General features: G+C 32.4%; 1 protein-coding gene across 1 annotated transcript; it reads right to left on the reverse strand.

Moving 5' to 3' along the window:
* Positions 1-17376: 17376 nt before the first annotated feature.
* Positions 17377-75701, reverse strand: ths (thisbe). Its single transcript, XM_085942133.1, has 5 exons — positions 75583-75701; positions 68589-68634; positions 50063-50192; positions 18746-18858; positions 17377-17882 (listed from the first exon to the last, which is right to left on the reverse strand). Coding segments are annotated over exons 1-5 (675 nt in total). The 5' UTR covers positions 75585-75701; the 3' UTR covers positions 17377-17498.
* Between the last annotated feature and the right edge of the window lie 68478 nt (positions 75702-144179).

The following is a 144179-nucleotide window of genomic DNA, read 5'->3' on the forward strand; positions in this document are numbered from 1 at the left end:
TATTTGGATTCAATATTCAAACTCGATTAACTCAAAAACAATAAATAATGTCCTAAAATGTGTACGGAAAGAGAAGAGCTGCTCAAGTCGGTTGAACCAGCTGTTGGATCTATCGGACCATTCGACCTGGTCGCCACAAAGGCCAATTTTGTTGCATTTAGAAAAATTGCGACGTACTATTGCCAACGTGAAGATTTCTTCACTCAGATTGTTCGGCAGTTTTGTATTAGCTTTTGTTACTTAATACAATTTTAATTTTGCCTCTACGTAATCGATACTCTCTCACATGGGTACTCTTAACTTAAAGTCATCTAAATTCAGTCGAAGCACATTTGAGTGCATGACAATCTCAGTCTTGGATGACTGCTTCTGAGACATTCCTAGTCATAAAAAAATAATGCTTCACACCCTAACGTAGGGACCCTTGATACGCCCGATTAAGACCGGGTGTGGTTTAGTGGGTCCAGTAATTTCAATAACTCAAAAATAATAAATCACATCTATAATAATATGTTTTAACTGGAGTGACGAAGTGTCAAAAGACAACGTCAAAATTCAAAGCCATTGGTTCCGAAGCCAAACAGATTTCAATAACTTCCCATGTCTTCTTATTTAACATTCACAATCTATATAACATTATGACAACGCCATTACACACGAAGTCCAATATTTATCACCAAACAAAAAGCAAGATGGCGCTGCCGCCGGTCGTTTGACATTCGATAGTCGGAGAGCGGTCCATTAACTCCTCAAGTCGCGGCCCCCGGCCGTGGGCAAACACGGCCCCCGTCGTAAGGACACGCGGGGCCCTTGTAATGCTAAGGGCATTACTTAGGTACAATGACTTCTCTATGTCTACTACTTTGTAAGAATTTCAGCGGTCGTAAATCTATGAATATAATTTTTATATTTGTAATTACCTATATTTTTCTTTTTAACATTACACCTAACAGGCTACGATAAACAGTTTTCACAAAGTGCTAAGAACATTTAAAAATATGAAATGGATGACTACATAAAAAATAATCGACAACTACTGTCAAATGGTAGATTTTCACTATAGAAAGAAATAGTTCTTAGCCTCATTAGATTATTGTAACACTCTAAAATTAATAGCTGTATCGACGGAAATGAAAACAGGATACCAGACACTGACCTTTGATGTTGAGAGGGCTCGCGCGCTGGAGCTGGTTCTGTATTCACGCACTCACGCACTAGTAAACGGGCGGTTCGGAATGTCACTCTCACGGTTTCACTTGGGTTTTGGGAAAAGTGATGATGACAACTTCAGGATGGATGATAGATGCGACGTTCACTCAAACCGTATCAAATTTAGCACAACGAAGGTCGAACAGATGCGTTTTGGATGAGTCACTCTGTGGTTAACGATGGCTTAGCTTTAACAAACCTAGGGGCGTCCCCTGTCTTGAAGTAACTGAATGTAACTACAATCACGGTCGACTAATGTCTGGAAATACTATGAAACTGTGATTTTTGGTAGGTAGGGAAAAAGGAATGAGGGCCACCATAATTGGACAACCAATAGTTATTGTACATATTATGTATTATTATTAACTCATTCAAAAATAATGCTCAATTTGATGAAATGCTATAATTATTATATATATAGAGCATAAATGGTATTTTGTATGTCTTCAAAAATATAATATTTTCAATCCATATTCTCTTATATTTGATTTGATTGATACGGGGCTTTTAAAACGACAATTTCTACAGTAATAAGTTAACAGATCTGAAATATTTTGACGTCTCGCGCAATCACGTGACTGACCATAACATTAGTCACAAGTAAGAATTATTTTGCTCGGTGAAATATTTTTTCGCTAAATAATAATAATAAATTCTCCTTTTCTATGTGACATTTGTGATACGTTACTTTTGTATGCTATTATTTAGTTTATTTAATAATTCCCATCCATTGTGTAGTAGTAGCAGTTAAGTAATCAGGCTTCAAGTAAATTTATTGTATTATAACCTCAATGCGAATCGAAGCTGGAAACCACAGTACGAGGATCCAGTGCCTTACGCATTGAATTAGGAAAATCGCCAATAATTATTAATAATCGAATAAATCTTTTTTTTAATTATTCCTAATGTACACACAGAAATGTGTTTTTTTATTACATAACATGAAACAACCGACTTCCGTTTTATTTATTTTTTTATTAACTCTACAATCTGCTCTAAATCATAAACGCCTCAAGAAAAGGATTCTTAACAGTTATTTTTCTTCCGAGAAATGGATGTTAGCCACTTACCCAACCACTTAGTTGCAAGCTTTGATTCAAATTTACATTAAAAAAGAACACGAGAATTTGTTTGACCGGGGATTCGAGCCCGAGACCTATGACTCTATAAGCCGGCTCTTTACTGCTCGGCGATCGCGGGCGAATAAACATATTATATATTATAAATTTAATAATCTATAAAAAATCTTTATCACTAGGCATTCAAATGTACTACTTTGACTTGTAAGTGTTTAATTAAACTACCTAGCCTAGTATCCTTCTTGCAAATAATGTATAGTTTCATCAATCTATAATATCTTCTTGGTGGTTTAAAACAAATAACTTTCATTTATAGAATATGGCGTCAGGATAGGCCATTTTTTAAAATGAAGAATATCATGACATTATAACAAAACCGCACATGTCATGCGGCTTATCTTGGTGCATCTTTATAATATGATATATATTTGTATACAAGTGTAATTTAAAAAAAGTATGTTCATAATTTACAATATTTAATATGTATATCGATATTGTTGATATGAATAAAGTATATGGTTACCACTTTCGTTCAGTAGGAATGGAGCCTTCAGTCTGAATTTTGGTCATTTCGTTTGATATGCATAAAAACAATAATAAAAAATACAAAAGCAACTATTTTTTTTAAATAACACGTGCCATATTTACAGTGACGTCCAGTGGGGGTAGGCAGGTCATGCGTTACATAGGGGCTGCGAATGAATGGAAATATTACAACTTTTGAAAATAGTGGTAGTTTTCCATGAACCAGAAAATACGGTTGCTTCATTAGAACGTATTGACATCTTAGTTTAAAATAATTACAAGATAAAAAGAACTTTTTATATACCACGTTTTTAAATTTTCTGTTGAATCATATAAACTTGACAATTCTATGTATTAATAAAAACTTTTTATTGTACTTGATAGAAATACTGAATACATATTATATAATACAGACATGTCATTTTGATATTTCATATTGATTTCCATAGTAACGCACGTATATATTAATAATTTAGTTGCTAGGACCCACTTACAATAATAGTGAGTAGTAAATATTACTTTTAACGAATTTTTTCCGAAACATACAAAACAGAATTAACTGAAAATAAATTCAATTCTGCTTAAAGATGGCCAAAAGTATTAAAAGAATGCATTGTCGTCGTGTTATGATATATTCTAAAAGTTTCAAATGTCTAGCTAGTCGGGAAGTTAGTTAAAAATCTTGGACAAACTCCTAAAAAACTCCGAAAAAAGGCTCAAAACAATCTCTTGGTTTAGCGTCCATACCACCCATACCATAAAAAAGGATTGAAATAATATAACAGCGAGCTGAATTGAGTTGGGTATGATAGAATATATAGGTATGTTGTGTTGTTAGGTTAGGTCAGATTATATATATTTTTAATAAACACTTTATATGCTCTACCTTTATTTATTTGTTGATTTCACACCTGGACATTTTACTGTCATAAAAATGTATTTATTTTATCGGTTCGCGTGTTTTATACCCCTGTTCTAATGGACCCTAATTCTTGCGTTCACAAACAATGTTAGCGACATGATAAAACAAAAACAAAAAAACTAAGTCTTCCTGACGGGACGCGGCCCTCGAAAACCGATTTCCCTCTTTGTACCAATATTTGACAATGTTTTTTTCGTTACAGCTTCCCCACTTCATGGAAGAATGTCGACGTCAAAATATTGTAAGTGAATTTTATGTAATTTTTACCATGCTTTTATTTCGAGTAGTTATTAAAAAAAATGTGTGGACTTCGTGTGCCAGGAATAATACTTATCAATAATAATTAAACTGCAAATTGATCATTTGAAATGAGCGAAAAACGAAGAAAATTATAATTTAATTGTAGATATTAATTCAACCTTTTGATTTTAATAAAATTATATAAAACATCTTTTCTATTAATTAAGACGTATAATAACAAAAACATCAGTCTCCAATTCAATATTAGTGAGAAATTTTTTTTTTTGCGTCAAACGTAATTGGTTGGTTTTAACGTTAGATTATTTTTTTTTTTACTGTATTTTATTTTGAAACTAGAACAGAATGCACATTTCTAAAAGCTGGTCAATTCCATTTTTCAACATTTGTTTCACTAATTTTGTGTGATTTTTGGACGTTTATCATTCATTACATATCGTATGAAATTGCACATAGCATTATGGACGGATAGTTTGCTATATGTTGACCATATGTAGGAGTGGGACCATTATTAAACCTCCTTAAATTAGGATTATAAAATCGTATTCTTCATCATTAATGTCATTACTTTAACAGTAATGTTATAAGAAACTATTTGATTGCCTCCTGATTGGTGGAATTTAAAGTACCTCAGATAAAGACGCATCCTCAAAATTCCTTGGACTGACCGGGTGACAAATGTTGAAGTTCTCAATCGAATGGGGAAGGACCGAGAAGTTCTACGTAGTATCAAAACCAGGAAACTACAATACCTCGGCCACATTATGAGAGGACAAAAATACAGAATTTCCCAACTTGTCATTCAAGGAAAGATCAATGGGAAGCGTAGCAGAGGACGGCGCCGCATTTCGTGGCTTAAGAACCTCCGCGATTGGTACGAGTGCAGCTCCACCGAACTGTTCCGGGTAGCAGACGATAAAGATAAGATCGCCTTGATGGTGGCCGACCTCCGCTAGGGGATGGCACAATAAGAAGAAGATAAAAACGTGGTTATCAGAAATAATTCGCATAAATTATAGCGTGCTCGGAAATTTGTAGAATGCCGTATCATTACCGTATCACACTTCACTGTGAAATGTTGTATCGGAAATATATGGTCTCTTTGGGTTGTATAGTACTGAGATAAAATTCATATCTAAATAAAACACGGTTCTTGTCGGCTTACAGGAAACCAGCGGCAAACAAATTTTGAAAATAGCAGTTATACTGGATTTGTTAGGTTAGGTTAGGTTAAGCTAGGTTAGGTCAGGTTAGGTTAGATTAGGATTTAATAAAAAAGGAAAATTATTTTCTGCAATGTTATACGAACAACGCGTAATTTTTAGTATACGGTCATATCTTTCCTATAAGAAAGCTCACGGCGAATTGTGCTACGGTGAAATGTAATTCGTACAATTTACATGTAACCAAATTATACACGGATCGACGGATCACTCACTTGGAAAATGAAAGACGTGAATTCAAGTCCCGTTCAGTATGTTTCTGAAGTTAGTAAAAATATATTAAGTAAATGTGAAAATCTGTGCGAAATGAAATTATTAGTATGTCGAAATTCAACCCTACCCTAACATTATTTGTATTAGAGATTCCGTCCTTTACGATAAGTATTATTTGCCTTTCCACCAAAAAATCTTTTAATCCCTTGAGTTTTTTGTAACACAAGTATCTTGAGACCCCTATCGAAGTCATGCTGAGTGGCTAAGTGATTTGTGACTAGAACTCCGAAGTCAGAGGAAGGGGTTCGACAAAGGGTATTTTATTAAATTTCATTCTGCGGTTATGTTTCTCTCTTCCATGTGAACAAATAATGGTCAACTCTTGCATTATGACATCATATCAGTGGTTTTTGTTTGTTTTTATGGTATGGAATATTTATATTAAAAAGGGTTATCAGAACAGTGGTTCTACATACATTTATAATTTACTTCTTCGAAATGAAAAGGATTTCGAGTTATACACATTTATATTTTTATAAAAATCGATGTTTTTCTATCTAATCCATGAATTAGTCAAAAATTTCTATGTCAAAACATAGAAAACTCAATAAACTAAATTTTAATAATAAATATGACCATAAAATATAATGTATAATAAATATAATAAGTATAAAATACAATATGTAGCAAATTCACATTTGTTTTACAATTGTAAGTTTATCTTTGACTTAAAAAAATAATTAGAAGATAGAAAGAACTTTTTATATACCTACCACGTTTTTAAATTTTCTGTTGAATCATATAAACTTAACAATTCTATATATTAATAATTTAGGACAGATAAGGCAATTGTCAACAAATCATTTTTTTGCTATTTTGCAACAAACAAATATAAAATACTGAAATGTCATTTTGATTTCCATAGTAACGCGCTTATATATTAATAATTTAGTTCCTAGGACCACCCCCTTAGCAACCAATAATATTGGATTGGATTACGGATTTCTTACAAAATAACTTTTCATACAAAACAGAATTAACTGAAAATGAATTCAATTCTACTTAAAGATGGCTAAAAGTATAAAAAGAATGCATTGGCATCGTGTTCTGATATATTCTAAAACTGTCAAATGTCTAGCTAGTCGGGAAGTCAGTTAAAAATTGATTGCAAGATTTGTACTGGATAAACAACCACCAGGCAAACAAGAATACGAGCTAAGAAAAACGTGGTAAAATTTCTTTTTAATGTTTTCAGATACATTTGTATTAATTAATACAGTTGAAATTGTAAATTATCACAAAAATGTCTCAAAATGCAAGCTTCGTATTTTTCCGCTAGGTGCCTCTGCTGGTATTAGCATCCCCTTGGGATGAATGCAAAATTCTACCTAATCTCAAAAACATACTTGTAGTATTCTGGTGCGGCGGAGGATAGGTATTGTAAATGAAAAATGGTAGTAGTTGTTCGTGATTATGGAGGAGGTGAAAATTTATTTACCATTTCAAATAGCTACATGGGTACAATCTATGCAATATAATACATATAACGGTAATTAGGTGCGATGTGTCGTTAACGGAAACTTATAGTCAAGTGAGATGTCCAATCGATTCTCAGCCGCTACTTATGAAATTGATTGAAAACTTACTATGAAATAATATGTTGAAATTATTATGAAATAAAATTAATTCACAATTTCATGAAATTGCAGATCCGCTAACCACATTACGAAATCATATTATATTATACAGGTACTGACTGATTATACGTGAAAAATTAATATTTAATTAATAATATTATACCAAATTGAGATCCGGGTTACAGGAATCCGTTGACAGCCAAATACTTCTGTAGTTTGGTTATGCTAAATGACTTATCTTCTCAATAAAAATTCTTTATAAGCAGTTCATAATTTATTGAGAGATTAATATGGTAGTTTAATACTCATACATAGTTTCAGAAGCAGTGGTTTGAAAGAATTAATTCAATAAACAATTTCTCTCATTCTCGGAAGCAATGGTTGTCATATTTTTATTTTTGATTTGAGATAATAATATGTTTGAATTTTTATGAAATCAGATACCATCCTCATGTCTCTATGTAATAAATAAAATTTACACTTAGAAGAATTTAAATGATTCATATACATATATAATAAGACCTTCCTTAGACAAATAATTTTATTTATTGTACATAGAACAGAAGTGGAAAAGTATATATTTTTATTGTAAGAATAAGGTCAATAAATATTTCCATATCTACTGCTTCAAGCACAGAATATATTAATACATAGAATTCCGATAGGCTATATCCCAATACACTACATTTTTACGAAGGGATTTGAATGTGTGAGTGTCCTACGAAAATGAACCACACATTATAGACTTGCAATAGTGTGTTGCAATCTTCAAATACACCAATATTAAATGAGCGTTAGTGCATAAACTGAGAGCAGTTGTCAGAACGAAGGACAAGCGTATTCTTTACACTAAACTTGTTTAAGTTTATCCTATATTATTCCACACTCGAGATCGGTTGCCTGTTACTCCACACCCGTTAGGTATTTCAGTTCACATTATATCTTTCCCTGGTTTCAAGTATTGTCTACGTAGCTCATTCGGTGTACTTCCGTGTACTTAATGAGGTACTGAAATAATGTATTTACATTATATTTAATATAAGTGCTCTTATTATATTGTTTTATATATTGCTTGTTTTTTTAATACTGCTTTAATACCATTTCGTTGTTATCCCCCCTTTCTAAGTTATGCGGTGAACGTCTTGAATTTATAATTTGTAAATCTAACTATATGTACATACAGAATTTGAGTTATAAATATTTTTTTCGGAGAAAAGACACACTGCACAACTCTATTAACTTTCAACTAGGTACGTTGATTGAAGTAATTCGCTCAGCACATCGGTACCATGTACTGTGTGCCATACATGTTTATTGAAAGCAAACGAGTGAATTGGTTGCGTGCTTACTATCAGGGCTCGAATTGGACCGGAACGCAGCTTCGTTTCGTGAAACCCTCAAGACCGTGCTCCATTACGTGGAAAATTTATAAATTGCATTTCAGTTCCATAATTATTAAGAAAGTATTTAATTAATTTTCATTAAATATTTTTTCTTAAAGTTTCATAAAATGCATGGTAGGTGTATAACAAAAAATCGAATACTTACATTTCAATATTTTCAAAATATTATCGAGCGCTCCGGTTCGTCAAATTTTCCATTTCGAGCGCTGATTCCTATAAATAACTGAGTATAACTATTACGTATAACATATAATTTGTATTGGGCGAACATGTGTAAGAGATATGAATATGTCTATGAAAATTGTGTTAATATATTCTTCTCTTTCTTCTTTCGACCATGTCCGATCCAAATAGGATCATATGGGCCTCCACAGAGTAGAGGTTTGTATTAACAGATTTTGTTTTTTTACGAGAAATGGATGTCAGCCACTTGCTCAACCTATTAGATCCATACCCTGACAGACCCAAATTGAAAAACAATATGTGTACTTGCCAGACCCAGGATTCGAACCTGGGACACACGGCGTTATAGTCCAACGCTTAAGCCGCGCGGCCACCGTGGGTATGTAATATATAGTAGTTTCTAAATCTTCTTCGTCGTATTAATCAAACTGGTGATCGTAACAACTATGGGAATCAGGTTTTTCATTTTACTGTCTTCTTTTAAAGTTGAGGATTTACAAATTTTCTCTACTCTTTTACCAGTGATTCTGCCTAGATATACAAAAAACCTTTAAATAGTGTTTCGGGATATTCATAAATTATAGTTACTTACTTACGTGCTGCTTCTGGGGTGTCATTTTAATAACATAATATCTGACAGTCCTAAGTCCCCTCTGAATATATTTTTAATTTTACTTTTGAGATACCTAGTCATTCGAATCTTGTAATATTATATATAGATATACACACATGTAGACACATATAGATTTAGAATGACACGCATTCTTGAAAAAATCATGGACTGAGTGGGATTCGCACACACTTCCTTTGCCCTAATCATTAAGTTACTAGTTGTAGAATAATATTTTTTTTAATAAGGTACTATAAGGCTTAATAATGAGAATGTGCAGTACATTATATTTATTTCTGTAGTGAGAGGTAAACTGTGGTAAATCCATGTTGACAATTTTACAGGAGAGCCAAAATAGTGATTTTTTACGTATTAAACATCTGGGAAGTTTTTAGTTATAAGAATTAAGGAAGGTACCTACCTACCAATATATTTTTATCAAGCATTGTATGCTTGGTTACTACCAAAAGTTGATAAGTCTCAAATTCATGTTATGGAGTGCAAAGTTTAACATACCCTATAAAGTATAAAATCTGACAGTATGCTAATTTCCTTGTGCTTTATGTTCATGCTATATATTATTATGTAGAATGACCATGATTTTTTTCTAGCATACATAATCCGTTGTTAAGTCTAAATACCTAAATTACAGACTTACTAATTTTTGGTAGCTCCTCCACGGTATATTTTATGTATTGCGTTCTTTCTAGTTTAAAAATATTTTTATAGTTTTTAGTTTCTCTTAATGGACGAAAAACGACATTCATGATAATAATATATTAAACTAGATTTGAACTTACCCTAGTTTCCTTTCATATACCTACATATTTTTTAATTACTCAGACTTCATTTATTGTGTTATTTGTCAATTAATTGTGAAAATACATTGTATTATTGATTTAATTTAATAAAATGCAATTTTTGTTAGTACTTATTCCACTTTTAATAAATAAATCTGGACCCGTTTCGTCCGCCTAAGAGGGACATTTTCATTCAGTTGGAAAATTTTTTCGTTTTATTAAATTAAATCAATAATAATTACTAAGATGTTAGGATGTGATTTATTTTTTTAGTGTAATTATATAAAAAATAAAAATTCAGTTTAGCGGAAATTCATCACATAATTTTATTTCTCGTCACATTTTTCCAATAATCATAATACGTGGTTTCTCAGACTCGGAATGTATACAAGTACAATTAAATCTTTCATAATAATTATATTATTACAATACAATAACTATTTTATACATATAATATTATAATAAGGAATACAATATTAATTAGTATGTTTATATTAAATAATTTTGCCATAATGCAATGCAAAATGGCACAGATCTTACACACATGACGCATCTAACGATTATATTAAATTATTATGGCCAAAAAATGTCAAAAAACGCTAAAATTTGGTTTTAGTTGTATCGTACGGTGTGTCAGGCGCACACACAGGTGGATTAGCGGGTCTGGACGCCCTCCAGGAACGAAAATAATGAAAATCATTTAGGTAAATGATATATTAGTTCTCATTCGACATAACCTCATGACTGAAGATCATGACCTGGAGATTTGGCTGTCATTCTACGACAGGCAAGACCCGTGGCCCTAATGAATTGGTGTAACTATCTGAGGCATCCAATGTTTGCTTTAATGTTTTGACAAGGCATACCTAAAAGACAAGCAACGACACAAACAGATACTAACGATCCTAACAATAATTATAACCGTTAGGCCACGCTACTACTGGATGCGACAGGTCGAAATAACTCGTAAGTGAGCACCCGCAGTTATAGCAGATTGGGTGATCATCGAAAGACTCAAAATTATGACTGCCTTGGTATGGGGAATGTAGGGGGGTCCACGGTTAAAGCGACAAGAAACTTTGAAGTAGTTGGTGGAGTAAAACCGGGACAGAAACATCTGGTAGATTTTATTAACCTCCCCCTCCCACCGCCATAAAATCAATAAAAAATGATTATGGATATATTTTTTTAAAATTACAAATTTTGTGTGTGCGCGCCTGTACGTGTGGCGTTAATGACATTCGTAAGTAATGTTATTATTAGCGTTAATCATAACCCAATGCCGATTAGTGAGAGCGCCACCATACACACAGTTTGGCAAATTTTGTATCTCAATAATTTAGTCAAAAGTAATACCACATGAATATTTTGACATTGATAAACCAAAAGGTCGTAAAGTTACTTTGAAGAAAATGTGCACAAAGAGTTACAACCTTTTCGGTATGGTGTAAGTGAAAAATAATTATTTAGTTAATCAAATACAATTATTATCAATTCATTTGCTTCTCTTGTAAAGTTACTTACGTCTTTTTGGTTTAGCTTTTCTATATATTTAAACCGGCATGAATATATAAATCATAATATGTCTTGTTAGGTTACTATGTCACAATAAATAAACAAAATATATAAGTGTTATTGGATAAGTATTTACAATACTCCGAAAATGATAAATACAATATTAAATTGTAAAGTAGTATAAGTCCATTTCTAACTGGAATATAGAAAACAAAACAGTCGTTTGATATATACTCACTTTAAAATAATTGTGTAAAAATTATATAGAATTATTTTGGACATGCTTGTATTAAGGTTTTCTGAATAGGTTATTTTTTTTTTTCGAAAAAAATATTTAGAATTTGCATAAATAACTATAAATTTTCGTAATGATTTTATAGTTTATAAAAAGATTATTTTAAACAGTCCTAAGCGATAGGCTTCATAAAAAAAAATCTTGCTTTAACAGGCCTAAATCGTCATTTGCTACTTTTTAAAATCAATAAAACAAAGTTACATAGAGCATATCCAAAAATCATTGATGATGCAAACGGTGGATTCAAGAATCATGAAGTTTTCAGGAAGAAATAAATACGTGTTAATTTCGTTTATATGCAACTAAGGCCGACTTGATGACACTGAATTGCGAGTTACGATGGTAGTTCTAGTTGTTGATTATTTTCAAATGCAATGAGAAAACCTGTTCGCAGTAAATTTCGATTATATACTTCGTTCAAATCAATTAAGATATTACCACGTATTTCAATATAAACAAAATCATCATTACCATATTGCACTATGAGTAATAACTAGCCCTACGATCGAGATTTACAGTTTCGTGTCACGGCCTGATTATATTGGGTCTTGACAGTGATATTATATTGTACCTATTTCATATTATCCTTTTTCACTGTGCTTTAAATGAGGTTAATATTTACACGATTTCATTTGAATTCTGATTTGATTTTTATAAGATTTGATTTTAAATTTAAATTATGTTGAAATCAGTATTATTTATAATTATTTACTTACAACCATTTTTAAATAGCATACATAGTACATATTATCTTTAATTAAGTAGAGTTAGGACCATTTGCAATTTACAATTTTGCATATTATTTTTAATCTACAATACTGAACATTAATCTCAGATAGTTTAAGACTGGAAATTTTAAACAGTGTGTATTTTAGTTGTGTAATTAATTAATAATTCATAAGTTACTAAAAATCAATACATTTCGATCTAAACACAATTTACTTTCAAGCACCTACGAGGAAAACTTTTGAAAAATAATTCTTAGTACTTATACATATTAGTGTTTGTCAAACAAATTAAAATTTTAACAAGTTACGTAAACAGTTAAAACACAGAATATTAGGCGCTTAGTATCGAAGCTTACAAAATGCACAATATGAAATAATATTTTTTCGTCTAATTTTCAAAAAAAAAAAAAAAACAAATGTGATAAATTAATTATTATATTTTCCCAAAGAACGACTTGTTATTTTTTTTAAATACATCTAGTATTGCTTAGATCAGTGATATTGGCAATTTGTATCGTAGGTAATATTGTAGACATTTATTTTTAGTGATATATTCTAGACATTCATAATAAACAGCGTTTTTGAAAACATGTTTTCGTTTTTAAGTAAATAAGGAAATTGTTGAAAATATCTGAATAATTTGTTTTTTCAATGCTCACACTTTCCACTGTCAATAAGAAACAAACAATTAGGTGTAATTAAGTAGTTACTTGCGTAGTTGAAGTTGTCGAAAAAAAGAATTTTGCAAGGATGAGTCGCCCAGCGCATCTTCCGTATAATATAACGTTTGGGATCTGTTTCGTTTACCTTTACTCGTAAATGTGTGAATCTGACCACACCACACCCTTAACTTCGCAAGTTTGAAATTTTATTGAAAGCTTTCCAATATTCCAAATTGAAATATGATTTATTATAATTAACTTTTAATATCGGTACGATATAATTGCGATATTGGCATTTTATGTAGTATTATTATTTTTATATACAATATAGGATATAAAAAAGAATATAGATACGTCAAGAAATATTTGAATAAGGCCCGTTTCAGACGGGACACCTGTGTCACGTTCGATATAATATAGGAGGCCCTTGTATTGGAATAAAGGAGTCTTTCTATTATATTTATGAATGTCCCAGAGCTAATGAGTCAACGCGTGCCCGGTACACTTTTCCGTCGGCCGCTACATTCTCAAGCCGCCGAAACACTTGTTTTTATTACCGCAGCCAGTTTTATGTTCTAATTTATAACGCGAAATTATGCGTTGACTCATTAGCTCTGGGGTTCATAAACATAATACAAAGGCCCCATTATTCGAATACAAAGGCCTCCAATATTATATCGAACGCGACACCGGTGTCCCGTCTGAAACGGGCCTAAGTCATACCTAGGTACAATTTTTGGTTGACACAGATTTTAAGGTTTTTCCCGGTTGGGCGAATATTTCAAACATGACGTGATTTTCACCTTATATTAACGTACAAAATCGCTACTGATCGATGTTACAAGACTTCTTCTATAGAGATCAAATTTAAGCAAAAAAATAAAACACTGCTCCATTAATTAAGTGATGCAGATGGCTTCGTATTGTAGGTTCATTTGTATAGAACTTCATACTATTGATATGTACTCGAGTAATCATATTAAACATTTTAAAAATAGCCACCATTGCGTAAGTAATGACATCGGAATGAATTTTTGTGGAGTTTACCAACTTAAACAATGATTCTTGTGATTGATAAATAATTTCAAATTTCATAACAGAAATAACGTTACCTAGGTACTTTTCATTAAAATCGATTTATCTATTTGGTTTAAATGTTACTCGTAGATGTTAATCTAATGACAGTTTCCTACTACAACTATTGAAAAACTGAAACAACTATCGAAGTAGATATACTCAGTAATTCAGTCAAATTGACATAACGCTTTGGTTAAATTGACATAGCGCAGTTTCATTCAGTTCTATACGAAGGACCGAAACTTCTCATCCAACATAGCGGTTAGGTGAGGAATTTCACAATGGATAGTGGAGTTGGAACACTGAAAGAACATTATTATTGTTTTTTTTTACACAGAATGAGTTACGAAATGAAGACATTTGGGTAACGAATGGTATTCATTGGTATATAACATAGTCTCCTAATATCGGTAATAATCATTGGCCCAATGTAATATGGTTATCATATATTATGTTAGACTATTAATATGATCATCATCATAATAATATAAGTATAACATATATAGAAGCATATAATGTAAAAGTATTTTTTCTGATACTTAAAAAAATATCTGGACTTTAGAGGAAATGTCGTTTTTAGTGTAGGCAATTATTATTTTGTCGTTTCTTTAGCGATGAATATTGCAATACAAATTGTTTATGCATTATCCAAAGTGTTTAAAAAAAATTGCATGTGTTTTAAATGAAATTTTTTATTTAATTAAAAAAAAATACGAATTCAGATTTACCCAGTTTATCTCTTGGGTTCAGATATAAAATTCAAAGTCAACATTAATAAAACGTTATTGGTTTGTAATTTTTTCAAAACATTTAGAAGTTGTGAATTTTCTAAATGAACTTTATAAGCTGATGTGAAATTAAACTTTTTACATTGCTACGGTGAAATGTGATTTTAAAAATATGGTTAATGATGGGCAACAATTTACGATAACTTTTCCATTACAAGAATACTGATCCTAGAGAGATGTACATTCTCAATAAAATCAGGACGTTTTGCATTTGAGACGTACTAATGAATGGTATATACCATTGAAATTGTTAAACCACTAATTGAAGAACGATATCCAAAAAGTCCAGCATGATAATTTTTCATATTGTAATGAAATCTGTTTGGTCTCATTTAAAATTTGTTGATTTTAATGGAAAGTATTTTTTTTAATAAACTGCACTTAATGAAGAGCCTGAAGAAAAGTACAAATATAGGTACAATCAGTTTTATTACAGTTTTAAATGTTATTTTCAATCTTAATTAATTGTAAGTAAACATTAGGGTAGATACCAATAAAATAATTACATAATCACAATTTCAGACATACATATTATTAAATTTTTTTGGATGATCACTCTTCAATGATTATTGCATAATCAATCAATAAGTGTATTCATATGTAAGTTTAGTAAATCAGTAAAATATATTGCATGTGTACACATAAACGAACTTGGGTTAACTTAACAACAATGTAATATATTATATTCACGAAACATAAATATTATGTTCTTGAAAAACGTAGTGCTTCCATACTGTTTCAAACATTATTATTTTTATTTCAAAGAGAAATAGATAATATTTCAAATTTATTATTTAAAATTATATATAAATATTTTGGGCAAATTGAACATAAATGAATAAGTGTTTACTTTTAGTTGACGTTGTTTATAAGTAAATGACAATGAAAGATAAAAAAAATCAGAAGCAGATGTTCTGCAATTAAGAAAAGTAAAGCATATTCATTTACTTGTAAAAAAAACAGTTACTATTATTTTCTTGATTGGTGTTGTTTGTCATGTCCTACACAGAATTGAAGATATTTTAATATTATATACAGTAACTACTTAAACAGATTTATTCCAACGTAACAATTAACTATGAAATTCGAAATGAAACATTGTGATAAATACGCTATGACATATCTAGTCTAATCATTAAGTATCTCGTGTTATGAAATGTCAAAAATAACGTTTATCAAAATCGCCTTGGACAGGTGCATTGGATAAACCAGCGACACGTCATCATCAGCAAAATATTCGCAGGCGCGACTATAGACGTAGAGTACTAACTTAAAGATTCGGCTAAAATTGGGCCATCAGTTATTTTAAATAACCGTCTTGCAGACAGAATACAATGGTGTTATCTCAAATCCAAACATAATAATATGACGGTGTTATAGTGTAAAAGAGTTGGAATAGATCTGCAGAGATGCTTATTAGCTCGGGTTTTGGTTAGTATTAGCCATTAGGTTAGCAAGATATTTTGTCAATAATACATTTTTAAATGCGTAAATCCACAGTCCCTCCAGGACTCATCCCAAGATTAATGTCTGCGTAATAATACTGCGAATTATTAATTAATTAATTATTATAACAATACGAATAATATTATACATCAATAATAAGTTACGTTACAAGTAGGGGTTAATTTTAAATATTATTAATTATTTCTGTTTGCAATGAGTACATTTTCGAACTGCACTTGTTGTTGTCCTATAATATGTATATAAGCGTATTTTTTATTATTTTCATGTGCAACAAGGCAAGTCTAATACAATTGTAATGCGTCTGCGATGCTCACTATTCTATCCATCGAAAGGCTGATTGGGTTTCCTTAATAAGCGCACTTTAGATTTAGAAGAAGCTTCCTTCACGGTCTTTTGTTACATAGTCACGTATCAACTTCACTGGAAATTCACAGGTGGAATTTATGTCTCTAGCAATGGCCCACTGTTTTCAATAATTAATAGCGTTCGTTTTATTTCGCATTTGCAGTAGCAACACTATCACTAGCTCGAGGCACTATAACAGCATCTTTCTGAAAGCTGGGAGAAACAGAAAAGAAATATTCTTTCGCGGCGATCTCACCGACTTTGCCATTAAAAAATCTCCCAAATTCGTCCAACCATAAAAGTAACACAATGAAGAATAATATAAATCTTTTAACAGATTTGGTTAGCGACATAAGATTTTAAGTATTTTCCATCGAAAAAACACTATTTTTAATAATGGAAACGGCGCTTTCAAGGTAGAAAACCTTTGTGATATTTTCAGTCTTCATTCGTAATTGGGTATTCTTTTCTATACATAGTAGTTTGTTTGTAAATAGCAAAGTACGGCGATAAGAATCGTTTTTCACAACGCAATTACATGATCTTCATCAGTCACATTTTAGAGGACGCGTTTTCGCATGGCCACGCCTTGTTTCTTCTCATGGTGAGGCCTCTTCTTGCGGGTGTGGCGCGAGTTCTCGTGGCGCATTTTCTTTTTCGCAAAGTTCTTTTGTCTTGCGTGTTGCCTTTTTTCGGGAGTGTGACTTGCTCCGTTCCCAACTATTGTGTTGTGTTTCGCGATGGAGAACGATGGAGACTGCTTGAGGATGCTCCGGCAGCGCCTCATCGCCTGGGACTGCGCCTTCTTCGGGCGGGGTTGAAGACCCATTTTGTTGAAGGTAATGTAATGATTGGGGTGTTTCGAGGATCCGTACGTGTTGTAGTTTTCCTCCATGGTTTCTTTGAATAAACAACTTGGGTTCTTGTAGGCAGCTTCCCTTTCCTGAAACAAAAATAAAATATTAGCGACCAGTTCCAGTGATAAGCCATGGTGTAGGCAGGCACAGCCAATGGAACATAATATCGGAAGTAAACCATACTGGATGTAGGTATATATAAGAATTATAAAGAGTTTCATACCATTAACAATTATATTTAGACTGAAATATTAATTGAATGATTTAAATAAATAAATGGGTACAGTAACTATGTAATAGTAACTCACAATCAAAGGAAAGACAGACAGCAGCAGAGGCAAAAAGAGATTGTCTTAGCTATGCAATGGTAATCTGGTACGACTGTACCAGGATAATGAGATGTACATATTTAAAATTGGGTATCATGCTTCGGTAGAGGACGGTACGAATAGAAGAAAAGACATTTGTATAAATTTCTATTAAATTTAAGCCCAACAGTGATAGAGAGCAGAGTTTTGAGTTTCATTAAGAGCAGGACGTTGTCCATGATTTGAGTTGCCCCATCTCCACCCGCCATGTATATGCAGCCGCGGTTTGTGCACGGCCACCTTCCATGACGCTATAAACGTGTCAGAACGAAAAGATTTTAGTACCACACTTCTTTGTTCCGAAGCGATGCTGCACGGGACTGATGTGGCAACCATGCACCTTAGTACTTGAAAGAGTTTTAGAAAATAAAAATAATCTTGACTTGCGTTGCCGTCATTTGTCTGCACAAATAGATATATTTATCACAAAAGGTTGAAGGAAAAGACATTGGCATCTCTGCTACAGCTCAACAGCAGCATACTACCATCATTCATGGCTACTAATCATTATTAGGAATGTTGATAATTGAGATTTTGAATTTTTGGTTTCAGTGTTTAGTTTAATTCAAAAGAATACTTACTATTGACAATCCGACCAGTTTCCATCGGTTGTTGAAGCAAATATACTTCTGAACTTCTGGAGCATATATCAGAAGCTCTCCCCCGAAATCTCTTGATTGAATTTTGAGAATTTCTGTGGACAAACAGAGAAGGAAAAATAAATCAGTATATTTTATATAATAATAATAATATATATATGTCTGGGTTTATCTGTATGTAACGCAACACAGCACACACAAATACACACACACACTCTCTGTATACCAAAGATATATACAGCACCATGGCCCCCACATCCTGAAGCGGACCCCAGGCCAGGATCTTTCGAAGTCCCCCTACCTATCACTAAGGTTAAAGGCAGTGTGACGCTGTATAGTAACGTTTTCCAAATGGTGTTCGAGGTAAAATTAAGGCTATTCAGTGTATCGACACACAATAATCAAAAAATTCATCGTACAACTACATATTTTAAAACCTTAATATCCCCGAAGTAAAATAACGCCGCAGGTGAATTTTTTACAATTAGGAGATTTTAAGAATTTATTTCATTTATCTGGTCGATCCACCACACGGGGCCCCCTGAGCCCGGGCCCACAGGCTAGAGCCCTGTCAGCCTCCCTCTCGTGGGAGACCCCCTTGAGATGTCACCGGAATTAACCATACCTATTATAAGTTTAGTAAGTAACATACATTTTATAATAAGTATAACAATCTATACATTTGTATCATATTACATCGTCAGTCGTAGTGTCGTAGACATTTGTAAATACAAAATGTCTGACTCACTAAGAACTTTATTATCATGCACCTTTCATTGTTCGTAGATTCGAATTACATTACACGCGGAAACAAATTAAATGCAAGTACACGATGCTTACAATGTGAATATTATTAAATTTATGTCATACAAATAACGATCTCTTATTCAGACTAAGATGGACGCGTGTCAATGAATAATGAGTTCTCTTCAAGGTTTTGAATATTACTCAGGAAATACATAAATTGTCAAATAAAAATAATATAGGTAGGTAATTCTAATTATTATTAGTCAGATCAGGGAACTCAGAAATATAATGTTTGATGCTTTCACGGTTGTTTTTTTTATCGTAGTAGATTTTTGGGTTTCCACCGTGTGTCCTTCCTTCTTTACTCGACGTTTCGGGCTCGTTGCAGAGGCCATTATCAAAAGATGATATGTTTTATGATGAAAATGTAGTGTAGGTATGTGAATGTAAACGTTGCTCTAAGAATGTCAAAAGGAATCCGGTTAGCTAAGAGCAAACGTTGCTCAGAGTAATCAGCTGTCAATCGTTACGACCAGGGATACCGGCTCGAATATTGGATTTTGCTGATAGTGCCGGAAGCCATGACGTTTTTAACCGTAATCCATCATCCCTATTAATATTTTCAGAGTTTCTATGGATTTCAATGGCCTCCTTTACCTCTCCTAAAGAAGGAAGAAGGGCACACGGTGGAAACCCAAAAATTTACTACGATGCACTCAGAAATAATGGGAACTGAAATACCTAACGGGTAAAAAGTAGCAGGTAACCGATCTCGAGTAAGGAATAATCCGGGATAAACTTAAGCACGTGTCAAGAATACGTCATACGTAGAATACTGACAACTTCTCTCGGTTTATGCATTGACGCTCATTTAATATTGGTGTATTACACACACTATTGGACGTGCATAATGCGTGCTTCATTTTCGTAGGACATTCACACATTCAAAATCCTGCATCAAAATGTAGTGTTTTGAATATTGCCTATCGGAATTCTATTTATTATCTGTTCTGTGAGTCAGATAGACATTAAATATATGGCTTAAAGTAATCAGTAGGTATCAGCAGCGAAGGGTGGAGGTAGGCTGTTAAGAGCCGACATAAACAGTGCACATCAAACTGTACTGCGAATTAAAAATCGGGACGTATACAATGTAGATAACGAAAATAAAACATAATTTAACAAACCTCAAAAACATACAGAAAAACTCGTTGATAAAAAGTTGAGTTGAGTGGGAATCGAACTCATATTATTGTGTACTCGGGTGAGTGCTTTCGCACTTAAGCTATCGATCCTTCTATTAGTCATGCGAATTATTTCATATAACTACGATTAAACTGAGGTTTTTCAAATTCTACCAATCAGGAGTCAAACGACATAAATAATGTATAGAAACAAGTCTTTGTGAGTATATGGGAATGGTTTGGTTTGTCCGCTCGGCTGTACTTCTTTCACTCCGTAGGTAGAGGTTTGTTTGCTAGCGACTGAATCTTATTTGGACAACTCTCGACGCCAAGGAGTTGGGTGAAGTGAGCCAGTGTTGACGCGCTGTGACGGTGCTATACGGGCACCGCTCTTCTCCCAGGGCCGCTTTAAGACGGTGCTCACTTATGCTGGAGATGCCCACTGCGTTTGGTTTGCTTAGTTAAGTCTTGTAGGGGTTGTAATTTTAAGGGTTCGTATTTAAATAATAGATGCCGCACTCGTGAAGAAGCCCGACATAATTAAGCGCAACTTCAGAATACCGTTATGCTCTTCCTATTTTATAAAATTTTAACTATTATTTTTGAATTTATATATATAAATTTAATAACTAAAGAGATTTTCAAATTATTTCGACATATTTCGACCCCCTAATTTGAGCATATATCGCTCCATCGCAACTAAATTGCCACAATCCAAAAAACGTCAAACAGAGAAAATCAGCTTTGAAGTTTTTACCTTTCGCATTTTTGTATTGTGTTTTTGAAATATGTTTAGATATTGAATGAAGTTTTGACTTGAATTTGATGACTTAGAAATATGAACGGTACATATACTATGAACGATAGACAATGAAACGTAGTAATCAAATCAAAATACGTAAATTTGGACTTGTGGCGGTTTAGTTGCGAGGGTGCGAATTATTTCGTCAGTAAACTCTCAAAAAATAGTCAAGTACGAGTACTTTGCACGAAAATACTATGTTTGTTCATATACAAGCAGAAAGTTTAACTTACTAAAAACTTCAATGAGTTTATTTTACATGTATAGTACCTACCTACTTACACGTTTTCTATTTAATTTTTTTTAAACGTGTTAAATAAGAAAGTAATGTAAAACATGTAAGAAGGTTAAATAAGTATCGTCACTCTAGACTGTAAGTTTTTGAATGAGTTCAAATAAAGGTTAATGAGGATCAATAATCTTATTGTCTATAATACAACAATGCAATATAATAAAATAAATGTTTAGTTTACCGAGAAAATAATTACACATATAATAGTATTTTTTACATGATTTAGGTGTGCTAGTAGATATACCTACACGTAATTTGATCTTTTTATAACGATAGTCTCTATCTCCAAACGCCCGATAGTAATCGATTATGAGAATTGAGAGTAAAAAAAAAAGTTTTTCACACTAGTGGCCAGCCCTGAGCTTTCTAGCAGGTCGAACCAAAGTACACTCAAATGAGAAGGACTTTGCACTGAGAGAGTTTTCAAACTCAAACTAAGATTATTCATCTCCGTGTACCAATGAATGTTGTATGATGTGCAATCAACACACGTGCTGGCGGAGGGAATATTTGCAATTTCCGGTGACACAACTGGGTCTACATATAAATTATTGAACCGTATATACAGGAATCAAAAATGTTATCCTTTTCTATGCACGTACGGTTAATTTTTTCATTATACATTTATAATGCATTCGTATATAGTTAAAAAATGAAGGTTAATGTGAGTGATTGATTGTTTCCTCTTTAATGTTGTGTGAGAACGTGTCTTTTTGTCTAAGTTAATGATTGGATATTAATAATTTAAATAAGTCTGAAATAATTAATTACAAACGATCACTTTACTTTCACTGGTTAAGGAAAATCATAGCGATGGAAAATTACTTACGAACTATCTACCAATTTCATTTGTTTAAATATTTAGTAATTTTACCCATTTATTTAAAAATTTTCCTTGTATTAGATTAGATACATCAGATTGGTGTAAAATAAATATTTCTCAAAACGTATTTGGCACTTTGTTGGTGTTAATGAAGATAATAATGCGTGCCAATTATTTCTTTTCATAGGCATTCGCTAATATTCGAAGTTTTAGCACCATTAATAACATCAAAACAATCATGTGGAAATAATCGAGTGGAATCTTCAGTCAATATTTTAAAAAAATCCAGTGCTTTTTTGAAGTGTTAATTTAACATAAATTGAAAGATTAGCAGATATATTTTTGTCGTAATATTGTTATGATGGACTGAATTCGCAGAATTTTAGTAAGACAATCTAACCACTAATAAACACTGCGAAAATGTTTTTTATACAAAATATATTGATTTTTTCTCAGCACATATGTATTTCCCATTAAGGATGTTAAACATTTTACATTTCAGGTACTAACAAACCGCCCCGTTCTCTGGACGAACATTGCGAGTAATCGCGGGAGAAGAGGAATAGGATGTTTAATTAAACCATGGTGGATCAATCTTGTGGCAAAGGAGCGAGAGCGGGGCTTGAAATGCGTACATATTGATGCCGTCATAAGAAGAGGGTATCAGTACCTACCTAAACAATGAGAGCATAGATTTAAAGATACTATTCCGTTTCACAAATGGTCACTCTACTATATTGGTTGTCTATAATTCCCAAACGTTTATTTTTAATAATATGACAATGGACGGGTTATAAAAATTATACCAATATAATGTCATATCCATATTAACTGCTTTGATGATTTTGTTGTAGTATATACCTAATTAATTTATCTGTAAGAGTGTTTTCGAATAATTTCCAGTCCCCTGTATAAAAAAAGTTTTGCTACAATATTTATTGTAACTTTCGATTTTTTATTAAAATTGTTGAACAGTCGCGTTCTTGTATTTTGCAATTTTATGAGCAATTTAATTTCTCTCGCAAAACTGTTTCTTTTGGCAATCAGCTACCGCGATAGAGACATTAGATTGAGTAGATTTACTTTGCTAAAGAGCGATATAGTAATCTCGTAAAAGAAAAAGCCACTTTGGCGAGGGGTAAAAAGCTATATTACCTCACGTAAAGTTGCCCTAATGGCGAGCGCGCGATGGGCCCGCCCTGTAATTAGTCGATATAAATATGATTAACTACTAAAATATAACATCGTATCGGTTGAATCTCGGATTACTTATTACGTACAGATATCAACTTAGTTTTTTTGTAGTAATAACGTAATTATTAATGGCCTAATCATGTTCTTAATACACGTTGTTTATAATAACTTTATTTCTTCGCCGATTAAAATACTCTTGACACTACGTCCGAGAACGGGATTTAGCATCCTCCACTGGTTCATCTCCTTCGCCAATTCATCACAATACGCACAATCCTGTTTTGGTATTTTTTTACACAATCAACACACCCATCGCAGTCTTTGCGCCCCACTTGTTTGTTGTACAACTAGGCAACCCAGCTTACGGTTCATCTTTATTATATAAACCATGGCCGACTATTTTAGTCAAACATGTAGGCTTCGGCCACATGGTAAATGCTTCGCTAGTACTGAGCTAGGTGCTATACTTGTCTACTAAAACACTACTGCCACATTGCATGCTACGTGCATAGGTTCAAATTCATTTGACATTTGGGAGCGCTCAAGTCAACAACGATATGTCACTCTCAAAACTAACCAGAAAGCTACTTCTCACAGAGAATTTAACCTTAAAATTCCAAAAGTCTTAAATTCGAACTTTTTGAGTGCATAATGTAAATTCATCCCATGCGTCATTATTCATAACCTCAAAATATACGGTGTTTGACGTTTGTCATACTGAAAAAACATCCGCCATCTTGCAAAATCACTAGGTGAGACAATAAAAATAACCAACACGTTTGTTCGCCGGGAGACTCACGAGGTGACTAATAATCACGCAGCAAGGCGCAAAGCGTGCAGTGTGGCCATTGCGATAGTATAGTGTGAGTCCGTTCGCTAGGATATGTCACCTAGCACGTAGCCACCAAGCAAGGCACCTGCCTATGTGGCCTTAGCCGCAATGACACGACTAATAGCAACAGTTATTGCTCATACTTCGAATGCAATATGGTAAACTGTTTGTAATTCTGTATGGTAAACTGATTTTTTCATATTGAAATAGGCAATAGAAAATCTTTATTTATAAGCAATAATTTACTATTACTACCATTGTATTTCATAATTCAGTACCACTATAGTATTTATCAAAACATATTATAGTAAAAAAAAGTACCTATCAATAAACATAACTATTCAAATCGATTTAAAACACTATTGTATAGCATATTATTATTCATGCCAAGACTTTCCATGAAATTAATAATATTTTCGGAAAATTTTTTCTATTAAAACAACGATAAGTTATCAATTATCATAATATGCATCTCACAAGAGTGGTTATCCAGTTTATATATTTGTATATTTTATCGTTGTATCAGGATACGTGTGTTCATTAGGCATATACATAGTAGGATATTGATATCAATACAGGTTGTTAGTTAAGTATGTATAATGAAATCGAGTAAGTTATGTAGCGAATAAGCTGATAAAATAATAATATGTAGTTATCAATAAAATGATTGTACGCTATCTTATCCTATCAATAGTTAATCAATCAACATTTATAGCAACGTTGCCAATAATTTGGCGATTTTCTTGCTACATATAATATTTTTTCAATTTTATTCATTAAGCCGCTATTATATTAAAATTAAGTGAATGGAAAATCTTAAATTACGTTTTGTCGAAAGTGTGCTTTTTAGAGTTGTGATAGGTACACTGGATCTCGGGTACAGATTTATAATTAATATATTATTTATTAGCAAGTGTGTCCGGCAAGGTGACATGATCTCACCCAAATTATTCACCGCTACTCTAGAAGATCTATAGATACCGGTATTTTCCATCACTAGATTGTCAAATGTACGAAAAGATTTTTTAATCCTTTTACAAGATAATACGGTACACACGGGCATAACTGGGCACCAGGACAATAATTAGTCGCCGAGCGGTCGAATGAAATAAATAGACGAGAAATTTTAATCGGTTTCTATCTACTACTTACTTAGTAGTTTTAATTAATTTTGCTCTCAAAATAATGTATTTTTATTGCGGATTGAAAATTATCATGTCCGAGGCTTTATATAAAAATAAAAAGAACTCTCTTCTCGTTGGAACTTCAACATATGCACAATTAAATCATTATTTACGTGTGCATATTTAAATTCTTACCAAGTATTACATAATAATATTAAATATATATTTTAAAAGTCTCTATAATAATTTACGAGCGTCTATTAATTTTAGAATTTCATTCGATTGTGTGGTGCCTAGTTGTCCCGGCGCTGAATCGTCATAGACCCGACCCGTACACATTATTTTATTAAACGTGGGAAAAAATGAAAGACACATAGCCTCATTTTCTGAGCTAGAGTTGTCAGAATTTTGGACATCGGTTTGGACTTTAGGTCAATATCGTCGATTGGCTACTACAGGCGTTAAATTAATGATTTTTACCGTTTGGATTGTCCAATATTTGTGAAGAAGGTTTCTCAGAGCTCATTGAAATGAAATAATAAAAAAAAAACGGGAACGATATGTTATAGATTGGATTCGGTGTTACGTGTTTGTTTATCTAATTTAGAGCCGCGTTTTGATATAATTATTTCTTTAAATCGACTGAATTCTTCCAATTTAAAAATATATTATCTATATTATCTAAGGATTTTTGAGAAAATTTTTAATCCATGTGCTATGAAAGCACAAAAAATTCCTCTTTAGTATGCCGTAAATTAACCACGTAGTATATATTATTATGCCCCCTTTATTTTGATTTATTTAATCTTTCTCAGAATAATATGATTTAATTATTGTAATTATCCTCTACTTCTTTATCTGTCATTTATAATAATAATAATTATAATAATTTTCTTGTGATAGATACAGTAAATAAAAAAACAACTTGCCATGGTACAAATACCCACGAGTAATATTAATTATATTGATAATTGATTTTCCACACTGCATGTCCTTGATTATGTATATGTACTAGTAAATTTGACATGCTATACTTGAACAAAAAGCAGTTAAATTCTATTGCATTTGCTATAATAAAACTAATTATTTTAATATATGCACACATGTAAATAGTTTATTGTAATATTATCATTATTACAACAATTAATTTATAGGGAAAGGGATTTATAGGGAGTTTACAATGCTGGAATCCAGAATCCCAGAAAACCGAAATTCGGCCCTATTTACATAATCTGAATCAACGTTGTTTCTGTTTTAACATTTTGATGATTTTATTTTAGTAACAGATTTTGATGAAATATAAAGAATCAGATAATATTTCAATTTTATAATCTTACATTTTAAGTGTGAAGTTGATTCATTATTCAATCCTTAGCGCAATCAATAGAAAAATGTCCTTGTGACATAAGTATTAAAATTATAATTACTAACGAAAATTCATTTTAATTATTAAAAAACACTAAATAATGGAAAACATTCCATAATTACGTGTTTTCTTTTACCAATAATTATTGCCAGGATCTGTTTCGGGATTAGAAATATTAATCGCGCAATTTCAGAATTACCGTTAATTACATTAATCCATAAAACGCATAGTTATACGAATTTTTATTGTAGCCACTTGAAACTGAAATCAAACCAAAATAATTGTAAATAATTAAAAATAATATTGTCTTTAACAAGGTAATTTTTTATGCATTGCTTATTTTCTTCTTAGTAACAAAAAAAACATTGCGGAATTTGGTGTTGTGACACTAAATGTATAATCCTATCCTTATCATTCACAATTATAATATGTACCTATAGCTTTAATGTGTTATCTCAGGTGGGTAGGTATATATTATTGTTATCTTACATTGGGAGGAAGCCGTGTGATACATTACGTAGATTATCTTTTATTTTTCGGCGCTATGTTGCCTGCCCTTTTTAATCGAAAACAAGATAAGGAACATCAAGTAGACGAAAAACAAAAGAAAGTTTCGTTCTTTATACGAAATTTAATATGAAACAAATGAAAGTCAAAATAATGTCCAAAACGACCTTTTAACTAAACTAAATCCATACCTACACGTATAATATATTAAAAAACGTAGCGAGTTAACCACTATAATAATCAGAACGTTTTTTTAGTATGGTTGAATTGGAAATTATTATAGAAAATAATATATTGTTCATTGCGTTGGTAACATTGTAAAAAAGTAAATGAATATTTGGTGTTGACGTCTTGCTTTCGTTACATAATAACGTAATATTTATTATTTGTGATCGAATTGTCTAAATAATTATGGTACAAATTATCAAAATATAAATATAAGGCGATTTTGTGTCAGCGCAGATCAAGCCAGATCTAATCTCAGATCTAAATCTCAGATCAAAAAAGGATGATGTTTGCAACATCTGCAATGCGAAATAAATTTTAGATATTTTAATCATTAATATTTACACTTCATAGGCCTTATAACCACATGCATAGGTTTTGGTGACTATATTATCTAGTATTATCTTTTATTTTTTTTTCATAGAAAATTATATATTTTTAATAACATGTGTGTATGAAATTGATTCCATACCTGTTACACAAAATCAGTTAAGTCGCGGCCATTTTTATTTTATATTCTAGTATAAAAATCAAAGCCAAACATTGAAAATATTCTTTTATAAATTTTGTAACCAGCACATTTGTTGAGAAATTAAAATTAAATCCAAAATGCAGGAAATAATTTCGACAAAAAATATGTCGATTATAAAATCATAAATCAAATCTTGTAATGATAAAATAATATTAAAATAAATAAAAGGATTTATCAAATTGCGTTCAAGTTATTAGAGATTTTTTTAATATTTCGCAATTTTTATCAATGTAGTAATTGATAATAAATAATATATACGTGGTGTTTTTTTATCAATCACTTTTATAAATATTAAATGTATATTTTATAATTATTATCGACTTACTAGTGGTCGCAACATCTAAAGACAGATAGCAAGCGTCCTCGTAAAAGACTGTTTATAATAGATATCAAGACATTTTTTTTCGTACACACAGATGCATACAGATAGATGACTATGATTGAAAAATTAACTCTACCTAAATTGAAATAAGAATGATCATACAAAACATCACTAAAAATACCTTTAATTTTACCTGGCGGAACCGTCGGGTTCTGCCGAATATTATTTGCGAAACGCTGGTGTAGAGAATCCCCTGATGTCCCCTTTAATCCAAAGGATACACTATGAAATAGGTACATAAATATTTTTTAGGTAATGTAGGTACCAATATACATTTAAAACAGTACACTTGGCAATATTAATTTGTAATAAGAATGCATAATAATAATATATACAGAACATAATATTTAAATATTTCATTTTACAGTGTTGCCTATTGCATAATTTTTAGATCGAATTAACTCTCCTTCAATATGCCAATAAATAATATATGACGTTTTTAAATGATCGTTTGCAATAAAATATAAAATAATACAATGCAGTTGTAAATGTCTTCTGTTCGCTATAAACATAATCTAGAGGCGGAATGCAAGAAGATACAGCCGGGTTAGTAAAATAATTAAAATTATTTTCGCAAATATTGACAGAGAGTTTTATTCAAAAACATGGGTCATACGCATGGAAAATGGAAACATCTCAAAACAAGCGTTGATGTGTATTTAACGTTGGAAAATTCTTTTTTCTAATTAGGTACGTACCTATCTAAAATTCACGTGTCCATCTGTTAAGACCTATTAAAATGATCTTTATTATCGTTTTGAAAATAGAACACATCATTCAAATATTTGTTTAGCGATAGGTATACTTGAATAAAAAATGGTTATAGTCGATAAACTTATAGATTATTTTTATCTTTATCACGGATACTTGAATTATTACCTATTTATTATTATTTATCAATGATGTTTGCAAGAACCGCCATAATTTAGATGACAAAATATGTAAATATTTGGTATTTCGATATTTGGGTGGTATTCAAATTAAAAGAAAATGTTAATTGTAATTTTACACGCCGTAATATGACCGGTATGTGCGCCATATAGTGTAGTAACATAAATAATAAAAACGTCATATTTGCGGAATGTTACCTACTGAATTACATTGCATACGTCATTTGGGTTCTAATCTTGAAAATTTGCGGGTTTTGCATGTTTGTAAATGATTTAAAATGTGTACATTCAAAAAGTCGTTTACCTATGCTTACGGATTTTAATTGGTGAAAAGTCTTTTGTTTTGCTTACTTCGGGATTTATGGCTAGTTGTCACTGATAATAATAATTATTAACAAACCACAAAATAATATTTTTTAAATAATTTGAATATTTAACCTACTTTTATATATACAACACAATCATACAGTCCCTTTTACATATAATAACTTTACCTAAAATCAATCATGGCGCGGATTCATTCAATAGAGTCAAGATTTATAATATATTATGATTCACACCATGTCTGATTGCAGTAATAAATCCATACAAACACGCTCAGTTTCCCTAATTTTATTGCAGATTTAGCCGAAACCAAGGGATGAAATTGAAAAGACTTATCGGACCGTTCATTCTGTATGTAATTTGTCCAACCGCATAATGGCGCGAATACAGCAGTTTTGATTTAGTTACGTCAGCGAAAATGTACCCCAGGAAAAGAGCGTGCTGGACTACAGGGCGGGAGGGTTATTAAAGCATAATAATATTATTGAAATTAAATTAATGTTGGTACTGTGCTTTATATTTTATTGCTTACTAATTAATTACTACTTAAAATACTATTATTAATAGAGTAATAATAATTATACTTGACCAATAAAGTGTAGGCAATTTATATACCTACCTGCTGGCAACACATTGATACGTAATAGCAGCAGCTGACTGTTTTATAAGTGAATTTGAATTTCGAATCTGTCACTATGTCACATGTTTACTAAACAATAGATATTCTGCGTACCCACATCTAAATGCAGTCAAATTTTATTTTTCTTACGTGAACGATAGTTTCTTGTAAATTTATTGTGAGCCATACTTTTAGTATTGTTATAAACATAAGTTCAATTACATATTTTGTATTTCTAAGAAGATATTCACCATGAAAGAAAGATTATTATAATGTTTGGTTTAGTAGAAAATATTACAAATTGCTGGAAGGCCTAATATAATATTTTACATTATGAGTTTAAGTTAGAGTCAGTAGTGTTTTTTTTTATTTCCAATAGATATTAGCGAGTATTGTGTGGTGTTTCTGTTATTTTATTGTTTAGAATTTCGTGAAGAAGTCGATTTTGTAATTATGTTGTCTGCACAGAGCTCCAAGACCCCATCGTTTCTTTTATAATATTTGGAAGTCGTCAATGACATGTCGAACTGTCTGAGAGGTGTTGCCCATCATATAGACAGTAACGTCCCTCAGTTTGGATAACGTCAGTTTTAAAAATCACATTGTAATGGCGATGTGATGGTGTTGTTGCCTAAACTTGTAGTAATTATAAGGGACAATCACTGGACAAATCTAGTCATCCAGTGGTACCAAAGAGGTAAAAAACGTCCGCAAGGTAGACCTAGATGCCGCTGTATCGATGACATGATTAAGTTCTGCGGAAGTACGTGGCAACGCAATGCACAGGACGGAGAGAAGTGGCATCAGCTTGGAGATGCCTTCATCCAGCAGTGGATAGATTCAAGCTTATGATGATAAAATTGGCAAATAAATGCATAGCTGTCACATATAAATAAAGTTACATAATTACGTTTGAAATGTATATCGACTTATGCTGAGGTCGTAATCACATGAAATGATTTCTTCTTCTTCTTGGGCCATATCCGTCCCTTAGTTGGAGCATATGGACACCACACGGCGCCTCTAAGAATCCCTGTCGCTCGCCAGTCTTCTTGTTTCATCCCAGGTCAAACCAGCATCACTCTATAGATAGATAGTATTTAGCGGCCTTCCAGGATGCCGGAATTCGGTCGGTTTCAAGAATAGGCAAGCCAGATATAATCATTCCACCGTGTTTAGGAACCTCACAGAAAAAATTTTACAGGAGGGGCAAAAAACGTTTTTTGAATGATTTTGGTTCAATATTTAAAAAAAAAAATAGACATACATTGGGTGCATGATGATTGATGATTTGGTGTAAATATCTTATCGATCTCATAGTAATTAAAGAAGTTCTTACAGGAAAATCATTAAAATTGAGGAAATTGAAACCTGAATTTAGATAATAATTCGGCATTTGCGGCTTACTTCCTTTTTACAGAACGTGTATTTAGTTGTGTACTTAATATCTAATAAAAGTACTTTCGAAAAAACGAGGGTTACGCCATTTTTCCTAAACACAGTCTAATAATTCTGAATTGATTTAGTAAGCAAATTCTCATGATAAATCTCTTTATTTTTGATAGCTTATTCTTATATAACCTAGTGCTTAGAGCATGTGCCTAAAACGGTGTTATAGTATCGACAGCAAGCAATAATTATGCCCGCCTAATAAAATAAAAGAGTCGTCGTTACAAATAAAATTGTTCCACACCCCCGTCGCATAGGACAACGGCGCGACATAACGAATAATATCTTGGTGGTGTATAAAAGTTAACGAGCCGTGAAAATTGTTTGTACCGGCCTCTACTCCATTCCATTGAAAGTTTGCCCGGCGATGTTTTTATGCACTTTGAATAATGCGCAACCATAATAAAAATGGCGGGCCTTGCATACAACTCTTGCATTAGTGAATTAGTCAGGCCTCGAAATGGACCGGATCGCACCTGAGCACCGTTCCGGTTCATGAAATCCTTAAAATTGTCGCTCCGTCTCGTGGATAAATTTGATCATCTGAGTCATATAATATACATTTGACCATTATAACAAAAAATGTAACACACTTATTTATATATAATATACAAATAAAATTAGATAACTATGTTAATATTTTCGGAAAATTATTTAGCGCTCCGGTTCGTAAAATTTTCCATTTCGAGCGCTGGAATTAGTAAATGCAAATTATCACCAAAAGTTAATAAAAAAATAGTGCTTATGTAAGTTTGAGGTACAACTGTGAGAAATCAATAAATATTATAGTTCGTGTACTTCAATTCATTAGGTTACCCACATATTTTTTAGGGACGCCTTTTGCTAGGCGTAGGTATATTGTAAAATGTCGTAATAATTATAATGTGAAATATAAATGTCCTTTTCGTGCAGCTCCGTTACCGTGAGTGAGCTTGAACATCCTTGATCAGATCAGTGCGTTATAATATGTCTGTAGCGAGGAGTGGATGTAGGCTGTTAAGATCAGGTGTATGGACCCAAGGTATCGATGTAATACGTTGAGAAAGTGGCAGTGACGAGGGGTGGAGGTTGGCTGTTAAGATCCGACATAAATAGTGCAGACTATATTTTATTAGTCATACTAATTATTTGTTTTAAGAACTAAGAACACACATTGCAGGTTGTGCTGGTTAGTTTTTAAAAATTAATCAAACCCAACCTCAATGACGAAATCACAATAGTTTCGGTATGCTATGGGCGATCCGATAAAAATAGTGCTCATTTTCAGTCATACTTATTTAGATGTTGGTTAGTTTTTTAAAGCTCATTAACACCTGCCTAAACCATACCATAATCAATAAAAATATTCATCTATCTATAAAATATTTAAAATTATGTAAGATTTATTGGCATACGCAGGGTTTAATTGAATTTTAAAAACTCACCCACGCTATATGAAATTTGTAGTCTTAGTTCAATGAAAACACATACGACAATACTAACAAAGTTTAGACACCATATCCGACTAATAAGATATATGGGCCTCCACAGAGTATTGAATGTCCACCAAGTTTAGTATGCACTATTACTGTCAAATCTTAACAGCTTACCTCCACCCTTTGCCAATGATATTAAATCATATGCGAAGTCGATAATTATTGGCTTAGAGCGGAATGCACAATCTAAGATTTCGTTCCTAAGGATAAGTCGCCGAAAAGCATGACTTAACTATAGACAATCCTAAGTATAGAGTTAAGGAATCCTTAACCATAGACTACTTTTGTTATGAACACGCCCCCTTCTGTATTACCATTTACCACTGACAGCTGCTGTCAAAATAAATTTGCATGTCTATAACACAGTCCATACACTCAAATTCATTTAACAATGTATCTCAATATGGATATTGATAGTGTTAATTCGTTTGGCATGTACTTGCAGAATATTATTTTATTTTTATACGCCAGCCCGCAGAAATACAAAATACCAGATAAAGAATGACACTAGACGCTAGTGTTACCATGTTGAAAAAAAATCTTGTGGTGCCTGTGGAATCACGTATAATGACTTATAACGGAAACATAAGAGTATTATAATTAAATATTAATATGTATTTATAGTTATTGCATTTATAAAATCCAGTTGTCATATTTTTGTCATCTTTTAACAATTATAAAATAATTTACCTAATTTACCTAACGAGAATTTTTAAATATGGTATTATTTTCAATAGAAATGATCTTAACTAAGGACAGTGTTTCTGCATAGTATTTTCTGCTAAGGAAATTTTAGTTATGACAAATGTTTCTGCATTCCGCTCTTATTTAATATAAAGAATTTAAGAGTATATAAAAACCATTATCAATTTTGTTTCTTATGTATCGAAATCTAAAAACTACATATATATTTCATTTGTCCAAGCCTTTTTAAAAATATAAGTTTTAAATAAATATAATTTCTCAAAAAGAATTATTACATTGTGGACAAACAACTTGAAAGGCTAAGTATTTAATGAGCCTATTAAGTATGTACATGAAAAGAAACTATGCCAATTTAGTTGTGATATATACGATCGTTTGTACGATTATGAAAAATATGACAATATAAACTACTCAATGACAATAAAATACGAGTCGTTTCTCATGTAACACATCTACAGATTTATGGAAATATAATGTCTAGACGTCAGAAAGCAATAAAGACGGATTTTGAGACAATATTTCCCATGGGGGAAATGTTTATAAGAATTATTATTATTGCCATATTAATAGTAACTGTTTTCCCGATTTATGGCAATTTTATATTAAATGTGTCTCATAACTTGCCATGCTATAAATATTTTATTGTTATTATTATAATATGTCAAGCAGTGGCGAATATTTTTATCTACTGTCGTATAAGAATTTCTTGTCCACGAGTTAAAACTGTGAACTAAGAATCCCCTCCTGTTTAGTTAATCGCACTTCCGTTTTCAAATGAGAAACGCCCCTAAATTTATCATTTCTGTGGTGTACAGATCTATAAATTTACGTAATTTGAAGCTTTTTATAATAAAAATATGTCTAAAAAGATCAGGAAAAATATTACGATTATTCTTAGTAAACTTTTTGTTTAATGCGAATAAGAAAATGAGTCGTACCTAAAAATAAGGAGCCGATACATTATTTAAACAAACCTATTTTGGTTTGGCAGGATTTAACTGATTTTCAAAAACTAACCAACACCGTATTATGTAAATAGTAGTCTTAGTTCAATAAAAACAAATACTTACTTAAGACTGATAAATTTTAATATGCACTATTTATGTCGGACCTTAATAGCCTGGGCCCTACCTCCACCCTTCGCCACTGATGTTAAGAATATTGGATAAAATTCACAATTAAACGTCGTAACAATAAAAATGACGGTAATACGTCAACATTGTATAAAGGTGACATTCTGACAATGTATTATTTTATTATAATAGTAACAAAAAAATATTTTAAACTTTCAATGAAGATCAAGCTACCATCTTTCGACGCTGTAGGTCTTTACGCCAACGCCATCTTGTTCCTTTTTCGAATGGATACATTTCAATAATAATAATAATATGGCGTCCTATTCCAAAGCGCGTGCGCGAGACAATGCATCGGCTCAACAATGGCCGTCTCCGATCAGCTGAGCGATATGTCATCGATACGTTCAAATTGAGATTGATTGGGCTCGTTCGTTTCCCTCCAAATACGGTGGCTAGACCTGGCCACTGTTAATATTCAAATCTGACACTATCAACTTTGGACTAACACAACAAAATAACGAAAATAAACGCGTTGCCATGATGTTTGATTTGAATATTTTGAAAAAGATTTTAATCTGCGGATTGATCACCGAGCAAATAGCTTCACATTAAACAACATGATGCATTAATTTGATAACATTTTGATTAAATCAATACTATTATGGTACTTATTCACTTCAATATGCCACACGTAAGGTTATTTCAGTAATTAACATGTTTAAATCATGATACAATTGAACACATTTGATTGATTTGCCGCGTATAATGTGGAACAAAAACATATTATGTCAAAAATTTCGATGATTCTGAAAATATTATATTATCTGGTCATTTGCAAATAAACAACATTAATTTGTCTGTATCTAGGTGAACTCTGCTTGTACTGAACACAAGAAAACCTTCACTAGAAGTAGATGATATAATAAATTATGATAGTGAAGTTTAAAAAAAAATAACATATTAATATTATACCTACCCATATCTGTAAAAAACCACTAATATTCTAACATGATTTTAGTTAACTCAACCAGTCAACTCTATAAAGCATACGTTATGGAATGTGAAAATATTGGAACTATAATAAATATTTTTATAAATATAAATGAAAAGTAAATGTTTGTTATACTTGAATGATATAGTTTTATTATACTTATATACATTGGCCATTGCGAACACGAAACACATTTGACTTGTACCGGAATCAAAGCATTCGCAATATACTATTAATGTAGCCAGTGACGTCCTGTGGGGGTAGGCAGATTGAGTGTCGCCTGGGGGTGGCAGTTACTCGAGAGGCGGCAAATCGAGGAGAATCATTTGGTATATTTATAGAAATAGCTACCTAAATTTAGTAATAACGAAAATATCATTCCAAATGTTGCCAAGTTTTTAAAGAAGGAAAGCGACACGGATCGCCCTTAATTCACCAAGACTGCAAATTAATGTACATATCGCAAAAATGACATGTGAAGCTACTGTATTACCAACGTGAAAATTTCCCCAAATGTTTATAAATTTTATTATTATGTTTAAGTCGTATGTAAATATTATTTTGTTAGTGATGAATCCATACAACATATTTATTAGATATTGTGAAGAAAGAATGATAAAAATATACTGTATTAAAATGGGGCGGTATTTTGTTTAGGGACGTCGCTGAATGTAGCTAAACCACGTTATGGTATATTATTATTGCAGCCAAGTAATCCTAACTATACCTACTTATATTTTGAATTCTTTGACGTGGGTAATCGCAACAAGTTCTTCTTCTTCTTCTTCCACGGCGCTACATCCCGGGGTGGGATTTGGCCTCCTCCACTCACTCCGGTCTCTCGCCACACTTCTCCAGTTACCGGGTCTTCCTATATGAAGCCAGTCCACTTCTACGGCGTCAGCCCATCTCCTTCTTGGACGGCCTCTGGGTCTCTTCCGTTGGGGTAGCCACTTCATCATGATCCTTGGCGCTCTAACTTCAGGCATTCTCTCCACATGTCCCGCCCATCGTAGTCTTTAGGACTTACAGTATATTATGATTGTTTGCTGTTCAATCAGCTCTTCCAACTCGTGGTTCATTTTTATTCTGTAGTTCCCATTTTCCAACGTGGGTCCAAAGATTTTGCGGAGTATTTTGCGCTCGAAGACAGCTAATTTGTTTTCCTCGTTTTGAGTTAAGCACCAAGTCTCACAGCCATAAGTGACCACTGGCCTTATAATTGTTTTATAAATTAGAACTTTACTTCTTCGGCCTAGAATTTTTGACCCCACCAGTCGCTTGCAGGCATGCCAGCATTTATTCCCGGAGATAAGGCGGATTTTTATCACCTCTGCTGTCTTATTTTGGGTATTTAGGCTGGATCCGAGATACGTGAACTTGTCTACCCCTTCATATGTATGCTGTCCTATGTCTATATTCTGCAGCGGCATCTGATCGCGTGTGCTGACCATATACTTAGTTTTTGACTGGTTTATTTGCTGCCCAGCATTTTCTGCTTTTATTTTCATAGTGCCACCATGGTCGATCAGCCTCTGTTTGGATCTGCTTGTAATTACTATGTCGTCAGCATAAGCGCACATCTGTGTTGTACTGTTATCTACCCATCCTATTATGTTGGTTTCACGAGCTATGTATTCCACCACAAGGTTCGCAATCGCAACAAGTACTATACTACTATACCGTCAAGATACAAACATCAACATAACTGCCGTGTTTCAGTACGCACTTACATAATATTATTATTTTGCAATAATTGTTTTATTTTCAAATATTTCCTTCCTCAAAATAAGCCTTTATAACCTTTTTATAGATTAACTAGTAAGAATGAAGGAAACCAAAACCATATGCCCATTCATGATGTGACGTTCATCCATTTTTCTCTCTTTATTATGCAGTATAAAAATGTTTATAGATACCTACATAATAATAATAATTATATAATTCAAAATTATATAACAGAACGACCTCCCACATACAACAGGCCGATATTTTAAATTGCCTGGTTACCGTTTAGACCAAATTACACCGCAAATAAAATGAAAATTGTGTGGTCTATCGACGCCATTCAATAGGTATCTTCTATTATGTGTTTTTTTCTCTCTCAAAGAAATTTCAGAGTATTTTCTATAGAATACAAGAATCGGGGATTTTAATAGGCAGGCGCCGGATGGCACACGTTGAGGTCTTACCCTGCGTAATAATTTATCGCTTGAAATTAATAGGGCACCCATGATATAATAATAGGGGTTTAAAATAATTTTATTTAAAGGGCAACATTGACGTTCGAAATTTAAATCGGTACGATACACATCAATGCCATTGTATAGTTTATAAATTATAGAGAATATTTAATTGAAAATATTAAGGGTTTTATCTGAAATAAATGAATAATGAATTTTAATTGCCTTGTAACTATATGAAAAAAGAAGATAGGGAATATTTTCTTCTTTTTTGTATAAAAAAATATCCACATGAAACAAGTGAACACACTTTTTTGAGATGCTTTCATTCTGTTTGTGCCAGACAATGGACATATTGGACAGCATGTTGAGATACGACAAGCGAATACGATTTGAACTGTTGAATATTACATATTAGGTATAACATACATATTATTACAGATAACATTTATATACTTACTGAGAAAAATCACACTTTCAACAGAACTCAACTTAAGGCAACAGGCGCTGTCTCGTTTTCGGAATATCGGGTTTATGTAATAATGTGCATTTACTCTGAATGATATTATAATTTAGGGTAGAAATCTGTACTGAACTAATTTTTGGCAAAATTGGACTTGAGATACACACACGGCTTTGAGGTAGTGAAATAATATAATACTAAAAAGACACACACATAATAATATTATTACCCATATTTAAAAAGGTAGAAAAAAACTGTATATTTAGTTGTGTATTAAATAAAATATATTTATCAATATTACGTAGGTAAACAACAACGTAAAAATACGTATTTATTAAAATGAATATAATATAGTACCTATTAATATAATACCAACAATGAATAAGCAAATATACAGGTGCGTAATTCAAAATCTATTTTATTATATATACGTGTAAACTTCCCAATGGGTTTTACGATGATAATCATAGAGATATAATTTAATATCATAGAATCTTGGATTGAACTGACTTATTCTACAATATTATGACGTACGCGTGTACTGAATATCTTAAAAGAATTTCAATTATTTCGTTGTGTTTAAAAAAAAAGCAAATAATGGGACAAAGTCTTTATAATTCCCGGATACAATGTACTGAAATGCTTATCATGTTCAATACATATTAATATACTGAATACATATTAGTATGTTTCTTGCATAGAAAATGTGAAATTTACAAACTCGTTAAATAATATATGTATTTTTAATAAAAAATGTTTGTCCGCGGGCAATGCTTTGATCACGCCTGCTTAAGGGTATACGGAAAATAGCTTTAATGTAATACATTTTGAAAACGAATCATTGATTGTTGATTTACGAGAATTGCTTTGAATCGGTTTGATAAGGTAAGGATAGAATATCCGCCGATTAATGTCTGTATTATGAAAAGCATTTTGAGGTGAAATAAATCAAAAAAGGTTCGGATTTTAGAAAAATTATAAAACTTAATTTGTCTACGTTTACAATATTAAATTGATACTCATAATTTCTACGATGCGTTTTGATGTAAGCGGACAGTTATAATTATAGTGCTATATGAATGTGTCTGCGGTGGAGTAGTATGCATATGATTTCTTCAGCTGTTATACTTCAATCGGATATTGCATTATCGCAGTGGATCTCGCATTACCGCAATACAATAAACGATCTCCAATACAATGCCTGCATGCGCACACACTAGGTAAATAACTCATTCACGTTCATTTTCTTCTAAAGTTTTGCAATTCATTTAAAGATTAAGTACCTACATATTATCTAGTTGAATTTGGTTTATTCTACTGCTAAAATGACTGTCATATCGCCTCTTCTCTTATAGAAGGGGATCCACCGAAAAGGTCCTCACTCCTATTCTGTTAAAGAACTTTACAATTTTGCCAAGCTCTTCCGTTTTACCCACCGCCAGGGCACCTTTCAATTCGTCAACATTCTAATAGATATCCTCAATTCACAACTGTACCTATTCTGTGACGTTCATATTTAGGGAATTGTACTGCTATGTGTACAATATCCTCTAAAACATGACATTCATCGCAGAGCTGCGATTCGCTTCTTCTCATGAGGTCTTCAAATATTTTGCCCATTGTGTACCCTGTTATTATCCTCAGTATTAGCTTAAGCTCGATCCTATTCAAATGAGACTCTACAAACCAAGGCACCAACCGTGGTGATGGTAGAATAGACTTATTCCATTTCCCCTTTTTTAATGATGCCCTATGGTGAAAATCTATCCAAATACTTTGCCACATTTTTTTTATAGCCTCATTCCAGTCCAGGTTTTCTGGTATCCACTAATATGGTACCCCTGATTGGCCAGCTTACTTTGCCAGATCATCCACCCTTTCATTGCCCTCAATACCCATGTGCGATGGGATCCATTGAAGGCATAGATCTCCTCCTCTATTAAAATGACTGTTTCGACTGTAAGTTATCTTTAACTGAATAACATATGGCTATGGGTCTCAATGAAAGTACTTATATTTATTTTATTTAGAAGATTTTTGCAATGAAACTGAACTTAATTACATAAGGAGGTCTAGGGGTCAGCCAACCCTCTGTAATTTGGTAGGCGTATATTGGTTTTTAGTTAAACTAAAACCAAGTTATCGCGAAAAATAAAATTGGTGGTCTGTTTTGGAAAAGTACTCTTCAAATAATCTAAAAATTAGCACACTTACTTCATGTGCATTATAAATGGTATCTGTCCATATTATACTCACTGTCGCAATGATCAATGTAGGGATAGTTGAATTTCTCTTTCATTTTCTTACTCTCACGGCCAGAGCCGTAAATTTGAGAATCGTATTTAAAAATGTGATATCAAAGTTTTAATTTAAGATTTTTGGACGCTATTAGGTTAGATTAGGGTTAATCTATAAATGACGTAATACGATTTTAGTTATTTTGACCCCCCATCCACACTTTGCCTAAAAATCTTTTACTCTCCTATCTAAATTACGTCACATTTTTTAATGGTACTTACAGATCTATTTATTTTAAACCAGGCGGGAACCGCGGAAATTTTTATAGCCGATTTCGGCAAAATTCATGAATTCAAGAATGCTATCCTGAGATAACCGAACCTAACAAATAATCCAGTATATCGGCTATTTTTAAAATTTGTTTGCCGCTGACTTTCACTAAATAGGAAAAAACCTTTTTAATTCATCTAAAGATAAAAATTCAATGAAAATTCGTAAGATGTATGAATCCGACAATGTGCTACAGTTAAAAACGTCATAGCTTCCGGCACCTTTGCCAATATAATGTATATTTATATTCAATATAGTATATTTTGTCCTCACAATTGGCACAGCATACCGTTGGTTCCTATTTAAAAAGTCGGATCTGCAAAATGCTATTTTTCAGTACGAGCAATCAAAGATGTTTCATCAAATATCCTTTGTGACCTATTGCTTGCCATAATGAATAAAAATACGGGTTATAGAAACTTTTCTAAACGTTTATAAAAGCATCCGTCTATCCGATGAACATAGCAGCAACTGTCAGCAAGGTAAGAACCGACATTGTTATTCGGACACTCTCGGTAGATCCGTCATTTTTAACTTGAGTATCTCGAAATTTTTCAAACAAACAAACAACTATGATTGTGGTATAAATGTTTAAAGTGTTTAAATAACTTTTACGTAATAATCCGAAAATGACAAAATTTCGGATCCGACTTTATTAAAGTAACCGACGATACTGTCATCATATTTTAATCTGAGGTACGTTTGCTCTCAGCTAAACGGACCCTTTTTTATATACTTAATGCGGCGTTTGCAATCATACATCTTACAGTACACTTCATAAACACATTATCTCTTGAGAATGAGGAAGAAGGAGGAAAAACACGCAAAGCCCAAAAATCTATTACGTCAACAAATAACCGTGAAAGTATCATACTATTACATTATGTAAGAATGTATGAATTCAATCGGCACCACAAGAGGTTTGAATAACACACATACGGTGATGTATTTATGCATAATACTGGAGTCAATTACACAGTTGTTCAAAGATGGCGAGAAGAAATCTGCAAAAGCAGTTAAAGTGCGGTTTGACTTGACCGCAGACTGCAGACTGCACCAAATGCATTCACAAACTAATAAGAATCATCAGCTGCTCCACAAAAACAGAAAAATAATTTGAAGAATGGAATATGAATCGCCATTATTATTTTTTCAATTTAGTTTTGATACAAACCATATATATGTGACGATATCTCAATTCTCACCAATTCGTTCATCAATGATTTAAATTTAAGCTGTGTAAAGTACCTAAAGTTAATTATCGTGCATATAAATAGTACCACGTAACGTATATACTATTCTAGTAGTGCATTCTTAAATCGGAATTAATACCTGCATTTCTACTAGTAGGTTAGGTGCACATGTGATTAATAATTAAACTGCAATTAGATAGAAAATCAAATAATAAAGTAAAATATATATTTAAATTCTTGTTAATAGTTAGACTTTAGGAACGTGCCTCGTGTAAAATAACAAAAAAAGATTGCTTAGTGCTAATCCTACCATGATTTTTTTACCAATATTATCCACAATTAATAATTAATGAAGTCATCCAAAATCTTGTAAAACCATCGGATAAATAGTTTTTATTCTTTGCAAAATGTTCCTCAATGTTTTATGGGACCACGACAATATATAATATTCACGTATAATTTAATCAATAACTATTTTTCAGTGAGTAATACAAACAATGTTTTCATTTGTTTTATTTTTCTGTCATCAAAATACTGTATTTTAAATTTGCACTGCGCAGAAGACCAGTGCGCATTTCAAACTTCATTTTATTTTAAGAACGTGGACGCGTCTACTAGAAAAGAGCCACTAGACCAGATATCAATGGTCAATAAAATATTAATGACTAATTTTTACTAATATAACCAAAGAAAACAGTATGTTATACGTATGTATTAGAGAAGATTATTTTTTCATGAAAATATAAAAGTAAAATTAAAACATAATAATAATTATTGATAGTAATATTTATTTTTATTTTGTACTCCAATATTAAATTAAATAGGTATGTAATCACATATAAATATCTTAAATAATATTTTTTTTTCAATTTGTTTATAGCAACCCATATACAACGGACTGCTTTGATTGATTGATTTAAGATTTACTAATATAAATTAAAATAAATATCATTTATGATCAATAGAAAAATATTGTTCTTGACCCAAAAAATAATATATTTATGTAATCTTATCAATTAATCCTATTTTATTTAATCCTAATGATAAATGCGACGATGTATATCTATAAAAAATAATAATTATTAATGTTTATTTTGTGTTTAATTTACGCCCTATATAGGCTACAGAATATTTCAGAAGATTTGATAACAATACTGTCATTCAAATAACATTTCAACGGGGCTGTGTAAATACATAAAAATAGATAATTTTGAAAACACTTCTGAAAAAAATAAATAACCAATTGAGAAAATCTTTTTTGAAAAAAAATACGACATCCAGCAGGATCGAACCTGCGTCTCTCAGATTTCGCGCCCACGCACATTGACCACAATGCTATAATATTATGTATCCTATATAATTGCGACAAATTTTAACTAATGGGTCTTACAATACTCTCAGCGCATCTATTCTATACACAATACTGCTTTCGGCCGCTATCTAGGATATGAAAGTCATGGCCCCCACATCCTGAAGCGGGCCCCCAGGCTAGGATCTTTGGAGGCCCCCCTACCTATCGCTAAGCATAAAGGCAGTGTGACGCTCTACAGTAGCGTTTTCCAAATAATATACGCGGTAAAATTAATGTGTATATTTAATGTTCTTTGTATATTCAAATACATACATTTGAATTATGATGTTATCGAGTATTGATACACTGATACACAATTTAAAAAAATTTACAACCACATAATTTTAAATAAAAATATTACTGATGGAAAATAGCGCCGCAGACGACTTTTTTTGCTATTAAAGAAAATTTTTGATGTGTGTTTATCTCACTTATCTGGTCAACTCGCCTCGCCGGGGCCCTCCTGAGCCCGGGCCCCCAGGCTAGAGCCCTGTCAGCCCCCCCTCTTGTGGGGGCCATGAAGAAAGTAAATTACAATAAGTGCTATGTTTTAACAGCACCTCTCTTGGATGTGATAAATTTTATCGTGAGATAGACAGTTTTGACAGTTCAGATTACTTATTGTAATTGTTACAAAAAGTGTTAATATTTCGATACTTTCTTACCCTATTTAGCTGCGGTAAAGGCCGGAAGCAGTCTTGTGTATAGAATAGATGCGCTGAAGCACTTTCCAAATTGAGTGAGTTACTATAGCCGATCGGTTTTTGTATTTTAAATTAGTGTGGGTATTAAGTTATCACGTTGTTACTACTAATAATAGGTTATATATTTTCTCAGAAGTGTTTTCAAAATTAAGTATGTTCAATAAAAATAATGTTACATTCTTGTTAATTATTCGTTAAAAATAGTTAATTACATCAAACTATGTTGAAAAAATATTCTTCCATGTGGTAGTAATGTATAAAAATGAAGTAAAAAATACCACCGGCCTACTGGTTAACTTACTTTGCAACTAAGGCCTTCAATTATTATGCGAGTATGTAAAACGATGTAGGTAGTTATCGAGATTTTATGACGTTTCTCTCGAAACAATAGAAAGTCGTTTCGAATTACATACAGCAAATCGGTATTCCCTCCCCTTGCTCTGAATATGTCGATAACATTATCACGCGATAGCAAATTTAACACTGTTAATATATGAATCAATAATAGGAAATATAAAATGCTTCAGCCGTATTTATTGTGAATAATTAGATACAATTGATTGCTAATAGTTATTCGGTTCCCAGCGCCAATTTTAGACCGCACTAATGCAACTTTGTGTTTTTATATTGAATCAATTGAGCGCTCCCTATATCCTGAATTCTGTTACATGGTAGATTACGACTGACGCAAATAACGCAATTGATTTAAAACGGGGCCTCAAAACAGTTCAAACTAGTGATACAATTTTTAAATCATACTGAAATCTTAAAAAAGATGCGTATTTCTCACAAATTAAATATAACAAATTACCCAAAGCATAACACAATCCTTGCAACTAACTTGAAAAATAGGCCTATAATTAATTAATCACTCAAACATATGCGTCCTTGTACAAAACAAAAAATTGATTATATCGTTATGTTATATCAACACAGTAATCTTAAAATAATTGGATAGGGAAGAGATACATTTGGAATTTACGGTTTTGTATTGTCAAGGAGCAGTCAAAATCAGTCAGTGCCTCAGGCCTCCAAGTCCATAAACCACCACTGGGTGGATAACATAACGTCCTAGTAGTCCAATACATAAGGTCCTGGCTAATCATCCCGGGTTCCGGGTCCGATTTTCGGCAAGGTTATAGTACATTTCAAGTAGATAGGTATGTGATATTTTCAAAACCTGTGTGTGTTTGTGATTATTTTATTACTGTTTTAAAACTAAGATACTAATGTCTACAACAAAAATAAAACTAGGTATTTTTTTTTCTGACCATGTCCGATCCTAATAGGATCATATGGGACTCCACAGAGTAGAGGGTTGTATTAACAAATTTTGTTTTTTACGAGAAATGGATGTCAGCCACTTGCTCAACCTATTAGGTCCATACCCTAACTCACACACAAATTTAAAAACAATATGTGTACTTGTCAGACCCAGGATTCGCACGGCGTGATAGTCCAGCGCTTAAGGTGACGCATCAGTGAAACGCCAAATAATTTTCAACTGTACGCGCGACGAAATTTTGGACTCGCTGCCATTCAGTGAGAGAACGCACTTTGCTGCGTGATGGCGACGGGTCAATTAATTCTAAAATCGTGTAAAGATGACTAAAAACGTTACCCATTTACTTTAAAAAGAAAACATGTCAATGAATATATTATTATTGTTACTAATAGAACATACGTTAAAGTGCCCACCACCACCCGTCATATATGCACAACCGTGGATATGCACGGCCGCTTTCTATGACGCTTTAAACGTGTCTGAAAGAAGTGATTTTAAGTGCTCATTCCATCCCGAGACGGAGCCGCACGGGACTGATGCTGCAACCATGCACCGTAGTGCTGAAAGAAGAAAGTTAAGAAAGAAAATGTTTGTTTTTGGACTGGCTCTGCTGTCCGCTGACGTTAAGCGCTTTGTGTACCCGCATACTGAGTGTCACGAATTGAAATGGATGAGTCTACAGAAGAGTCGGGACTATCCCGCTCCCCATACGACGCTGCAAATTTCTCAAATGCCGCAAAGTTGGCCTCGGTTGCTACCAGATCTCCATGACCAATTGGGCCCGTGTGAGGACGGACCCTGGCAAACAGCTCCGCTCGTTCGAATTCCATAAGCGGGCAATCCCAGAGGATGTGTTCAACATCTTGGTGGTCATGCCCGCAGGTACAACCCGGCCCATCTACTATCAAGCCAAACTCGTGGAGTCTGGCGGCGAAGTTGCCATGGCCGGTGAGGAACTGGCTAATCCAGTGCGAAGGTTGGAGTCTTCTAGTTTGGTGCCTGCAGAATACGTCTGGAAAAAAACGGTAAGTGTGCCGCCCCTTGGGGGAGGCGGTCCACCTCGCCTGCCATGCCGCAAATGCGGTCTTGTACACAATGTCACTTACAGTCTTCCTGTAAGGAACGTCCTCGGATCTCTGCGGTGGTGTCAGATGGACACCGGCGAGTATTGTGCTGATCCCCCTCAAGAGGAGGGTGATCGATCCTCTGACTTGGACGTGCAGATCGAGGGGTAGCACCCCCGCGAGTACGGCAAGCGCGTCAGTAGAAGTTGTGCGGTAGGCTTTGGTAAGCGAGATCAGCGCAAGTCGCTGCCCGCTTAATAGTGCGCGTCTCACGAGAGTTAAGGAGTTTACTCGAGAATGCCAAATGCTGGAGGCGTAACCGGCAATTCCCATGAAAATTGCGCCGTATGCAACCTTAAGGGCTCTAGGCTTAAGTCCCCAATTGCTGCCCGCCATTCGGGCCATTCTCTGATAGGCCGAATTGGCCTTAGAGACGGCCGTCTTGGCGTGGTGAACGAAAGACAGCTTGTCATCAAGAATTACTCCCAGATACGTAACCCTTTCGGAGAAACGCACTGAGGTCTGGCCAAAACGAACCGTGGGCGGCCGTCGAGTTATGTTGACCCGAGAACTACCCCTGAGGAGGACAGCTTCCGTTTTGCTCGGGGCAAAGGTCAGCTTGTTCAGCAACCCCCAATTAAGGATTCTGCCCAAGGCGTCCGTGGCTGCACGCTCAAGTGCCGGTCGGCTGGTCGCCCCAACAAGCAGGAGCAAGTCGTCGGCGTACGCAACGAGCGTGCAGCCCAGAGGCAGTGGCAGGGACAGAACGTCGTCAAACAGAATGTTCCACAGAAGGGGTCCCAGGACGGAGCCCTGGGGACACCCCATGGTGGTCCTCCTGTGAATCAGGCTGGGGCCGGAGTCGTAGGTTATCTCCCTATTGCTGAAGTAGCTTTGAACTAAGGCAAAGAGGTCCCCGGGGATCTGTTTCAGCCTAAGCTTTGCCAGAACCAAGGGCCACCACGCAGTATCAAACGCGCCCGCTATGTCGAGAAAAATCCCGGCAACGAGGTCCTTGCCAGAGCTCTCCACAGAATCGATCACAAAGCGAATCGCATCCTCGGTGGACTTTCCGGGTCTAAACCCAAATTGTCTTTGCGAGATTGGACAGTTTTTGGCAAAGCCCCGGGGCTTGACTGCATAGATAACGCGCTAGCGAGAAGGGCGTGGTCTCTTGCCTCACACGAGATCACGCAACTCTACAAAGAATGCATGAGTAGTGGCATATTCCCCGACTGCTGGAAAAAGGGTCATCTCACGGTGATCCCCAAAGCCGGCAGTCGCCCTCCTTGTGACCCGAAAGCGTATAGACCGATTACGCTCCTTCCCGTCTTCGGGAAGATATTGGAAAGATTGTTACTAATAGAACAATAAAAAGAACATAAAATGGACGTATGTTGGATTTATATGACAGATAATATTTCGTTTGACAGGCGTCATTTTCACCCGCCACCCGCAATCCGCGCATCGCCTAGCAACGATCTTTTTAGACCGTGCCTCAACTAATGCATGGCCTTAAGCCACGCGGCCACCGTGGGTGTACTAAGACTAAATAAATGTCACCGTGACAGCGTGACAGTACGTGACGTGCATCTATCTCAATATAATTACAACTTTATAGTGTCTATATAATTTCTACCTAATAAGTATAATTTTTTCATCATCGTAAAGGTTACACGCCCATTTTCTACACACACGCGACGTAAGTGAGTGCAAACGAACTGTTACTCGATAGTTGCTTATTTTCCTATCAGTATGATTTATAATAATAATAGCAACTGGCCAATGACCTCTGCTTTTGTAAGCTATTGTGAAACAAGTCAGTAAGGTGACGCTCGACAGGTGACTTCAAGTCGATCAATATCGGGAATAAACTTTACACTGTGTGCACCTAACTACTCATATTTGTATAGCTTTGGACTTTTGAGAACAAGCTTGGTGCCACACGAGTAATATAAATATGTACGTACGTGGACCACATTTAACTAACTTCACAATCATTAACTGCACTCAAGTATTTGCACTTGGCCGCAAAAAAGCCACACAATTGACCGTCTCAGCAGAGAGGAAAGACTATAAAAAACCATGCTCCTGAAAAAAATCTTCTTCTATTAGGTACTCTATACTCTATAGAATAGAGATGGAGCGTAGATATAAAATTGAATCAAATAAAGGACTCATGTAAAGGAAAATTTTTGTACTTTTCTACGATGACGTTCCAATATAATTTCACATTCATATAATTACCAATATTGCCAAAATAAGCTTTGAATATCTACTTAAATTCGTGGAATTAAATTTGAGATTTCGTGTATGCCACATATTTACGCAGTAAAGCATACATTTGAATGTAAAATTTATCTATAAAATAGGGCCCATGTGCTCTGACCGCTAAGCTATGTGTGTCTTATCTAATTATGACGAAATTAACTAGTAGTTCTTACAATTCTCACTGAAGTGCTTTGTAAATTGAGTGTTTTCAGTAAAGAATGTTGCATTCTTAAATTTTGTAAATTATTCATTTGAATAAAAAAAAATCTCTAAATATTTGTTTAAGGATAGTTCCGTGTCAATTTTATGTAGACATTCAAAAGTAATAGATTGACTATTGTTTTGTAAGATAATAATCACGTACTAAAGTACTACGTGCGTACGTAGCTATGTAAACAAAACAACAGAGTTCAAACCAGAATACGAACTACCATTTTGTTTTGGGTTGCCAGTAGAAGAATAAAAAAAAATGAATTTGTTACCAATACAACAATACGTATAATTGTTCGATTCGAAAATCGAACTGCCTTCAAAATTCCTAACACTGAATGCATAATTTAATAAGACTCCTTCTACCCAACTTCTCATTTTACCTTAAGATGATTGTTTATAAAGGATAATTTACATGTGGCAGTAAGCCGGTGAATATAATACGCTTAAATATATTTTAAAACTTACGATATTCGTCTCTGGTTTCTGAGCCTCTCGCCATGACGGTGCCGTTCGGATAGACCCGGATATGTCCTTCGGAGCACTGGCTGTAGAGCCGCACTTCCACCGACGATGACACAGCACCACAGATCACCACCTGCAATTAAATCAATGGTCAAACATCAGACTTGTTGCCACATCTCTACATCTAATACTATGGCATTAAAAAGGCAATGGAAATGAGTTTTGAATACTACAGAAGGAGCCCATCAAACTATTTGTATTATTGTAGTATGTAGGTAATAGGTATAGTTGAGTAATTTATAGCTGACACAAGAAGAATACATTAATAATCTTGTAGTTACTTACTCTTATGTTTAAATTAAAAAAGTTATATATATATATATATTATATTTAACGAAAACAAAGATTCGTAATAAAATAGGATTCCATTTTAAACGAGATTTCGGAACAAGGAGGTTTACTTGCATTATAGCTAAATTTTCAGGTTGGCAACCTTTCAAACTCACTATAACCACAATGATGAGATTCAAATAAATGACAGCTGATGGGATGTGGAATAAGGAAATGGACATAACTATGGAATTAGTTATATTATAGTGCTCAATAGTGAAAACACTCACTGGCTCAACTGGCTGTAACTCACTGTGTTAGTTATGTATACTTGAGCATAACTTTACTTAGATTTTGTCTGGTTCTTCATATTAAAAAATCTTCTTGCAAGGCTATAAGAGGAAAATTGTAAAATAGTTTGAAGCTAATTTAATCGCTAGTTGTATTTAGGAATCTAATTATTAGTTTCACTTTCATACATACATATTACGTATTATATCATCTTTATAGAACAAAACTATTCATCAGATTCTTGGTCAAAGCTTACAAACACCGAAATACCGATACTCAAAATACGTGTTACACTTTTACAGTACCTGTATATATATATAGGTACCTAGTATATAAATATGAATAATAGAAAATTACGTGTTGATATTTTAAATTAATTCATATAATTTTATTTAGTTAATATGAAGCAAAAATTGGTTGTGGTTTTTAATTATTTTTAGCAATTCACAAATTAGGGTTGCAGTGACATCAATTGGCGAAAATAATAAATGAAAGCTCGAGCGGTAAAGCAGTTTACTGCATTTTCAATTGTTTTAAAAAACAAATGAGTCACTTCTTCACTTGTTCCTTTTGATTCCACCATTAAGCATGAATAATTAAAATAGTTCTGTGTTTTTATTATTTACGAAATAAATATTCTTCGGCACAATAAATATTTTAGTTAGTAGTAACTAAAGGACACAAATGGTAAATATATCTGCAACATCTGATAAATTTTCTATTTCCAAAGGAATCTAAATTAAAGACATATTAAATCATAAATAACACGCTGTCAGTGAACTTCGTTTAATTTATAGCATTCAATCTATGTTTATAGTTTATTATCTACATACTGAATGCCTGATTAGTATGTATATATTTTTTTATTTAAAATTGTAATATTTATTTATAATTACAAATTGAATCTCATTTCGTATCAATTATTAGCGATATCGTGGCTTGAATTGTATTCGTTGTAGTTTTATTACCAATAAACAAGTTTATAATAATTTCCTCAAAAAATATCTTCGATTTGCATATCAAAGCGTATCGTTCAACAAAACGCAATCAAAATACCGAATAAACATCGATTAATGATTATTACGTAATAAAAAAAGATTGCATTCAGTTTTGACATTCACATTAGTATTTATTATGTATATATACATATTTTGTTAATTTAACACAAATTTATACTGCATAATAAATTTTATATTATTTTCAATGGTGGCAATATTGATATTGTAGTTTTGCAGAGCTAAAGTTTTCACATAAAGATTTACAATTCTGCAAACTATTCTATACACAAGGTGGCTATCGACGCTAGTTTATCATATTTACGATAAACTATCTTTAGCCATCTAAACTGTCAAAAAGTGCTATGTTTTAACGGGAATGGGACGACTGGACTCCGGACAATTGGACGCCGCACTGTCGTAGACACGTATACAGAACGTAGACGAGGTATTTTAATCAGTTTCTATCTACTACTTAATAGTTGTAATTCATTTTACTCTTAACATAATGTATTCTTTATTGCGGATTGAGAATTACCATGCCTAAGGCTTTATATAAAATAAAAAAACTGCTTTTTCGTTGGAACTTAAACATATGCACGATTAAATCATTATTTACGTCTGCATATTTATATTCTCAACAACTATTAAATCATAATATAATCATTCAAATATACATAATAATATTAAATATATTTTTTTAAAGTACCTATAAGTACCTAACGTATATTTATTTTCGAATTCCGTGGCGTCCAGTTGTCCGGTGCCAAATCGTCCTAGACCCGTTTTAATAGCACCTCTCTTAGCTGTGTTAACTTTTTGACAGTTTAGACGGCTAAAGATAGTTTATCATAAATATGATAAACTAGCGTCGATAGCTGCCTTGTGTATAGAATATACCCACTGGCGTCGAATATTATTGTGGTTAATACGTCATATTGGTTATTTTATTTCGTTTTCAGGTTGTATGCACTCTTATAACAAAGCTATTTGGAAGCTTTTAAAATCAAAAAATATGGGCTTACCAAAGAATATTATGTGCCCAATGGGCAGATATTGTCACTAACAAAATGATTTTGAAAATGGGTCTGAACGAATAATTATTTTTTATAGAGACACGACGTACAGTGGGCCTATATTCGGCATGCTTTGCGAGTAAGAAATACCTATCTTTCACAGAGCATACTGAAAAGGAAAATGAGGGCACATAGAAGGCGAACAACGGGGACAACAATAGTTAAGACTGGTCTGGAAAAAGAAGTCCAGTAGTCCACAGAGCTCAAGACAGAGAAGCCTTCGTAAAATTCAGGTGACCCTCGTAGTCCAATGCGTAAGACGCAGGTCTTTCCCCCGGAGATCCAGGTTCGATTCCAGGTAAAGTTACAAACTATTTATATGATTTTCGCAAAGCCTGGGTGTTAAAAATAAAATGTTGGTTAGAATAATGGGTCCAGCATTGTCTAATTTTTTTTTTTTTTCTGGAGAACAGTTTAATATTATCTGTGTATCTATATATCTGTTTTATAGTATTGGCTATACATATATAATTAAATAATAATAATGTATGAAACATTCTAGCGTTTTCGTTATATTCCATCAATTGGCGAAAATAATAAATGAAAGCTCGAGCGGTAAAGCAGTTTACTGCATTTTCAACTGTTTTAAAAAAACAAATGAGTCACTTTTTCACTTGGAATAAATAAAAATTGTTCTGTGTTTTTATAATTTACGAAATGAATATTCTTCGGTTTCAAACATTCTAGTGTTTTCGTTATATTCCAGAGGACAGAATGAAAATAAATGTAAAACAATATTATATTCTTAAGAATAAATTTTTAAATTTAATTTATGCTGTTATCCTAATGATACGTTTTTTTCTAACAAATAAAAATAATCATTGCTTATTCATTTTGTTACAATGTAAAGGAGAAGTTAGACGCATTTGGACCCTTTTAATATCATTTAGACACGGTTTTAAAATAATGGGTTAACATGATATTTATAAAATTAAAATTAAGGTGAATATATTCTTTTGCTTCCCAGAACATGTCAATATTTCCGTAAATTATGGACAGCGGCAAGTGTTTGGCTTTGTCGGTGTTTTTATGGCTCTCATGCCTTACCGTCAATAGAAAATGAAACCCATTCACAAAATATTAATTAAAACCATACAAATTATGCAAAACATTATTGACTAGACTAAATGAAGCCTTTTGTAATACTTACTAGTAATAGTGTTAATCAATTATTAAATAATCTTCTTCTTCTGTTGTGTCAGTGCAAAAGATGCGCCTAGATCCTTTACAACCATGCAATGGTCACCATGATTGCCGCTTTATTATATACTTACAATATACCATCAAGAGTGCAGCTGGTTGGAACTAACGGAGAAACCACACGTCATATTCGCAGTTTGAAGGATCATCGGAGTATTCTCAATTCTTCAAAATGTTTTTGGTTCTAGTTACTCCAGTTCATATTAGATTAATTGTCCTCCAAGCTTGGTGTGTCCAGGTAGCAGCTTCTCGTCGGGCACCATTGAAAAGGTTGCGTAATCGCATCTTTCTTCGACCGCAGGTGACATCTCCTTGTATGATTTAAGGAAGCTCTTCCTACGTTTTAGGCTTGATTGCAGAGGTGTAATTATGTCCATATTAAAGTGGATGTCTTTCACCATACATTTGGGTTGCGCGATGTACATCGGCGGCTTCTTCTCTACAGACAACCAGTGGTGAAATTCCAGCAAGAATGTGTAATTTTGCCACAAAAGTTGGTTTTAAGCATCCCTATAGTATGTAGCAAGTGTTATTCAAGGATGTAAGTATACAATTTTTTCATATGACTTGAACGGAATTATTAAATGGATATTATATTATAATGAGTATTTATTTTTATCGATAATACGCTATTCATACGAGTTTTACGATATTTACAAATTGACGTGCATTGAATCTTTTGCCAGTTTCCCATTTAAATATTTATTAATCTTTCTTTTGATCATGCCATTAATAGGATTATATTATGGACCTCCACACAGTGAACATTTGTATTAACAGATTTTGTTTTTACGAGAAATGGATGTTGGCCACTTGCTCAACCTATTAGGTCCATACTCTGACTTCAAACACAATACGTGAATTTGGCAGTATTCGAATCTGCCCATATCTATATTATATATAATTTTTTTCTCCGACCTCTTTATTGTAATCAATATTTTGTAGCTCTGGCTATCAATATAAATATGTATTGAAACATTTTGTTAATATTATAAAATATTTTTGCAATGTATACATTATTTTTTATTTGCTCGTGAAGTACCTAGTACTTATATGTGTTTTTAAACCTGTTAAAAAAACTGAAAATAATCCGTTTTACCTATTGTTCCCAGTTCCCTTTTACACATTATTAAAAAAAACTGATAAAGGTAGGCAAACTTCCGGAATTAAAATAAAACAAATGTAAACAGGCATTTAATTAACAAAAATGTTAGATAATACATTATTAAAATCACAAGACAGAAGCTTGGTCATAAATTATAATTTTAATCTGCGAGTAAACAATTTTATGTTTGCTTGAGATAGTTTACTAAATAAGAGATATCATTTTACTTAGATATGCCATAAAAATAGAGAAAATAACAAATTGGTTATAATTTGTATTACACAGTTTTCACATTTAAAAAATATTTTACATAGGTACTACGCCCATATTTGGATATTGTTAACACTTTATTCAAACTAATGAATTATTTAAACATGTTATTAACAAACTATTTATTTTATTCAATGAATAATTCACAAGATTAGAGAATATAACATTCATATTAGAGAATATAACACGTCATATTGACAATACATAATTTGAAAACACACTAGACACTTCCGGACTTCCAGTTAGTAATTAAGGCATTTAATTGATACCTATATTGATTTAATATACAAAAACCGAAAGCCAACATTAATAATGCAATTTGATAAATTCTTAATTAAGTATTGAGCCCGTAGCTTAATTAAAAAACCTCATTGGCGCGAATCCAGTGGATACAGTCCCATAGGTTGTCTTCCAAGAAATATTTTCGAATTATGTATGCTATTAACAGTTTTATTTAATTGTTTTCATACTGTAAATGTGAATTAGAATATATTATCAGTAAATTTTAATTTAGATTTAAATTTAAATTAGTTAGCCAATAACAAATTACAACAAAATAAAGATAAGTCTCGTACATACAAACTATCGAAATATAAATGTTTGAATGATTCGTTGGAATGATTGAAAAATGTTTAAAATAGAATGTTAAAAGTTAATTTGATTGCCACTGATTAATTTTTTTTTAATATTATATACTTATTTATTTGTATATTTAATCAAGTTTATTTGAATAGTAAGAAGATAATATTTTTTTAGATAACAAACATAATAATATTATAGTAAACTAATATGATAATGTCAGTTAATCAAAAAGAGTTTAATTTTCATTAATATAAATAGGAGGTATAATTTATTTTTGCATTAATAAAATTGCTATCTTATCTTATCGCCAACACACCGTATCTCGAAATATTAAATAGTATTTATTTGTGATGTTTGTTGTTACGTTTTACAGAGTTACGTGAATTCAAAATAAATAATAAGTAGTTACTGAATAGTATTGACTATAAACTATAATACACGCTACTATTTTATACAGTAATATGAATATCAATATTTTGTTGTTCAAATTATCTTTGGGTCCGTATAGGTCTTTATACTTATAGAAACTATAAAATATTAAGTTTATATTATCTGTTATTTTACTTCATGACAATTGGATTTTTTTCTAAAAATAATGAATTACGCGTGTCAGTAAAGAACAATTTCGCTTACTAAGCAATTACCTACCGTTAATTTAATTTCTATCATCGTGTTTACACAGCTATTTTGTGCGCTACCCCGTTTACGGTAGAGGTTCACCGAGATTTTACAATATTATGTATCACGAGTTTCACAAATGTTAGATAATGATTTTGGAAAAGCTTGATTTAATATATTTACTTCTTTTATTGGTATCGCCTTTTAGCGATCAGCACCGCGATTTCCTAACTATCGTCTCGTGTGGCACCAGACGATAGTTAGGAAATCGGGCTGCTGGTGCCCTATGTTATAACTTGTGACATGAAGTCACCCGACGACATGACGTAATTGTGACGTAACCTCAATACACGCATCGAGGCGAGCCGCCCAAACACACGGCTTACCATAGATATTATTATGCTGAAACAGCTATTTGTGTATGGGGACAATGAATAACGTCAGTATTAGAGTAGCGATAATTTCTCTAATGCTATTGACTCACTTCGGTAGTACGTTACAATGCTGTCATATGACGTCATGTCGACCGGGCGACTTCAACTCGCAAGTTACAACATAAGGCCCCTGATTGCAGTTTATCTTTCTATTCTGGGTAGTTGTATCAGACACCAAATCCTTATACATTGATCCACCAATTGAGTTTGGTTTTAGGCAAGACACATTTTCATTTAAGCCTGTTGAAATATATCGTATTTATCATTACGGAACATAATATGGTTAAACCTTTTTACATGTGATTGCGGCTATAAGTCCTTTATGTCTTATTAGCTCATCTCAAAACCTCCTCACATAATAATATGATGTTATCATACTAGAGTGTCCTGGACAATCCTCATCATACGCCGATGCTGCTACAACTCAAATGCCTCCAGTTTCCTGATGATCTGCTCATTAATCATCCAGGTTTCTACTCTGAAAAGCAGTTAAAAATTTACGTATATTTAACCGGTTTTATTACAATAATAATATCAATTAAAGTAGATAAGCATGCGTCTCACGTCGTAAAATTACGGCAAGTAATATTGCCATTTATTAAAAATGATTATATCATTAAAGGGTAATCTTGTTACGTCAAACCGTGGCCGCGCAGAAAACACCCTGAGGTCTTGGGCTCGAGTCCGGACGAGAGATGAAAACGTCTCACCTAGTTATTCGTAAAGCCGAGTCTCATCTGCCACACAATGTTACTTGCAGGTTGCAAGTTGGCGGCAGAATTGAAACTTCGGCATATTTCCGAATTATATTATATATTTGTCATGAATTATCTGTTACACATAAGAGAAAATATATGTTAATGCGTAGGAAAGAGTGAGATAGGGAGGAGACGTATTAAATGGGAAGGTGAAAGAAAATATGTGTATACCTACTCAAATTTAATTTGAAAAATAAGCTTACACGAAAATAAAGAAGTCGTTTATTTTAATCGGGTCGTGGAAGAAAACAAATGATAGGATACTCTCATAAAAATTTGATAGCTGATGCCTACAGTGCAGTACTAGTATATTGCCACATCAAAGAATATTGACACTGTCACTTCGTAATTTTTTCTAGTACGGAATATTTATCTTTTGTTAAAATTGTAAAAAGTTTACCGTATGTATGTAATATAATAAAAAAAATATTGATATAGAGACAACTTAAGTAGATATTATAAGAGATAAAGCGTAACAGATAGTAGTAAAGTAGTTCATAATATACATAAGAATTAAAAACATAAATATAGCTAAGCAATGTATGATATACATAAACTAATTCAGGTTCAGTGTGGCCAACCGCACTACAATAAATAAGACAATATTATAATTGTGATACCTAACATTGAAATACTATATTTTTTACAATTTTGTACTATAATTGCAATAATTGAAAAAGATTGCAACACCATTTAGGTTGCTAAATATTGATGTGACATTTTTTTATAACCGATAACTATTAATTGTTTGTTCTCTATATTTGAGTGTTTTATATACCTAGATAATATTTTTTATAATGTACTTAGTTTTAACATGCAAAGATAATTTCAGGAAATTAATCTATATTTGTTATAACCTCCATAATATAAAGAACCTGGTATGTAAATGTAATTTATAATTGTTTTTACTGTCACCCCCTAAAATTAATAATATTCCCTTTTTAGTACCTGCCATATTTTAATAATAATTTATTAACAGCGTGCCAATACTTCTTCACGATAACTATAATAATAAACCTGTAAACTGATACTATTTATTTTATTTATTATATTATTACAATCGTTCATAACAATATTTCTCCATCGAGACAAAACTTAGCAGGTTTTTACATTTTTAAAACACCTCAGTGACGTGTGAATTATGGACGCCCGGGGTCGCATCGACACTTCTGTTCTGGTTCTGGTTCCGACTAGGTAATGCTCGGATTTTCAAACGTATATATTATTTCTTCAAGTAAGTGATTGCATCTAGATAGTATTACATTTACATGGTATAATTCCGTTTTACAGTAGTATAATATGTAGGCATTAAAAATATCATAATTATAATATCTAACTACTTTTAATTTATATAACACCCACATATTATAATGATATTTAAACCGTTATCAAAATATAAACTAAATTCGTGAAAGTAAATGTAACTAATCGGATATTTTATTCAACTAATAAAATAATGAAGCTGTTAGTATCAAAGTAGGTAACCTCCACATTTCGCTATATTGGGATAATCGCAAAAAAACGTCTAACACATTTAGGACTGTAAATAGAATATTATTTTATATTTACAAACATATTAGTAAATAATTAGAAAGAAACGAATAGTGAAATAAATTGTGCGTAACGTTATTAAAATTAATAGAAAATCATGTTCAAAGTTATTAGAAAATACAAAAAATTACGGGTGATGAATATTTATAAGTATTCAAATTTCCGGTCGAATTATATTTACCTTACAAACGGAATTTGGTTTGATATTTTATGAATTTTCATTCGACGGGAAAATACTTATAGAACCATAATCAAGATAAATACAGTATAAAGTAATAATGGAGGTAACCGACTGTAAAACTAATAGCCTCAAATAATACTCTATCTATAATTTATTGAAATAACTAGGATTTTAACCATTTTTCGTTTAGGGTCTAGGTAGGATCTAAGTGTCGTATAACTTAAGAAGGTTAATAAATTGGGGCATCTTTGGGGGCCAAACCAACGTAAGTACATAATATAGAAATATACCTTATTTATACAATTTTAATACCATATTCGGTTTCCCATTCTATAAAAAATAATAATATAGCTCCTGGATACCTTAAGAGTAGGTACCCAAAACAGGGACTGCATAGTCAAATATATATTCGTAAAACTTTTCATTGGATTTTACAATTGGTGCATAATTTTGTATTTTTTTCAACATTTTGAGATCTGTAATTGCAATTCTACATTCGGATATATGATAGTTTGTTATATTTTCTTGAGGAAAATTCATATACCTATATTATGATATTAATCAGTCTTTTTTAATATCAGTGACATGTCATCATCAGTATTTTATTGATTGGAATATCATACGTTTGAAAGGTGGTTTAAATGTTTTTTTAATATGTAATTATGATATATCTAAGAGGCAATTGTTGTAAAAATCCCGGAGTGATTTAAAATACATTAAAAAGGTGCATTTTAATCGCATGACATTTTTACGAACTGCAATGTAATAAAAAAAAAACAGATATTTTTTATTATGTACATTTAAAAACTTCATTAGGTATATAGTGTATATTTTTATTGACCATGAGAGGCTCGTATTTTTTTAGATAAGAGCTATCCGAAGATATAAGTGTAAAGAATAAAATTTTATTTTTCTCATTTTGATTGATTGATTGTACCTACCTTATTTGAAAATCGTAAAAAATGTTGCAACATAGTCAATGAAAACTCCATTGCAATGTTAAGTTGGTATTATGAACTGCAATACCGGACGGAATTTTTAATTCGGTTATCCCGGGATTACATTAAGAAAACAGTGGATTATTCACTATTTGCTATCAATATAATAGTAATTATAAATTCTACCTACAGCAGTTTATCAAATATCATATATATATATATATTTGATCATATCCGATCCTATTAATACTATCGACCAAAGGTACTTGATGGTATACAACTTGGTACACAACTTAAATCCATTAGAATTTATATCCAATCCTAATAAGATTATAATATCGAAGTCTACAGAGTGGAGGTTTGTATTAACAGATTTTTGTCATTAAGAGAAATAGATGTTAGCCACTTGCTCGACCTATTAGGTCCATACTCTGACTCCAAACACAAATTGAAAAACAATATATTATTATGTATTTACCAGACCAACAATTCGAATTTGGGACCCACGACATTATAAAAAGACACGTAAACCGCTCGACCATATTTAAATAGGTACCAATCAATGACATAATTAATGGACAACGTACTTAATATAGTAGCTAGCAAGTAAATTCGCGCATAGTGACGTTCGCACATGTATAGGCAGATGTCACGCAATTTCCATTATGCGATATCACGCATCGGGAATTTATAGAAATATCACCTTTATTGTAATGGAGTTAGAACAGTGTTTCTAATGTCAATGTTCATTTGAGCGAACCCGTTCGAACCGAACCATTCGGCAGACCCGACAAAAAGCATCGGGAATTTATAGCAATATTACCTTTATTGTAATGGCGTTAGAACTGATTATGCCATTCGGCAGACCCGACAAAAAAGTGAGTGTCATTTTTTTCTCCAGATGCTTCGTCCATATTAATGTCATTGGTACCAATAGTAGTTTTTTCTCTTACTACTTGTAATTATAATTTTAATTGTAATCTAAGGGTTCAGTTTAAATTACACTACTATACCTGACAAAAACATCGTTTTATTCTCAAAAATTATATATAAGCTAAGTTCAAAAATTTCGGAGTTATTAAATTTCCAGACATCGAACGGGATCCCGGGATTGCAAACCCTGCTTTGTTGGTACGTTTTTAAATCAGTTTCGATTTAAAATATTATTTTATTACTCTATTACAGATTGAATTGATAATATTCGGTATAACATAAAATATTTTAATGTCACAAAATTAATTTAGTTTTATTTATAATAGACATTTAATTTGTTAGTATGTTAGAGATTGTAGTATGATAATTATATGAACATTTTTTACCGCCAATGAATTTATTATTTTTATCATGTTTATTTCTCTCAGCTATCCCAGACTTATATAAATGAAATGATATTACTTATTTAAGTATAATTTACAAATGAGGTAATAAATATATTCATTGTATACAATGATAATAATATTATATATAATATGTAGCGATAACCCATGTCTTTGACCGTGTGAAAAACGAAAATAGACCAAAGTTCAAACACGCGCGTTAACATAATTTTACTCCCTACTTTAATTATAGTTTGTCAATTTATGGCTACGGCCGTATGTTGTAGCTTAACCACTAGGGAATGACAAAAGAAATGGCGTATTTCAAAAAAACACTACCTTATTCTTAGGTCAATAATTATTATAAAGCAATCATTATTCATAAGATGTTTATCACACTTGAATGGTCAAAGACATAGCTTATAATAAGTATCTTTAGAATCATCTTCAAATGTATTAATCTTGCCAATTTTTTGAATAATAAAATGCCTAATTCTTGTCAAATTTGGGATCACAGAGATTATCAATATAATTTTTTATCGTGAATATTTTACAAAAAATATCTCGTAATAAATTATACTAATGGTTTTATAAATGCGTTTAAAAATTAATAAATGTAAAAAATCTTAACACCACTGCACTGTTATGGACCGAAATATGACTATATTCTAAAACATTAGAGCGAGAGGTTTAAAAGAATACTATTTTATGTAACAAAAATACTTTATGCAGTCATCAAATGTTTAAAATAACTATAAAGGATAATAAGGCTTCAAAATTATATAAATATATTATCTACAACGTTTAAGGAGTGTCCAGGATCATGGTTTGAAAATACAATAAAAACTCAATTTTGACCTTCGACGAGCATGTCCCCCTTAAGAATATAATACTAACATCGTATTACTACTGATGAATAGGTACACAAAAATATTTAAGAAATAATCTAATTTTTGGTTATTTGCTGGAAGGGTCGATCTGTAACAATTTTCCGTTAGATATCATGATATTGTATAATATATAATATATGTAGAGGCAATCCCTAGACTGAAACCGTATGCGGCTTAGAACCGTGTGCCATACTAAAGTTATGATTCCTGGTCATGGAAATATATTTTCACAAAGTACGAGTATATTATAAGCATCTGATCGTATCCGTTTATAACATTCATTTACATTTTCATGAACAGAAATCATAAGTTTAGTATGGCACACGGTTCTAAACCGCATATGGTTTCAGTCATGTTATTGATATATTATTAAATATACAATTTATTTTTATTAAGAGAGGCATTAAATAATAGATGTTGTACATGAGGTATTAAATGACTACGGGCCATCCGCTTGATCTACGAAGCTCATAGGAATGAATAAGGGTGGAATAAGCTTCCATTTAGTAGTGAATCGAACCCGGTTGATGACGACGAAGATTTATTATAATCTACCGGTTCAATAATTTAACTAACCTTTCGTACACTTCTTAAGACCGAGCGTACAAAATTACCGAGTCTCTTTAACCGGGAATATGTCTCGGCATTAAAATATTATGAAACGCCTCCGGTCCTTTGATTTATAGGGCACCATAAATCTTGGTAATTGACGCATTTAAAGTTTAATTTTATTATTCATTATGTTATTATTCATTTCGAACTGATTGGGAAATATATATTTTACATGCGTGACTTTCCCGCTCCAAATTGAGCGGCTTGAGATAAAGAAAGCTTCCGTTGGTGCCGGAATAAATTAAATCATGGTCGCATAGTACAGCCTTATTATTACACATATCTTCACCTTACTATTAAGAGCTCGTAAGTCCGATATTATGGAAAAATAAAGTTTGTTCGACAAAATTTAAACAAAAAACATTTTAAATCATATCAAAACCTCGGTTCTCTAGAGTTTAGACTAGAATGCTGTCCATATATCGACACATTTTGTGATTTCAAACATGGAATTAAAACCTCGTATTTCACAACCAATGTCAGCAGATTCATCGATTAGAGAGGTGACATCAAGGCCTGAACAAAAACGATCCATAAGTGCGAATGAGAAAGTATTCGATACCCTTATAATCTCTGCGACACGCGCTAGAGTAAGATAAAAGGTTTACAGATGTATGAGATGATTTGCTGTGGTGTTGCCGCCAAATATTAGTTTGTTGCTTAACTATGCGTCGATAACCTGCGAGCGCGTGTTGCTAAAATTGATATTTTTGTGTTAAAGATAAAAAGTCATGTATCTATAGTCTAAGGGTGACACACATAATATAGTATTGTTGTTTTTATTTAATAAAACGAATTTTTTTTGTAGTACATATTCCACTTTTAATCAAAAGATTAGGACCGGTTTCGTCCGCCTCAGAGGGACATTTTCAACTGAAAACTTGGAAATGTCCCTCTGAGGCGGACGAAACCGGTCCTAATCTATTGATTAAAAGTGGAATAAGTACTACAAAAAAATGCGTTTTATGAAATAAAAACAACAATACAATGCAGTTCCACCATGCATATTATTGACAGTAAACAAAATAAAAGAGACATACTATAGTACCTAAATGTACTCCCAACCCTCGCTTCCATTACATATTGATAATATAATAGTAACGCAATATTGTGTTGTTTCTTAGGCAAAACAAACCTAATAAGCTACTAAAATTAAATAAATTACTTGACTTTACTTACTACGATATGCAGGTACCTGTTTCTATCACATAGTAATGTCTACCAAGTGAAGACTGAAAAAACTGAAAAACTACAAATTGCGCCTGACTTAGTTTGATGAGCCAACAAGTTTTTAAATTTATAACATACTATATTGATTAATATGCACATATATTATAAAATATTGTAGGTACAATATGTAATATTTTAAATTCATTATATGCAACAGCAAAAGCTTCATATAAATTATGACGAATTCTATTACCAAAACCAATTTGGTAATAGAAGTATCTGCCTACTTAAAATATATGAAATATTATGTTTATTGTAACCAATTAGAGATAAAAACGGATTATTTTGTAAATATATGTTTTAAAATTGAATATTAACTATCTATTTTATTGCGATAATATTCTGTCCGGCCTTGACTGAATATCATATTAAAAAGTGTAAGTAAACATTGAATAAGTGGGAATTTACATATTGTGCCTGACAGCTATTTTACATTTTTTTTTTGATTGGTTTAATAAAAATTTATTTAAAAATAATTTAATATGTTATGTAATAAGAAGAAACAATATTTTTTTAATTTCGCGAGTATAGTAATATGACTACAATACGAGTATTTCAAACGGTTTAAATGGCCACTTTGAAATATTTAATTATATGCATTCTATAGAATTGAGTATAATTTTAATAAGAATAGATATTTGAAAATTATTATTAATTGTGATAATAACAGTCATTATGGTTTATGAAATTAAGAAAAAAAGATAATTTCAATTCAATTAAATGAAATGTATTTGTCATACTTATTACAAATTATTAATTTAAGACGCATATACAATATAATGTATGCATTCGTAGTCTAATCTAATACGTAAGACACTGGGTTCTCATCCGGTGGCTTTGATTCCTGGTAAGGTCACAATTAGCGATTGTAATACCGGTATCCCAGTATTTTACGATACCGAAATGCCGGTTTCAGACAATACCGATATATTCGGTATTGAAAGTGGAAACAAAATGTGTTAAGACGGTACTTCAGTGAAACGGCAAATAATTTTCAACTATAGGTGCGACGAAATTTCGGACTGGCTGGCAATCGGAGTGCGAAAGTAGAGCTGTGAACACGTCAATTTGTTTTGTGATGGCGACGGGGGAAATCAATTCTTAAATCGTGTAAAAATGACTAAAAAACGTTACCCATTTACTTGAAAAAGAAAACATGTCAATGAATATATTATTATTATTAGTAATAGAATAATACACATAACATTAAATGGACGCATGTTGACTTTTTATGACAAATTATGTTTTGTTCGGCACGCGTCATTTGCACAATATTCGCGTCGAGTAGTCACGATCGTTTTAGACCGTGCCCCAGCTGTAGTATAGCCTTAATTAACATAAAAGGCTTAACAAGACTGTATGTTTTTTGTCGGGTTACGCGATGTCTGATTTTCTTCTGTGGCCCTTCATCATCCTTGGTAACCAATAATCACACATGTTATAAAATAATTATATTTTAAAGAGATTTTCACATAATATACCATATTTATTGGTGGATACTTTTCCAATTATATTTCGAATACTAGTATTAGTATTTTCATTCGGTATTTAAATCTCTAGTCACAATCCATTTATGTAATTTTCGCACCAACTAAACTAGTATTATTGGGACCCATGGGTTATTGTAGTGTCAGAAAAAAACAGAAATATTTATAAAAATATTAAGGGTACTTAGTTAAAATTAATTATGGCCTTATTATTTCGATAACTTATGCAATTTGGTATCCATTGGTAGGTGCAAAAAAACTCAGTCTATTATTATATTATATACTTTCAAGTCATACTAAAAATAGCTTAACTGTCCTTATTAAAAAGATACATAATTTTGAAAAACCGAAGAATCATACACTTTAGACAAATCATAAAAAAACGTTGGATAGAATATGAGTAGTACCTACGACCCAAACGAAAAATTTTCACTTTACGTGACTGGTTTAGTCTTTGCTATCGAACCTTTTATGATTCATGCAAATTGTTTTTAATATTAATTAATTAATTAATTAATAAAAGTAAACAATAAGTTATTAAGTCAGCATTATTATAAATTAATATAACCTAAATAATACGTCATTTTGTAAAAAAAAATCTAAAATGATTTGGTTAAATAAATTAATTGTCTTCTGCAGACAAAAGTTTTCCTAAGACACGTGCTTTTCATTTAATATTTTCTGTTCATCATTTATAATTGTATAGCGTCATTCTTTTTTCATCGAAAAGGCAAATCGTTATGTCTTCTTATGGAGTAATCTTTGGTCGTTTGAAAAAAGCTACCCTAATTAGTAAATAGTTTATAATGTAATTTTAAATTTTAAAAATACCTACGTAGATAATAAAAAAGACATTTGAATTACGTATGACTCTTGATGATTTTACGTCATATACATCATTTTGATTTATAAGGTAATTAAGAAATAATTTTTAAATTATAGGGTATGATTAAAAATATTGACCATTTTCTATTTATAAACTTTGCAACATAATTATTGTTAGCAAAGAAAGATTTTATGGCTGTTTTTTTGCACATATCAATCAATGAAACACGTTTTTGTAAAAATTAACACCAAGAATAGATCAGTTGAAAAAACGTTCTTGCCAGTAGACATGGATACGAAATATAATATGCTTACGTGCACGTCATATTATGATAATAAAAAAACTTGTTACCATTGACTGTAAAGTAAAATTTAATTACACTAATAAAAATGTATTTAAAATAATGTACCGACCATTAATAAAAGTGATACCACGGTCAGCGTTGCCAACTTAGTGTTTTTCTTGCCAGATCTACCGTTTTACGAAAATTACATCTGGTAGTTGGCGTTTAGTGTAGAATTTTCTTTTTCTAAACCGTCTGATAAAAAAGTAAATAATTGGCAGTTGAAAAGATGAAAAGAATTTTCACTTGGGAACTCAGAAAAGCTAAAAGAAGATCTCAAAACAGGTTCAGAAGAAAAACCAATTGATTATTTAAAATTTAATTTAGGTTTTCCATCAATAATCGATAGTTGTTAATTAATCACGCAGAAAAGGGAACTAGGAAATTAGCTGCGATATATTTTAATTTTTTCAGCAAATGGTAATTTCTCGTAACCCGTCAGGCATAGTTGATTCGATGAGAGTTGGCAACACCGATCACGGCTTGTTGTTAATTTGATATGGTTCCTCTAAGTCTGTTGCAAATATATTCTTATATTGGTATTAAAATACACGACTTCTTATATTGAATCCATTACTGTTAAGAATAATTGACAATATAGCATTTTATTGACTGCTAATTTTTAAAATACGACGCTTTATATTGCTGCATATTTAAGTAATGTAAATTTAATCGCATTCTTTTATAAAAAAAACAGAGTATTAAACACATTTTTCGATTTTTACAATAAATTGCGTAATAAGTATTGTATAATAATATGTCTTCAATTTAGATATTCGTTATTACACTATTATAATATTGTGCACTTTAAAGTAAATTTCACTAAAATTCTGTTTAATATTCAAATATTAATAAAATAACATTATGTTTTTAATATACACAGTTTACTTACTCTAATACCAAACACATAACGAAGCCTGGAAGCTAACGGAATGATGTAACATAAACATAGACCCTTCCAAAGCAACCCACCCCGCACCACACTCGGTCTTAATCGAGCGTATCACGAGGCCCTATGTTTGGATGTGAAGAATCAGCAGTTTTCGTCGCAGCAGAGGTCGCCACGCTCTCAAGTGAGCTTTGACTGAGTTGACTTAAGTTAATAAAAAGCGCCATAAGAGAGAAAAATATGGAGAACTAACATTAAAGAAAATTAATTTAACTATAAATACAATACAAAAGCAAGCTAAATAATACAGACATAAAATAACTCGTGGAATGAACCATCAAAATACTGGAAGCTTTCGAGATATGGTTATATCGGCGTATGATCATGATTTTCTGGGCTATATTAGTATATTTTAAGAGCCAAAAAGCCAAGACTTATTGCGACTATCAAATGAATCCACAGCCACATTTTTCTCAATGATAAAGTTCTACTAAAAAAGTTACAACTTCATCAATAAATAACTCTGACCGACTGAACTTTCGTCCCTTAGCTTAAATTTCCCGTTAATAAATAATTATTGTGAAAATAATTTAAAGTGAAAGCTTACCATCAGGAGGCACAATATCTTCGCTGACACGGCAAGCTGTGGTAACCTGAAAACAAAAGGAAGAAATTAAATTAGTTTAAGATAATTCAGTTTATGTACAACTTTATACAGTTACGATATTGTGTAAGATAAAGGCAAGATATTACGTTATGTATAAAGAGTATTTTAAAGAAAAAATGGGAAGTCAAAAAGTATAGTAGATATTATAACCACGTGATATTTGGCTAAAAAATAAATATATGTAGGGCATGAAAAAATACCGGAAATAAGCATTACCGGTAAATAAATTAAATTATCGGTTTACTGGTTTTCAGATATTAATTATTATTGCATTATGGTATTAAAAACGGAATTTTCAAATACCTACATCAAAAATAGATTACATACATTTTTAAAAATAGAAAAAAAATGTGATCGAAATTGCACCGTAATTGTATATTAATAATACGTTAATTGTAAAATTTAGAGAGATTCTGACGTCGTCAAGGTATTAACGCTTTCGCTGCTGAAGACTTAATGAGATTTTAATTGCCCCCTTTAAAATGCACGTTAATTACATCGATCGGCCGCCTGGTCATTACGCACCGTGTGCGTCTTCCGCGTCCAAAGTATTAAGTTATGCTGTATCTCTTATTGGTTAGTTAATTTAAACCACAAAAGCCGATCGTCAATGTTAATGCAATTTGTGAAGCGCTTCAGATGTAGGAATACTAGTTATTTTGGTCGTATTTATTTATTTATTTAAGAAAACAAAACATTGTGAACATATCAAATTAAAATTCAGAATGTTCACAACATGACATTTACATTATAACAAATATTACCCTCACAAGAGAGAAGAAGAAAAAAAACAATGTTATACAATAAAATTTCAAAACCAAAATACACAGCACATCATTGAAAATGTCTGTCTTTAGGGAGCGTATTGACTAGTGTTGTAGGGCGCAGGAGAGATAATTGGTAAAGCACATTTACAGGAATCCAATGAATGTGTATTCGAGTCCCCCGCTCGAGTATATAATATCTGAAGCATTCTCAAAATATTTTTGTTTAATTATAGTTATATATAGCTTACAATTATTATTCATCTATACTTTACATATTATATTTATAGTTTTTTTTATATATATCTGTATAATACCTTTATTATATCAGAAAATTTTTAAATAATTAAAAAAAAACTAGTAAGTAGCGCATGTTCCAGTATTATAAAATGTTTTTTTATTATTTAAACAAGAATTTTGATTATGCCAATAAAATTATTGTTATCAAAAATATATATAATAGGTACACAATATCATCGATTCTTATACAAAATACACATAAATGTTTATAATATAAAATTACTAGAGTAATTAATATTCTTGTGTAAGTAATTATTGATAAATTTGAAATGATAAATTACATTTTTTTATCAAGGTTTCTCATAACGAAACTAGAGTGAGATATTTAACGATAAATTATATTTTTATTCAATGATTTTAGAGATTAAGTTAATTAAGATAGCATTGATTTTTGTTTTCGATAGTAATAATTAATTGTATGAAAATAAATCCATATCGAAGTAACCTTGTGAAGGAGGCGTTGTAATTTCGTGCGATTTTTTTAATGAAATTTTCAGACACAGTTTAACAACAACTACTTTAGGGTAATCTTATTACTATCAATTTATGAAACTGATGTTTCCATAGGAATGGAATAATAATATAATATATGTGGATCAGAACCAAACTTGTCCAACCCACAAAAATGAAAAAAACTGAGTTCGACATCTCATCATTTATTTTTTGTCAGGTTAAAATATGATCATCACTAAAAATTGTCGTCGTATGATACTACAATCTACAGTAATTTCTTGCAATCACGTTTTTTTATTATTAGTGCATATTTATTAATTATACCACATAATAATTACAAGATAAAAAGAACTTTTTATATATCTACCACGTTTTTAAATTCTCTGTTGACTAAACTGACTGTAATAAACTTGACATTTCTATGTATTAATAAATATAGAATACTGTTGTTGTACTAAATACTGTGTTGATAACTTTAAAGTCTTAAAGATAAGTTTTAAGCTATCTAAATCCCTATTCTAATATTATAGTTCCTCTGTTATGTGTTACTTCCAGATTTTTTGTGTTTAGTGTTTTAATGTGTATACTGTATTTATTAAATTTTACCTCACACTACAGTGGTGCTACAATAGCGATATACGCGCTGCAGGTCTCGCATAGTGGGAGGCACGATATTTAGTGATAGGACGAGAGAAATGGCGCGAACTTGTACTTGTCCCATGCCCTAATATTGGGGCGTAACAGGGTGAAGAAGAAGAAGTAGTAATAAAGATATTATGAGTTACTGCTATTTATCATGGTATAAGGGACGAAAAAATATTTTTTAAATTGTAATAACTTATTTTCAATCAATTTCACCTTTACCTCATGCATACAAATGTTTTGTTTTATAACAGTATTTTTACACTTTTGGTAGCCCGCATGAGATTTCTTAAATTCTTAGGCCACGGCCCTAAAAAGATCTGAGTAGTCTGGAAAAGAGAATCACTGTTAGCGAGGAGACATTTAAATATTGATTCCATTTTCATATAAGGAAATTCGTTCCAGATTTTTTTATCTAAACTACAACTTCCTGCAATTTGTGGTTGTGCTTAGACATAGTAATGGGCGGCAGGCCTTAGGAGCGAACATGGTAATTTACCAACATATTATAAACATGAATTGTGTTTTAATCAGTTTTGTGACAGCATATAACGCAGTACTTTGAATGTTGTAAGAATAAATTAATTTTTGAATTGTTTATGCAGATGTAAAGATCATAAATGTTGTAATTTGATTTTAGGCATTTAAAAGGACCATGCTTATGTTTATACCACTAATGTAAAATGCAACAGATAACTTTTATGTATCAAGAACATTACGAAATTATAGATAAATACTTAGGAATTATTTTTATCAAATGAGTTGATTGATTAGTTTGAAAATATTTGAATATATTTATTTAAAAAAAAAAACCATTACAAAAGTCATTACGGAAATGTCAAATAATGTATTTTTTGTTTATTATTGATTAGGTACTAAACTAAGAAAAACTAAAATCCATTTTTATAGCATAAATATACACTGTATACATTATTAAGTATATGAAAAGATTATAAATTGTTTATGTGTAACTATGGAATTATTTGTCCAGAATTCCGGATGATCAACAACAAAAAAAATGTGATACTTATAAATAAACTTTCATTCGTGTTTCACACAAATCCAATTATTGTAAAATATACAAAAGATCGCATAACGTCTCTGTTCTGGCAGAACACACTAACTGGAGAATACTAGTTTTGAGTAATTTGACTTTGAAGTTGTTAAAATGTTTGAAATAATGGTCTATCATGCGAGTTTATTAAGTAATCGTAAAAAGGATAACTTTAAAATAAAGACTGTTTATTTATTCAGAAGGTTTCCAGACGATAAAGTTTGAAATAAGGAACATTTTGGTACTAACTCAATATGTCATTTTTTCGAATTAGGGTTTTCTGCCAGAACAGTGACGAATTATTATCTGGTTCAATAAGTAAAAGTTTTGTGGATCTATTTTTAAATAACTATAATACCAAATATCGTTTTCCGATATTAATATTTCGTCCTGATTAGCATCACATAAAATATATACCTATTCGTAAATTTGGTTAAACTTAAATTATATTGTGTGAAGTTTAGACTTTATAATACAATTGTGTTAGTTACATGGATAAAATAATATTAACTAGATATTTTTAATATGAATTTCTAAATTAAACTTGTATAATCCAGTATATTGCATAATAAGTATGCATTCGAGCTTCTGGGTATGCAATTGTTTATGCAGGTTTAATTATTATTACAGGTAATAATTAACATATGATTTAATCAATGCACTAACATCCAATTCTCGTAAAAAGTCTGTCAGTATAACGTTGTGGAGTCCCATCATGTTTCGCATATGAGCGAAATTGGTAATTTACTCATTTAACTAATTGACCTAACCTAACCTAACATAACGTTGTTAAAATTAGAAATAACAAATAGGTACCTAAATTGATTAGTTACATATTTTAATTTTCTGTAGGTGCCTACTTATTTTCAAAACTATATTAACTATTCATTATAACAAGCCCAGATTTAGTCCTTAACTAAATTTGTTCTATAAAGAACATATAAGTAGTCTTTGTTATTAATATATAATAATATAATGTGTTTCCATCACTTAATAACTGTTAAAAATATTATTTAACATTTCATGTTTATAAAAAATCCTACGTTCTTAAATCTTGTGTAGATTTGAAAAAAAAATGAATAAAATAAGTTTATCAGGTAATTAATTAGTTAACAAAGGTTTGCAGAAATTTATTTTACCGTCCAAACTCCAAACAATCGCAAAAAAGTTAGTTTAAGTTGGTGGTTAGAATCGCATTACTATCTCAGGTAAAAATGTACATCTATAATATTATAGTAAGGATACTATTATATTACAATGCAATGGGATATCACTTCATTATGGTATTTCTACAGTGCATTCAGTTCATTTACAATTAAATCCAGATTATTTTAATAGTAAAATAAAGTTAGCTGACAAGTTGGATTCATCAGCCGATAGTAATATTATCACACATTCGCTAAAGTGGGTAATAAAAAAAATAATCGAAATTAATCAAAGCAAATATTTTTGCAGCCATTAGTATGGTTCACGGATTTTGTGAATAAGTATATTGTAAAATACATATTTATTTATAACATAAGTTATCTATAAATAAGTAATACAATGTAAAAAAAAACTTTAAAAATCACAACACAAAGGTCAAATTTCAATTAATAAGTCAGATCCTAAGTAAAAATTCCGTCTGTAATATTATTGTAGCCGAACACGTTTTCCGTATTTGTTTTACGATCAAATCAATTATTGCTGTTCACTTGGCAATGAACAATGATTATTAATATTTTATTTCCTTCCGCTAAAAGCTATTAAGTATGCCTAAAAAGCAATAATTTTAATGGACTTATCACGTTTTACCTAATTGCAAAATTTACTATTTAAAAAAAAATGTATAAATTATATGTACCTATACATAACCTTTACGAATTACGTTTACGATACTTAAAGTAGTCAAGCGTTCACATATTTTAATGCACGAGTGAGATTGAATTCAATTTTACCCATTTAAAAAAAAGGATACGTACCTTTCATTATATCTGAATGATATATCAAAATACATAATAAATTTAGTATTTATTTTTTACTAAGCTACGAAGTTCGAAATGAGGCTTAGTTAACTGTACATTTATAAACTTAATATTAAAAGTTATAAAAACAAAACAAATATATTATACGTAATAGGTATGTTGATTATATGAAGTAATTGTTAGCTTTAACCGTGTGGCATTGTAATTTATATTTGCAGGTTATATTTTATCAGAAATATTTGGATACACAAAAATGCTTTGATGTTCGGCTGAGCTATAAACATCTCAAGATTAAGTGATAATTGGTAATTTTGGCTGCTTAAATTTTCAAGGAGTCTTTGACAATCATAAAGTGGACATTGCCAAATAACGTGATTTATATATTCACTGTCTCTTTCGCATTGATATTTTGGATGATTTATTAAACCTAAATCAGCAAGGGATGCTGCAAGAAATTCTGCAGCGATTCAAATCAATATGTATTATACAAAATTGAAAATACGCATAGCGTATTAAATAACAAAATCCGAAAAAATTGTTATAGTTACTAATTTTTTTTCCCCCGACTATGTCCGATCCTAATAGGATCATATGGGCCTCCACACAAAGTAGAGGTTTGTATTAACAGATTTTGTTTTTTACGAGAAATGGATGTCAGCCACTTACTTGCTCAACCTATTAGGTCCATACCCTGACTCACACAAATTGAAAAACAAAATGTGTACATGCCAGACCCAGGATTCGAACCTGGGACCTACGGCGTGATAGTCCAACGCTTAAGCCGCGCGGCCACCGTGGGCGTCACGTTAATAATTAGATAAACTATAATTCGTAGACAAATAAATAGAAAGTTAGATAATATTATTAATATATTAAAACTAACGTGTGCATACATGGTGCATTCATAAACGTTTAACGGTATAGGTAATCATTTTAACATCCAAAGTTAATTTATCAAATGAGAGTTCAACACTTTAATGTTTATTTTTTAATCATACCAATTACACCACTGCACTATTTTAATATACTTACTCACTTTAATGTTATTAAACTGTAAATTCTTGGTGGAAAGAAATTGTATTTATTAAAATAACCCACAATATAATACTTATTCCACACCATCGCCTGTCTGGCAGGACTCTCAATTGTTACGAAAAATACAGTAATAATAAAAGTATATTTTAATGGGCGAAAACAGTCGTGATATTTTTATTAAATAATGTAACTTATTTCAATTATAATTTAATTTTTTCTTAATCTAATGTAGATATAACATCTTTTTATTGCAAATGCTTTTCAAATAATCTTTGTTAGCATTAATAATTTTGTTAGGTAGGTACTAAACTAATATATTATTTTGTTTTATTCAATGTGTGCAAGTACAACGTTTTAATTTTGTTGTGTTTACAACATTTTTTTTTGTTGGGGACAAAATTAATAAGATACTAATGCGAAAGAAAGTCGCTTTATGACGATTATTAAACGTGTGTTTCGTTTATATGACAAACTTTAATAAACAAGTTTATCCCACATTTTTCCACACTCGAGGTTTAAACTTTCATAAATTACACCCTAATCAAAAAGACAACATATTATTCTCCAATATTTTTAGTTTACCTGTTGTTAAGTATTTTTTTCCATGAGTAATAAGTTCATTTACACGAAGCAGGCTAAATTCATTATTTACACCAAATATTTTAGTCTAATTTTAAATTAAATAATAATATTTATTATATTATGTATAGTGAAATACCCACATAGCAGAATTCTTCCGTCATGTTGTGCGATCTTTGCACCAAAAACTGCTATCACTCATGAAACACAACTGTGGTCACTTAATATGTCTGTGAGATAAAACGAAATAGTATTTTAAAATACATATATAAATAACACAGTTTATTAATTATTTATAATAACAAAAACACTTCTCATACATTAGGTGTAATTGGTAACATCGCGATAGCAACTATAAAGCTTAGACTGCCCTAGTTCCCCCATTTTAAAACAAACAGGAATAACAGAAATTGTTTTAATTTCAATACTCAATAAAAAACCACTTTGTTATTTTTAATTTAAACTGTTGCTTACAGTATTTACTTCAGTTAGTTATTGTTTTATTAATTTAATTATTTTATGAACGCAAGCACAATTTAAAATGTTTCAGATATTTAAAAACACAAAAATAAAACACACTTTTTTTAAAAAAAATAATCTACACTTGTTCACTTAACAAAAAATGTCTTATATAATGCATAAATTTATGCAAATCAGCAGTAATTTTTTCGTAATAATTTTTTTCACTTTCTGAGTTTTTAGCGTATTTTTTTTAATGTATTTTTTTTATTACATCTAATATAACATCGTTCAAATAACAACCACACACGACAGTTGTCTAACGTAAACTGACTGACGACTGTTCTTTCTCAGTCAGATAAAATACATTTCGTGATAAGTATGACGACTGGCCCGTGTAAACGCTCGTCACCTATACCAGGATAATCGTAGGTGTGTTAGATTTTTTTCCACGCACACATACGCAAATACAAACAATAATAATGTGTGAGTGAGCTAGTATGGCATTAAATACATTTCATATTAACACCTTCTTACCGTATTTGATGAGAAAATATGTGAATATTTGCTAATTAGTGTAAGTCTCGACGTATATATTACATACCAGATATTAATACCATCAAAAGTTAAGTATAAATAAATATAACTAATTGTATCAAATAAATAAATTATTTTAATTGGTTCTTGTCAGCTTTTAAAAATCGAATACTGCATAATAATGTACGTAGGTACTGAAAGTGTTGAAATTGTCTAATTAACTGAAAAGATAATACCAAAAGTCTGTGGATAAAACATACTTACTCATTTTTCAATTTAGTCATTTTTTGTTTGTGAATATCGATCTAAGAATTTAGCATTCTTAATCTTGGCTCAAAAACATAATATTTAGAAAACGTCTAAAGAAAATCTTTTACCGATTGGAAGATTTAATAGACATATTGTATTCAAATTCTAAGTTGTGTTTTCCATTTTTTTAATTATTTGAAATAACGACCATCTACCGAAAAATTACAGTTGGCATTATAAAGAATGAGTGATATTTTACAAAAACTAAAATTCATTAATTTGTTTAGTCGAATCCCAGCAAAAACTTATTAAAATAAAGTTTAATTAAAGATGCATTGGCTCTTTATTATAAATTTAATATATTAAAATTAGAAACAATATAAAAGTACAAAAACATTTTTATATTAAAACCTAACTGCGAATGAATAATAATCAAAATTTTTAAGAGACAATAAAGTTTTCACTGAGATATTATTATATTTTATCGAAAGCAATAGTATCTAGGTACCTTTTATAGACCGTTTTAACAAACTTAACATTGAGTGCTATTTTTTATTAAATTTCGTCTACTAATATTGTCTAGATTAGTAATGCACAAGTCTTTTAGGCATATACCATGATATAACGAAGGAACATGTATTCAAAACCTAATAATGATATTATTTTATCAGTGAATCATAATATACTTTTCGCCATGTGGTCAAAATTGAAAATTTAAAACTCACCAAAACCACAAAAATAGGTGATGTTCTGTTGACTTATTAAAAGCCTCAAAATGAACAAAAAAATATTATCAAGTGCAAGCAGCATTTAAATAAATATTAATATTATAAAAAAATAATCATAATTTACGAGATTTATCTTTACGATAATGATTACGAGAAATCTACGATGTTTCATGTCGAAAGGCTTGGTTTTTTTTACCTCGTCATAATTTTCAAAAATTGAGCTTAGAAATAATTCACGACAAAATCTATGTTGAAAATGAAATATAAATCTCTAAATAGACATATTATATAGGTAGATACCCACTTAAAAGATATTTTTGATAAGGTGGTATTCACTATCGCACTTCTCTGATATCTTATACAGAATATATTAAAACATCTCATATTCTATAGCTGAGAAGGGGTGGTCAATAATTGGTTTCTCCTGTACATCAAAATATAGTCGCGAATTGAGATATTTTTTTCACCATTCACATACAACCATTTAAATGAACAAACATAGCATTATATTATGGTTTTTCAATAGTATGTATCATTTTATATAAATTTTGAGACGAACAGCTGCGAGAATGTGAATGATCATACATTACACCAATATAATCTTGTGTCATTAAAAAAAGAATATCTGAATTATTCTTCATGTACTCTTTGTGGTTTAAAATAAAACATCATAATTATATGGATACTGAATAAAATCTGGTGTCCTCCACAATATTTTTAATTTCTAAAAAGTAATAAAATATTAATATTTTTTTTAAAATGCTTAATTATCTATATTTTATTTGGAAAGTGACCATACTTAGATAGATTTCAGTGAAAGATATTTGTTCCTAATTGAATATAGATTTTTATAAGCATCGTAGCCATGGCCCTCACACCCTGAAGTAGGCACCCAGGCCAGCATCTTTGGTAGGCCCCCTACCTATTACCAAAATTAAAAGCAGTATGGCTCTGCAGTATTTTTTTTCCAAATGGTGTGTGGTATATTTTTTTAGCAATTCTTAGTATCTTTTAATAAAAATCAAAATACAAATCAAAAATTGCATTGCATAATTACATGTTTTTAAACCATAATTAACATTATTATATGAAGTAAATTAGCGCCGCAGGCGACTTTTTTCCTATTAGGGTCGATTTGTGATTATGTGTTTAACTCACTTATCTGGCTGACGCTGGGTACCTCCTGAGCCCGGGCCCCCAGGCTAGAGCCCAGTTAGCCCTCCCTTGTGGGGGCCTACCTGCTATACACATTGTGTTATTTCTTAATAATTGTAATTTTAAATTAAAAACACTCAATGTATACAAAATATATTGTTTAAATTATTGAAAAATGCATCTCGTAGATTACATACAAACATTGGCTACGATCGCGATCGAGCAAAGATTTGTTTGCGATCGACCGATTGACCATATCTGTTCTATAGTATTTTCTGGGTAAAGTATTGCAACTTAAATTTCATATATATATATTCATAGAAACGTGTGAAATTCTATCTCAATACTTCGTGGAAGAAGACTTATGTTTCTCAAGTGCGAATATTACATTCTCTTTGCTGAGAAAAGTCGACACATTTTGTATACAATAATATAAATATCTGCGAATTAGTACGAATTGATTTTTGGCGTGTACCTACCGTATTCAAATTATTTTTTCCGATAAAAAGTTAGTTGCACGAAATTGATCGAATTATAGAAAATAAGTACCTAGTATTTTGAGATTATTGATTATTTTTATAATATCTTGATAATAATATTATATTGTCCATGAAACAAACAAATTATTAGAAAGATTCATAAAATATAGAATTAGGAATAATGTATATAATAACGCGTATAGCGATTGGATAATCTTAGCTCGATTTTGACAAAAAATCAATATTCATTTGAAAAGAACAGTTACCTAGGAATAACACATTAGAACCATTAAATGATTGTCGATTGATGAGTGTGCTATTATGTTGGTTTATATATTGCTGACCAGAACACAACAGGTCACAAAGGTTTAGTGACGTAGATGCCCGAAGTATTGACTGATTATGATTGTATCAACTATAGAAAGGAAGAAGGACGTAATCCACACAAATTAAATTTACAGGAGGCACAATAACGTATTTGTTATGGTTTTCGGTCAAAGTTAAAATACAAAATAGACATAACCGTGAAGTGCATGACAATAATTGATAATTCCTAATTTGATATTATTTATTGAATTGATTGAAGAAAAACCAACAAAAATTATGGTTACAGCTAATCCGCCACGTGGTTTACATGGTACAAGAAAATCGACAATTTTTACAACTCGCGTTGCGGTATTAGAGTTAATTTTTCCCGATTTACTGTGTTAAGTCGTTTTTCCCACTTCACTTCCTTTTTTTTTTAATTTTCAGCTAAATTTAGATAATAAATCAGCATTTGCAGCTTAAATCCTTTGAAAAAAACACGTATTTAGTCATGTACAACGTTATTATCCAATAAAGCCTATTAAAAAAAAACTGAGAGTTACGTCCCTTTTACTTTCTACAGTCGATATTAAAATATCTTTCAGAATATTGGTATATGAATCGCAAACCATTCGAGGCCCATTTTTAAAATATTCGACGAATCGATTGCGTAATCTGCGATATACCATCATTTTGTGGAGTTAGTCAGTTATTCATTGATTCGGTCATCAGATGAAATACAGCAATAGTATTTCTGACATTCCACTAAAGGGTAGAAAATGAAAAACAGATATAATAATAAGGAATTCGAAATACGAGAACTGGTATTCTTTAAAATGTAATAATAATATTAATAGTGGATCACTTAGTACCGTAACACAAATATCTAAATTTAGCTTAAATGTTAAAAAATATTTTCCTACCAAATATACATTGAAAATTTGATAATACCAAAAAGATCACTATGGTATAATAATTATTGTACCCCTTTTTATCACAGCTAATCTGCCACGTGGTTTACATGGCCCAAGTAAATCGACAATATTTTTTTACAATTCGCGCTGCGGTCTTAGAGTTTATTTTGCCCGATTTAGTATATTTAAATGCAAATATGTGTGTATGACATAAAATGTAGTAGGTAGTAGGTAATTAAACATTTTTTTATTAAACGAATACATAAAATTTATTAATATCATGAATGAATTGACATTTTAAACTTAAATTTTTGGAAATACAAAAACAAAATATATTATACATATTGGCTATTTGTGAATTTATATTTTAACAATAAAAAATGCAACATAATACAGATATTTTTATATGATTTATATGATAATAATTAAAATAAAACACAACAATTAGTAATTAATTCACATAATTTCGTAATGATCAGGACCGATTTCCTACGATTTAATGGGAAATTCTTAACTGTTCAATCAAATACATTCTTATGGTCATAATTTTAAGACTGAAGTAATTATTATTGAAGATATGAATACTGACTATATTGTACATTTTAAATCAGTTGAGAATATCCCATTAAAGCAGATGAATTCCAGATTTTTTTTTAAATTATTTGAAATAAGTGCTACATACTGTGATTGATTTTAATTATTATAATGTCATTCTATCAAGAGTTGATAATTCGCAGAATTTAAGTATGTTTGCTGTCGAATAATAAATCTTTAAAAAAATTGTATTTTGTAAATACAATGTTCATAATTTATTGTGCCTAATTTTTAATGCCAGTATCCAGTAATTTAATTTAATTTTAAGATGATCTAGTATTTTTTCTTCTAATTAGGTACTTATTTTTACACTATTTCTGTCATAATGCTACATTTGTAATACTATATAATAGAATATAACGTTCTACTACTGGTGTTTCTTACTGTAAGTATATTATTGAATAAAATTATGTAGGTATTTACGATGTTTTAATATGCTATGAAAACCAGACGAGAGCCGAAGTTTTCCTTGGAATATTAATGAAAATATTATTAATTACAAAATTTACGACTGGTATTTGTAAAGCCTACTAACCCAGCAATACAGCGGAATTTAAATTAAAATCATTACAAGTTTATTTACTACAATAAATAATGATAAATAATCGAAAATAATATTAGTATTATACGCTCACAAAATGCCAAATTACGTAATTTGGAAAATTTATTCAAGTCCGTCTATGTGCTTAAATAATCTGTGTTCATTGTTCGTAAATGACAGTATTGATTTAAAATCATCGGTTCAAAGATCATTATTTAAATTGGTGTTGATCGAACATTCAATTTTAGACAAATCCTAAATTTACTTCTTATTACAGGAAATGACCTTCGTTCAAACAGCGTTGCCTATAAATAAAAAAAAATCCACACGGCAAATGAATACTAATTATTTTAATAATTGGAAATATTGAGAAATAAATCTACTAAAAGATAATAATATTCATTAACTTTCTCCATACATATTTATTTACCGATTTATTTGATTATAATACGGCAATAAAACAACTTAATTAAACTAAATTATTCTTTAATGAAGACTGAATATCATACAAAGTTTACGAATGTACATTCTTTATTGAATATGCATAATTTGAAACCGCCTTATACTCGAAATATACGTATTAGGAAAAATTTTGGCCAAATATGATCAAACATGTCTTTACTATAGTATATTATACTCTGCAGCTTAATTGGAAAAACGCTTGTCGGAAATGCGATAAATACGAGACGAAATCATATTTTGGGTGAAAATATTCTCAAGGAACAGTTTTTTCTTATTTATTCGATATGTTGTGTATATCATAATATGTTAAAGAAGCCCTTCTATAAATATGGAGCATATAATATATTATATTATAAGTGGACATATTATTATAGCAAAAAGACTTCATACATTTTAAAACAAACTGTGTATAAAAAGGGAGTTCTATGAGCTTGCAAAAAATGGTGGTAATGAAAAACTGTACCTTGTTTCAATTGTTTTAATATGGAAACCTCACTTAATACAATGACCATAGTAGTAAATAATATATACCAAACATATTGGATAACATTTTCTTATATAGAGATGGAACCTAAGTATAATATGAAAATGACTTTACGTCAAACTAGAACATGCTTCAGCAAATTTCATATGGAAATAAGTTTTTATCATTTTTATAATAGGTAAATATATAAACCAAATTAATCTCATTTCGTGTGATTTTATGCCTGAAGAATTCAAGTTTTTATGTATTGATCCTGATTACTGATAACCTCGATTTAATTAAATATGTTATTATTATTTTTATGAAAAAACCATTTTCATCGTTAATCGCAGAAATTATTATTATGACTCAACTTTCTAGTGAATTGAATCATTTCATATTATTTAATATTAAAATAAGTATATCTAATAAAAATATCTGTTTATGAATCTGCCTGCATCTTGTTTTTTGATTTTCTTATACGTATTTCTACCATAAAAATATAATTGAATATTATATTACTTAATAATTATAGGGACTGGCTTTTATTTGAAGTTCCGCGTTCGATTTCTGACGAGATCACAATGCATCTTTGAAATTTTCTCAAACCTACATGTTTCCGTTAATATCACAACACTTTTTCCACTAAACAACACTACGGTTATTGGGTCTCGCGGTATGTTAGGTATAGTGAAAGAAAATAAAAAAGAACGAATTCACATTTTGTAAATGGAAGCTTAGTATTTTTTCGATAAGTGCTGGTAGGTAGAGTATCCATCTTAATAAAATAAAAATAACCATGTTGTTTAATATCATGTTCATTCAAAGTCTCTTACTAACAATATGTTTTAATGAAGTAATCTAGAGTTCTTTCTTATTTGTTTGTTGTGAGTAGAGTTGCGTTTTGGAAATTTCCCGACGGGAATTCTCTAGAAATTTTCGAGATTTTCCATCCCGAATCCCGAGAATTAAATTTTTAACAATTCTTGAAATCCCGGATCTCGAGAATCTTTTCTCGGGATTCGGGATTTCTTTATTATTAAATATTAATTGAAAAAACGATTTTCTATATGAAAAAAGTGGACAGAAAACATAAAACGTTCAAAGACTGATCGGGGCATTGCCAACGTCGACACAAAATGAGCGCAATGTTTGCAACATCAGGGAATGTTGTGTCTCAAAAGCGTACGCGACTGACAGACACAGCGATTGACAGTCTGTGTGTTTTGAAATCCTATTTTAATAAGTAATGTTTTGATTTTTGTTTTTCTAAATATATTTTGTTTGTCTTCTTTCATAAATAAAAAAAACATATTAGACTGATTTTAGGATTTTTACAGGTTTTTTTTTTTAAATTTCCCGATATCTCGAGAATTCTCGAGAATTCTTTTTTGGAAATCCCGAATCTCAAGAATTCAAAATTATATCGTTTCGGGAAATCCCGAATCTTGAGATTGAGATTTTCTTGGAAAATACCCAACTCTATTGTAGGTATTGTCAGTATATGTATTACAAACATCTAATAATTTATATTAATAAATATACGATAATATTGTAAATTAAATGTTAAAATAATAAATTATTAAATTGTATGTACCTACAAAGTAATCCAGATTCCTGCTAAGTTTTAAAATTATAAATCATGGTTCGAAAGAGGTTATCGTATAAGAGTGTAATAGCATACTAGATTAAACAATATTGATTTCGCATAGGTATAGCGCATAGTAAATAAATAATAAGTATGTTGAACTAATGCACTTAGGTATACGTTTATCGCAAGTTATAGTGGTCATAGTAGCCGCCAAATGATATGGTTTAATAATACATATAACATAGGGAAAGGTCGGTTTTAATTCAATCATTTAAATTATAAAATATAGCCATTGAGCTGTTGATAGTTCATATGTGACAATATTAAAATTTTACACAGAGACATTGTAAGTATTCATATAAGAAAAAATATACGTATGCAGTTGGTCGTAACACAGTTTACCGTGCGCTGTTGAATCGGAAACCGATGGGTATACCTATTGCTTTGCATTAAACTGTGCATACAATTATTTATATGTAACCGTAAGTCTTTGGGAATTTGATATACATTATCTAATTATTGATATAACATCCGTGACAAATATTCAATTATTGTACTTATAAGTATTGATGACTGTACAAGCGTTGGATTTAAGAAACTTTCCCTGCAGCCGGACTTATTGCACTTGATGAACTAGTATTTTTTGGGGCTTTTATTGAAATTATCAATGTATTCAAATTCAACATAATAAATCGTCACTGTTCTGGCAGAAGACACTAATCCGAAAAAATGACATATTGAGTTAGTTATACCAAAATGTTCCTTATTTCAAACTTTACCGTCTGGAAACCTTCTTAATAAATAAACAGTCTTTATTTTAAAGTCATTCTTTTTACGATTATGTACTTAATAAACTCACATGATAGACCATTTCAAACATTTTAACAACTTCAAAGTCAAATTACTCAAAACTAGTATTCTCCAGCTAGTATGTTCTGCCAGAACAGAAACGAAATAGTAGGTAGGTAGGTTGTTGCTATAAATAATGTTTTTTTTTATTTTAATAGCTATATTTACTGATAAGTGCCTACTTCTGTTTTTCTTAATATTTGAATGAATACCGGTATTAACTCAATGCTTACGGGCCCTTTTAATTATTTTTTTAATTAACGTGTTAATTTGCATTTGAAAAGCAATTAGCAAAAACACAATTTTGTGCGGCCCGTAAGCATTGGGTTAATACCGGTTTCAATAAGAAATACCGAAAACCCGGTATTGAATTTTTCATTCGGTAATACAATCCCTAATTGTCATAGGTGATTTCGGCAAAATTCATAAATTCAAGAACAATAACATAATCTAACCTAACTTATCCTAACTTTACAAATTTAATCATCTATGGTGGCCGCGTGGCTTAAGCGTTGGACTATCACGCCGTGGGTCCCAGGTTCGAATCCTGGGTCTGGCAAGTACACATAATATTGTTTTTCAATTTGCGTATGAGTCAGGGTATGGACGTAATAGGTTGAGCAAGTGGCTGACATCCATTTCTCGTAAAAACAAAAATCTGTTAATACAAACCTCTACTCTGTGGATGCCCATATGATCCTGTTAGGATCGGACATGGTCGGAACAATATGGGTTACTTTCAAAATTTGTTTGCCGCTGGCTTTAACTAAATAAAAAAGAACCCAAATGTAATTTTAAACTAGATCAATACACTTAAAAATACCCTATTATACTTGCATCGTAAATTATATTACTATTTATGACTGGGAGCCTAGTGAACTTTAATTTCTAGTTAATTATATCTGTGTGATCAAGTGGTTCAGTTAATGAGACAGTTTATTACTTTAGTTAAATAAGGGCGCTATAAACAGCAGTTACAATGTGGGTCGCTTAATTAAGTATCGTTTCTAATTATACGTGTCGAGTTTAGGGGATGGGACGCCTTATTTATTATCATTTGACGAAACCTACCCTTTCATTGTTTGGCTAAGTATTAAATTAATTTCTTGAAATTTAAAACGGCCGAACTTAATTGGGTAACTGAATTTAGTTTATGTAGATACTTCCGGATTTTTTTGGTAAAATAACACCAATTAAAGGAAAATAAACCATGCGTGTTTTATATATCTATTCAGCTAGATACAAGTTAAGCTAGTTAGTAAGTGATCAGGAAACTAAAATAACTTAAATTAATTTGAAAAAACTTGTGTGATGAGTTCTTATTAAGTGGAAGCTGTTTTACAGATTTTTCTTTTACGGTAAATGTATGTTAGCCACTCGCTTAATAACATATTATTTGGGTCCAAATACATAATTAAAAACAACATCATGTAATTATTTTTTTAGACCCGAGATTCGAACCAGGGACCCACGACATTATATGTTACGATTTTCTTTCTTCCAGGCGGATCCAAAGTCAGTCAAGAGCCTTTTTATTACTTTCACTTACAAAAGTTTTTTTTATTGAAACCGGACTCACGGATTGAATTTAGTGTTGAAAATTTCTCAAGGAAATCACGAAATTTTTGAAAAAAGAGTATCCAGTTTTTCATTATCGAGACGAGAATACACAATCACAATCTCAACTTGTTGTAGGTATCTAATATATTCACGAAATACAACTATTTATCAGAATATCATCTCATGATGAAATGCATTAATTATTGTTTACATGTTTACGTTATGTAAGCAGCCTTTTTTAGTATTTCCTTTGTTTTTTTACGATATATTTTTAGCTTAGCAACATTTTGTTAATAATTGCATAACAATTGAGATTACAATAATTTATTGACTGCTAAAGTCAACGATAATAATTATAAATAATCTTTATTGATGCATATCTTTATAATGTATGTAAGTCACTTCTAATGAAAACAAACCATTCCTTTAATCAATAATTTTATATTGTCAGATTATCAAAGTTTTATTCTATTTCAGAATAAGTTTCAGATAACTGCTAATAACTTGATATGTGTGAATGATAAGTAGCAGTAAAATCTACATTGTTTTTGTACTAACTGAATACAAATTTATTTAAAATTATCGATTTGAGAGAAATGTAATTATTTTTTCCTTCGATTTTTTGTATAAACGTTATCTCTGTAACCGTTATCGTAATCATTACAAATCTAATACTGGATGAATGGTCATATTAGCTTCCTGGACCATTCATCCCGTATTAGATCCATGGCCCCTACAAGGGGGGGGTGACAGGGCTCTAACCTGGGGCCCGGCCTATCTCACTTAACTGCTCGACCCATCACCCCGGGCCCCAGACTACAGTTCTCTTAGCCCCCCCCATTGTGGGGATGGAAATGTGACAACTGTACGCCAGGATAATTGGACGCCGCATTGTCGTAGACACGTACCTATAAGGAATTTTAATCAGTTTCTATCTACTACTTAGTAGTTTTAATTCCTTTTACTCTTAACATAATGTTTTTTTATTGCGGATTGAGAATTACCATGCATAAGGCTTTATATAAAATAAAAAAACTCTTTTTTCGTTGGAACTTAAACATATGCCCGATTAAATCATTATTTACGTGTGCATATTTAAATGCTCACCAACTATTAAATCATAATATAATAATTTAAACATACATAATAATATTAAATATTTTTTTTTAAAAGTACCTACCTATAGGTACCTAACGTCAATTTAATTTCGAATCGCGTGGCGTCCAGTTGTCCCGGCGCCAAGTCGTCCTAGACCCTGTGGGGATCATCATTAGATATTCTATGCTTCTTGGTATTATGCCATTTACCACTATCAACAATTACTTGATTTACATTAAAAAAAAAATACATTATATTATTATAACATTTCTAAATAGGTACCTCAGAAATATATCTTGAAAAAACTAATATTATGTGCTTTACCAATTGACCCACATTTATGTCTTACTTAATTAGAATTAATTTTCAGTTATACAATTTAATTTTGAGAAAATCTAGTATTTTTCTGTCATTTACCTTGTTTTCTTACCGTATCTATGTGTCTATACTATACACAAGGCGGTTATCGATGGTAGTTAATCATATTTATGTTTTAGGGTATTATAATTCTTATAATAATTTAACCGTCTGAACCTAAACTGTCTATCTCGCTCTAAAAGTTAACAGCCTGTAGAGGATCTGATAAAACATAGCACTTTTTACAGTTTAGTTAGACGATTAAATTATTGTAACAATTATCCGTCTCAATACATAAATATGATAAACTATCATCGATATCCGCCTTGTGTATAGAATAGACCCACTGAAATATTTTTGTGAATGATAGTCAATGACATATTAAATGGACAACTCACTTCATACCGGCGCGCACGAGAAATTGTGCATGAAAGTCATTCACAGATGTATAGGTAGATGTCACGTGACCATATGACGTATCCATTTCCATTATGCGATACAAGCTTCGAGAATTTATAGTAATATAACCTTTATTGTAATGGCGTATTAGTGTCATGACTCATTGCGTTAGAAACAGATTCTCGGTTACTTACGACTTCTCGGAGATTAGACGCAAGTGAGCCCAGCGCATCACAGGCGACTGTCCAATGGTTTCTGTCATTCAATTGCATTGAATAAACATTATCTTAAAATGGCATTTTATAAATAATAAATAATACTAACACATGAAAAGTGATATCCCATCTTTCTTGGAGTGTTTAGTAGATTTTTTTTACAATTTTTAACTAGGCACATTGGCATTTTGTAACACAATAATAACGGTGGAGTCGAAACCTGACAGTCAGAAATTTTGTATGGGCAGACCCAGCGTTGTCGCCAGACCGCTTGCAAGCAGAATGTTCATTTGAGCGTAGGATACCGATATTAAAATATGAATTTCGCCATCCGGCAGACCCGACACAAAGTGAGTGTCATTTTATTTTCTAGATGCTTCGTCCATATTAATGTCATTGATGATAGTTAGCAACACTGATAGTAATTTTGTATTGACTTGTTCGAATAATTATTCACTTAGTGAATTATCTTGCTACCATAAAATATTATAATATTTTATTATCAATACGTATCTTGCAAGTAAAATAATAAGTAATTGAAGTGTAATCTAAAACGTATGGTCAAGCGTATTTACACACAGGTTGCGCCGTATCTGAGATAATATGACGCTAGTAAATAAATAATAATATTATATTATGTACAAGTAGGTGAAACGATAAACTAGGCAGGCGGTCTACAATGGTTTTTCCGTTACTATAAACATAAACAGTCTCACGTTAACACTAGAATAGTCACGTGTGATATGCAAGCTTTGTGGAAGTTTAGTCAATATAATGCATGCATTCCTATTACAGGTCAGGGGTGTCAATAAGGTCGATCGCGAAATGATTTTGAATGTATAATGGGATTTTATTTATTATACATATTTCTATTATCCAAATTTTAAATTATATAATTATCTGGTAGCATTACTGCCGTATATTTTTATATTTATCATTACTTATAGTAACTCATTTCGTAGGAGTGATTTCAAAGAGGATATCACCACAAACTGTCAAACATGTTTGATAAACTGTTAGCTAGTATTTTCTGAATAATTGTCGATGATAATTTTTGTTTTTTCCTTCGTTTGCTACACGAGTTAATCGAATTTTAAATAATAAATAAAAAATAAAAAATTATAACGTATCACTATCATAAATAATGGGAATATGATTATTTTCTTTGTCATGATATAGAAACAACTCAATGTACATCGCTTTATTTAGCCCTGGAATTCTCCACCGTTGTCCTCCAGCCGTAACGTTCCTCCGCACGTCTTCTCCAGTTCCTGATTTTTGGGAGCTGGTTGGCATCTTTTGTAATGTTATCACCCCATCGTGTGCGTGGATTTCCCACCGGCATTTCCCCCCCTGGGTTTCCTTCGAGGATCTTTTTCGGTATCTGTGACTCAGGCATGTGCTGGACATGGCCTGCCCAGTTTAGCCTCTGGAGTTTTATGAAGGTGGAGAGTTTTGAATCTTGGTATAAGCGGTTTAGTTCCGTGTTGTACCTAATTCTCCACTCCCCACCATCATTCATGGGTCCATTTATCCGACTCAGGATCTTTCTCTCAAAACAGTCCACTATTTCAGCTGCTTTCATATTTAGCGTCCATGACTCGCACCCATTTGCAACGACAGTGCGTATGACGGTTTTATAGAGCCGGGTCATAGTTTTTCTGTGGACATTTCTGGATTTGAATATGGGCAGCAATGAGAAGTACTTTAAAATATATCTATTATATAGATACTATCTCCTTTCAGGAAAAGTAGATTGCGGTAGATTTTTCATCTCCAAAGTAGATCTTATTTAAAAATTAGTTGACACCCCTGCTATATATAGGTAAATGATTCTACTGTGGCAGCCATAGGCGATTCTCGTGTGTTGCTACAATGCCTGGTGTAATACTAGCAAATAATACCACTACACTGCAAAGCGTGGTACCACTGTATAATGATTTAATTTACCATTCTTGATGACTGAAAAGAATAATAGTTCAAACTTTAATAGTTGATACAAAATCCCGGACAGGAATTCGTTGGAATTTATTTTAAGTATCAAAAAACCCTATTTTAAAACAATGATGTTATTAATATGGAAAATATTATTTTGTTTAACGTGAAATGTATCTACTTATTGTTGTTTATTCAATGTTATTCTTTATGTATGAGGTGCTTAATTAGTGGAATTTAAGCTTTTATGAAAATATTACAATTTGAGTATGTTCATCCGCCAATTTGTTTAGTTATAATTAAAAAAACTACTGGACGAATATTGATGACACTTGCACAGATCATAAACTGTATTTTTGGTACCAGCTAAGTGGACTTCGTCTTGATATATGAAAATAATTATCTAAAAAACAACGTACTTGCAACAATATGAGGTGAGGCACGGATTGAAAAGCACTCGCCTAAAAATCGGACATTTAATTAATAAATCGAATCAGTCTTTTATTGTAGGAGGTGTCTACCCTTTTCCGTGTCTTACGCAAACGAAGTCGTGTACTATTTCCTGGATAAAATATACGGCTATCATGTATTTGCTACGCTGTTTTCTTTCTGCAGTTCATTGATGAAAATAATCGTTCACGCGGATTATATGTGGACCTAAATATTGTTAATATCGACTTTATTTCACGGATTTATTAAACCCAAAATAACTAATATTAATGTTTCACTTGTAAACGAGTTTTGAAAACATTATTACAATATGTTTTTTTTATAGCTTGCTAGTTCGTAAGTAAATAAGTAAGTAAATATATCTGACAAGCTTGGTTACTCCACAGCCTACCTCTTTCCAAAAGTCACCCTTCGCCACTGCTGGCAACGCTGATTGTCATATTATCAGAGGTAAAACTCGATGAGTGCAATTAATAATAAAAAAATTGTGCCACTGACCTATTTATATTAACCCATTCATATACATAACCCTGAGTTTGGATGAATTTACTTTCGTATCAGACGCAAATACAGAAGAAACTCTGAATTGAATATCAAACATAAAATTGAATTGAATTAGCATCTATGTCGTAAAACTCCAATATAATATAGGTATGTTGTTAATAAACCCATCGTTAGAAAAACCTATCAATAAATCCAATATTGCAATCATTACCAAAAAAAATATACCTACAGAAACCTACACGAGACAGAATAATTATTAGGAAATTGATAACGGGTGACATTATCTTATCATTAAATGTATCGCTTTTAAGTATATATCCTACCTTTTTATGTATTTTGTAATGAAACTTGATAAATGCTTATTTTTATAAGTATAATGTATATCTAACCGACAATATTTGTGATCTGGAATTTTTTCAATAACACTAGACTGCACACGTTATTTGTATCACTTTATTATAATTTAATCTTTTATTGACCATTTTTTAACAATAATCTAATCTTAAAATCGTATCCTACCGTAATAAGATTACGATTTGACAATCCCGGGCTGGGCCGGGATTGGCATTTTGTTCCATTGTTAATAATTTTTTTTTATATTTACAAATAACATTGATAAAATCGGTCAAAAATAAATCTAGTCTAATTTATACTATTAAAGACATTTATTGTTAATATTGTATACGTTCAATCTTGGAAATACACAAGTTTAATGGAGTAAATAATATTGTTATATAAATAATAATGTGAATTTAATATGAGATTGCTGTTTCTGATAGTAAAGGCATAATTAATGGATTAGCGAGATTTAAAATATTAAAGCAAATAATCATGGCGTACTTATGGCCTTTCCGCATCATTATCTAATTAGTCAGCCAAATATGAAACTGCCGTAAAACGTATGATATCATGGTAGAATTACTTTGTTAAAAGTGCCAAGCATTGTTTTTTCCCAATCTTTCTCATTTCTAATAATTCATGTGAAAAAATAAAATGAATCGGCAACCTACACATGGGTATAAATCAAACTTCATTCAAACTCAGTTTATTTCATAATGTAGTTATTTTTTATTAAAAGTATTTTTTTTGTTTTATTTTCGCTTTTATTTTATTTTCCATAAAAATTGATAAAAAAATCAATCCCGAAATCCCGGGATTATGTTTATCAATCCCGGGATTCATAGGTATCGAAAATAGCTCGGGATCCCGGGATTGGAATCCCTATTCAAAGTTATTGAATTAAATATAATAAAAATTGTCTGTGAACTTACCATCATACAATTGTTTTAGCATGTTTACACAACACAAGCGGTTTTTCACAGTTTTTCAGAGTTTGTATTGGCTCTATTTTACAATACCGACTAAAAGTAACTGACTGCAAGTCCTACAAGAAACGCGCACACTGACATACCAAAGAATCTCTTAATTAAAATAGGCTGTGCTTCAATTCTTTCTAGTGCTTTCAATTAGTATTTTTCCAAATTTTTATATCTAATCCTTGCGATATTTTTATGAGGTATTGTTTTCCTATTATTATACACATATTTATTTCTCAAGCTTACTAGATAATGTACATAGTAATTAAAAATAGTGTTTACGATAGGTTATCCATTTGTATGTCCTAATTGTTCTTTCCTCAAATGCTATCTGTTTTTCACGGGAATATTTTATGACTCGAATACTCGAGAATTCAATAACTGATTTTTATAAAAATAATCGATATTTCAGGTACAAAAGTCAATAGTTATTATCAAAAGGTATTTGCTTAGTAATTTTTTTATTGAAGTATGTAAGAACATAAGCATTCCTTATCATGCCGGATTGTTTATTTTCCTCATAGATATCTATCAAACTAAAAAAAATGATCTAGTTGATGGTATCTATCCAAAATATTTCCCTGAATATTAAGAAAAACAAAAAACCCAACCTACGGAATGCACCAGATTTGAACTAAAACTTGAATGATTGATATTTAATTAACCATTAAATAAAAGAATAAAAATAATAAATGGTGACATGTAAAGATGATTCATGCCTTTCAGATCCAGTGACTGCAATCATATAAGATAGGATAAGTATATACTTAGAATATCAGTCCTATGCGATATTTCTTTTACCACGGGAAAAAACTCGACTACAAATCGCAGTCCTCAGTTCCCAATGAATACGACAAAATATTCATCAGAATCACCTCCGCCTTGCGCTACTAAGAATTTTCCAGGGTTTTTGCAAGGCGATTTCATAGGCCCTGGCCGAATTCAAATTAGCAATACCCGATGCGGGTAGAAGAACAGTTTTCAATAAGGCATATTCTCTCAGCCGGCACAATTTTCATTTGACTAGCATCAAGTAGAGTAGTTTGCGTGCCAAAGTCCTTAAAAAACCTCGATAGTAAATGCGAGGTATCCATAAAGGCATCTAGAAAAAAAACCATTAAATAAACCATTTCTTCTATTCAATGAATAATTCACAAGATTTTGAGAATGGATCATTCCATATCTATACTCTAATTTCGAAATTATATTTGGATGTTGTACCGTCGTGTCGGTTTTTCTTTATACAAATCCACACGTGCAGTCTGATTTCGACATAATTTGGACAGTAGACGGAGGCCAATGAGTCGGAGTGCATGGTGGGAGTCTCAAATTTCAGATGTAACCCGTTGCACATCGCGGACAGTTTTACGGTTTTTGGGGAAAATGCCGCCGCGTACAGTGCCTTGAAACGCGTAATTTAATGCTGCAACCCCCATTTTTTATTGAAAATGTCGCAAGAATGTGTACATTTAAAAAATATTGGCGTCTATTTCAGTTCGATCGGAGGTCAAATGGCAAAGTTAGATGCAAATAATTATTGTGTTATTAGAATCGCTAAAAGCGGCGCGGGCGATGGTGTGCTGCCACAGTAGATCGGAATGGTTTACTCACGAACATTTAGTCGGATTTCAACAAAATTTTGAGAGTAGACGGAGGCCGACGAGCCGGAGTGCATGGTCGGGGTCTCGAATTTTTTATTATTTATATTAACAGTTTTACGGTTTTTGCAGAAAAGGGCCCAAAGTTAGATGCAAATAATTATTGTGTTATTAGAATCGCTAATCGGCAGGGAGCCAACCGAGCTGGCGCGGCGCGGACGACGCAGTGCTGCTACATGAGATCGGAATCACAGAACAGATTAATAAATAGAATACCGATAGGCTATGTTCAATACGCTACATGTTGATGCAGGGTTTTGGATGTGTGAGTGTTCTACGAAAATGAAGCACGCATTATGCACGTGTAATGGTGTGTGTAATACACCAATATTAGATGAGCGTAAATGCATAAACCGAGAGCAGTTTTCAGTATTCGACGTATAACATATTATTTACATGTGTTTAAATTTATTCCGTATTCTTCCTTACTCGAGATCTGTTGCTTGCATCTACTTTTTTCAGTTTATTTCAGTTCCCATTATTTCCGAGTTCCCTGATCGAAATGCTTCACTCACGGACAATGTATGTAGCGGCACCAAGAGTGGGGAGTAGTAAAAATCTATATATTTTGGTACCAAATGGAAAATCCACAAATATTGTATATCGAAAAGCCTTGGAAAGATGGATTGGATATTTATATTATGGATGGATATTTATATTATATAGAAAAGCCTTAAAATATTTATTTGAATATGTACTACTTTTTAAGATATTTAAATGCACTACAAAAATATACTATATCATGTTAAAAATAGAAATCTCTAATATTATATTTTTTACTTTTTCAAATTCAACCCTTTGCACTCTACGTATTAATTTTAGAATTTTTATTTTAAAATATTAAACCATTCCACTCCCGGGCAGCGCCGGGTGATACTGCTAGTTGAACATGCATAAATTGAAAACACCTCAGATATATAATTGGTTAATGGACAGATTGGCGCTACACCAATGGTTATACAGGTTCAAATCCCGTCGAGTTACGTATTTTTTTTCAAACATGATTTTTTCTTGTGGGTATATGTGAGGTATTTTCAAGTTAGTATGTTTAACCATTAAATTTACGGTGTTGCATTTCTGTAACAAAAGTATATTATTTATTCATTATATTTTTTCGTGTGAATGAACTTTTATTTAAAAACTTGCAGTTCTCTGCAGGGTGTGTTAAGAAAATAGTTTAAATTGTATGCATAGGTGTCACTGTGCATTTATCATAATATAAAATATTATATTTTTTAATTGAGTATCTTCTTCTTTCTTTCACCCTGTCACGACCCAGCATTGGGGCAAAGGGCAAGCACAAGTTCGTACCCCTTCCCCTTATTCATCGTCAACTCTTGCGCCTCCCGCCATCCCATATCTGCTGCGCGTAGATCGCTTTTGTGACACCGCTGTAGGGTGAGGGAGGGCCGGCCACGACGACGGAACCCTAGAAGCTGTGCCACAGGGGTACGAAGTGTCGGACTCCTTGGCGGCATCCGGAACACATGTCCCAGCCACGTAAAAAAACGTTACGTGGCTGGGACATGTGTTCCGGATGTGTTAATTGATTATAATAGTAATGTAATATGAAAATGTATTTAAGGTTAAATAAATTAGATTAAAATACGATTTTCTACCGAATATCGATATCTGATTTGCGTACGAGAAAATTGTATTAATACTCAATTCGAGTTTTTTTAAACTATATTGTATGAAGAAATTTAACGATTTGGGCACCTATTATATTTACTAAGTATTTACTAGGCCATGAGGCTCAATGACTGTAGTGTAAATAGTACTATGAGTGAAATAATCACAAACGCCCAGCCTTTGAGAACATCACATAAATATATTGTTACCACATCAGGATCAAACCTGGAGTACTGGATAAAATGCCAGTGTCTTACGGACTACGAAGGCCTCCCAACATATGTTATTAAGTCTACTACCAATACTCGTATGTTTGAAAATTCGACTAAAACATACGACAAATGTTTTTAAACATTTAGTTACGAATTGCACTCATTAAGTACCTACTTATATAATGATGTACTGTGCATGTTTTGAAAACTTGAAAAGTCATTCAATTTTTAAAAGATGCAATAAATTTATTAAACACGGCATCGAAACATATTCATTCGACGCAGAAAATGTTGTAAATACAATTACATACGTATCGTTTGAGTTCCAAGAATCCATAGTTTACCTTACGTATTATGGTCTCTATTTACCTGGACGTACGAGTTTTTCTCGAAAAGCCCTTCACAGATACGTGTTCAATGTTCACTGTATAATTTATTTCCATTTGGTACCCGTCGTATTGTAGATAATATTGTAAGTACTTACGATAGCATTGAAATATTTCAAGGTAAATTGAATTTATGTCATTTATATTTCCACTGGTGCCTACAATCTGGGGTGTCGCGTCATTATACCCAATGTGTACGACGCATAAGGCTGACCTAACACCTAACCAAAGGGCTTAGAGAATTTGTCTATATGTAACGGCCGCCCTTTGATTCGGCAGTCTAAATGAGTGATCCATTCAGTCATATGAAAATTGGTTTAGCGTGATTTTTTTACAACGTTCGATCGAAAAAATATCATAATGGCCTCTATAAATATTTTTTTACTTGAAATGGGTGTTAGCCACTTGCTTAACATATTAGGTCTATATTCTGGGTCTAAACCCACATTGAAGAATATGACGTGAATTTGCTAGACCCGGGATTCGAACCCGAGACCCATGACATTATAAGCTGACACGTTACCGTAATTTAAAAAAAATATATTAAGCTACGAAGTCTCATCTGAGACTTATTTAGCTTAACGTTACGTTGAGCAAATGGCTGACATCCATTTCTCGTAAAAACAAAAACTTCAACTCTATGAAGCTCATATGATCTTGTATGATCGAACATGGTCGAAAAAAAATATAACATACACTGTTATTACAATATTATCAATACAATTAATCATGTAGGTAGTATTATAGTTCAAATTTACAAATTAAAAAAATACAATTTACAGTTAAAGGTCACACTCCATCAGAATTAAGTGTTTCTGGAACACACTGGAACGTCTTGTTATTTGGCCGAGCTAAAAATATCGCAAGATCCAGTGGCAGTATTATATTTAGTTTTGTAATATGGTATGTACTCGATGTAATATAAATTAAAATTTTAATTATTGAAGTGCACGACGTTAATGATTGGTAATTAACGATTATTATTTATTGAGAACGACATTTAGTATTCAAAACCTGATAAAATGGTCACTGATAAAATAGTAATATGTTTTTCATTAGTAGTACTGTTAATTAATTGCGGCATTTTTTCGCACACAGGCCGCTGCATCCCTTGCAGCGGTCCTGGTACAGTAGTGACTAGCAACCATTTTACAATTTACAAGAAAGCACAATGCTTGTATCTAACTTCTTAGAATATTAGTAAGTTGTAGATACGCATTATTGGTAAGAATAATAATAACATTAATAACATAAGAGATACGATATTTTCTCACAAAATTCTTCACATATATATATATATTATTATTATATATACGTGTTTATTATTTTTCGCAGTATAATGCACATTATGATACACATATTATTGCTTTTACGTAATTAGTTAATACACATTCACTTGTGATAGTCTTTGGAATGTTGAAGGCAAAATACGTCACAGTATTATATTTTTATATTTACAATAATAAATCTATATTCAAATATATATCTTTCGTTTTCCGGAAAAGTTTAGTGAGTATTATGGGCTTGGTCATTGGTCTATCTAAAAAAAGTTTCTCGTAAAAGCTCTTCACAGACACGTGGTTTTATAACTATTATTTACGAAGACATTGAATTAATTTTAAGTTTAACTTAAATATTAAATTGTTAGTAGTTATAATCATTATTTAGAATGGATACAAAACAATAGTTCGTTTTGAGAATGCTGTCAAAGAAAAAGATTTACAACATCCTATATGCTACTTCCCAAATTGAATCCTGACCTGTTCAATTCTTCGTTTCCACGACACTCATTTGCACTCCCCTCTTTTCTTACAGTCGTCTAACTTCAACTGCTTTCTGGCCCTCCTTTTACATTGTCTCTTCTCAATAATGTCTTCCATCATCGGAATCTATCGAGCATCTTCTTTGGTATCCACGAATCGTTCGTCCATTGCAGGTGTCTCACTTATCTAATTCTGAACATTTAATAATATGTATGTTGAGTCGCTAATTCCTGTATAATGTATACACTTCGTCATTGCGCATAACTGTCCATGGCTGTTACAAGTGAAACATGACTAAAAAGATATGTATACCTAGAGCATGGGTGGCCAACCTTTTCAGCAGCCGGGCCAGATTCTAAAAATGAGATTTCCTACCGGGCCGCACAACCGATTTTTTTTTATTATACAAAACAATAAAGAAATATATATTATATATTAATAAAATAAAACAAAAATGAGAATCAAACATATTTATTAGATTAGACTTTTTTTAAATAATAAAAATTAAACAAAATAGGTAATGTAAAAATAATAAATTTTAGTGATAAGTTTGATTTTGTGTGGCAGAACTAAGTGCATCAATATCGATATCGGGTGAGGTTGTTCCTACATGCAAACAGTTTTCCAAATGCACATAAGTGATTCTTGTTCTCACTCGGGATTTGATATGCTTCATCCGACTAAAAAGCTGCTCACACGTGTACCTAAGCGATGGTGCCCACAGAACGCGTCGGGCGCCGCACTCGCGCAAAATTTCTACAAGTGGCGCATAAATCATTGAAAATACAACGTAATCAAATACGCCAGCGCCCACTGGATATGGCGACGCATTATACGCGCGCGCCGCATGAATCATCGTTTTTTCGCGAATCACCGCTTCTCGGCGATACGAATGAAAGAAAATACAATGGAGTCCATTCATTGAACACAGCGAGCAAAAACACGCTGCGCGAGGCATCGTCGATCGACGGGCGGAAAGAAATTATTTAATTACAGAGAAGTCATTGTTTTATTTTATTGCGTGTTCAGTTTATCGCTGGTTGAATAATGTCGTCGTAAATTTTAATTACAAGCCCCGAAATAATATAATAATTTTATTGCTTTGTTATGAGAGGCGCTGTAATAATATTTATTTTGTGCTGCTTGGGCCGCTTACTACATAGGTGAAGGGTAATGCGCGGCGAGAGACGTGTGATTATGGTTATGAATAAACACTGCATACGCGGACTTCGCGCGCCCGACGCGTTCTGTGGGCACCATCGCTAAGTGTTTCCAAATAGCGAAGTCATTATTAGAGCATGTTTGTAAAATGCAGGATATTTCTCCTTGTCCAAATATGTTTTGTAAAACTCTTCCAAACCAACCTGATGGAATTTCTCCTTTAACTATTCATCGCAACATATTTCACAATATTCCATTTGTAAATTTCCCGGTAATAAATTCACGTCTACGGAGAATGGCGTTGCAAATGCAGCAAAAACCACACCGTGCTTTTTAAAATCTTGAGCCAATATCGAATCTTAATTTGCGAAATTAGCACATCTAGCGGCAGCATTTGATATTATTTTCATTTTCTCACTGCTCCACGGGCCACAAGTTGACACCCAGCGGGCCGCGGGTTGGCCACCCATGACCTAGAGGAAACTTTATTGTAACAGCCACACATTTCTCATGCTACAAAACTCTCCGCGTGTTAAGATAATTTTATTTGAAAATGATGGTTTGGGTAAGGGGAGTGTTTACTCCTCAGAGCCAGTAACCTCAAGTACCTATACATGAAAAGCCCTCAACAGTTTGCGAACATCATGGAGTTCGAGACAATATTCTGGTAAAATGCAGGACCAAGCATGTAAGTGCGGCGGAATGAACAGTATGGAACACCTGTTTTACGGTAAGGCATACCAATCAAAATACAATTTCAACGATATCCTACAAGCTGAAGAAAATTATGGAAAATTTTTCTCTTCTTAGCTAGTAAAGTCTCGACACTTTTCTTTTAAAAGTACTTCAGAGATATGTGTTTATTTTTACAGCTATCAAGCTTAGGAAGTCATTGGAATATTTAAGTATCTACAATACAATATAATTTATTTACAGTAGTACATACATCTATACAATAGTTTTTAAATTCTAGGAAAGCGTAATGATTCTTACGTGTTAGTAATTATTTAATATAAACGAGTTTTTCCTGCAAAAACCTTTTAAAAATAAGTAGGTACCTAGATACTAGTCGTAAACTTACCTCAGTATAATTTTCATGACAAGTCGTATCTTGTTGAGAAAACATAATTCCACATGTTATAACGTAATTGTGAAATGTCAATACGGCATTATGGTTCAAATTTTATTGCACACAAGAATCAGAAACACACCGGCTAAACACGCAAAGGTGAGACGGTTCACCTGTAACTTGTTTTCACAAAACACATTCAATAAATTTATTATATTGTAGATTTTTTCCGCATTATGTGCACATCTCTTAGACAGTATTGTAGACACTCTTGAGACAGGCACAGTTCTCATAAAAAACACGCACGAGTTTTTACCGCCCACTGGCCATTCAACGACTCCATAAACGTTATCACAGTAATGCAGAAAATGTCGTGATATATCTATCACGCTCATTGCAAAGTTTTATACCTCCATCTGTATTAATCATTATTATGTAGTTCTTATCCCATATAATTTAATAATGATCAGGACTGGCTTCGTCCGCGTCAATAGATCCTATTGCAGCGGATAAAAACGGTGCTGATCATTATAAATTTATATGTAATACATTCTAAACATGTGTTTTAGTTTAATTAATTATTTTAAAATTTTGAATGTATAGTTATTGATTATATTAATTTCAGTGTGATTGTCATAGTGTAGGTAGGTTGCTTAATTGGTAAACAATTACATAAGCCGGAATATAGATATTGTTATAAAATGATTATTGAAAAGTTGATAAGTATAATTTCAAATTAAAATTAAATAAAATACTTATACATACGGTGAACATTACAAATTATAAATTTAAGACGTTCACAATGATTGTAATGTTGAGTAAATCGACTTTCGAGTCAAATATGAGATCGTAAATTCTACATAACTGTATTTGCTTATTGAATGCAGGTTTGTAAAGGGATTATAACATGCTACGACGATTTTATTTGACGCAAATGACTAGCATTGTTTGTATACCTACTAATATTATTATAATTAACACCTTTAAATAAATAAAAACTAAATACACTTATACAATATTTAAAAAAAAAAAACACTGTGGCGCAAAAACATCGAATGCATTAATTCATGAACTGAAATTAGTTAAACAATAATTTCGAATGATGAATAATCAAATGCCCGCGATTTTGTGTTTGGCCATGCGTTTCCTTCTGCACGCGACAAACGACTAAGGCAAGACGATGTAAAGTTGTTAATGATTTCACAGAGCATGCACGATACTGTGTGATCGCACATAAATTTAATTCATTGTCCGAGTGGTCCACACATTAAGAGAGCATCGTGCTTGAACTGCGGTCGTAATAATAATGTAATCTAATCAATTCGTTAGAAATTACGACCAAATGAAAAGCGTCGAAAACTTTGGGACATGCTATTAAGTTGGAGATAAATATTAAATCGATTTTAAATAATATTACAGCAAATTTTTAGAAACCACATATGTATATTATCTAAAGTGAAATTCCAATATATTAAAAATTGAAAAATAATCATTATTTATATTTCATTATAATATTGTATTAATATTTGCAATCGCAAAATGTTACATACAATATTCAAAATAATAACACATAATATATATATTTTGTTTGAGAAAATGTTGTCGACCTATCATGTCATTGGGCCCAGGTTCGAATCCTGGGTCTGGCAAGTACACATATTGTTTTTAAATTTGTGTATGAGTCAGAGTATGGACCTAATAGGTTGAGCAAGTGGCTGACATCCATTTCTCGTAAAAACAAAATCTGTTAATACAAACCTCTACTCTGTGGAGGCCCATATGATCGGTTAGGATCGGACATGGTAGAAATAAATAAAATAATAAATAATGTTATCACGTAACCACCATTCCCACTTTATCCTATTTGACAACAAAATAATAGTGAATACATCTTTAAGGTTCTGTATGTCGTGTGTGAACGACTTGAATTTATAATACGTAAAATAAATTTGAATTTAAATCCAACTTGACACTATCACTTCATCTTATACTAAGTAAACATGGTTTTCATTAACCCTCCGGCATATTGAATATCAGTTTTTTGTTAAATACTTTTCTTGATTTTGTTGATTAACTAAAATTCCATTAGAAAATTATATACACTGTTGTCTATGAATACAATATCATATTTGTTAATAAAATATAAACCAAAAGTCCGAAATCGACATTATTATAAAATTAGCTCTTGCCGTTTTTTTCAAGAAGAGAAATTCAAAAACTTCTATTTAGGATCAAAGTTGAGAGCTTTTATTGCTTTTCTAAAAACTTTTTTACCGATTTTTTTTCAAATTCCGTTTGCGGTCTGTAGCTTTTCCTAGTAACATTTTTACGATTTATCTAGATTTCTCGAGATAAGAGATTAATTTATTGTTCAAAACCTCTAGTTAGGGATGTTTAGGTTTAGTTGAAACAGTCAGTAATTTTATTCCGTAATGAAATTACATTAATTTTCGCAGGATAGTCACGAACCAATCATTTTTTTTTTCAATTTGTTATTCTGCTAAGTTTAGAATTGTCACTAATACCCCTTCGGCTTAGCAAGATCAAGTATACTCATTAGATTTAACCCTACGATGCGTTTCAAAGTACTACGTTATTTTTACGAGCGTTTTCCCAGTGCTGGAAATGAAAACACTGCAATAAACTTCCGCCTGTATCCATTGAGTTATTGTACTGGCGAAATCTGTTATTGCTTCAATAAATATAACAAGAGCGTTAAAACTTTTTGACGCACATATCACTAAAAGTGTTTGTCGTATTTAATGTGAGTGTTTTTGTGTTATTAAACTGATTGGAAGTGTTTATCCACAATGATTAGTGGGCATGCTAGGAATTCAATTATATAGTGTTTTTTAAAATACATATAATAATAATTGTGAAATATATATTAATAAAACATCACGATATGAAGTATTTATAATACACGTAGTTCCATCAAAAATCAACAGGGAAAACAAGTACTACCTACTTATTTGTAGATATAGTTTAAAATATACCTATATATTATACACTACTTACACACATATAATTTCATTTTAACAGTCAGGCTTTGAGAAAATCACATGAATATATTGTGACCTTACCGTCGTATGCATGAGTTCCCAAAACACATTGAAGCTTAAATCAGTCAGTTTGCATGCAAAGCCGCAAATGGAATCAGTTGTTTAGTGATGTCAATATTGTGACGTCATAAGCGTCATGGCGTCCATATAATGGTCAACTTATAAAATTTGATTCTCTTATGAATTTGATGGTAGGTACCATATAAATTTAATATTTATAAATGAATAATTATTATGAACTTTAAATAATTTATCATTTATTTTATCACATTTATTTTATAATTCTACTGCACGAAAGGTTAGAGTATAACCAGTAAATATTTCCATATGGCATTTGCTGGCAATACATACAGTTTTTGCCGGTAACGCTTCTTGACATTAAATTTCTAATTGATCCGATTGATCGCTTCAAGTTATCTCATAATAAATAATTTAAATAATGAATCCTCGCAGCAACAAACGTCTGCTGTATAGCTGTTAATTTTATATGTGTTTTCTGTACGGAATCCATTATTAAAGTGATAGATAAAGCAGCCAATTCGAATGACGTGTGACGTCACATTGCTTACGTCACAAACAGTAGATCAACGTTATATAGTGGAATATCGGTTGAATAGCTTATAAAGTATTTGGGAATATCACGCATACGGCCCTTACCCTCAGATGAAAGGCCAGCGTCTTACGCACTGGACTACTATTGCTTCCAACTGTCATTTACAAAATATGCCAGATAGGATGGATATGAAAATAAACTAGATGGCAGAAAAAATGCTAGATTTTCTCAAAATATCCCGAAACTATAAATCTCAAAAAAATATTTCATAAACATTGTTCTTAAAGTAACAAATTAATTCAGGAAAGAAATTTAGTACATACTTACTCAATCATTTTTTTTATGTAACATATTTTATTTATAAGGTAAAAAATACCGGCTTGTAAATTTACAAGAAAATCTGATAATATTCAAGCTATTTTAAGAGAAGTTTTAAGCTGTTGGTGGTGTGAAAAAGCTGTAGATTCAACGTCATATTACCGATGCAAATTTTGAAAGCTATATTGCCAATTCAAAAATGCTAGATCTGTCAAGAAAAATGCTAAGTTGTTAGGTCATGCTGATCACATCCAAAATAAGGACAGAATACTTAGGTTAAGTTAGGTCGTGGTAAAAAGTCTCTTCATATAAAATTTACTCGTAAAATCTAATATACTTGTTTTAATAAAATATATACATTGAATTAGATATCTAAATATTTTCGGAAAATCGGTGTTCCGGTTCGTCAAATTTTCCATTTCGAGCGCTGCACTTAAGAGACTCACACGTTTTGTGTAAGAAGAAAAATAATTGTGATTTATTTTTTTTAGAAATGGTTTATAGTTTAAGATTCTTCATACAAATTCTAGATACTTGGAAAAAAAACAAAAGAAAATGTTATCTGATAAAAATATTATTAAAATGAAAAATGATAAATTTACATTGTATCTAAAACTTTTTATTGTTAGTCACGAATCGAGATGTTCCAGTATCATTTTTGATTACTAACACTATGGAGCGATGCCAATCAATTCCGGAAAAAAATATTTTCCAATGACGAATAACCAGAGTATGTATGGCATTCATTTTTTTCTTACTTAGATTTTAGTGTCGCATTCACATCACTTGATTCATTTATTCACAAATATACCTACTCTGTTTTGAATAATCTTGAGTGGTACAATCATTTTTGTCCCCAATGATGACTGCTGGCGTGTAATACGCTCTTGAGGGAAGCGATAGCAGACATTCGGCTATAAAAGAAAATTAAAACGCAAAATTTTAAATATTTATTTAACGAATATATGCTGTAATAAATATTATACTGAACATACTTGTCGGTTATGAATTGAATAGAATTGAACATTGAAAATTAGACAAACAATAAAAGATTATTTAATACTTAGGTAGAAAACCTATGCAACGATTTACGAAAAAAATATCTAAACTATTTTTAATTAATAGAAACATTATCCTGGCATCTATAATTTAGGAACGCGCCTCGTGTAAAGTAAAAATTGGTATTTACCTAATTCCATTATAATTTTTTTGTACCACTACCAATGAAAATGCATTATTTCCACAATTAGGGAAGTCTTCCTAATAACCATATTTTAAACATTTTAAACCTTCCAATAAATCTTTTTCAAGCATTGGAAAATGTTTCCCATTTTTTTAAAGATCCACGAATAGAATTTCCATGTATAGTTTTATTTAAATAATAACTAATTTTCAGTGCATAACACGAATGACAGAAACACTATTTTCATTTGTTTTGATCATCTATTCATCGGAATTGCAATTTTAACTGCGAAGAATACCCGTGCATATTCTGTTCATTAAATAAATAAATAAAACGTTTTTATTTTAAGTACTTTTCCCACTTTGATTTTGTTGTCCAATGGTCTCTACACCAAAGATGTTAAATGTTCTACTAGATCGAGCGTATATAAGCAGACATTCATCAATATAAATTCATAACTTAAATCGAATCATGTAAGTATTACAATAATGATATGTAAATGAAAGATAAGCTCAATGTTTTCAACTACTGATAAATCGCTGAAAGGCGTCTAAAATGCGACGCACGCCATATAAAACAGACGCCATTTCTAATAGTCGAAGATAATGGTAAAGAAATGTAGCACAACTAATGAGAAATGAGCTGTATAAATTAGTAGTAACAAAATAAATAAATGCCCGTATAATGAGTGGGTACATATGATAATTAATGATTATTTCAAACTAATTAAAAATAAAACTTAACTAATAACTGCCTGAGAAATTCTTTAGTACTTATTTATGACTTGTCACATGTGTTGCACAATACAGATTTGTACTTGGAGGTTTAAATTTAAAGAATCTTATCTTGGAGTGGATTTCTACAGAATTAGATGAAGGCGATCAATGTTAGTTTTTAATTTAAAAACTAATAAGAATAACATAATTATTATACTTGCTAATCTACTTTGGTTTATCAACTTCCGACAGAAGTAACAATACGATTAGTTAAATTCGAAATCGTAAATATATTATGAACCATTAAAATATGAATACGTATAATTAATATGTATTTCAAACGTACATTGCACGAAATAAACAATGTAAAACCGGGAATTAAATGTACTAAAATAAGATTTCAGAAACTAGACGCAAATAGCGAAAAAACGCTGAATGCTGTACGTAAAATCTCGGTACTACTTTGCACCGTTTTCTTCGGCTATGTCCGTCCTTTAACTGGAGTGTATGGACACCACACGGCGCCTCCAAGAATCCCTGCCGCTCGCTTTTCCGTCATTACAGGTCATACCACCATCCCGTTGCTCTGCAGTATATACGATAATATAGATTGTATTTAGCTAGGTTCAACCTCTTCGCTCTCAGCGTGATGAGAGGCTGCTTATTTCATTCTCTTATCTCCTCGTTACTCCCAAAATTATCCACCGCACACCCAGTATCCGTCGCAAACATCTATTCTCGAGGCTCAGTATGCGATTACTCTGAGCCTTCGTAAGGTTCCATGATTAGACACTGCATATATGCCTATATATGAGGAGCAAACATTTAAAAAGTGATTTGTCACACATTTTGAAAAATGCCGTTTATTGTCAATTCTGATAGTCCATATTTAAATCTATGAAAGGAAACCAGAATCAGTGTTCAAAGAACCTTTTATCCTATAAAAAAATATAATGCCTTGATTTTCATTCAAATAGTGTTTTGCCCACAAGTTTCATGCAAATCGTGTTTTGTCCAAATTTTAAATCAAAAAATGAACCACTTCCGCGAATTTTGGATTATACAAAATACCAAGCTTAAAATTCTTTCCTTAAACAGTTTTATAATAAAAAAACCATTTTGAGTACAATATGTTTTTCTTGATTATCTCAGCTCAACATCTGTGTGACAAATCACGTTTTGAATGTTTGCTCCTCATATATACGACATATTGGATCATCATATTGAAAGAATAAGTGTGAACACTATTTGACGGCCCTAATGATATGATAAAGCTTCATATTTTTCGCTGAACTGTAGCACAGCTATTGTTAACAGCGCTATAATTTTCTCCATTCCAAGCGAAGGATAAGTGTACTACAAAGAATTGTGATAATATGTTGTATGCATGTATAGAAACAATATCACTTTTCTCATGATAAACTTATGTAATAAATAAATGCTATTAATTGATTCGTTTGACGTCGCTAGCATCTTTATAATAAATATTGAATGACGCCACAGGGAATGGCCATGTTGCTAAGATTAGATGAAAAAAAATGAAAGAATTTTAATTGCATGACATTTTTAACTATGTAATCATTCTCAATCATCAGTTACGAATTATGCAGTTACATTAAAACTGCTCTTGCACGTGGCTAAAACATCTCTTTACCCCTCTTTAAGGTAAAGATGGTAATATGTGTGAGATATATGGTGATATACGTAGGCAGACACAGACATTTTCTATTTACGTAGGGTTTACGCTTTATAGCTGATCAACTCACAGCGTTCAAGTTCAAGTGTGGGGCTGTCTCTTTTCGACTTTTAAACATACCCAGCTTTTCCTTCCCTTAACCAGATCATTCTTTTAGGTACTTTCTGTACGCTTATTTGCCTTGATGATAGGTGGTTTCATCAATAAGATGCAGTATTGCCAACGAGTAAGAAAAAATGCTTGATTTTTTTAAAATTAACAATACTTACATATTATTTAGAAACCGGTATTTCAATCATAATATTTCTTCTTCTTCGGTCATATTCGCCCCTTAGTTGGAGCATATGGACACCACGAGACGCCTTCAAGAATCCCTATCGCTCGCCAGCCTTCTTGCATCGTTCCAGGTTAATCAAACATCCCGTAGCTCCATTATATACACTCTATAGATAGTATTAAGAGGCCTTCCAGGACGCCGGAATCCGGTTGGCTTGAAAAACAGGCAAGCCAGGTTGAAATTCTCTTCTAGCATCCGCAGCACGTGGCCGAGTCAGGTCCAACGTCGCCTCTTCACTCTCAGCGTGATGAGAGGCTGCTTGTCGCTCCTAAAGTCATACCACCTCACACCTAGTATACGTCGCAAACATTTTTTAATATTTTACGAAAATAAAGATTGACGAAGAATCTATTGTTTCACAACTGTCATAAAACTAAAAAATAATGCAGGTTTAACATCACGTAATATTTATTTTATTCTTTAGATAAGTAAGTATAAAAAAGGCCAGCATGTAATTCTGGTTTAATATTCTAGCGGTTTTTGAAAAGTTTTTAAAATGGTGTCGAAAGCGGTAAATTTAATATGCTAGATCTGGTAAGACAAATAGTATATTGGTAATGCTTTGCGGTTGACTGGGACATGTATGCCGCCTGCCGCTGAGTGTCCTTTTTATCGCAGTGTAATGTATTCGATAGTTACCTATTGCCACTGCACCCTCCTACATTATCAGTGATGCTATATACACACAATAAAGATCTATACGGGTGTAGGGATTGCAATACCGAATGAAAATGTCAATACCGGTTTTTCGGTATTTCTTAAACATTAAAAAAACAGAAGTAGGTGCTTATCAATAAATATAGCTATTAAAATCTTTTAAAAACATTATTTTATAGCAAAAACCTACATACCTACATTTATTATGTTGACATTTAAAAATATGTATTGATCAGAATTGTAGAACTAGTGATTTTTTACAAATAATTTGAATATAAGAATTGATAATTTTAACTAAAGCCCTCAAAAGTTCATCAAGTGAAAATAAGTCCCGGCTGCAGGAAAAGCTTCCTAAATTCAATAAAAATAAATAAAACAATTGAATATTTTTGTCACGGATATTTTCTATTTTGAAATAATTATATGATAATTACTTATATAAATATATTTGATGATTTTTTTAAAATTATTTTTTCACCTCTGTTGGATTCACTCAATATATTTGCATTTTAGGAGCACATAACTTATTATTCATTTTCAAAAACGTAATTGAGTGTGCTTTCGTAATACAGAAAATTCTAGTACTTCCGATTTTTAAAACCGGCATACCGGTTTTTAAATACCGGTATTGCAATCCCTATACGGGTGTACATGGCATGAGGCAGTAAAACAAGAGAATTGATAATACGCTATACTTGGCATATGCTTCGAGGCTAGAACGTCACGGGTTAAAGTAAGCGAGTGGAAATTATTTACAAAAGTACTTACAAAAGTGGAAAATATAACCACCTAATCCTTTGTAAGGAAGATACAATGTTCGAGACTTCAATTCAATTCAATTAATTTATTTGACATATTGTGGACATTACAAATTATAAGTTTAAGACGTCCACAACATGACATCTAGAAACAACGAAATATTATTAAAACTATAGGTACATAACAAAAGAGATAGATCGGTATTAAGTTATTCTACAGTATAAATTTAATGTGTAAATACAAAAAAAAATGTAGATACAAGGAAGTACACCGGATGAGTTAAGCAGACCCTATTTTAAGAATAAGATTAAGAACGTCCACCTTAACTCATCCTCACGTAGATGGAATATATCAACATCCGAAGCGATTTGGTTGAACAGAGTTATTGCCCTCCTAATTGGCATCACCAATGGCAGGTTAGTTCTGCTCCTCGGGAGAACAAACAACTGATGCTCCCGATTTCTAAGATAGTTATCAGGGACACACAAGTCAATACCACCAAGAATGGCAGAGTTCTCATTCACACCACGTATAAGTCGAAAAAAATACGTGGCCAAATATTGATATCTTCTAGCACTTTAACTACAGTATGTAAGCTTACCTGGTCATTTGCTGCAGATACGTCAGTCAATGTTCTTTAAACATCGCGCGGTTTGAATTATGTGCATGTGCATTCATAATGCAAACTGATTATCATATTAAAATATTACCTGCCTTTGTTAACTGAGTACCTATGCACTAAATATTGACGTCAACTGTTAACAAAAATAAATTATAAGATTATTATAATTCATTTATATCGTTGTTATTTAACGATTTCTGAAAAGTTAGTTAGAGCTTAGTTTAGAATTTGTACGTGCATTCAAGACAATCGTAGCGAATTACTGCATTTAAACCAAGAAGTGAGATTATACGGAATTGACATAAATTGATCAGTGGCACGTGAAGCCTTCAATTGAGACTAATTTGAATAAAATAAAGTATGTGTCTAGTATGTTCGATTCATCAATAAATAATTAACACTAGCAAGGTATATAAGACAATGGTAGCGAACCTTTTTATGCTCAGGTGTGGTGAATCAAGAGTTTTTAAAAATCTAGAAAAAGCATTTTTATATTTTTTACGTCGAGCAAGCATTTTTTCTCCAAGAAAAAATCCTTTCAGAAACCGTGTCAAGAGTTTTTTTTTTTTAGTTTTACCTCCTCTTGTCAAAAAATCTTTTACCGAATTCCAATTTCGAATTTAAAAATCGAAGGCTTTTTAGTTGTGATTATATTGAGATGCATGTCGCGTACTATCACGCTGTCAAGGCGACAAATTTAGTCTATGGTTTTGTCATTTTGCAGAATATTTTCAACGAATTTGATCTCTGTAAATTCAATGTTGGAGTAACCTAGTAACGAGTCTGTAAATTCAATAATATTTTGAACGGAACCCAACCCGCAGACCATAGATAATAGACAATATTCTTATAGAAAATACAAGTACAAAAAAAACAAAAAAAACACGCAATTTTGACATGATTCGACAAAGTGTAGGCATGCAGAAAATGATAAAAAACGTTTATTGAGTCATGCATGTGTCAATGCAGTGCAGTACAACGTGAGGTGACCCCATTGTTGTTCTGGTGATTTCGGCAGATCTTGCTAACTGACCATGTTCGTTTAAGAGCGTACTTCAGTGAAACGGCAAATAATTTTCAACAGTAATTGCGACGGAATTTCTCACTAGTCGCCAATCGGAGACCGGCAGTCGAGGAGTCCGCACGTCGATTTGTTTTGTCATGGCGTCAGATGAAAACATTTTTAAATCGTGTAAAGATGACTAAAAAACTTTACGTATGTACTTAAAAAAGATGTCAATGAATATACTATTATTATTAGTAATATAACAATAAACATAGCATTAAATGGATGCATGTTGGATTTTTATGACAAATTATATTTCGATCGGCGCGCGTCATTTGCACAATCCGCGCATCGCCTAGCCACGATCTTTTTAGACCATGTCTCAACTGAAGTATAGCCTTAAACTTTAAAGGTTCAAAATGTGCTACGGGATGGAAGCATCAGTCTGTTATTAGAATGTTATCATTTTAAACGCCAAGAAAAATGACAATACACACTTTCCCGTAGCGGCAGCTAACTGTGACGTCATGTGATAGTACACGGCATGCACCATAATATATTTCGCCGATTTCGCGCTTTTCTGTCAAAATTGCTACTTTCATCAAGTGCTAGTTGTGTATTTGTGATCGAGATTTATTATGGTTTTACAATTCTTTTGCGTGCAAACCAAATTTCTCCACGTGCCATAGGTTTACCACCGCTAGTATAGGATAATGAAATATAATACTTCTACTTACCTGTTATTATTATTTTCTTATTGTCAGCTAATGTAATTAATTTATATTTTAACATAACACCTGTTCGCTAAAAAAGCTAATGGATGCATTTCGCGATTTCGCAATTCGATTAATAATTGCACACGCTTTCGTACTACATGCAAACTTTAGCCCACGACATCAAAAAAACGTCTACTCAGATGTAATACAATGAATATACTCGGCTATTAATTTACGTTTCAATTTGTATTAAGAATAATAAAAATTAACGAAACCTGTTTGGATAAATTGAAAAAAGAGATTAATGCCTGGCAAAAACGGACCGCAAAAAATTAAACAGTGTATTTAATATAGTATCTATGTAATATACTACTTTATTGCTAACAATCTTACATAATTCTTGCAAGACTTACAATCTTCTTTCTGTGTTCAGAAATTAGTCAAAAATATTTTTTCTATTCTTGGGAGGTTGGTCTTTCGAATATTTAAAACTCGAAAGCCTTGTATTAATAATTATTAGAACACTGTTGTCTTACCTTATCGAACTAAAGAGCTGTTTCCTATTTTATTTCTTGCAAAATTAAATGTATTCCTATTATATAGAACAGTGTTGGGCAGAATCTTTATTATTCATAAGTGCATGATAAAACAGCTATAATGTACAAAGTAGGTACTCCTTAAAAAGTAAATAAATAAAATATTGCTTGCCTTCTTTCTCCAATACAAAAATAATGCAACAAACACACTTGTCACTAAAGGAAATGAGCCACGTTAATGCATATCTTGCTTAGGGCTTATATAGAACATGCATGCACACACGTGCATGGCCCGCACATGGGGGGGGGGGGGGCTGACAGGGCTCTAGCCTCTAAAATCTTGGCTCAGGAAAGCCCAGCGTGACGAGTCGGCCGATAAGTGAGATAAACACAGACCACAAATTTGCTCTAGTAGTAAAAAAAAGTCGCCTTAATAATTATTATTAATAATTAATATCTAATAAATTATTAATAATAGTAGTAGAATGTACATATTAAAAATACAATAAATCTCTAAAAATACACCTTAATTTTACCTCGTACACCATGGAAAATGCTACTGTAGCGCGTCACACGGCCTTTACCCTTAGTCATAGATAGGGGGGTCCGTTGTGTTCCTAACTTGGGGCCGCTTCAGGATGTGGGGGCCATGCACATGTGAATGCATAAAAGCTACTGTGTACATTTCCCACATTAGCTTTTCCTGACAAACCACAATAATTTGGTGAAAGATGCATTAACAATGTGGCCTATCAATCAACTCAGTGTGGGTTCTAGTCTCCTTTAAGAATTTCTTCTATCTTAACCTGTCATGGGTTAGTATCTTCAAGGCGTCTGTAGCAGCCACTCTAACGTCTTTATTGATACCGTCCAACCACCGGAGTCGAGGTCTGGATTCCCGCCAGCGGTGATACATTCATATTTAAAGAGGTTGTAGGGTTTATTTAAAATCTATGGCTACTGTTCGATTAAATAAATAAATGAGTTGAAATGTGTATGGAGAATCAGGTAGGTATAATAATGAGGTGTAGCGGATATAGCAGGATTCGACAATCTTCAAATTCATAGACTCCTTGTATTTTTACTAAAACACAGTGTTTATCCTAAGTCAGCCCATACCCTTTCCACAAAATATTCCACATCTTTTCTCAAGAAATTTACTACCGTATTTGTCCGGGGCATCATATCCACATACTATCTCGCCGAACTAAAAGCACTCTTTGCAAGCCAGTGCTTACCTACGCATCGGAAACCTGGACATTAACTTTGCGAAATGAACGAGCCCTGAACATCTTTGAAAGAAAAATTCTCCGCCGTATATATGGACCGATCAGGGATAGCACCAATTGGAGGAGAAGATATAATGCTGAGCTCTACGGGCTGTACGAAGATTGCAGCGCAGTTCAATCAATTAAGATTGGGATACTGCGATGGCTAGGTCATGTGCATCGTATGAATGACAATGAACCAGCAAAGAGAGTGATGTCCGGCAATCCAATAAGACGTAGAAGAAGAGGGAGGCCAAAGATTTGCTGGTTGGATGGAGCTGCCAGTGACTGCCGTATTCTGGGGGTACCGAATTGGAAAGCGGCCACACTGGATAGGGACAGGTGGAGGGAGCTGTTGGAGGAGGCTAGGACCCACACCGGGTTGTCGCACCCCTGATGATGATGATGATTTGTCCGGGGCAAGATGGCGGTTTGTTAGTACCTACATTATTAAGTGGCGACTACACTTGTTTGCGTTTATAATGAAATAAAATACCAAAATTGAGCAAGAATATTTTGAAATTTATATAAAAATAATTACAACATTATCAAATAGATACTTTAATTTCAGTTATAATAATTTGATGGTTCATTTATCTACGCAAAAATGGTTAATATTGGCGCACATTTTCTTGTACATAATTTACTTCTTAGATGAGTTTACGATCTGCACACACCATACTATATAAATTAAAGGGAAAGTTGCTCTTGTGGGCAGATGAAGCCAACGAATGCTAGTCATGGGTATTAAAAAAGGAAGGGTCGTTAGACAACGGATGTGCTAAAAGGCAGGGGTGAAAAATAACGCAAGATTCATCTTAAACGTCGAATACTAAAGAGAAGTCACAGAGAAGACGATGGAGTTCAACTGAAGTGCTAACTAAATAAGAAATTGAAACATATTACAACAATTTTCATCAATAATAGTAAATTATTATAATGAAATTCAATATAAGTCAAGTGTGATTATTTAATTTTATTGCTATGATAATATTTTTAGATAACTCAAAGTTTTGAAAAAAAAGGTTAATACCGGATAAAGTATTACATTATTATGACTTAACAACCATATAATTAATTATACCAACCACGCTTAACTTATTCCAGTGTATTTATAGTATTTAGTAAAAGTGATATTGAGACATATTGAAAGTAAGACTTTATTTAATTATAGTATTCAAACAGGTTAGGTACTTACAACATTTCGTCTACTAGGTGAGTTACTTTAGAATCTTTAGATTAAGAAGATGTGTGGTAATAGTATAATATATAAACTTGTATATCGATAACATAAGTCAAACTTTGAATTCCATCGAAGCAATAATATTGCCATAAAGCAATAAAAATTGGCGAAAAAAATATAATAATAAACGATTAACCTTACGTTGAACTATTACTTAAGTACTTCCTATTTGAAAATTTTCCACTTTCGTTCATTTAGTAGGGTTGTCAATTTTTTTACGAACGTAACCGGGAAAAATCAAAATTTATAGGAACATACTCGATGGTACGAGTATAATATAAAAACAAACACTTCCATTTTATATAAAGTTGTAATTTTTTGATTTGTTTGTACTTTTTTCACAGTGAATTTATAATTTTAACCCAAGACCTGACTGACATTAGTGTTATTTATTGAGACCTACTAAGAAGACCTATACAATGTGATGTGATGGTCTCAATGGTCAACCAGTAATATTAAAAATGATTGAAAATCATAAAAATATATATGAAGCGACGATAGGCAATATAAAAAAAAAATACGATTTACAATATATTTGTTCATTTATAATGAATGTATAAAGGAAATTTGGAGTACCTACCTTAATTTGTAAGAGACAAAGGAACAAAACAGTTTGATAATTTATAGTTCTGCAGAGTCGATCTGCCAGATAGTATCCAAGTCATGATTTACTTAGTATCATTAATAAATTATTGATACAATAATTTAATTTATATTTTTAGCACAAATGTGAAAAAACAAAAAAACTTAACCTAACCTAACATACCAAAATTGGTCGATGTTATCTTAGAAGAGTTTTAAATCTGCTATTGTACCAATACGGTCAATCCACTGTTGGACGAAGATCTCTATACCTACGGAATATTTTCTCTGGCTAGTATTTTTCAACGAAGAAAAGATTCTTCACGCTTTGTATGCAATTTTCGCATATTTTTTTTTATTATTAAGTCTTATTAAGTCATGCCCTCGTGAGATATAAAAAAATGGTAACCTACAATTTCCACTCCTCACAAGTTATCTTTTCAAAAATTTTACTAGACATAGTTATCAGCTGTTAACTAAATCCAATAGGTCAACATCTAGATGTAATCATAGAACATGTAAATTTGAGCTAGTACAGTATACTGCGGACGCAAAATTAATGTTTAATAAACTACATAATCATTATAGTGATTACATCAGTTTGATTATATAGAACGTCAGATGTTTAGTAAAGATTACCGGTACGGGTTATCTGATAATAGTGGCAACCCTGTTTTGGAGTCTCGTTCAAACGTTAATGTCTATTGAGATGATTTAATCGCTAATAAAAAGTTACGATTATTTTTGTACATAATTGTTGTCAAGGTTTTTTGTCCAGTTTTACTGTTCGTGTCACGATTTGAAAATAATTTCCAACATAAAAAATCAATAACAATTGTTTTTTAACTTGTATTTAAAAAAAATCAATCGGCACACCTGTGACCACGTTGTAAAATTAATAATAAAATTAACCACCCAGAAAAACTGAACTTGATATTGAGGATTCCATTGTGAGAATTTTCTCTAAAAAATTGAGAGAGTATAATTATACGTACAAACAAAGGTTGAAGCGAAACTGTAGCATTTAAAAAATGGAGGTTATGCGAGGGGTACGGTTAAGGGGGATCCAAATACAAACAGAGAACCTAGCGGAAAAATACGAAGATTTTTTTTTTGATAATTATTTATAATTTCAACTGTATTAATAAATATGTAAGTATCTGAAAACATTAAAAAGATTTTTTTTAAGTCAAAGATAAACTTACAATTGTAAAAAAAAATGTGAATTTGTCACATATTTGGTACATAGGTTACGTTATTATTACATTATTTTTATGGTTATAGGTATTTATTGTTAAAATTTAGTTTATAAAGTTTTCAATTTTTTACGGTTTAGATTTTTGACTAATTCATAGTTTTAATATTTTTTATATTTATTTAAAAAAAAGCATCGATTTTTATAAAAACTATAAATATGTATAACTTTAATCCTTTTTATTTATATCAAATCGAGCTTAAATATTGGGACCATACCTAAAGGAGCGTTGAACAAACGGCATTTGGTCCTCACAGAATACAGCCTTGACCTCCATGCGACTCCAATTGGCTTAATGCAGAACCGCCATACCCATACGGATTCTAAGCTCACTGGAAATACCACCATAATCGGCAACCGTGGCACCTAAGTATGGTCACCAGCTCATCGGGCAGACTGAAAACCCGCAAAGGAACAGTGCTGCCAACTGTCGTTGACAAAAACATGCCAGACGGGGTACGAAAACAAGCTATGTGATAGGAAAAAACGCTAGATTTTGTGAAAATAAATTTACTTATCCTACCATGAACGAAGTCAATGCCTTTCGTTCGTTCCGATAATCGTCAAACTGATGCCACATACATAAACACGCATCAAATTATATGATACCATTTCAGTATAAATCAATAAATGCTCCTTTTGTTTCAACGTGTTAAATTATGTTGCTTTATTTGTCACGCTACCAAAATAGGTACCGACCTACTGACACGAGCAGAAACGCCGACCTTCAGTTAGTGTTTGTGGCAGAGTATGGTTTAACGACATAACTATACAAATCTAGCCTTGTAGTCAATTCTACTTCTCAATAGCCTTGCGACAACCTCACGACACGGTTCAGACAGGATATATAAGTCCCATGGTTCTAAAACTATGGAAGAATCAAGAATGAAATGGTCAAAAAGACCATGAACAGGTAACCACTAGCGTAATCGTTTAGTATTAGGAAGTAAAATGTATGTTGTTAACCTTTTCTTTGTAAATGTAATAAAATTTTACGTAAAAAATTTTCGCCTCCGAAAATCAAGAGTGCTCCAGTGTAATTGGAACGCTGTGACCACAGACCTCGAAATGTCACGTCGTGAAACAGCGCGATGTATTTTTTAATATAAATTTCCGGGAAATCTCCATTAAACTTAGAAAATAAGTTATGGAAGAGATTGTTTACGTAAAATTTAGCAAGTACATGCTTCAATAACTTTTATAGCAATAATGGAAGTGTATGAAAATTGGAAAAGAAAATTGAATATTTATGAATTTATATATTGTATAATTGTGAATAAAGAATTTTTATACTAATTTTATCAATACAAGATAGAAGCTAACTACCGTTATAAAAATATTGTAAACGCGTACCTATACTTATAGACGCGTAATTATAATTATAGATTTTGTTAATGCTATAACTTGCTGACTGTAATGAATATTGTAAAAGTAGCCATTGGGAAAACTTAAGATTCTGGTATAGATGGGTTTCTACCCATAAACAATAATAAATCTTAATCACATCCTAAGTAATAAAAGAATCAAATATTACAACTAAAATTACGAATTCTCACGCAACCTTGAACTTTAAAGAAAATCTATTTCTGGCAAAAGCACGGCCCAGCTGTGCTAGCTCGCGAGGTAAAAATAGATTCAAGGTTACATTCAAATTACTACGTAAAAGTCATCATACAAGATTAAATAAATTCGTAACTACTCGTGTATAACATCTTGTTAGGATTAAGCATTTATATATTTAAGTTGAAATGTTAAGTATAATATTATAGTATTTTCTCGTAATAATATTCGCCCCAAAAGGTAGATATCGAATGAGAAAATTTCTGCGGCTTCAAACAGTTTTATTAAAGCTTAGTAAAATTCTATTGGCCTAAAAAGGCCAAGAGTGGTGGAAAGGACTAGTACGTGGGTGTCAACCTTTCATTTTGACATTTTAAATTTAAAGACTGCCATTCCCTTATTTAGTACCCGAATACTTATTCCGATACCTCGTTGGAAAGCTAGAAACTTTCCCCTTCGTTTAAACACGAAAAATCATATAAAATCAACTATTTTGCTTACGTCATCCCAACTGCGCATTTAAGGGACATGTTCTAGAGGGTGCTTAAAACACCCCTATTAAGTCTTAATTTTGCGAAAATAAAGTAGAGTAAATTTAACCCGACTAAATTAGAAGATATCTCTATTAGAAAGTTGCCAGGAACGGGAGATATACGTAAATTCATCCCGTGAGAGAAAGATATAGATCTGCTATCCCTTACGGACTGTTTCCTGTTAAACCTCTATCCGAAGGGTATAAAAGGCGACCACTTTTCTCGTAAAATCATTAGTTTCTACACTCTTCACCAGCGATCTTCAACAAAGCAGCAGTCCTACCGCGGATATGAGACATGGTTCTCAGTAGTTTTCGTGAATTTTACATACAGTAAGTCCCCATCGACGGGCAAAAAGTAACGCGAATAACTCGTATCTGCCGGTAGTGACGAGCTCGCGGAGTAATCACTTTTTCATTACTCATCCTACGAGGTGACGTAATCGGGATAAATTACGTGATCGGATTTGTTTTATAAAAACAAATTAATAAATTCAGATTATAATAATAAATTTTACAAATCATTTCGGAATTTTAAAATAAACTTTTGAAACTTTATTAAGTAAACATAATTATAAAAACAAATTTTAGTAAATAAATTTGTAAACATAAAAATAAATTTTAGTAAATAAATTTGTAAACATTAACAAACCTTTTGTAAACAAGTTTGTAAACACAAATAAATATTTGTAAACATACTGTGAACATAAATAAACGTTATAAACAACAATAAAATAAATTTTATTCTTTTATAAACCCGATACTATGTGACCGAAGAATAAATTATAATTTTTCTTACAAAAAAAAAAAATATTTTGTGAAATAAAAATATTCAAAGAATATTTACGTATACATTCTCTGAATTAGGTGTGACTTTTTGGGAACTTGTGGAAGATTTCACAGAGATCCTATAGTGAACAAATAAATAGTTTGCTGATACTTTAATGAGATTTAATTACGGGAACAATGACAGTTAACCTTATTGTGTGACCGTGAACTCTAGTACCTGAATAAATTCGGCACCACACCAGCTGAGAGTTTTATTCGGGAATTCAAAAGTTGTGATACTACAAAGGAGATCCACCTCTCCTAGTTCATCACTAGTCTCCTCAGTGACGGCCCGGTAGCATTATTGAGCTAGCCGTGAGCCGGGTCATGTCATTATGGCGCCCAAATGCGTGCGGCATCTTCAGGTTGCGAAAACCTGAACGATCCTACAACTAAGATCTACTAAAAGATTTTAAAAACAATATATTGTGAAGTGTATCAATCAATTGTGGTTACCTGAGAGGTTTTAAGAACCTTATACCGGAGCTACAAGAGCGATCTACCTCAACTTTATAAATGTGAGTACAATGAAATAAAGTGTAACTCGCATTAACGAGGAACCAGTGATGAATACTTTTGAAAAATATAATTTGGAGAAGAATATATACGTAAAGGCAACTATATATAGAATACTTTTCTTGATATACTTGGAAAAGGAAAGAATAACCAAAATAAATACTTTTGGTAATTTATTCGAGTCAGATACCGACATTAAGCAAAAGTATGTCGATGAGACTATCCAAAGGATCTCTCTGACCCTTTTAAACCATAAAGAAAGTATAAAAATAAATTGCGTTACTCACCGTAACAGAAATAATAGAATTAAGAATAAAATGCACAATAAAAATTTCGTGTGAATTTTTAAGCTTTTTTCTAAATTAAAGTTGAGTACCATACAAGTATAGGTACAAGAACCCAGACAAAGAAAAAAAATTTTGAAAAAAATTAATTTATACTACTTTGTACATTAAAATCTCGATAATTATCATAATTACCGTGACGTCATGGGTATAGGTACATGAAGGCCTGTACCTATTACAATATAAGATTTTAAACGGAGAAGATTGGACGCTTGTAACAGGAGTTGCAAGCCTTCAGGGTTATCAGCGACAAGCAGCGCATGCCCTCCAAAAACTTTAAACGTCGATTGCGGACGAACGGGTGGTCGTAGGAAGCTGAAAATTGGCGCAATCGATAGCTGAATTTTTATATGAATTTACGGTCGAAGGTCCGCTTCTTCCAACTTCAGGGGACGGAGGAATTCGAAGAAATTATGCCGAACCCTGTTCCGGGTCCGAGTGTAGAAGAAGACTTTATATTGGAAGAAGGCTTGCAGAACGCGTAAGTATTCCCCGAAGAGGATTCATTTTTGCAAGTAAGCACGTCGGCTCCCAAACAAAAAATGGCACCACCAGAACCAGCCGTATGTACCCCGTGCCATGTTAAGCCGGAACTCCATTCCACCTATGAAGGTAGCCCAAAGCAGAGCGTTGAGCTTTTTCTCCGACGCTGCAAAGAATATTGCGAAGCTGTGAAGTACCCAGCTGAGAATTGGACAGAGTTGGCTATACGTCAGCTCAGAGGAGAGGCCAAGACTTGGGCCAAGAATATTGACACATCGGACAGTTGGCGGTCGTTTAGTAACGACCTGAAAGAGCACTTCGAATCGCCTTCAAGACGTCGTGCTCAACGAACGGAGCTCGAACATAAAGAGCAAGGACCTCAAGAGGGAGCTTATGGTTTCCTCCTAAAGAAGATGGAATTAGCCGAGGTACTCCTTCCGGAGATGAAGTCGGAAACCCTGGCTTCAACCTTTTATGACCTACTCACTGTGAGCGATCAGATAAGGGTTAATCAAGAGAAATGGAAGACGATGGACGAGCTGCTTGAAGTAGCTCATACACTTCGGCCATTGAAATCGGCATTGGCTTCCGTGCCATCTCCAGCAAATGCCGTCAAGGCGAACAATGAAAAGAGGCCCGCTCAGCAAAATACTTGGCGCGAGAAGCCGCGTTCGGTACAAGAGACTAACATGAAATCTGATAAGACCACGGAGGCTGTTGATAAAAGGCCTCCACGGCAATCGGACCAGCAAAACGATTCGGAAAGACCTGCGTACCGCCCACGTCCTCGCATTGAAGAGCGAGGCGGTGCCAGACAAAGGCGCTGTCAACATTGTCCTGGCTTCCATGAAAACAAGGATTGCCCAGACAGGCAAGCAGCTCAGCAGACCAGAAAGGAGCCATGAAGACGGCTCGCGGACCGGGTTGATCGTCGATGGCTCCAAGACGACGAACACTGGCGGACCGCCGAAGAGAAGACTCAAGAAGGTGACACGAACGTTCCTCGAATGCCGTTCAGCCGAGTTCTAGCTAGTGACATAGACGCTCTTCTGGCGAATAGGGTTAACTGTGAAAGTGAACTGAAGGACACCCTTCCGGTGAAATCATTTAACCCTAAGGTTCACTGTGAGGTCGAAGCTGGCCCCAGTAACCAAGTTAATCTTTGTACAGGTCCTCTTGTAAAGGATAATAGCGTAAGACCGGAGAAATATCGCAAACACGATATTAAGAATTCTGCTAGTAAAATAGTAGAAAATTTTAATCCTTTTACCGGCGGCGAAATAGAATATAAAAAGTTTTTAGATAAATTAGAATTAGGAAGTTATGAAATAAATGTTGGCGGCAAGGAAGAAGGTTATCAAGATAAGCAGTTAAAGACAGCTAGCAGTGGATGCGGCGAAGGCGTAAGCAGTGGCGCTCTTGGTGTGCTGAGAACATCGGCAAACGTAAGTAACTGTAGTCTCGTCGATACTGACGACAGATCTCTTGTAACAAATAATTTAACGAATTATTGTGCTTCCGCTAACCATTTGTGTAAAAATATTAATAGTACTAACTATACTAAAGCCGAAGCTGGCAGTTTACTTGATATTAATAGCGATGTATGTAGTTTAGATAGTCGGACGTCGTTGCAATCGAGCAACGAAGCTTTAGGAAGGGACTTACCTTTTAAATTAGCGAACAGACCCCACGAGGCTGACGTTAAGAATATTATTAGGAAAAGTCGAACTAATCGTCGACTACAAAACATTAATACCTTCGGTAAATTAAGGCGAAATAAACTTAATGAAGAAGAGCTCATAGCATTAGATGACTATAATCGTTATCTTAAGCAAAAATCAAGTAAATGTAAGTCCTTTAGTATTAAGAATGTTAAAAATAAGTTACGTAAGCTTAATAAGATCAATTTTGATAGTGTTAAGTTTGAACTAAGAAATATGAACTTAATGTACATAAATAAAGCTAGATATAGTGACGAAAGAGTTGTTGTGTATGATCATCGTCTCAAAGGCGGTGATATACTCAATAACGGAGAACAAGAGTTATGGGACTCAGCTACGGCTGCCCATAACCAACAAAGCAAAATTTCTACGGATTTTCTCGGTTCTGTAAATATTTTAGATCCTAGGGACAGGTGTAGTCGGGGACAGAATTTTGCGGCGTGTCAAAAGACACTACCATCTGTAACGACTGCAGACCGTCCAAATAGCGTAGTCAGAAGTACGTGGATAATTGTAGGTAGTACGTTGGATGCGCCGGGTGAAGAGAAATTGCCAACTACTGCAATTGCACGTAATAAAAATAGTTTACCTCATAAAGATTTAAATATTAAACTTGATAAAAATATTAGTGATAAAAGTGCTTTGAATACTAGTGTTAAATTGATATACATGATTATGATAAGTGTGATATACATATCTGTGATAAGTGTGATATATTTTAAATTAATAGCGAAGAGAGTGTTGCTAGTTAAGGCATGGGGAAGCGCATGGCTTCCACGCTAAGTCCTTTACTAGTATTCGGAGCTGCGGTGCGAAATAGTTTGAAAAGAATCTGGCTAATGAAAGAGCAGACGACCCGGTGGTACCGCCTGCGCCGCTTTCCAAAGCTACCAACGGCAGAGACGAGGGAGTGCACGCCCTGTCAGAACGTCGTGTGGATGCGCAGGAATGTGCGCGGGAAGAACTACTGGCGAGTTCAGGAACAGATTCCGAACTTAGCGATGGAGAAGCTGAAGTGGAAAGAATTGTTGACTCGACAATATCTAATGAAGAGATGACCCTTGGCGAGAGGCTGGATGCGTTGGACGCAGTCCTACGGGACGCCCCCATCGAGATAGCGCCCCCCAAGAAAGAATTTAGGAGGATGGGACGATCGGGAGGGCGGCGCCCTGCGCGGACCGACTTCCCGACGTCCGGGAGCAAAGATCAAGGTACTACCTTTGGCGAGTGGCGGGATGTGTTGGACGCAGTCTTACGAGACGCCCCCATCCGGAATGCGCCCCCCAAACGTCAGTATCAGCGTATAGGCCGATCAGGTAAGCGTCGCTCCAAGCGATCGCTACCGCCATCGCCTGTAAGCTAAGTCTCTAGTTAGAGCGACCAATAAGTCTCTAACTAAAGCGAGCTATAAGTCTTCGAGAGGAGCGATAAAGAAATAAGTCTATTATCGAAGCGAGCAACAAGACCTCGAGAGGAGCGATAAAGAAATAAGTCTATTATCGAGGCGAACAACAAGTCTTCGAGAGGAGCGATAAAGAAATAAGTCTATTATCGAAGCAAACAACAAGTCTTCGAGAGGAGCGATAAAGAAATAAGTCTATTATCGAAGCAAACCACAAGTCTTCGAGAGGAGCGATAAAGAAATAAGTCTATTATCGAAGCAAACAACAAGTCTTCGAGAGGAGCGATAAAGAAATAAGTCTATTATCGGAGCAAACAACAAGTCTTCGAGAGGAGCGATAAAGAAATAAGTCTATTATCGAAGCAAACAAGTCTTTTCTCGAAGCGAGAAAGAAATAAGTCTTCGGGGAGAGCGAAACGAAGAAAGTGTTGCTAATTAGGGCATGGGGAAGTCCTTGACTTCCACGCTAAGCCCCTAATAGTATTCGGAGCTGCGAAATGAAGACGTGTTGCTAATCTAGGCGTGGGGAAGTTCGTAACTTTCACGCTAAGTCCTTATTAGTATTCGGAGCTGCGAAATGAAGAGAGCGTTGCTAATTTAGGCGTGGGGAAGTTCGTAACTTTCACGCTAAGTCCTTATTAGTATTCGGAAAAATAAGTCTCTTGATTGGGATTGATTTCAAATTCTGTAGAATGTAATATATAGCTAGGAGTATTGGGCGTTAGATTAAATAGGTTTAAATGACCCTATGTAATTTAATATTAAAGGTATTGTCAGGGGAGTCTCCCTGGCATATCATGGTACTATGCCGTATTTTCTAGTAAGCGGGAACGTGATTCGCGACGGGAAGTCGAAATCTACTTCTGTCCATGGGTCGTAAAGGGAGCGTCTCCGTGAGCCCTCTTCCTTGCGGTTGTCCCTCGGCAGGAAAAGCAGTAGTCGTCCCATACAGCACTCACCGTCCTCAAAATAAAATTTTTAACTTCAGAATTATTACAATGTATAATTTTCTTTTATTAATTAGAATTTTAAGACCCGAATCTGGGCGAATATTAATTACAAAAAGTAAAAGAAAAACTTTGTGTGCATGCGCAGATTTTGTGTATTTTATTTTGAATATGCTTTACTGTTGCTTTATCGCTTTGCATTTTTACGATGTCCTGAGGTGTTGCAATGGTGAATTGAGACTAGACATATACAGTTATGTCTTTATTAAGGGTGGGCATTTGACACGAGCAGAAACGCCGACCTTCAGTTAGTGTTTGTGGCAGAGTATGGTTTAACGACATAACTATACAAATCTAGCCTTGTAGTCAATTCTACTTCTCAATAGCCTTGCGACAACCTCACGACACGGTTCAGACAGGATATATAAGTCCCATGGTTCTAAAACTATGGAAGAATCAAGAATGAAATGGTCAAAAAGACCATGAACAGGTAACCACTAGCGTAATCGTTTAGTATTAGGAAGTAAAATGTATGTTGTTAACCTTTTCTTTGTAAATGTAATAAAATTTTACGTAAAAAATTTTCGCCTCCGAAAATCAAGAGTGCTCCAGTGTAATTGGAACGCTGTGACCACAGACCTCGAAATGTCACGTCGTGAAACAGCGCGATGTATTTTTTAATATAAATTTCCGGGAAATCTCCATTAAACTTAGAAAATAAGTTATGGAAGAGATTGTTTACGTAAAATTTAGCAAGTACATGCTTCAATAACTTTTATAGCAATAATGGAAGTGTATGAAAATTGGAAAAGAAAATTGAATATTTATGAATTTATATATTGTATAATTGTGAATAAAGAATTTTTATACTAATTTTATCAATACAAGATAGAAGCTAACTACCGTTATAAAAATATTGTAAACGCGTACCTATACTTATAGACGCGTAATTATAATTATAGATTTTGTTAATGCTATAACTTGCTGACTGTAATGAATATTGTAAAAGTAGCCATTGGGAAAACTTAAGATTCTGGTATAGATGGGTTTCTACCCATAAACAATAATAAATCTTAATCACATCCTAAGTAATAAAAGAATCAAATATTACAACTAAAATTACGAATTCTCACGCAACCTTGAACTTTAAAGAAAATCTATTTCTGGCAAAAGCACGGCCCAGCTGTGCTAGCTCGCGAGGTAAAAATAGATTCAAGGTTACATTCAAATTACTACGTAAAAGTCATCATACAAGATTAAATAAATTCGTAACTACTCGTGTATAACATCTTGTTAGGATTAAGCATTTATATATTTAAGTTGAAATGTTAAGTATAATATTATAGTATTTTCTCGTAATAATATTCGCCCCAAAAGGTAGATATCGAATGAGAAAATTTCTGCGGCTTCAAACAGTTTTATTAAAGCTTAGTAAAATTCTATTGGCCTAAAAAGGCCAAGAGTGGTGGAAAGGACTAGTACGTGGGTGTCAACCTTTCATTTTGACATTTTAAATTTAAAGACTGCCATTCCCTTATTTAGTACCCGAATACTTATTCCGATACCTCGTTGGAAAGCTAGAAACTTTCCCCTTCGTTTAAACACGAAAAATCATATAAAATCAACTATTTTGCTTACGTCATCCCAACTGCGCATTTAAGGGACATGTTCTAGAGGGTGCTTAAAACACCCCTATTAAGTCTTAATTTTGCGAAAATAAAGTAGAGTAAATTTAACCCGACTAAATTAGAAGATATCTCTATTAGAAAGTTGCCAGGAACGGGAGATATACGTAAATTCATCCCGTGAGAGAAAGATATAGATCTGCTATCCCTTACGGACTGTTTCCTGTTAAACCTCTATCCGAAGGGTATAAAAGGCGACCACTTTTCTCGTAAAATCATTAGTTTCTACACTCTTCACCAGCGATCTTCAACAAAGCAGCAGTCCTACCGCGGATATGAGACATGGTTCTCAGTAGTTTTCGTGAATTTTACATACAGTAAGTCCCCATCGACGGGCAAAAAGTAACGCGAATAACTCGTATCTGCCGGTAGTGACGAGCTCGCGGAGTAATCACTTTTTCATTACTCATCCTACGAGGTGACGTAATCGGGATAAATTACGTGATCGGATTTGTTTTATAAAAACAAATTAATAAATTCAGATTATAATAATAAATTTTACAAATCATTTCGGAATTTTAAAATAAACTTTTGAAACTTTATTAAGTAAACATAATTATAAAAACAAATTTTAGTAAATAAATTTGTAAACATAAAAATAAATTTTAGTAAATAAATTTGTAAACATTAACAAACCTTTTGTAAACAAGTTTGTAAACACAAATAAATATTTGTAAACATACTGTGAACATAAATAAACGTTATAAACAACAATAAAATAAATTTTATTCTTTTATAAACCCGATACTATGTGACCGAAGAATAAATTATAATTTTTCTTACAAAAAAAAAAAATATTTTGTGAAATAAAAATATTCAAAGAATATTTACGTATACATTCTCTGAATTAGGTGTGACTTTTTGGGAACTTGTGGAAGATTTCACAGAGATCCTATAGTGAACAAATAAATAGTTTGCTGATACTTTAATGAGATTTAATTACGGGAACAATGACAGTTAACCTTATTGTGTGACCGTGAACTCTAGTACCTGAATAAATTCGGCACCACACCAGCTGAGAGTTTTATTCGGGAATTCAAAAGTTGTGATACTACAAAGGAGATCCACCTCTCCTAGTTCATCACTAGTCTCCTCAGTGACGGCCCGGTAGCATTATTGAGCTAGCCGTGAGCCGGGTCATGTCACTACCTGCATTAAGTATGTCTCTAATAGTCAAAAATTTGATGCGGATGAAAATAAATAAACTAAATACCTAGATGCGTTTTTGCAAGCTAGATGATGCCTATCGAAAAATGCTAGATGTGGCAAGAAAAACGCTAAATTGGCAACGCTGCAGAGTGTCAGCGTCATTGCATGCAGAACTGCACATGGATTTATGGATTGTACATTTAAGTCATGTTATACCTAGGAATCATGATTCAATTCATTTGTTTTGTGAATCGATCTGGCATGACAGTTATATGAGTATCTACATGAAAAACTTGTCGACACAAGCATATTTTCTGCTAGTGATTATTATTATTAATTACATCAGACTAATATTGTCTCGACTTGATAAACTGTTATAAAATAAAACTAATTGATATGAGAGTGTTGTTTTCCCACAAGCGGCGTCGATTGAAAGCGTATCCGTCAGACAATGTGTTCGAAACGATATACTGATATCTACTACTGAGCAATATTTAGTCTGGACTACAAAATGCACTTATTATGAGGAGTGTCATATTGCAAAGTAAACATTATATTCCCATACATAACTAACCGATGACGTTATGAAAGAATACATTCGTCGGCATATGTATGATTTTCCATCTTTGGTATAGAAACATAGTCCAGGTTTTAAAAGAAAAGAAAAGTAACAACAATACATGCGCATGTAGACGTGCATGGATTTACTTGCAACAATAGTGTATATTTTAAATTGTAATGACCGTTTACACGTAAAAGCAATGACTGTCTCGACAATCTCATTCTTCAAGAGTAAGCGAGACGCGATGTCGATTAACCTCAAAATAAGTCGCTGCGCGGTGTAGTTTGGTTTTTTACCCGCAGGTTTGCTACTAACGTTCTACTGCGCAGACGCAGATATTGCACGGTCCAATTATTGCGTGAAAATTCAGAAGTCTCTGAACTTATTTTATACATGCATGCAATCTTGAAATTTGCACGATAATACGTGTTATGGCCGCAAAAATATGTACTGTGAGCAGTAAATCCATGCACCTGTAAGCGGATATTAATTATACTAACGAGATTAATTATGCAAGAGATTTCATATAAAGACATTTTTTGTATTGATATTTTGTGTCTATTAGTTTTGATTCCAAAACCGAGCAACCCATATGTATTGCATGTACATATGAGAAAGATAGTATACCGATTATTAGTTTGAAAATATTTATATTGAATTTATGGTTTTTGGTTATTATTATTTTAAGTTGAAATTGACATCAGGCAATTTTAATTTGGCAATATTCGATTTAGATTTAAATGATCACGTATGCTACAGAGTCAATCAATAAACATTCATTGAAACAGTTATGTGTATTATTAATTAATTCTGACTACACATCTCAAAAACGTAAACTTAATAAATAAACAGCTACAATTGACCTATCCATAGATAATAGTAAACTATATTTTTTTATGTCCCTTACTTCCAATGACATTTTTTCTGGGATTGGAATAATTACTTTTTGTCTGTAAGCAGTGTAAACCGACAGTTTTCTTTGAAATGCACTTCTTTGTTGACAAAAATCATAAAATAAAAAATCGGTGTGTGTACTTATACGCGCGTTAGAAATTATACTTCTTTGGCGTAATAAAACAAAAACAAAACTTCTGATAAAGTAGATTCTTTGACTAGTTCTTAATTATCCTGTTAAATTATACATTCAAGAAAAAGGACTGCTTATTGGAACGCCGTTGGTTTATTTCTATACACTTTAACGTATATTACTAAATTATATATAATGGTTTCTCGTTGTTTTGATTTTTAAAGTACCAACTGTCACTGACGTTTAATCGTTTGTTTACGTAAGGAATTGCAAATGGCCGACAATAATAAATTCGCTGCCTAGGCAACGGAACAATTCTAAACTAGAATATTATATTATTGTATAATCTTCACGATTGCAGTATCATACTGTGGTGTAAAGGCAGTGCGTTCGGTAGATAACCGAAAAATTTTCGTGTGAAATAATAAATTATGTGTTACATATTGTCACACGCCAAAAATAAATACACTCTGATCTGATTTCCCAAACGCGCCAGAAGAAGTATAACTTCAAAAAACTGATCTCAAAATCCAGATATTGAAAATCGAATTGTCCCCCCAGATGGACATTTTCAACCAGACCTGTCCATTTATTAAATAAAAATGGAATACGTATGATAAAAACTCGCGTTTTATTTAAATTAATAATATATATAATTAGGGAATGCAATACCGAATGAAAATGTCATACCGGTTTTCGGTTTTATTATTGAATACCAGTATTTATTAAATATTAAAAAAAACAGAAGTAGGTGCTTATCAATAAATATAGTTATTAAAATCTTTTTAAAATATTATTTTATAGCAAAAACCTATATACCTACATTTATTATGTTGACATTTAAAAATATGTATTGATCATAATTGTAGAACTAGTGATTTTTTTTACAAATAATTTGAATATAGTTTCTTAAATTCAATTTTTGTACAGTCATCAATAATTATAAAATAATTGAACATTTTTGTCACGGATGCTTTCTATTTTGAAATAATATTATGATAATTCATCGCGACAATTACTATATAAATATATTTGATGAAATTTGTTTTATTATTTTTCACCTCTATTGGATTCACTCAACATATTTGCATTTCAGCAGCACATAACTTATAATTCATTTTCAAAAACGTAAATGAGTGTGCTTTCTTAACACCAAAAATTCCGGTATTTTGGATTTTTAAAACCGGTATTTTGGTATTGATAAATACTGGGATACCGGTTTTGAAATACCGGTATTGCAATCCCTATATATAATGCGTTAACACCATGAATTGATAGTTTACACTCTAAAAAAATTACTTAGGTAAATATTAAATGAATACCTATTTTAAGCTATTATTTTACTCCGTATTCACCATTCTTTATAATTATATCAATACTAAGTACTAACATGTAGATGCGATTTAGTATTTTAATAGCTGTCATATAAGATGTAGGTTTTTTAATATGCATAATAAGTCGGTCATAAAACGATGGCTTGTAAAATAATCAAGTATTTATATTTTGTAAGGAAGTACATTTATACATTTTTACGATCTGTTAAAATGAGTTAACCATATACAGAGAAGTTGAGTGTTTATTTTGTAAAGCATTATGACCACGGCTATTATGGTACCTAAACATTTTTATAATATAGACTCAATAAAACTGGTTTTCAGATTATTTAAAAATAAAACTATGCCCACAACTACTATTATGTCTAGTGAGATTTGTGTAGATAAATTATGAATGCCGCTGATTTAACACGTTTCAGACACGATTAGAATAATTTAAAATATCTTCTTCTTTCTGTGCTATATCCGTTATCGGATATTGGCGATGATTTTGGTCATATTTTCTCTGTCTGTCACTGCTGTAAATAGGTATAGAATGTTCTACTTTATAATTTTTACTTCATTCGATATTTGAAGCATGCCTATATATCTACTGACAACCCATTTTTTTTGTTGTCGTTGTCGTTTCGTTGTCGATTCACATCCCCCATTCGAACAGTGTTTTTCAGATATAGTATCTGATTTCCAACCACAGGATCAAGGATCTTTTTATATGAGCTCTCTTCTCATATACAAAAAGAGACATAATATTATGTAATGCATTATTCCGACGCAGGACGTCGCGAACCTTGAAATTATCGACTAGGTCAAAGCAGTTAGGTGCGTTATAAATACAGTAGAACCTCGATATAACGGACTTCGGATATAACGGACATGTCAAATGTGAACATTGTTAATGAATCATAATGCCATCATACTCGTAGACTGAACGTAGTACTGACGTTTGCAACGCTGGCTGCTAATTCACACAGTTGTATAGCAGTTTAATTTCGTTACTCGAAGTGAATGGATGTATTTATTAATGCATTCAATAAGTTTACAATGGTTAGAAGTAGATTAAGGTGATCCTGGGTATTACATGATGACTGAAAGTGAAATAGCAGATGAAGTTATGATCTTGGAAAATGAGGATGAAAGAAAGAAAAAAAACAAAAAATAAAGTGATCAAGGATAATATCGCATCTCGACGATTTAATAATATTTATTAACTATTCGTCAGATAACGAAATTCAACTATATTACACGCATTTTCGTAATTATAGAGAGTTGACTATAAAAAACGGCAGACTTTAAAAGTGAAAATAAAACTTGATTCTTTTTTTTAAGCAGGATTACCGAACATCAACGTCACTCCACAGCGTGTGTGTCTTATATAATTCAAAGACGAATAAACAGGGTTTTATTTGTGTCTTTATATAACAGACTTTCGACTTTAACGGACACCCCCCCCCCACCCGCATTTTCGAGGTTTCACTGTACTCCAAAAATCTTTCCCATCACGCGCGTTTTCTAATCAAAATATTACATAGGTACTTAACTTTGTGATTTCGACAATGAACCTTCTCACCAAACCTTGAACACTACATCCCTTCTCATCCGTGATTCTACAGCCTATTCATCCAGAGACACTATTATATTTCGAAAGCTTCACATTTTCTGGGCGCTGTTTCAGTGAATATCAACGCATCTACTCCGTAAGAAAAAAGGACACATCGTTATTGAAAGCAATTCTTGTTTTGATTACCAGGCTTAGGTCATGGCTACTTAGTATTTTCCTCATTTGTGTAAAAGCCTCCTTGGCCTTATCGATTTGGCATTTCACTTCACTAGTATGGCAACAGTTATCCAGCCTGTAACCTAAGTATATATACTATAGTATATTATAATCTAATATACTCACCCCAAGGGCACTTCATTTACTTCGAACTTTTTGTCATAAATATTATAATATATATAACAACAATACATTATATACGTACTAATCAAGCTGAAAGAATATAAGATGGGTGTGTTTTTGACCTCACCTTGGCGTGACCTCGTCGAGTTTTAGATATGTATAGTAATACCTCGAAATTACGCAATATGTGGGACCGACGAAGATAGCTTAAGTCGAATTCGCGTAAGTCGGGGTACAACTTTGCATATAAATACATAAACATTTTGTTTAATTGAGACTAAAGAAGCACAAAATCCAGTGACGTCCCTAGACAAAATGCCGCCCCTAGGCAGCGTCAAAATGCCGCCCCATTTTTTTTTATCATCCTTTCATTACTCCAATATCTAAGAAATGTGTTGTATGAAGCATGGCCCCCTCATCCTGAAGCGGGCCCCATGTTAGGATCTTTGGCGCCCCCTCTACCTATCGCTAAGGATAAAAGCAGTGTGACGCTCTACAGTAATGTTTTCCAAATGGTGTTCGCGTTAAAATTGATGTGTATATTTAGTGTTTTTTTTGTATATTTTAATACATACACTTGAATTATGGAGTTTTTGAGTATCGCTACACTATTATAAATTGTATTGTGTAACCACATAATTTTAAATAATATCACCATTGAAGGAAAATAGCGCCGCAGGCGAATTTTTTGCTATTAGAGCAAATTTGTGATAGGTATGTGTTTATCTCACTTATGGAGCCCGGGCCCCAGGCTAGAGCCCTATCAGCCCCCCCCTTGTGGGGGCCATGGTATGGATACATTACTAATAAAATATACACCTACCACTAAGCTGAAATATACAAAATTAAATTTAGATATCAATAAATAAATAAGCGAATAAATATAATATTAGTTAGACACTTACCCAAATCACCAGAGTCTGAGATGCCATTTGGTTGATATGTCTGACACATTTGGTTTGTATCATTTAGTAATACCTACGCAAATGTATTATTTTCACACCATTTTTTCTATGCTATTATTGTACCCTACAAAATATGTAAACAAAATAATTTTCCTCATTATTTTTTTAATATAAACCTAAATTTAATCATAAATACACTATTAATTAATAGTCTCAAAATTCAACCGTTGATGATTGAAATAAACTACAAATCCACACTATTATCAGCAAAAAATATGTTTACAAAAAAAACGACTTAAAAGAAGGTATTGCACAGTATTGTATTCACAGCACGATAAATATGATATAATCTAGGTAGATACCTACCACTCCTACCAGTGTACATTTTTATTACAATTAGCTGGTACTTAACGTAAATACCTATTATATGCACGAATACTAATTGATTATGTCAAATGTCAATAAGGATTAATAATCATTATGAATAGGTATCTATTTGCAATAGATACATCCGACAACTTTTAAATCTCGCGAGTGACTGGCAAAAATATTTGGATAAATTAAAAAATACGGTATGTACCTACCAATAAATCTCTACCATAAATTCTCCTTGTTTCGTTACCAACGTTGATATATATAATATTATTTTCTTTTAATAACTATGGCGCGACATAATTATTATTGGCTTTTGCGCAGTATACTTACCACTGTTATGAAAGAAACTCTTTAATCTGAGTAAATGACATTGTATTATTATGACTGATTTATTATTCGGTTATGGTGTTTTAATTTATAAAAATATTCTAGTGTAAAATAATGTGTCTAGGCGCCAAGTTTATTAGCATTTGTATACGAAACCGAGCAGTCAAAGATAAAATAAAATAAATCACTAGCGGAGTAGAATCACTAGGTGGTGACATCATACTAAAATCGCTGCGAGTACCTACTGGGTAATAATAAAAAAAGCATCCGGAACAAAACATCTCCAACGTTCTGGTTATAATATAACTAATTTTAGGTAGCTATTTCTATATAATACCAAATGATTCTCCTCGATTTGCCGCCCTTCGAGTATCTGCCGCCCCCAAGCGACGCTCAATCTGCCTACCCCCACGGGACGTCACTGACAAAATCAGTTTAGAAGAAAACTATTCAATAAAATTGCACTTCTTTGTATATATCATAAGTAAAATATTAAAAAAATATATCAGTTAAGTAAAAAAGTTATTTCGATGTCGACGCCTTCATTCTTTTATTGTGTTAACTGTCAATTCATGGTGGAAATGCATTTTATTATTTTTTTTTTTAAATTTAATAAACGCAAATTTTTATTGAACTTATTCCACTTTTATTTAATATCTGGACCGGTTTCATCCGCCTCAGAGGGAAATTTTCAACTAAAGACTATTTAACACGACGGGCATTTATAATAACAAATTCAAAAAAGTGACAAAAACAATCAACTATCTTACTATCATATCAAATAATATTATGTCAATAATACTTACTAATTAAAATGAATCAAATAGGCTGCATAAAATCCAACAAATTTGTCAGACGACATAATGCTTTCTTTTTTTCATGCCGAATTTCTTCTTAGCAAGCTGATATTTTTTTATCCCATGAGTGACATGACCAGTTTTTGGCATTGTTTCCATCTCGTTTTTGAAAAAAAATGCCGCGTAACTCCGAATTTGCGTTAGTCGGGGTATTACTGTATATACATATTTTCACAATAATCCTTGTGTTCCGCCGTCTACATAGTTAAAGATATTGAGATTAGGGATTTCAATGCCGGTATTTCAAAATAGGTATTCCAATATTTTTCGATACCGAAATACCGGACTATATCGATACATTCGGTATTGAAAATGGAAACAACATGACGTATTCATTAACACAAAAGGTTTAACATGACTGTATTTTTTGTCTGGTTACGCGATGTCTAGTTTACTTCCATTGTCCTTCAATGCATTTGGAGAACAACAGTGGCACGTGCCACCATACAATATTAATATTTGAAAGAGCTTTAAGTATAATATATATGTATATTTATTTATTTATTAGTAGATACTTCTGTTTATTCCACATATTTCACAAATATCGGTATTGGTATTTGGTTGGACCATTTATGTTCCCATTCCACTCCTTATCTCCTCACCCACCTCCTAATCCCCAGTGTTATTGTCACCAGATAATCAATAAACAATTACGGATCATGAGAGACGCTGTTACAAAGAACATTCAGTTGCATCTCGACAGCGGGCGTGTGCGAGCTTCTAATAGCTTTCCGTCGCTTAACTGATTGACTCAATAGATAAAGACTCATTCAAAATCTATCATCATCTTTCATACACCCTCACATATAATCCATAAAACTGTGTCACAAAGTGCGTGAGTGTACGAACCGGGTGACCCAAAACCACCGCGCCATCGAAAGTTGAAACCAGACCACGGAGCCATCATACATTATCACAAAGGTCAGTGTCTGGCATCTTGTTCCATCGCCCCCACCCCTAGATCCGACCTCTTCATCTTCCCCTAAAATAATTACAGTCCACTTAAAAAGCTCAACCAGTATTTTCATTCGGTATTGCAATCTCTAATTGAGATATCTGTAGTGTCATTCAATTGGCCGGGCCAATGAGTAGGTGAGTTGGTAACGTACATTCGTAGAAATCCAATCGAAGTAGTTTGTTCCTGTTCAGTACCAATATTTTTTTAATACTTATGTTCAATAACGTATATTATTAAATGTATTGAAAAAAATGTATTTAACAATAATTACCATTTTGAAGCACTTCGGATTGAAGGGGTTAAAATTACTCGCTCATTAAAATAAGTTTATCAGAATTAATTTTTACAACTTATGTATATTAGACCAAATCGATTATTGATGATGCAATTGAGTTTTTTAGTACACGATTTTTGACAACATTGTGGCTGCACCCATTAATACTATATTATTATCGTAATAGCAGTATTATTTCTGACTACATTATAAATATTATAATATTATTATAGGTACATTTAATTAATTTAATGGAGGTTGGGCATATATTTTGTGATATGTATTATTCGCAACGTATTTCGGACTCTAAAGCTGCCTGTACATAATCAGTATTACTACCAGTACCATAAAATATTCATAGTAATACTGATTGTGTAATGGGTGGAATTAACTGACGAATAATCGAATATTTTGATATATTTTGACTAGCAGTATTCGCAGTGCAATAGATAATATGAGATAGATTGAAATCATAGATAATAAATTCAGATTCTCGTTTCTTAGCAAATTTTTCATCTACTTTTTACGATTAACTATTTAATTCGTAATAATTGATAGTGCACCAATTATGTATGCGTCAAATACATTGAGCTACTTTACGAGCTGCTCGTTGGCGAATTTACAATCTACCTGTAAAGTCGCCCACTGTCATCATTGAACAAGCTAACAAGCAGATTGTAAACAATCTATCGGGAAAAGTTGAAAGCCGACCGTAGAGCGAAAGTAGAGCGCAGTAGCAACCTCCCGGTAAAAAAAAAGAACTACGTTCTGTCAAAACAGTCCCTGGCTTGTGGCTTCTCAGCGAATGGAAAGTTTTGTGTGTCATCATCACAATTGCAGTAGCTGAATCGCCCGCTTTTAAATTCGCCAACAAACAGCTCGTAAAGAAGCTCAATGTAATTGACGCATTATACTCAAAATGCATTTAAACGATTATTTATTTCAATGGATGGTTAATTACAGCATATACTATATACCATAGATTAATATATTATACTGACAGTGCTACCGTATGAAATTAGGTACATATTAATATAACACATCAATAAAATCGATTGTCATCGATAGGTAGTGTTTTGTTAGTATGGAAGAATATTCGCATAATTATTCGTGTTTAATAATGGAATCAAAAGGAATAAGTGAAATTATGACTCATTTGTTTTTGAAACAAATAAAAATGCAGTAAACTGCATTACCGCTCGAGCTTTCATTTATTATTTTCGCCAATTTGATGTCACTACAATAAAAATGATATGATACAAAAGTGATATTTATCAAATACAATTAATTACCAGTCTGTTAGTGTAATGTCATTAAAACGTGGATGCTATTTTCAAGAATACGATCTGTATTACTGATACGGAATTACTGGTAAGTAATATTGACCGTGTACGGTTTGCTTTAGGATAGATAAAATGACGTCGTAATATAGATACTAATTAATTATTAACCCTATTTTAAACCTACATCCTACATGCAAGCTTACCAAAATAATCACTGATATGATAACAGCCCGCTTTAGATAATATACAATACAATAGTAAAAATATGAAAATTGTGTAATATAAATTGAATAATTATATTTTTAAATAGTTGATACAGACTTTAAATATGTACATAATTAATTAGTTACTCTTTTTTGTATTAAATTGGTGACAATAATAGGGAAGGGTTAGATTTATGTTTTAAAGTGTCGGTTTAACAGCTGCTGGTGAATAATTCGGAGGGTTATATCCGGTTCGTCGAAGAAGCCCTTTAAATTTAGCCGAGTCAACTCAAATATAGGGGGTAATTGTAATCGATGGATCATTGTTTGATAGCCGATATCCGATTACAAGTGTCTGAGCTCCTTGGTAAACTTATAGTTAATTTTTTTCATTTCTACATAAGTACTTTTTACGAGTATACACAAGTGAAACTCAAAAAAATCGCATTGTTTCGAGACCCTTGATTTCATAACAAACAACTCATGAATTCAAAAAAATATGATTCTTTCAAAAAATATGTGAATATAAAGAAATATTTATATATGCGATTATTTAATTAATCTACAGTGATTAAATTATAGCAGTGGTATCCAAACTCAATAAGGATGTGAGCTATTTTCAGAAATTGATATTTTCTGGTGAGCTACTTATACATAAGTATTCCTTCTTTATATTTTTTACCATCGTCCTTATCGGATCATACATAATATTATTATTAGGTATATTTTGTATATAAGTATATTACTTAAAATAAATTAGGACATCGGACTTCCAATAAAACATTAAATGCGTACTTTACTTATTTATTTATAAACAAAATAATAATTAAAAAATATCTTGAAATAAGTGTGAGTAAAAGTGAAGTCTGGGATCGACCATCAGTGGAAAGGGCGGATGCGAAGCGGAAATAAGAAGGCGCACACAGATTGAAAAAAATGCCATGACACGCCTTACCACTATATGGAAGGATCGGGGAATTTCGATTGCCACAAAAATGATGCTTGTGCAAAGTGTTCTAGATATTTCTATACGGAGTCGAGTCGTGGACCCTGAAGGCAAGAGAACGGAAGGCAATTGATGCCTTTGAGATGTGGTGTTGGCGCCGAATGCTTCACATTTCTTGAACGGAGCACAGGACGAATCAGTAAATCATCCAGAGACTGAAGATAAAGGAACGGCTCTCGACGATATGTCTTAGAAGAATTCTGCAGTTTTTAGACATATTATCAGGCGCGGACCGGACAGCGTCTGCGCGATGGAGCGACCAAGTGAAAGAGCTGACTGGGGGCACCATCCATTCTGCCCTGAGAGAAGCGGAAGGTCGAGAAGGATGGAAAGTCTTGGTCGCTCAAAGGATGGCGAAATTTAAATGTGGTCACGATCCTCAGCCATGAGTGCACGACCAAGAAGAAGAAGAAAAGTAAAAATAATTAGTGAAATTAATGGCATTCACTTTCCTCCACATTTTTTTTCAATAAGTACCTACCTTGTCACTCCCATCTGAATCCAATTATTAAGATACACATCTGTGAGTTTGTTTCTATATTTACTTTTAACCACCTTAATAGTGGAAAACGTTGATTCACATAAGTAGGTATAACAAAACAATGCCTTCATTTTGAGCGTAATAATTAAAAATTAATAAAAGGAGTTGAAACAAATTGTCCAAGCAGCTCAACTTTTTTAAAGTCACTAAACCACAAATTTATAAATATGATAAAATATCCTACGCGAGCGACCGTTTGGCGATCACTGAATTATACTAAATAGTAAACAAAATATTTGCGTCGAAATATGGAAGAAATAAAAGTGATAATCATCTGCTTTTTTCATACTATATTGTAATAATAATAATAAACTATTGATATAGCTACTTTATTTTTTGATTTATTTAAAAAATATATCGATAATACATTCCTTATCGCATTATTCAAGGACTATATTAAATTGCGCATAGAATCGCCCCAGCGTCTCCAATTTTCGGCGTTTCTGGGTGTTGCGTTAAATAATTTTTCCATAATAAATTTCCATCATAATAAAATTACATGACTTAAAAAGTACTGTCGAAAAGAAATTCTTGTCTACATGTTAAACTATGAACTAACAATCCTCTCCAGTACAGATAACCATACTGCTGTTTTCAAATGAGGATCGCCTCCATAAAATATGTCTAAAACGATCGGGAGTGATGTTAGAATTATTATTAGTAAATTTTTGGTTTTTTGCGAAGAAGAAAAGGGGTACCATCTAAAAGGCTTTGCCGCCATGACAGGTATGTCACTACAAGTCTTCTACGTATGATAACAGTCTGTTACTTGTTATCGCAGATTTCTTGTACAGACAATAATTATATTCTTGGCGGCTCTCGTGGTGTAGTGTATTTAGGCGCTGGCCTGACCCGAGAGTTCTGGGTTCAATTCCCGATAAGGACACAAAAATTTTATGTGTTTTTCTTAAAGCCTGGGTGTTTGTGATTGTTCAAAATTACTAACAACCACCTTGTACGAAAAAGCAAGGACATGGTTATTAATAATTAAATATATATATATATATTCTTGCATTCCAATTGATATTTATCCCAGCATGAAAATAATGAAAAACCATATCGATAACGAAACCGATCTTGATCGCTTTTAAAATAACTATTGTAAAATTAGTTTAATTTAATTAAAATTTATTCCTTTGGCAGTAATATTTATATAATAATAGTCTCAGGTTGTAGAGAAAGACTTCTTTAATATCTATAGTCGTATTTATCTATTAACACTCCATAGAAAGCATGATTAATAATGTTTATTTATTTTATACAACCTTCATAATATTATTTTTTTTACTTATGTGTATACAATAATACAAATAAACAAATATTGAAGATCGACGAGTGTTTTACGGTGGATAAAATAAAAATTGACGTAGACATTTAATCAAAAGAGGGAGATGTCATCGACTTAGTCTAGCCACACTTAATAATATTGATGTCTCTTCGGTGAATATTTCTTGTTCAATGATAAATGTTTTTATAATATTAAAAAAATCTTCTTCCGATGTTTTTTTTACTGTGGGTAAGAGATAAAATTAATCGTACAATATTATGAATGTAAAATGATCAAAATTCTTTAACCTTAGCTTGGACAAAGCTTTATGTTTATATTGAAGGTTAGTAGTTTGTAAAAAAAAACATAGTTTTATTTGATATAATATTTATTCATGGACAAATTATTATCTATGGCATTTGATTAAATTATGATAAGTAAGCTTTCGAGATGTGGCTGTATAGACGCATCCTCAAAAATTGTTTGGACTGACCGGGTGACAAATGTTGAAGTTCTCAATCGAATGGGGAAGGACCGAGAAGCTCTACGTAGTATCAAAACCAGGAAACTACAGTACCTCGGCCACATTATGAGAGGACAAAAATACAGCATTCCCCAACTTGTCATTCAAGGAAAGATCAATGGGAAGCGTAGCAGAGGACGGCGCCGCATTTCGTGGCTAAAGAATCTCCGTGATTGGTACGAGTGCAGCTCCACTGAATTGTTCCGGGTAGCAGACGACAAAGATAAGATCGCCTTGATGGTGGCCGACCTCCGCTAGGGCATGGCACAATAAGAAGAAGAAGGCAATATGTAGATTGGTATGCAGCTTTGTAGAATGTTGAATCTATATTCTGGACTTCTGGAATACAGTGGACAGAAAACAGTTTCCGTTCTTAAAAAAAACGGCATATAAGATAAATTCATTTTTTGCATCCACTTACCTTTGCGTACATTATTTTCAAACATGAATTTAATAAAATCAAAATATAAATCTCACCGATGAGCATTTTTATGATTGTTTACTAACAGGAATATCATAATAACTGAGGCACTGAGAAATGAAATGCAATGCCAAAGATCACACTGATTTTGAGACTGATATTATAATTTTTATATAACGTTTACTTTGTATTATATGAGGCAACCATGATGTGTAGGTATTCATTTTACAGAATATAAGCAACATTTTTTATATGTATTTTAAAATTATTTTGCTTCTTGTCTATTTCGTTAGTGGAAGCCTGCGGCAAACAAATTTAAAAAATAGCAGATATACAGGATTATTTATTAGGTTAGGTTAGATTGGGTTAAGTTAGGTTATCATTCTTGAATTAATGAATTTTGCTGAAATCAGCTATGAAAATTGCCGCTGTTCCCGCCTGGTTTTCAGTAAACGGACTTGTACCTTTATTTTTTTGTGTATGTATATAAACAAACGGAAACAAAGAGAAACGAATGGGTTAGGAAGCAGATAGGAGTACGCGATGTAATAGACGTTGCCAAAAAGCTGAAATGGAGATAGGCGGGGCACATTGCTCGCCGAAAGGACGGCCGCAGGACAAATGCCGTTATCCAGTGGTACCCAAGGGGCACGAAACGGCCACAGAGTCGCCCTAAAAGCCGCTGACGATCGACGAACTGATAAAGTTCGGCGGAAATACGTGGCAGTGAATGACACAGGACCGAGAGAGTTGGAAGAAGCTTGGGGAGGCCGTCATCCAGCAGTGGATTGACCCCCGGGTGATGATGATATAAACAAAAAGGTTGGGGTTGTCGATGATTGGGAGATAAGGCTTCTCCTGAATTTAGTAGTAACTATTTCTGAGTGATGATGCTCCCCAGACAACAGGTTGACGATGAAGAAGAAGATGATAATAATACATCTTTACTTAGTTGTATACTCCCCCAGTTGGTCAATCAATACTATTGAAATAATGATAGAATTCGATTATTTAATTTAATTTAAAATTACAGTTTCTTCTATTGGCTTACACTACAGCATTAAACTATTTTAATGCCTGTTGTGAAATTTATCAAATAAAATTGAAATATTAGTTTTATGTTATAATGATACTTACATACAATTTATCGTCCTTGATTTTTGTTGTTAATTCTTGATGGAGCAATAATACAATATTAGAAAACAAACAAATAACATAATATTAGAAATAGCAAAAACACAAATAAAGGAATAACAAACACTTTCTAAAAATTACCACTATTAATTTTTTTCCGACCATGTCCGATCCTAATAAGATCATATAAAAGGGCCTCCACAGAGTGGAGGTTTGTATTAATAGATATTGTTTTTACGAGAAATGGATGTCAGCCACTTGTTCAACCTATTAGGTCCATACGCTGACTCAAACACAAATTGAAAAACAATATGTGTATTTGTCAGACCCATGATTCGAACCTGAGACCCATGATACTATAGGTTATATGTATCTAAGTAAGTATATAAGATATATGTTCCGATATAATATACCTCAGTGAACTGTGAAATGGCAAATGGCATACCTATAATTTTTCAATTAGATGTATGTGCCATAAATCAATATTGGTACAAACTGACTAATAGGTATATGCACTAATTATTCATCAATAAATTTTGTTAATGTTTAGAGAAAGCTTTCGATTATTTTATATGTACATATTATTTAATAAAATAATATTTTGATATAATTTATCGTAAATTGTATTATTTTAAAATGTGTCTTTAATAATGTTAATAGGATGGTGATTATAATTTATTCACTGTTATTAGGCGATGCGGCGTTTTTGATTGAGCGGATCGCTCCGGTGAAGGTCGAGAGTCAAGGGGCCAGGCCGACGACGCGACGTGCCTGAAGATTGATTACGCGTCCATATCGTTCTTATCAGGATCATTTACCTCATCTTCTTTCTGCCCTCCCGATCAGAAGCCGGGCATATTACATAGATACATTACTAGGCATTTTAGAATAATTCTAATAAAAAAGAAGTACTTACCTACATAATCAATGTGTTGTAAATTTACGTCTTCAATATTCTGTATTCCTAATAAACCATTTATCGTTTTCTATTAATCGAACTCTTTATAATTAATTATATCGTTTCTTTCACTCTGCTTCTTTATTCTGAAATATTTACCTCTTCACATTTCTGTACTCCCAATCAAAAGGTGAACACAATAATTATTATCTCTTCATGTTCTTTGCTTC

Source organism: Rhyacophila brunnea, unplaced genomic scaffold, assembly GCF_057557595.1.
Source record: "Rhyacophila brunnea isolate RB1 unplaced genomic scaffold, BYU_Rbru_1.0 scaffold_14, whole genome shotgun sequence".
Taxonomy (NCBI): domain Eukaryota; kingdom Metazoa; phylum Arthropoda; class Insecta; order Trichoptera; family Rhyacophilidae; genus Rhyacophila; species Rhyacophila brunnea.

Excerpts from the sequence above, each read along its gene's own strand:
- ths (XM_085942133.1), bottom strand. Across the intron at positions 50,193-68,588 it reads AGATATTGTGCCTCCTGATG|GTGGTGATCTGTGGTGCTGT; the intron begins GTAAGCTTTCAC and ends ATTTAATTGCAG. Across the intron at positions 18,859-50,062 it reads AGAAACCAGAGACGAATATC|AAATTCTCAAAATTCAATCA; the intron begins GTAAGTTTTAAA and ends GTTTGTCCACAG.